Source organism: Podarcis vaucheri, assembly GCF_965113315.1.
Source record: "Podarcis vaucheri genome assembly, chromosome: 7".
NCBI classification, from domain to species: domain Eukaryota; kingdom Metazoa; phylum Chordata; class Lepidosauria; order Squamata; family Lacertidae; genus Podarcis; species Podarcis vaucheri.
Window position 1 is genome coordinate 49,528,528 of NC_138765.1, and position 144,179 is coordinate 49,672,706.

Below are 144,179 nucleotides of genomic sequence, written 5' to 3' on the forward strand. Positions count from 1 at the left end.
AGAGCAACACTGTAGCCAGTCAAGGAGCCAGTTTAGTTAAGTATACAGTGTTAGACATAAGCCATTAGTGGGTGACCGCAGGCCACTCAATCTCAGCCTAACCTTCACAGGAGGCACCATGTCATTTCCTTACATTCTGTTTTGGCCAAACAACCCAAGATCAAACCATTATTGCTGATCCTGGTTTGTTTCGCTCAACCATAGTTAAAACTCATCATAGTTCCTTCCTACTTTGGACAGAATGACAATCTGCTGTTAGCTTAAAGGGAAGTAAGGTAAATATAAAGACAAATGGACTTATGATGTCATGGTTTCATGAATAACTGGAGCCTGCTTCTTCAGATGCATGATACCTGCCATCATGCATTCAGTGGCGTCTATAAAAACTTACATCATTAATAGTAGTAGTATTCGGACCCTGCCCATCTGACTGGATTGCCCCAGCCACTCTGGGCAGCTTCCAGCATACAGTGGTACCTCGGGTTACATATGCTTCAGGTTACATATGCTTCAGGTTACAGACTCCGCTAACCCAGAAATATTACCTAGGGTTAAGAACTTTGCTTCAGGATGAGAACAGAAATTGTGCTCTGGCGGCACAGCAGCAGCAGGAGGCCCCATTAGCTAAAGTGGTGCTTCAGGTTAAGAACAGTTTTAGGTTAAGAACAGACCTCCAGAACGAATTATGTTCTTAACCCGAGGTACCACTGTATATAAATACATTGTAAAACATTAAGCCTTAAAAAGCTTCCCTATATACAGGGCTGCCTTCATATGTCTCTTGTCGAGTTGCAGCTCGGCATCCAAAGAAAAATCAGTCTCACACCATGATAGGTTCCGAAATATGGCTGCTCCTAGGGCTAATGCAGCACAGCTTTTATTGTGTGAAATCAGAAAGATACAAAATACAAGCAAGCAATTTGTTCTCAGCCAGCAGATAAGGACCTTCGCACTAGACCGTGTGAGCATCAGGCCATGCTACGTTAGCCAATCATATAGGACAGCATGAGCTGTTCACGCGCTGTTCATGCTCCAAGGATGCTTCTAGCTATGAAATCACCCTGCAACAATAAGAACTTTGCTCATGCTCTCATGTACAAGCAATCATTTTCCCACATGTCCCCTTTTCTTGTTTATATTATTAGAGGAAAAGAGGGACCATTAGTCCAAATCGTACACTTCATTGCCTAAGCGTCTACACTTTGCAACGTAAATTCCTCTTGTAACCCCTGTGGTGGGCCGTGGTCGGTACCACCATGCAGTGCATTGGGAAATCAAAGAGGGTATGCATTGAATGCAACAACACACCATAATGAAGCCAGCAATACATGCAATTACAATCAATAATATATTTCTTAACCATAATCCATTAGGCAACTGTCAGGGCTGCTACCCAGTCCCAGCTCACATAGGACCACGCTACCAGCGTTCACGTTATACAGGTTCCATTTCCAAACTGCAATGTGCAGCCCTACGTCTTCTATGTCAGGCCGGCGAAGATCCGTCTGAGTTTCCGCCTCTAGCACACCAGCTTAATACCCTAGCCTTGCTCCATCTCCTGCGCCTCTCCTTAACGTCTCTGGGTCCTTCTGCCTGGGGTTTCCCCCTGCTCTCCCCCCTTGCTCTGACCGCTGGCGCTCCCTTCTGGGAATCCCCGGACTCACTGGACAGGCTCGGGGATCTCGGGTCGTCATCCCCACTCATCCCTCCTTCGTATTCCTCCCCCTCGCTCTCTGTTTCCTCCCTTCTCTGCGTCTCTGCTCCTGAACCCCTGACAGCAACCAAGAAAATAAGCAATCCCATGGATCAAAACCTTCAGGTGGATTCAAAGGATTATGGGCTATCATTTGTTCCATATAATCAATAGTAGCAGAGATATTGGTCGATTGATCAGTTATATACATGCAGCAATGAGAATGAATTAAGGCACAAATTCCACCTTTAGAAGCAAGAATCACATCTAAAGCATAATGATGTTGAAGAACTACATTTCTTATTTCTGACATTTCTTTGTTAATCATTTTTAAAGCCAAGATAGTGGAATTGAACAAATTTTCTGTCCAATTTGCCAATTTATGCAGATCACGGTAGTTCATGGCTGCACCTAAAGAAGGCAGAAGGGACCTAGAGATGGCTGTACCTGTATATTGAGAAATAGGTGATTGTACTTCCCTTCTGTTACGCAAACGGACCGCTGGGAGCTTATCTATTTTATACACCAAGGGTACTACTATACCTAACGTGCAGGTACCGGAAAAGGCAGAGGGGATTTCTTTGTAGGCACGTGTGCCACAAAATAACCATAAATCAGATTGAAGCAAACATGTAGTTCTGGCTGCTCTTTCTCATCCAGTCGAACCAAACATAAAAGTCTCTACACGCAGCTTGTTGTTCATAGGTCATGTAAGTTGTGACATTATTAACTAAAACCTTTGGTCTGCCACTCATGGTTGTAACATTAAGAAAACAAGAAGATCCATTAATGTATTCATATGTCCAATTACAATATGGATAATGACCTAAAAATTTTTTGCTATTATGATTAAAATGAAAACAATAAGGAGCTAAATCTACAAGCGATAGAAATACAGGAGGTAAACTTATGCGATTGTCCTTCATATTATTGCTAATCTTATATGAAGCATTTATAGGAATACCATGTAATAAAATGCCAGATCTTTTTGATTGAGGAGGGATATGCATACACATCCAACAATCAGAAAGGTTAAGCATAGAAGCAAAATGATTAATGTCTCTAACGTAAGTATTGTTAGTCCAAATCTGATGATAAAGTTCAGGCCTCCTGGCCTTCTGCAAAAGAGCAGCACGACGAAAGCGGCGTTTCACAAAGTTCACGGAGAGGCTCCACCCGTGTGAAGTGGAATTGTGGGGCCACTCAGGACGATGCCATATTGGTTGCTCGGGGGGGCAATAAGGGTGAGAATGGTGAATTATTCCAATAGCTGTTTCCGAGCAACCTGCGTGATATTTCGTGGCTCGATTATTGGCATGTAAAAACCACAATCCAGGAGAAGTCACACAACCATTTCTGCAGATACAGGAGCCCATTTGCTGTAAATAGGTCTGATGTATTGCTCCTTGTACTGCTGAGTCAAAAGTCCAAGCCCAATGAAGCGTGATGACACAGATGGGATGGTTGCTATTAGGAGGCAAAACTGTAATGATGTTTGGTGGTTGAAGTGGCTTCCCAAGAAAAAGGGGGGCCAATGCAGTAGGGGTGAAGATGGCCTTTCAGCGTGCCAGGAAACACTGGAACAGCTGTGGAAGAGCCTCTTCCATTGCAGAGGTGATTGTGATCTTGTCCGCTGGATCCTTATGTCCTTTAAGGGCAGAAAATAGTGGAGACAAAGTAGAGGTGGGCAGGTCCAAATAACTCTTTATCCAATTCAGCTGTCCAAGAATTTGTTGTAAATCCACCAGTTTAAGATGATCAGGAAACTGTAGTTGAGGCGTAACTGGAATGGCTGCAGATGCTGTCAGCTTGTGTCTCAGGTACGTAATAGGTAAAGTCCGCTGGATTTTTTCCTTAGCCATTGTCAATCCAACAGGTTTTATCCTTAGCAGGATTTCGGGACACGGCGGAGGTCAAGGCCGTGGCTAGCAGGCCCACTGACTGGCAGGCTTTAAGCATATCAGCAATGGCTATATTTGATGTTGCCATTAGAAGGCGCAGCTCTTGCGTACAGTGCTCATTTGTATTATCAAACACAAGCTGGCGTACAATCGGTTCTTGTGCTGCCAGGTCCTGAACTTGCCGCTTGAAGGTATTATACAAGCGATCAACAAATTGTCCATAGAGCTTTGCAGGGCCCTGTCTGACGCTCCCCCACCAACCATTGCGCTCATTCTTGTCATCAGGGACAGAGGCCAAAGCCTCCTGAGCAGCAGCCGTAGTGGCCTCCCAATATTGAGGATCGAGAGTTAGCTGTTGGGCAACAGTAAGAAAATTGCCTCCTCCCGTTAACCCATCGAGGACATCAGCTTGGGTTAACATGACGGGGGGTGGGGGTGGTGCGGCACCAGCAGCGGCAGCAGCCAAAGCAGCCTGATGATTAGCCAATGCAACATTATTAAGATTAGTCCGAATCCCATCAGCACGACGTTGGCAGGCCCAGTGCCAAGCTTGTATAAACAAAATCATTTGATGAGGCTGCATTACAGTGCGGGCCAACAGCTTAACATCCTCTGGTATCAAATTTTGTTGAAAAATAGTGCCAAACAAGCCCAGGGTGTAAGGAGATTGCAAGCCATTGTCCTTGACAGAGGAATACAGTTCCTTTATGAATCTCAAATCAAACTGTTCGTGCCGGGCTGGGCCTCCCCCTGGCACGGCAGGAGCAATCACAGGGAAGAGATTAGGAGTTGTACAATCAAAACCCAACAATGGGGCAGCGGCGTGGAGAGATTCTTGGAGAGGAGTAGTAGAAGCGGTGCCAGATGCCTTGGGCGGAGGAGGTGGAAGAGCGGGGGGTGCTGCAGAATTTGAAGAATGCAGGGGAGTGACAGGAGGAGCCGAAGGGAAAATGTCCGGCGGTTTAGGAGGTAGGTTTGAGGCAGGCAAAGCGGGAGCCGGGAGGGCGGGCGAAGAAGCTGTTGCAGCAGCCAGAAGAATGTTTGAAGGAGTTAAGCACGACATAGCTTTGTAGACGTTACACCAGGCATGCAAAACCTTGACATCAATCTGAGGATGATTTTGAAAGAAGTGTCCAATTTTTTTCCAATCGTCTAACTCCCAATTTCCGTCCTGGGGGAACCAGGGACAGTGAGTGTCCAGGGCTTTTATAAGGGACTTAAGGTCAGCTTTCCGAACAGCAAAGTTGTTACTGGCCAAAAGAAATTTAAGGTCTTTAAAAAAAATTTTTCTGTGGTGCAGAGAGAGACTTTCCCATGATTGCAAGAGTTGCAAAAAGAGCAGGGAGCACTTACCGGAGGGATCCTTAGGAGGATGAGGGAGGCGCCTTTTGCCCTGTCCGGGCGGAGATAAGTGCTGATAAGTCCATAACGTAGTCCAGAATCACATTCACACGGGAGCTCTCACCAGGGATCCACTACGTGGATGAACGACGTGTCTGCAGCCCTTGCCAGGCGAGGTGAGGCTGAACGTTGTAAAACAGCATGAAGTCCGAAAGAAATCACACGGGAGCACTCACCAGGGATCCACTACGTGGATGAACGACGTGTTGGTGAGTGCTGAATAATGAAAAACAACGTGAAGTCCGAAGGCAGTCACACGGGGCACCAATTGTCGAGTTGCAGCTCGGCATCCAAAGAAAAATCAGTCTCACACCATGATAGGTTCCGAAATATGGCTGCTCCTAGGGCTAATGCAGCACAGCTTTTATTGTGTGAAATCAGAAAGATACAAAATACAAGCAAGCAATTTGTTCTCAGCCAGCAGATAAGGACCTTCGCACTAGACCATGCGAGCATCAGGCCATGCTACGTTAGCCAATCATATAGGACAGCACGAGCTGTTCACGCGCTGTTCATGCTCCAAGGATGCTTCTAGCTATGAAATCACCCTGCAACAATAAGAACTTTGCTCATGCTCTCATGTACAAGCAATCATTTTCCCACAGTCTCTGCCCTCCCTGCCCCCGAGTAACAATACTTCTGTCTTGTTGGAATTCAACCTCAAACCGTTAGACGCCATCCATCCTCCAACCGTCTCCAACAGGACATTCACCGCCTTCACTGGATCTGCTTTAAATAAGAGGTAGAGGTAAGTCTCATCCGCATACCCAGCCCAAACTAAGTCTCCATGCCATTGTTATTTTTGCTGCCAACAGGGTGTGACTGGTGAGAAAGGGCAGCTTGTGAACATTCAGAGTCATCTATATCACATCCTCACCATATGGTAAAACACACTCTTAAAAACCACTTCAAGAGTCACTGCTAATCCTGGGAAGCGTCATTTGTGTGGGGTGCTGGGAACCAGGAGTGTCACCTTAGCCCCCTGACCATGGGTCCCAGGGCTGTGGGTGCCATGCAGTGTGCATGGCCCTGGCACCAAAATTTGTGGGTGCCCGGCCCCTTCATGGGGAATTTTGTGGGTGCTTGGGCACCCTGGGAGTTGGCAGCTATGCTGCGAACTGAAGCTCTGCAAAGCCTGTACCCTTGTAATCACAGTTCCAAGGATTCTTTGCGGGAATTCAAGACTGTTAAAGTGGTACACGCGTGTTTTAAATGTACTGTGTGGAGGTGACCGTGGCTGCTGGCCGCTGGGTGCTCTAGGAAACAGGGACCAGGTGGATCTTCCATCTCTGATGCGGCAAGGCACTTCGAATCCTTCAAAGCAAAACTGCAGCGGGGCGCCAGCTCCCCGAGGGTCACGTCCTGGGGTTTGCAACAGCCGCGCATGGACTCGCCTGAGGAAGTACTCCCTGTTTCCAGCAGCTGCACGAGTCGGGGGCGGGGGTCGCCTAACGTGGCGCCCGCCCGGCTCTTCGTCGGAAGGGGCGGGGCGCACGAGATTGCCGTGCGGCAGCGGCTGCTCGGCAGCGTCCCCAGCTGTAGATTTGGCAACCGCTGAGGAAACTTTTTTTTTCTTCGGCTCGGCGTTTTCTGCCCCCCATTTCCGCAGAATCAGGATTTCCGTTTCCCTCCCTTTGAAAACGAGGGGGAAAAAAACTCTCACAAACTCGGCGGGGCGCGCTGGTCTCCGCTCTTGGCTAGGCGACGCCTCGCTCGGATCCGCGCAGCCGAGCATGGAGCGAGCCGAAGCGGAGGATCCCGAGTCCGGCGGCGCGGTTCCGCCGGGGGCTCGCCTGCTCCTATCCTTCAAGGAGTTTCTGAGCTCCCGCAAAGGGAGGCTCCTGCTGGCCGAGGCGGTAAGATGGGGCGCGGAGGGGGGGGCGGGGCGAATGCATTGCAAACTCGAGTCAAGGGCTGCGCGTGGGGAAGGGAGGCGGAGAGGACGAGGAAGTGGGGCGGCGGCGGAGAAACTGCAGGCTCTGCTCGCAATCTCTCCTGGCAAAAGGCTTCCACGCCGCGGGAAGTTTGCCAGGAGCAAAGGAGGGAAACGAGGTCGGGTTCCTTTGCCCTGAACGTGACCCTCTCCCGCAGCAATCTTTCCTGTGCCCGTGGACTCAGAATCGAGCTCTGTCCAGTAGGCGCTTACTCGCAGGTAAACCGTGCGCGCTGGATCGCAGCCTGAGGCCCTTGGGAAAGCAGGACTGGCTCCAGCAGGCGTCCTGTAGGATTCGCCTAGAAACGAGGATTCCCCCCCCCCCGCCTCGCAGGGACCCCGATGGTGGCCACCACGCCCACCCCGGAGGGGAGAGGGAGAGACAAGAGAAGGCACAGGCCCGGGCGACAAAAACAAAGAAAGAGGCTTCCGGCACCCTGGAAGCTAAGTAGTTTATTACGGCGCAAACGGTTTTCTGGGCTAGAGTCCACTTTGGAAGCACGAAGTTGCGGATATGAATAGCACTCGTGGCGTTGGGGTTGTAGAATAGTGACGTATGAGGGAAAGGAACTGTATAAAGTCAAACAGATAGTGAGGACGGGGGTTATTAACGGTGGCCTTTTCCAGGCTGGCTGTATATGTTGCAACCGAAATCAGTTTGCATCCTGTCATATTCAAGTTGAGCAATTAAAGTGGATTTGGCGCTCTTGGGCAACGAATGTGCTTAGCACCCCCACACACCCCACAGTCTTTTTAAGTTAAGGGGGAAATGCAGTGGAAACCGTGGGATAACATTTGGTTGACGTGAGGTCCTGGCAAACAAATCAGAATGAATGCTCAATGCATTGGATGTGCCTATAACAGTCCTAAGGGCATGGACTGAGGCAGCCGCTTTGAGCAGTGGATTCCACACAGGTGTGGTGTCCCACCGCCCTGGAGAAGTGAGCAGAGGCAGCAGCTTCTGCTGAGATGTCGCCACAAAGTACTGTGGCACAACCCTGGTAAGCAAGGCTTCAGTGGGGGTGGCAACAGGAGGGGCAGCGAAACAACAGGATGAGCCACCCCTGACATCCCGGCAAAGTTTGTGCAAACGGATGAAGATTAATACTCAACAACCAGGCCTGGAAGAAAGCAGTGATGGTACACAATGTAGGCGATAACACAAATCCTATTGTGGGTGAGTTAATTAACTCACTGTAGCGTGATAAGGTATGACTATCTCATTTAAAACTACAAATGATAGCATTCAATCCCTTGATAAATTCAAATCCAGCCGTTTCATGTTGTAGTCTTCCATTGAAGTTCCTTTGTTTGAGAATAGCAGCATTAAGGTTATACGACCTGGTTTAAAATAGCTTCCTTTGCTCAAGTCTCCCCTCATCTTGCCCTTAGAGCTTTTTCAGGGCTGCGGATTAGCTGGATATTCATACCTGATGATGCAACTTTTGAGAGGGATGATAATAATAATAATTTATTATTTATACCCCGCCCATCTGGCTGGGTTTCCCCAGCCACTCTGGGCAGCTTCCAACAAAAGATTAAAAATACATTAAAACATCAGTCATTAAAAACTTCCCTAAACAGGGCTGCCTTCAGATGTCTTCTAAACGTCAGGTAGTTGTTTAATTCTTTGACATCTGATGGGAGGGCGTTCCACAGGGAGGAACTTTTCACACAAAAATTGAAAGGGGCAGAGTTTTGGATGCTCTGTTGATTGTTCTAGTGCTGAGATGTCTTCTAGGGAGTCTCCTAAAAGCATCTCCCATCTGTGTGTGTGTGTTGGGGTGGGTGGGTGGGTGGGTCGGAATATATGACATAACTTTTACAAAATGATGTGTCTTGTACAAAAAGTGAATACTAGATAGAGAAAATTCCATCGGTGCCTCTCCCAAAATCTGGTGTTAAGTGAGTCATCCAGTGAAACTAAATTGGCAGGAGATTCAGGGCGGACAAAGGAAAGGACTTCTGCACAGATCACATAATGAAATTATGGGATTCACTGCCACAAAATGTGGTGGGGATCAGCAATGCAGATAGCATCAGAAAGGGGATTCAGTAAATGACCTGTTTAGTCACACTGGCTACCTGGTACCTCCTTGGTTCTCATAGGACTTGGTGGCACTTTTGGAGGAGAGGGCTATTACCTTTGTGTCCAGCTGGTGGGCTTCCCAGAGGCAGCTGGTTGGCTGCTGTCAGGTTGTTGGACTAAGCGAGCTGTGGCTCTCAAGTTAAGGTTACCAGACGTCCCCGTTTCCTGGGGACAGTCCCCGGATTTACAAATCAGTCCCCATACAAAATCCATTAAAGTTGAAAAGTGTCCCCAGATTCATTGAAAAAAATCTGGTAACCTTGTCGTAAGTTCTGATGCTTTTTCCAACCCCATGGTAGTGGTGAGGAGGCTCAGGGACCTCCAGGCCTTTGTATGGCCCTCAGAGCTCGCCCAGGCCACACCCCTCAGCATCCCTGCATCATGCTGTAAGTGTTCGTTGCCTGGGTGGAGTATATCCTTGACCTCTGCTACTGCCTCATATCTGGGTGGAAGATAGAGAGAGAGATGTGTAGAAACTGCCCTACTATAAAAAGGTGAAGTATACATTTATTGCTGCACCTACTTTTGATTCTGGCTTTGCCTTCTACTGGCATGTGTGCGCCCCCCCCCCCAATGTTGCCCAGAAGGGAATGCAGCCCTCGATCTGAAATAAGGTCCCCACCCCTGTTATAAAGTTTCAGCATCCAAATTCCAGAGTCGGCTGCGTGGTGGTAGGGGGGAGATGATTGAGCCAATCTGATTCAGTTCTGGTGTGAAGCCTGCAGACAAATAGAGCCTTTGTTTGTACCCTTTTCTCTTACCACTTGCAGGGTCACTCCATGAGCTAGGTGTATGTAAGAAGGCAGGCAGGTGGCTGTGATTAGTAATGCTGTGATTACTAAGACCCAGCATGGGTTTCTCAAAAATAAATCACTCCAGACCAATCTGATTTCTTTTTCTTTCTTTTTTCTTTTTTGATGGAATTACAAATTTGGTGGATCAGGTAAATGCTGTGGACATAGTGTATCTTGATTTCAGTAAGGCTTTTGACAAAGTTCCCCATGATATTCTCACGAGGAAGCTGGTAAAATGTGGGTTGAACAAGGTAACTGTTGGGTGGATTTGTAGCTGGTTGACTGACCGAACCCAAAGAGTACTAATTAATGGTTCCTTGTCATCCTGGAAGGGACGCGGTTGGCGCTGTGGGTTAAACCACAGAGCCTAGGACTTGCCGATCAGAAGGTGGCAGTTCGAATCCCCGCAACGGAGTGAGCTCCCTTTGCTCGGTCCCTGCTCCTGCCAACCTAGCAGTTCGAAAACACCTCAAAGTGCAAGTAGATAAATAGGTACCGCTGTGGCGGGAAGGTAAACGGTGTTTCCATGCACTGCTCTGGTTTGCCAGAAGCAGCTTAGTCATGCTGGCCACATGACCCGGAAGCTGTACGCCGGCTCCCTCAGGCAATAAAGTGAAATGAGCGCCGCAACCCCAGAGTTGGCCACAACTGGACCTAATGGTCAGGGGTCCCTTTACCTTTACCTTTTGTCATCCTGGAAAAAATCGACAAGTGGGGGTCACAGGGTTCTGTCCTGGACCCATTGTTGTTCAATGTCCTTATAAATGACCTGGGTGAAGGAATTGAGGGGATGCTCATCAAATTTGCAGATGACAGCAAACTGGGAGGGGTAGCTAATGCCACAGAAGACAGAATCAGAATTCAATATGACCTTAACAGATTGGAGAACTGGGTGCAAGCTAACAAAATGAATTTCAGTAGGGACAAACAGCGGCGTAGCGTGAGTTGTCAGCACCCGGGGCAAGGCAAGTAATTTGCGCCCCCTAACTCGGGGCAAGGCAAGTAATTTGCGCCCCCCCTAACCTGCCGATCTGAGGTGAGTTGCCGCTGACGCTGCCGCCCAAACCACGCCGCTTGCCCGGAGGAGGAGGGGGGCAGAGAGGCGAGGAAAATACAACATGGCCCGGCAGCAGCAGCAGCAGCGGAGGCGGGGCTGTGAGGAGGGGCTGCCTGGCGCGTCCTCCGCGGCCCTGATGCACGGGGCTGAGAGCCGCTGCCTGCCGGACGCCTTCAGCCTGGGCGCGCGCACAGCTCGCCGGTTCCACGAGACATGGGGCTCTGCTACAGCCTGCGCCGGAGGCTCTTTGGCGACTCCGGAGGCAGCGAGCGCGCCCCCCCAGATGTTGCGCCCGGTGCGGCTGGCACCCCTGGCACCCCCCACGCTACGCCATTGGGGAAAAATGTAAGGTTAGGCAGTTAGGCAGGAAGAAACAGATGCACAAATACAGGATGGGGGACACCTGGCTTACTAGCAGTACATGTGAAAAGGATCTAGGGGTCTTGGTGGGCCACAAGCTTAACATGAGTCAACAGTGTGATGCAGCAGCAAAAAAAGCTAATGCTATTCTAGGCTGCATCAACAGAAGTATAGTGTCCAGATCAAGGGAAGTACCGTAATAGTACTACTCTATTCTGCCTTAGTCAGACCACACTTGGAATACTGTGTCCAATTCTGGGCCCCACAATTCAAGAAGGATATTGGCATGCTGGGATGTGTGCAGAGGAGGGCAACCAAGATGATCAAGGGTTTGGAAACTAAGCCTTATGCAGGCACTTGAAGGAGCTGGGTATGTTTAGCCTGGAGAAGAGGAGATATGATTGTTGTTGTTGTTGTTTAGTCGTTTAGTCGTGTCCGACTCTTCGTGACCCCATGGACCAGAGCACGCCAGGCACTTCTGTCCTCCACTGCCTCCCGCAGTTTGATCAAACTCATGCTAGTAGCTTCAAGAACACCATCCAACCATCTCATTCTCGGTCGTCCCCTTCTCCTTGTGCCCTCCATCTTTCCCAACATCAGGGTCTTTTCCAGGGAGTCTTCTCTTCTCATGAGGTGGCCAAAGTATTGCAGCCTCAGCTTCACAATCTGTCCTTCCAGTGAGCGCTCAGGGCTGATTTCCTTCAGAATGGAAAGGTTTGATCTTCTTGCAGTCCATGGGACTCTCAAGAGTCTCCTCCAGCACCATAATTCAAAAGCATCAATTCTTCGGCGATCAGCCTTCTTTATGGTCCAGCTCTCACTTCCATACATCACTACTGGGAAAACCATGGCTTTTACTATACGGACCTTTGTTGGCAAGGTGATGTCTCTGCTTTTTAAGATGTTGTCTAGGTTTGCCATCGCCTTTCTCCCAAGGAGCAGGCGTCTTTTAATTTCGTGACTGCTGTCACCATCTGCACTGATCATGGAGCCCAAGAAAGTAAAATCTCTCACTGCCTCCATTTCTTCCCCTTCTATTTGCCAGGAGGTGATGGGACCAGTGGCCATGATCTTCGTTTTTTTGATGTTGAGCTTCAGACCATATTTTGCGCTCTCCTCTTTCACCCTCATTAAAAGGTTCTTTAATTCCTCTTCACTTCTAAGGGCTGTCACATGGAGGAGGGAACGTGTCTGTTTTCTTCTGCTCTGGAGGGTAGGACTCGAACCAATGGCTTCAAGTTGCAAAAAAGGAATTTCCGACTCAACATTTGGAAAAACTTTCTGACAGTAAGAGCTGTTCAGCAGTGGAACAGACTCCCACTAGAGGTGGTGGACTCTCCTTTCTTAGAGGTTTTTAAACAGAGGTTGGATGGCCATCTGTCATGGATGCTTTAGCTGAGATTTCTGCATTGCAGGGGGTTAGACCTTGGGATCCATTCCAACTCTAGGATTCTGTTATTCTCTTGATGTAGTTATTTCCCATTTTTTGTTTTCCCCTTCTTTGTCCTCCTCCTTTCTGCCCTCCCTTCTAATACAGACGTCACAAACAGTTGTTGACAATGACTAGCAATTTCTTGCGCAAGATTTGCTTTTTCTTCATTTGCTGTATTTTTCTCTAATAATTATTGTCTCTGCCAACGTGGCTCACATCAAAAAGAAAGAGGGAGGGGGAGACAGGCCCAGCCATTCAGTTTACAAACGAGAAAGACAAGGTACGCAAGGAAAAAGGGAGTGGAGGGAAGAGGTAGAGGCAGGGGGTCAGTTCAAGGCCAGAATGTTTGATGCATCATTGGAGAGAGCAGTACAAGGCACTGTGAAGCATTAATTATGTCCGGTTCCTTTTATAAGTTGCATGAATAACTGCGTAGATCCTCACCTACCTGCACCATCCCATGTGGCAACACGGAGGGGTTACTAGATGTGAATTTACCTGTGGATTGTGTTGCTTAGTGATCATGGTATCACAATGGGATATTATCTTTTGCGTTTGTGCATTACCTCTTGAATCGCACTGCAGCTTTGTTTGGTTTGAATTTAAAAAAGAACAAACCTTTAATACATGGGGAAGCAAAGGAAGGTCAGAACACAGGGGTGAGCTACAAGAGGGTCTTTATATCCAGTTTGGGCCACGCTGATCATCCCTTGCTGCTGTTCCTGCTTGAACAGCAATTGGTAGCTCGTTTCTTTGGCTGATGGACAGAGCAAGAGTGTGCTTCCCCTTGGCTTCTGCAGCCCAGAACAGCAGGCAGATGGAGCCGGAAGTTCTTTCAGGCAGAGACGGAGGAAATGATCTCCTTGCAGCTGTTCCTTCTTTGACCAATGGATGATGCCTGGCTGGCCTCCCCCATGCCATGATGTGATTCCTGGGAGGCAGGCTTCCAGTGGCCCTAAAAGAATCTACCTCAGAGTGTGCTTCCTATCTGCTCTCAAGTCCCAGAGCAATAAAAAAATCCCTACTACCTGAGTTGCCCACCTTGCCATCACCATGCCATTTGGAACTCCAGAAAGGAAGGTCTGTGTGCATATATGAGAGTGTGTGTAACACAAGGAATATAGCTTCAAATATAGGCCAGGTTTAAAGAAGCAGCGATATAAACACCCCCTCCCCCCAGCATCCTGTGTTCATCACAATCAGCACTGCATCCATTCTGCAACCGTTTGGCTTCTGCCATCCCCTAATGCTGAAAGTAATGTAATTAATTACATAATCAGTTTTAGTGGAATGGAAATGTCAAAAACGTTGAAGAAACAAGTGTCATTTACATTTTTTAAAAAAAGATAGCTAATACCACTCGCATTTGCTTATGTGGTTTTTGTTCCGATAAGACAAATCACTTCCAGATTCTAAATAAAGCATGTTGTGTTACTGTTTCTGAAAACAGTGTGACTCTTGTTTCCTCAGAGTAAGCATTTGCTGCTTTGCATTGCTTGCTTGGAGTGGTTTAACAAATCTTTAAAAAGGAAGAAGTGCTGTCTGCTTCCTCTACAGAGATTCCTTGGAACAACTGAATAAAATTAAGATGGACTCGTTTGCTTCCTGCTGTCTCTCCTGCAGTGTTTACTCTGAAAAAAGTTCCCCTGTGTTCAGTGGGCCTTGCTCCCTAGTAAGTGAGTTTAGGATTGCAGCCTTAATCTTGCTTTGCCATAAAAATGACATTGTTTGGAGGTTTGTGCTCCTGATGATGCTTTAGTTTGCCATATGTGGACTTCTGTATTTTAGAATTGGAATCTACTGATCAATCTCTGGCTGATTTCCAGGTAGACCAGGCAAGAGTTTCAGATTCCCGGGTTTCTTTTAGCAATACTAACTTCCCAGCTCTACATTAGGCTGATGAAACTAAAGCAGTTTGGAAAGGGGGAAGCAAGGAATGGATGTTTGCATGAAAGGGCTGAACTCCATTCTGAGACTCAAAACCAGTTCTTTTGCTGAGTATCAGAGGTGCCAAGTTTGTTAATACAACATGTCTTTTGAATCTTTGGCTCTGATTGGTGGATATTGGAGTTCTAATAAAGAAGGCAGGTCTTGCAAGCCTGAAATGGGCCCAGCCCTGTTCTAAAATACAACTTAGAAGTGCAAGAGAAGCCCCAAATAGTGCATTAGTGGTGGATTTCTACTGGACTGTCTGCACATTATTCCACTTTGTTGGTTGTTCTCCAATATGACTGTGTTATTCCCATTTGGAAGGGTACTCTTGCACTGTAGCACAACGAAAGCAGGACATGAAAAAACCAAACAGAGCATTTGTGGTATGAAAAGTGACAGGATTTCAACAGGAAAATATGGAACATGCAGTGCCGGATTTACATATAAACTAAATAAGCTATACCTTAGGGTTCCACTCTCTTGGGGGCCCCAAAAATATTTAAAAGAAAACAGCAACCGTGTTTTGGATTTGACATCCCGCTTTATCACTACCCGAAGGAGTCTCAAAGCGGCTAACATTCTCCTTTCCCTTCCTCCCCCACAACAAACACTTTGTGAGGTGAGTGGGGCTGAGAAACTTCAGAGAAGTGTGACTAGTCCAAGGTCACCCAGCAGCTGCATGTGGAGGAGCGGAGACATGAACCTGGTTCACCAGATTACAAGTCTACCGCTCTTAACCACTACACCACCCTGCTCTCTTTTCTGTTGTGTAGGTTCCTATTTGTATGTGCAAATGGCTTTAGAAACCTATTAAGTCCATAAATTACCATATAGCATATATTAAACGTTAAAAACAGTGACAATTTGTTGGTGACAAATGGCAGCTGGACATATAAAGAGCCCCTTTACCTTCAGTAGCTTAGGGCCTCATCAAACCTAAATCTGGCCCTGTGGATATGTCCCTATCTGCAGGCACAAATGGTATTGATTGTGTATAACTGCCCCAATAATATAATGAGCATGATTTGCAATGAATGCTGAATAACAAGGGACGCCTGGAGGAACCCACATGCCCTGAGCTCCAGATGACCAATAATGTTCTCCTTTGTGTTGCAGGTGCTGTCGTTCATCATCTTCATCTGTTATATTGCCTCCTCTGCTGGGTCTTTCCTGATTGTACCACTATTAACTCTTCTGGCGGCCCTGTGTTTTTTCTTTGCCTATTCTTTAAAGCTTAATGAGAGGTTCAAAGCAGTCTATTGGCTTTTGGCGGTAAGCGTGAGGACACATGTGATCAATCTGAGTCGAGTCAATGAACTGGTGGTTGGGGGGCGGCGGGTTGCCAGTCACTGTCTAGTAGGGAATCTGTGGTCCTCCGGGTATTGCTCTCTGGAACTGAGGGCAATTGGGAGACTAACAGCTTCAGGAGAGTCATAGGTGACCATCCCTGCATAGCCTTGGAGTGAATATCCAAGGCTGGCAAGGAAGATGTGAAGGAGGGGCACATTTGAAGTGAAAGAATGATGGGTAGCTGGGAATTTTGGGAGAGCCTGTAGTGTTGATGGGCATAACCTCCTTGTATGACTGCTTTAGCACCCGGTAACACAGGCAAAAACCTGTCCATGTTGTCTCCCAGGATGACTTGTAGTTCCAGGCTGAAAGATTAATCTTGTGCATAGCAGTCACTGTGTACCATATGAGGTCTCTGAGGTGCACTTAAGCTGTTCAGCTGCAACATCATTTGTCAGTTTTGTTTCTGTGTTTGGATGAAATCTAAATTTCGTTATTGCTGTCATCGTCGGTTATCGTAACTACAAGTGGAACGTGCAAAATGTTGCTGTGTGGAATGCTCCTTGTTCACTGTTCCAACCAGCTGCCCTCCATTCCATTCACCCTGTGACCACTGACCATGCTCAGTCCTCACCGAGTGGTTTGGGGGGTGGGCTGGTTGCCGCCCACTTAGGGGGTTTTCCATTAATATTGCTTTTTTTTTCTTTTTAAAAAGTTTAGGGGTACTCTCATTTTCCTACTCATATTGAAATACTGTCCCTCAATGAGGCCAAACTTAGATTCACAAAATGTTTAGGGGTATGCGTTCCCCTGGGTCCCCCCAGAAAAAATACGTATCTGCAAACCTTGGGATTCCCCCCAACACAATGGAATTTCCCTGTTGTCTTGCAGAGGTTTCTTTTTGATGGCAAATCTGTTGTCACTTACCATCAGAGCTTATTTTTAGATGGAGTGAGTATTCATAGAACATAGTGACTGTGCAACTGAACCTCTGCAAATAACTCACTAGCTAGCCTTAGACAAGCCACTCTTACCTGACCTTAGTTATCAGAGATCTTTGGGGAAGTCTCTCCTAGTGGTCCCCTTGGCTCAAACACATGGCTTCAACCACCAGGAGCCATGCATTCAGTATGGTGGGCCCCAATTCTTTGGAACCCCCTCTCAGCCAAGTTTAGGCATCCCAACCCCGTCCTTGCTTAACTTCAGGTGTTTGACAAAGACTTTCCTATTTTAGCAGGCATTTAAAGGTATTTTTGTTTCTAGGGTGAATTTTAATTGTTCTCATTCTTTGTATGGGTTTAAAAGATTTTATATATACTTAGAAATTCTAAATATATAAATACCTTAAATAAATACTAAATAAATTAAAATTGTCTTCCTCCTGACTTAGCCTATCAATAGTTACTAGCTGCTCCTGAAACTGACCACTAGGTGCTGCTCTGGCTCCAAACAAATTCCCTATTTAGCAGTGCCATGTTTGAAAAATGCAAAGCTGCACTCCAGCTTAGTTTCTCAATGACAGCATATTATTTCCCATCAGCCTCTTGATGTTTCTTCCTGAGAAGCTGCTGTGAGAGATATAAGCAGCAGAGCTAGGCATTTGCTGTAGAAACCCAATGAGGACTTGGCCCTAAACATTGCCCCATTTTATAAAAGACATAATAGGATGCTCTCCAAACAATTGTAAAAGGGAGAATTAACAATAAAACATTCTCCTGAAAAAAATTACACAAATGTTTTGCGGGGAAACTTCTCTACTAAATTTCAGTGGATTTCAAGGCAATGAAGCAAAGCCATATGTGTTGTGTCAAAAGAAGGCGCTCAAGTATGCTTCTGTGAATCAGCTTTTGTTTCAAAAAGCACCAAGCAGCTTTTCTTTTCCTTTTAAACCAATGAATTGTCTCAAACTAAAAGCACCCAGTGGCACAAATCAAGAATAGACATTGTCACCTGCACAGTAGTAACAATGGCATAGAAAGATGATACTGTAGGTCTGCTTTTGTGGAAATTCTGCAACTGCACTGCGGGGGTGAGGTCTGAGTAACGTTAGATCTATGAACAGCAACTGTGGACAGTTCTCAGCATGGTGCATAATAGCAACCTCTTTCTGATCTCCAATGGATTTCAGATTCTTGAAGGATACTTGAGGAGCATGTGCATCTGGCTGAGACATCCAGCGCAAAACCTAAATAAACCTCATATGCAGTTGGGTGCAGAAGCTTTATTGCATCCTGTTAATAACTTGGTAGAGCTGCCAGTGTTGAGCTAAAAGTGATTTGGGGCTGTCAGTTAACTATCTGGTTTTCAGCAATTAAGGGGATATGTGTTGTGCATAACCTTGCCACCCATCCAGCTTAAAACTTCATCCCTAACTTGATTTAAAAACTCTTTGTCTTGCAGGACTTTTTATGTGGCATCATTGCTGCTATTATATATTTTGCCATCTCGATTGCCGCAGTCTCAAAATATTCTGACACAGCATCCAAGGCAGCAGGAGTAAGTTGATGTTTCAGGCTGGTTCATACCTGGGAGTTAATGATAAGGGGATAAATTCTACCTACCTACCTGGTACTGATAGGTGTTTTGCATCCATTCTATGCAACTAAGATTAAACACCCAAAAACGAAGGAAGATTTATTGAATGGTATTGAGATACTCATACAAAGGAACAGCTATGGCCATCGTAATATAGAAATAAGAGCTGTGGTTTTTAATCTATTAAAAACCTCTGATCGCCTCACTAATCTTCCTGCCATCTCCCCCACATTAACCCCCTAGAACTTTCCCTTCCTACTAAGCTTAATGTTCACCTTTCCAACCCCATTTCTAGAGCCACTTTTCTCCTCTATTCTGCAGCCTCACCCATTTTCACCTTCACTCCCTTATCTATGCTTCCCTTGCCCCTCCTTTACACAAGCCTCCTACATCCAAACAAGCTCCATGATAACCTCCTACATCTTCATCCTGTCACACAATGCAGCTACTAAGCACCCTTTTCACCCTCCGCCCAATTAATGAAGCTCCGTGGCCACGGCTATTGTGCAGCCGGCCTTCACAGTTGCTCCCCTACAACAACCTGACTTCATGCAAATACAGAATTGCGGTGCAACACAACAAATCTTCCAGTGGGGCTGTGTGATTATATTATTATGCTTTATTATGTCAAGAGGTGTTTTGCAATACACCCACACCCATATGTGTGTGCGCGCACGCATGCTTCAGAACTACAGTTTTTACAAGAGCTGAATTCAACTAATGTTTATTTATGATATGACTGGATATGTTTTCCTTACACACTCCCACCCTAAGAAAAAGACCACTTTGCAGAATTTCTTCTAAATATATTTTATTTCATTTTTGCAAAAAAAAAAAAAACACCACCACAAACCCATACCCTGGAATGTCCCTCCAATTTCTTTGCCTGTGATTAGTGTGGAGGGTTTTGAAAGGTCACTTCCACACAGTTCTAGTCTTCACTCAGATGTAAACCATGTTTTAATTGTTATTATTTATTTAAGTTTGATAACAGTCATGCTCACAGTAGATTCACTGAAATCAGTATGACTTTGATATGACCCTTTAAGTACCTCTTCATGAGGACCAGAAACGCTTGAAATTCCCTAAAATAGGGACACATACAGCAGCTGATTCCAGCAGGGAAATGTTTTCAATAAGCTGTTCCTGCACAATTTTCCCCCTTTCATTTGTGCTTTCAAAAACTGTGCTTTTCAAGACCTTTTGCTCTTCAGGTGCTTGGATTCATCGCCACAGTTGTCTATTGCGTTTACGTCTACCTAACCTTTAATGACCTGATGACATATCTCAAGCAAGGAGATTCTTCAGATGCCCCTGAGCCACGTAAATCAGAAGGTAGGTACAAACCAGCTTTGCATTGCCATCAGCCACAGATCCAAGCTCATTTGTGGGCTATATTTGCAATAGATGTAGATCTGCAATAGATGGGAGCAAGCCTTCTCTCCAGTATTGCCATCCTCTGTTTAGAAGCTAAATAAATAAAATAAAAAAAAAACAACCCTCAGCTTCTGTATTTAGAATAAATGATCTGGCTGTGTTGTGCATCACACATTTCAAATTCCAATTTTTTGAAAAGTTATAGGAATGATGGGGTATTACAAAAGATACCAAGGCATGGAAGCATGGTTTGTTGCAAATGCAATGCATTTATATTGTGCACATATAAAATAAGTCCCACCCCAACCCTGACATTTTTATTGACAACCTCTCTCTCTTTCAGATGATGACTCGGATTCAGATTCCGACTGAAGCAACAGTGCCTGGAGAAGATTGCAGAGCCAAAAGGGGAGGACAATGGGCACACTCTTCTTTTAGCAACTGTAACCTTTCTATGAACTTTTTATTTCCATTGTACAGATCATCCCCCAAAGCCACTGCTGAGGATATGCTAGTCTCATGAAAGACTTCCTCAGAAAAACTGCTGCTGTTTGAGCCTGGATATGTTTTTCTCTGTCTTTTCTCATTCAGCACTACAATGTACTGTTCAGTAAATTTTCTTAACCCTTTTTTTAAAAACAGACTATAATCAGGGTTGCGTACATTGATGATTGCATCAGACAAGCATGAAACCTGTTCAGTACTGGACACAAAACTCTAAGCCAGTCTGAACTTCAGCACTCTTTTAAAAAATCAATTCCTTAGATTGAGATTTTAAGCTAGAGAGAAAAAGGAAATATGAGAAGTGGATTTTGTGTTTGTGTGTGTGTGCTGGATACCTCTTTATTACTTAATAGATGCAGAAAAAGGCTATGAAGAAGACATATTCCAACATAATTGATGCTTTACATTACAAGCAGATGTATGGAAGCATCCCTTTGTTTTTTGTTTAGGAAAAGCAGCATTAGAAGAATGACTAAGAGAAATAGGGATACTTAGTTTTGTCCTACCCACAATTTCTGTACAGTGGTACCTCGGGTTAAGTACTTAATTTGTTCCGGAGGTCCGTTCTTAACCTGAAACTGTTCTTAACCTGAAGCACTATTTCTGGGTTAGCGGAGTCTGTAACCTGAAGCGTATGTAACCTGAAGCGTATGTAACCCGAGGTACCACTGTACACCATATGCCTTGTCTATACATAGAGCTGCAAGGTTCCAAAGAATTGACTTGTGTTTTAGTTTTTTAGCAAGGGTTGAGGAAAACAGCTGGAGAAGGGAACTTATCATACTACATATGATAAGCGGGTGAGAAAGTGGATAAATGTCCCAACTTTCACCACATTATAGTCCCCCTTCCAAAGCTTTTTGTCTTTTGAAGACCAGCTTCAAAGCTCTTGCACAATTAGTATGCAAGATGTAACTACTTATTTGATTCATGGCAGTAGGCTTCAGGGGTGCCCTATTCTGCTGAGTTGGGTGGCATGTGCTTGGGTTTCCCATAAAGCCTTTGTTTGGATCATTTTTTAAAAGTCAGGCTGTAGGTCAGTGGTAGAACACATGTTCACTCTCTATTAAATGGATTACAGCGGATTTTAAAAGACTCCTGCCTCAGTACCAAACTATCTAATTGAAGGTTTTTAAAAACACAAGTAACAGCAAAGCAGCCCACCCCGTCGATTTTGCTTAATGTTATCAGAGCATGCTCATTGTGGGAATCTAACATTTTCCTCCTATGTTGTACTCCTGCTGCATCTGGGTAGACTTTGCAGGATTAGATAAGACCCATGGCAACTTCATGTACCTTCATGATATATCTGGCTTAACAAATAAGATAGACAAGGATAAGTAATGGTGATTTATTTTCAAGCAACAAATTGTTTTGGAGAAAGCAGGCAAGGATGCTCAGTATCTGTTATTTTTCCACTGTATGGGACTTTAAGCAATAACAGCAAATGAGATCTTGGCAGTGACAATCTAAAGGTGCATCAACTTTGTCCTTGAGATGATGCACAAGAAAAGTTTGAATTTCTAGGGGGGGGGGCAATTACTATGCTTTTATGAAAAGAGGATAATCTTAACAAAACTGAACTGATATGAACAGGCCTACACTGTTTGAACCAAAGAAACAGTAGGGAAACATGCTTAATTAGGATGCAGTTTTCCTCTAAATCAAGTATCCCCAACCTGCAGCCCTCCAGATGATCCCTAGCTAACAGGACCAGTGATCAGGGATGATGGGAATTGTAGTCCAAAACATCTGGAGGGCCGAAGGTTAGGGATGCCTGCTCTAAATCAACTGTTATTCAGTTTACAGAAGTGCATTTGGGGAGGTGGAAAAGAGAATTGGAATTTGCTTTTAATGCAGTAGCTTGAATAATTTACCCAAAAAAACCTACAAGCAATAGCGATTCTGAAGAACGGTAATACAAGCTGGAACAGCACTTGTGGGGCAAAATCAACTGGGTACATCCAAGTGAGAAAAAGAAGTCACAAATACCTGCATTGTTTTTAAAGTGAGCTGCATCAGTAGCCCATCCTTAAACTGTGAGATATGACTATACATTGCAAGCCTGTATTTCTTTTTCCACTTTTTTGGCAACTAAAAGGTTAATCTGTTTTGTATTTCCTTCAACAATGTATTTCTACACAGTATTTACCACATATGATAAGCCACAATATATTGATAGAGTAGTTTTGTAGATACATTAAGACCGGGGGGGGGGGGAGGGATCCTTATTTCAGTGACTTTTGCTAGCAATGCACTAGAGGTACTTTTTTCAGGCTTGAAAGTGACAAAAATACTGCCCTCTTGAAGGCTGGCTCCTTCACAGGGTAACTAAGTGTCCTGTCTTAGTCTAGCGCATGGGCTTGGGAGTCTTGAAATGGGCATTTTATATTTCTGTCTCTTTTTACAGACACTTGAATGTGATATTTTTTTTTATGTGTCTTCACTTGACTTTTTAACACTGCATGTCAAAGCTGGGACAGAATTTATGAACCATGCTGGAATAAACTTCATTGATATTAAATGTGTAGCCTGCCTTCTGATGTCTTTAAATCTTCTAGCAAGCTCTCACAGGGTATTCACAGGGCACAGAAATACATTGGCATCTTGGGACATTAGCATCTGGAAGTGAGCAGGACAGACCCTTGGTTTTTTAAATGCCCCTTTTCCAAAGCAGATATTTCAGGAGCCGGCTATAATTCTTTCTCTACCCCCCCCCCGCCCCCATTGAAGGCTCTTCGGGAGGCATTTAACCCATTATATTTATGTAAATAAAGCCACATGACTGTGTGCAAAAGGTTTATTATATTACATTTATTGAGTTTATATCCTGCCCCCTCCACCACAAGGAAATTTGAAAGCTCAGCATGCACACAAAGTATCCATGGGGTCATGAATAGCCACCGGAGGTGGGGTGTTCTGTGTTCATCTCCCAACCTCTGTCACCATTGCAACTTTGTCTGTGACACTGTTGCAGATTTGAAGAACTGCACTTTTGCTCCTCGTGGGTTTTGTACAGTCCCTTGGACTTCATTGATACCTATGCAAAAAATGAATCAATGGCCATTGCTTTTAGTCAATTTTGCCTGAATGGTAAAAGTTCTCAGCATCATTAAACTATTCAACAACTCACTTGAAGGTGGATTAAAGTGATATGTCATTTGAGGAGTAAGAAAAATGATGGCACAAGTTGCTCCTATCCATTTATTAAACAAATCCTTTACGATGATTTCATACAAGATTAGGATTCAGAAAACCTATGGTTTTCCCTACATACAAAAATACAGATTTTTAAAAAACACTATGAAAACAGACATGTACCATGAGATTATTTTTTGTAGAGCTCAGTATCTTGGTGTATCAAAAAGAACAGAGGAAATATTAGCATTGATCAAAACAAGACAGCCACATTAAACTGTAAATTACCAATAAAAAGTCATGCCAATATACAAAGCAAAACTTACAGAAGTACACCGCTTAAGAATAAATTTTAAAACGGACAAGATCAAGCAGCGCTTTAGTGATTGCATTCAGTATCACAAGAAAAGTAAAAAATCATTACTACAATCCATCTTGAAATTTATAAAATGTATACTAATATTGCAAATTAAAAGGAAGTGCATGGCATACAGCTATCACTTGTCTCCATAATGATTTCAGGACCAGTTGAACTAAATTTTGGAAAGGTTTCACAGCACACACAGGATTCTCCACATATGGAACCAAAGGGGGTCTTGTGCACAGGAAAGCTTCCTGCGTACCCAAGTTAAATATTTTTTGCTGCTAAACCAGGAAGGCAGAAGTCATCATCTGAATGCAGAGCAAAGTAATATAATTATGGTGCAAATCTCTTTTGTTAGTGTAAAGGTGCTGTGATTTGCAGTGAAAGCATCTAAGGAAACTGACTGATCTACATGTCAGAATAAAACATTGAAGGCCTAGGTAGGATGAAAGCCGCTTCCTTCTGAAGTCTACAGCAAAGCCTGTAGTGACTGCAACAAGATGGCAACTGGAGCAACTTTCTAACCTCTGTTCTTAAGCACATTTACTGTAAGTTAAGTCCCAAGCATTTCAATTATTACTGTTTGTTCAGAGTGTGCTTGGTATTGTACTCTAGGCACATGACTAACCACAGTTATTTGGAAGTAAGAACATTTAAATCCTTGGGACTTGCTTCCAAGAGTGTTTAGTGTGCTGTATACCAAGCAATGGGTTCTCTTAACTCTCTTCTGTACTTAGCTGGAATGTCTGAGTTATTTCACAGTACCCAATAAATCAAGAGAATTAAGGGCAGCTGCATGCTACCAAAAAGAAAACTGGATCCATTCTACCTAATTCAGGAATTGACCGATTCAAAAAGTTAACTCTTGAGTTAACCAAAAGATTCTTCTGCAACCATTTGAGAAGCCCACAATTTGCATTAAATTAAACATTTATAAGCAAAAAGTTAATAGCAACTTTCTGGTTTTAATACAAAGAGTATTTCACATACTAGATAACTTAATATTTGAAAGCAAACTAAAATTTTGAGTTCCAATACACAGGCTTCTATGGTCACAAATCTCATCCTGAACAAGAAATATCACAAAATGCAACAATGTTTTTGGTCACCAGAGTTTTGGTTTGTGAAACAGGTCTGCTGGAACACAGCATCAGTCAATGGGAGGGGAACTGAGACACAGATTGCCACTACTTGGGGTTTGAATTTCCATGTCTAGCTCAAGTTTACTGGATTTCAGACAGTCCCTTAAAAAGCAAGATGTGTGGAAATGCAACCTTACTACATGTTTGAAACTGCTTTAGGAGGAGGAAAAATGACCAGTTCACCCACTAGTGCTACTTTCAATGTACTGCCTTGGGTTGGCACATAAACTGGGTATCACTCCTTTACTGCCAATTTCAAACTGGTTCCACCACTAACCAATTTTACTTTCTACGTAGATTAATTGGGGTCTTAAAAACGCCTATACTTCCTTTAAAAAAACCTTTATTTTGGACATGACAGCACAATTGGAGCATACCTTTCAAGTCCAACTAGAAAGCAGAGTACTTAAGTGCATATTCCAAAAAGAAGCCTTGTTATTTCACTAAGGCTGGTATTTAACAGAAGCTTAAAGAAACTACAATTTATGAGCCATTCATGGTTACAAAAATAGTGTTTGTGTGTAGGATCTTAATTTGACTGAGCACGCACACACACACGCACACAAAGGCACCCTAGGTGAGACTGTGTCTTGTTCATCAACAGATATGAAAAGGCATAACAAGTGGCAACGTCTCTAATCCAAACTGGGATGATACTATGAATAATAAATATACAGTTTACCTTTTCAATATTGGTATATCAGTTACTTAAACTTCAATATATACAAATAGGTTCCATCCGCAATAATGCAGATGTGAAATTTGTCCACAGAAGACAACTTAAGTGCATCAATTATTCCAGGGTGTCTAGGTGAATGGGAGCTATCCAAGAGTCACTAAATCTGATAACAAATATATGCATTCTCCCCCTGCAAACTTTCACCAAAAGGTGCACTAACGGCAGTGCTGGAGTGCCCTAGGTGTTCATAACATGCAACAAGGGAAATACCAATACACATTCAAGTCTGAAACACTGGACAAATGAAGACAGTATTGAAAGGCAACATTGAAAACTAAGATGTTACAGTGTCTACTGGCCCTGGAAGTGTCAGGCTCCATCTAGTTTTACTGAAATGTTTAGACAGAGAAGTCCTCAGACGGCAATAGAAAGTGTCTGTGGCACACAAAAGTGATTAGCCTCCCATAATAGACAATTCAAGCTATAAACATGTGTACTCAAAAATGTCTCACTGAGTTAAATGGAGCTTACGCCCATGTCCGTAGGTATATGATTGCAGCCTAAGCCACATTAAACATGGCTTGTTGGCAGAGCTCATGACTCCTGTCTTACCAAAAGGCCCACTTCAAGAATTGGGCCTTTGCAATTACATCTTTGCAAGTGAAAGACATTTTAAAAAGTTACAATCTAAGTCTTTTGCTTCAGAACAGCCTTGCACTCTTGAACTTGAACAGGACAACTCCAGAATAAAAGATCGGTGGAATGTATAGAAAAAAAGGAATCAGATATTTCCTTCAAACCATCTATTTCTATGCCTCTCAAGACATTTGAATTAAACTGCAACAGAGGTGAACTGTATTTTGCAAAATCATCTGCAGCTGTTTTTTAAAAAGTAGATCCCACCCTTTTGCTTTTCACCTAGAGGATATTAGCACAGCTGTAGGGACCAGCCCTAACTATAGAAGTTAAAACTCCAAAAATATCTACATGTTGCATTGGGTACTTACGTCTTCATAATTAACTACAAAACAAAGGCTGACAGCAAGCTTTAAAACAGACTGACTAACCTTCCATGAAAATCATAGGGAAGAAATTAACTCAATATTGAAATCACAAAGTCCTATAATATAAATATAAGAATCAAGGCTACTGTACAAGCTATGCATTAAAAAAACCTGCTTTTGCCAAGTTTAAAATGATGCATACTTAAAATGTGTAAAAGCAGGGGCGAGAGGAGAGAAACAACTGATGTGGTCTAAAAGGTGTGCGAAAGAGTTATTCAGATACTATCAACTACTAAAAGGAATTCAGCCACCCTTCCAGGACAGATTAAGACAGGCACTATCCCAGATGAGTGATTAACATATACATAAACCGGGTTCCAAATAATATCACACTTTATAAAGTGGATTGTTTTGTTTTGGACACAGGTTCAGTCATGCTTTTGAAACAACATAATAGGGAGTGAACCATTCCTACTAGGGCAAATGAATCATTTTCACCAAGAATCCATATTGGAAGGAACACAAAATCTGATTCTCTATAGAATCTACAGAGAGCTAATCAAGGGATACATGGTTAATCTCTTACATCAGTGGACACTTCCAGCACCGTACAGATCACAACATTTAGCTGGACAGGTGAGCACATATGCATAATGGAGTGAAAAATACAATAAATTGCTGTACTAGAATATACATACATATGACAGTCACTCAGACACTGTCACTTGCTGCATTTTATTACTTAAAATCTTAAATTGTGGTGATACTGAATTTAGTCATACTCATAGTATACCCACTGAAATCAATGTACTTAAATCCATTTATTTCAATGGGTCTGCTATCAATATGACTTTGCTGGATAGCATACATAGGCTATGAAAAGGACACTAGATCTCTAAGGCAATATCAAGTATCCCTGTTCTCTACCACAACTTTAAATCCTGTAAACATTCAATCAAGAGTCATCTTTGTATAGATCATACTCACACTCCCAAACAGAACTGCGACTCACAAGGCATTAAGAAACTTCCTTTCAACTTAAGCTAAACTTGGCTGAAAATGAAATAAGCAAACAAATCTCATAGCGCACAAGGCTTGTGCAGCTGAATCAGTTTGCCCTTAAGCAAGCACTTTCAGAATAATGTAACAAGTTGAATAATGTTTGCAAACTTGAAAGAAAATGTCCAGTTTTTATCTGCAAGTTCTTCAGATATCATTGTCATCTCGTTTTCCTATCTCTCTATATAATATTTGTACTGGTCTGACATCACACGGTGATGGGAGTCCAAGTTGCTAAGGTGTGCAAGAGGCACATGGGCTGAGCAGTGACTTGGATATCAGCCCTTGCAGAATTTCATCTCAGAGTCTGAATGGATCACCTTAGGAAGAGGATGGTGGGTTGGGAAGATGCTGCTATGACCTGCCAAGGGGAGGCGCTCTTCTCTGGCACTAACAGAGGCTTTGTCTGGCAGTTGAGAAAGACAGAGAAAACTGGGAGCAGGCAGGGGGAGAGGTTGTGATCCTGCATAGGAAAACCGAGGAGGGTTAGTGAGCTGAGCAAGCAGGGAAGTACTACCTAGTTTTGACTTATGTACTGTGGACAAAAAACTAGAGAGCTCTCATCACTGCCAATGGGATCTTAATGTCAGACTCCCTCACTAGCAGGTCATATTACAAATTGCTCTTGAAACTCCACTCAGTTTCAAAAACCGTTTGCCAAGCAGCTTGATGATTTGCTATTCAAGCAGTGCAAGGTCAAAGGACTTCTTGAAAATATGGGTCTATGTGCCTAATTCTTGGGATCACTGTTTCTGCGTCTAATACCCCCCCCCCCCAAATCAAATAAAATCCTAAAAAGAAAGCCTCGTCATAGTATCAGGGACACTGCAGGGGAAATTCAGAACAAAAATGTTCTTAAATGTGTGTCCAAGCAGTCTGTGCTTCAGGAATGCCTGAATTTCATTGGAGCATATTGTCAAAGCATACCATAAAATATACAATCTTTTTATATTAAATATGTACCATCACACCAAACCTATCCCTTTCAAATTACAAATGTGTCTCCAATCTAAAAATGTATAGCTATTCTTTGGTCCCAAAAAATACCACTAGAACAAAAAAATGGTTTTCTGGTAACTTGAGTTCTTTTTCTTATTTTTAACAAATTGGGCAGAAATCAGAATACACCCTTGTTATTTGAGGAAATCAGCCATGGCAATAAGCAGAGTACTCTTGAATTACACAACTTTAAATAAAAGTTCCCATTCAAAAAGTAGAAGTTTATATGCTTTCAAAAGGTTCTGGGATTATTACTAAAATATAGCTCTGCACATGACTAATAAGTCAAGTGACTGGCATATCTTATACTGTTTCTGCTGACAACAGGAACTATGCAGAGGACTGGATTTCCCTCCAGCCACTCCAGGGACAGCCCACAATTTTCAGGCTTATCTCCACCGCCTCAAGGAGTTCAAAATAGCTTTTTTGAAAAACGAAAGTCAATGCATTCTTAGGATACTGAATCTCACCCCAGCAGCTGGTGTTGAGATCATACACAGCCTTGGACAGTCCCAATTTTTCCTTTTATTTTTACTAATGTTTCCTTTTATTTTAACATTTACTTAAAGTGTTAGGAAAAATAAAGGATCTTAAAGGCTTAAATATGCTTTTAGGATCCAGAAGATTAGAGGGCTCACCAATATCATGCAACATGGTCAACATATATAAAAATGGGGACTCTCACGCTCTACAATCAGTGACATTCAACAGACATTCACAATTCTACTTCCTAGCTTTCAAGGTGCATACACAACTGTCCCAGGAATAAGTGTACCTCCACTGATAACTGTTCATCATCATAATGGAAACATATTGAGAAGAATTACTGATTTTATATACTCATTTTGTGGCTGACCTCAACAACAGATGCAAAAGCATGAAGCAAGAAGCTAAAGAGAGATTCTAATGACTGGTTCCAAATCCCCTACCCACAGAGTACATTACTTTTCCCATGAAACACTGCTGGGAAGACTGAGGGAAAACCGGAATTATATAGAATGGTATGTAAACTAAATGAACCACATAAATGCTACTCGGCAAAATAAGTCTTCATCTGTGGACAATTATTCAAACATTTTGTAGATCTGCTCTCATGCCTAAAAAAACCTTACTATTCAGATAACTGTAGCAAAATTCATAAAAAGATTCTAATTCAGAAAATAATGCAGAGCAACCTGGATAATCAAAATTTGAAGTCAGACACACACTCTCAGGGTCTGTAATTACAGTGGTACCACAGTTTTCGAACATCTCTGTTGATGGACATTTCGGTTTTCGAACGCTGTAAATGCTTTGGTTTTCAAACACGCCTTGGAAGTTAAACATGCCATGCGGCTTCTGCTGAGTGCAAGATCTTGAGGCCTAGCTGTCAGCTATTGAGTTTTCGGTTTTCAAACATTTCAGAACTCAAACGGTCTTCCGGAATGGATTACATTCGAAAACCGAGGTACAACTGTATATAGTTTTAGGAATATTGCAGTATGGATATGAACTCAACACAAAACAACCCTGACCACAATCAGTTTTCCTATGGTTGAATGTAAGAGGAACAGAGAGCCTCAATACCAATTTCACATTATTCCCTTGTAAAGTGGAAAAGGAAAACAATGTGTAGTGTATTGAGGTGTTACATCCCAGTTCATACCTGGTTGTGGTCACAAATGGAGTGGGCTTTGTGTTTTCTGTTTAGCAGAAAACTTATTTTCCACCAGTCAATCCTCGAACTGGCATGAATGGCTGTTACAGATACACAGTGGAACTGTAGGAGTGTGAGAACTAAAGTTAATTGGGGAATCTAGTTAAGGGAACATACACAGTGGCTGTGTAACTCAATACCTGATTTATGTTATTGCTATCTCTTTCCCTGATGCACTATGTCTACGGTTGGAAACTCCATTTTCAAAAGAACAATCTTTTGCCAGTTCTAACTATCATATTTTTACTGGATGGTGGGAATGTAGACTGAATACCAATCTTCTCTCTGACTCTGCTAACTCAAAGTACTGTGCACCAAGACAATTCTTCACTCTCATGTATCCTTCTCTTCATTTACCACATTTATGGACAAGTATCTTCATTTGAAAAGTTCCGCAATTATGGCCTTCATGCCAATAATTTCTCAAGTCCTCTCTCTCTCTCTCTTTGTACATGCAAATGCTCACGGCCACCACATGCTCCCCCTTTTCCTATAAAAGTGAACATTTATTTTTTTTAAAAAAAGTCTGTAGGCTTTTATTTTACTTCTTCTGGGAAATCCCATTTTGCGTGAGATTTTCACCCATCCAGACGCTGAATCTCTGGGCGATGATCCACTTCTCTGGATTCTGTCCGAGCACGCATATAATCACTGGTCTGCCTTGTGTTTTGTTGTCGGCTGTTAATTCTCCAATTTTTAACAGCTAAAAATAAATTCACAGCATAAACTGCAGTTGCCAGAAAACCAAATATCTAAACAAAAACAAAAAAGGGAAAGGGAAAAGAATGACATTTTATTTAAGTGATTAAGAATTTAGTAACTTTATACAGAAATATTGCAGCTGATTGTTGGCTTTATGTGTGTTGACCTTATACCTTCACTTATAATTACATAGCGTACATTTATCCTTCATGCTACTTCTTTAAAAGTTCTTTAAAAACAAGCCAGACATATTAAGTCTCTTCATTTTGTTGACTGGGTAATTAACTGCTTGCCTTTTTGGAATTGTCTATCTTGCTGGTACCTTTAATAAAGGGAGATCCATTGATAAGACAATAAGGCACAGCACCTGAAAATTACTAATAGGACTTCTCTAGAGACCTAAGTTAAGGAATCCAGACACCCCAACTGCTTCCACTTATAACAACAGAACAGTAATTTAAGCATTGGAAAATGGTCGATGAGCTGATGTCATGCTAGATAGAATAAAAGCCTTTCCCATGCAGCTGGTGAGTGGAAGGACAAGAACTGCGTGTCAGTGGGCTTGGGAGGAGCCAGCAGTAGACAGACCCTCGTATATACTTATGGGGAGGATGGGCATAGGGAATGTTAACCCTCGCCCTCCCAGGTACCCCCTCCCTCACAATCACATTTTCCCAAGCTGGCGGTGGAGGGAATAAAATTTACATTGCAGCAGCAAAATTCAGCAGCAGTACTGATTTGGCTGTGAGGTTTGTGTTGGGTGCCTATATGAGCCACAGTGAAGGCCATGAATTGGCAACATATGACATAGAACCTTCCTGCCATTCTCTGCAATGCCTAAGAATCTTGCACTTTTAAAACTCTTTAAAATTTGCTGAAGAATTTTCAGGCGTTGCAGAAGAGCCATAGCTCATTGTTAAGAGCATCGATTGTGAATGCAGAAGGCCCCAGCTTCAACCTTCAATATTTCCAGTCAGAGCTGTTGTCACTATCTGAAACTCTAGAGAGCTGCTGTCGTTAAGTGTAGACAAAACTTAGTTAAATGGACCTTTGATTTGACTGTATTATTTATTTGTTTATTCAGATTTGTAGTCTGCCCTTCACTTAGCAGTCCCGGGCCAGCAGTAATTACAGGATAGTAAATTCCAGTCTTACAGTAATTAACACTCCTTCTTCCATATCTTTTTGACCAACCCTTCTGCCTATAACCACTGAAATGGTGGTTCCATACTATTGTCTCCCTGGCTCCTCTCTCTTTCATTGCTTAGGCATTCATCAACCATCTCTCACCTCACAAGATCAAAGGAAGTTACCAGAATACATGCTGTTATTCAAATTTTAATCTCAGTTAAAATATGCAATAAACTGCATGAATAGCAGCAAGGTGCAAATAAGCAATGAATTGCATGAATGGCAATGCACAATGGATGGCAAATGTGCAATATGTAGCCAGGGGTGCAAACTAGCAATAAAGTACAGGTATCATAGCACAGCAGAGGCTGGAAAAAAATTCATATTATATATCAAGACCGCATGCACGCACAAAAAAGAGGTACATAGAGTAAATACACAGAGTAAATGTTTTTAGTAAAATACTAAAAGGAGTAGCTGCTGAATATCTGTAGCCCTCTTTATGATTAACAGTATTAACTTCCTAAGGAAGCTTCTTACTGACGCAAGCTGGTGTTTATGCGGCTCACTACTGAAATAGGACAGTGCCAGACAATATTGGTGATTTATGGCATAGCACTGTCTACTTGGCTTTGCAGGTTTCACCACTGTTGCAAACTATTGACGAGACTAGCATGTCGAAGTTAACATCTTATTAATAGCCTCCTCACTGCTTGCAAGCTGACTAAAAAAAAATAGCAGGAAATGATGAATCTTCAGAAAAAGAAAGTTGAGCAAAACATGCAATGCTGTTTAGCACTGTGAAAAGGATACAAGTTAACCGGTTATCTTTCCTATAAACTAATGAAAATAAATTAACATTGTTTCTTACCACAGCTGCAATTTCTGCTCCTTTGTTATGGTTTAGAGCAGCAAGTACTACAGATGCAATGAAAAAGAAAAAAGTGCAGAGTCCAGTATTGACCAAATCCTATTAAAACAGAATTAGGCAAGTTATTTCACAGTGACAATGTCTATGTGACTGGTTGAAAACAGAACAATTTTAACAGTTTGCACACAATATATTCTTTATGCAAAAGAGGTAATGATACAGAATAACACATATTATATACACCAATAGATAATTACTGCACTATAGTTTAGGGCCTGGCACTGTAATGAACAGGGAGGGAAACTGCTAAGAAAACAAGTAAAGCTTTCTGTAATTTGTTTAGAGCTTCCTTCCATTCCAAGTGATGAACCTTTGTGCAACATGTCTATTCAGCCAAAAATACTGTTCTTTCTTCAAGCCACAAAAATGTTCATGACCGAGCTATAGAGTATATATAGATTTATTTTTGACTGCTAACTCTCTGGAAATTAGAAAGTAACTCACATGACTGCCACATGCATCTACTGCATTATATAATACAGGATATTTGTACTACATGTTGACTTTTTATTTGCATGGTACAGGATCTGTGTTGACATATATGAATATATCATTTCACACAGTGAAAGAAAAAAATTTAAACGTGTTATTTTCCCTGAAACATAACAAAGCTTTCAGAAACTCCTGCAGTTCAGTTTCATTGACTTGCTGTTACTTAGCAAAGAAACTCAAATAGTTTCAAGCTCAAAGCTTTCCAAACCATCTATTAATATATTGCTACAGGCATAATTATAATTCTAAGGAGTTACAGACATAAAGAAAACTTGTTTGGTATTTTATTGACTTACCAACATGCAAATAACAAAAACAAACAAACAAAATACATAGAACAAACACTCAAACTGATCATAATTTACATATGCTGTTTCTACCACTGCCAACAAATTTGGTGCTCCGGTTAGTGATACAGACTGTATTTTGGATGCTCTCTATCACAAATACAAATTTCAAGATCACTTTTCTCCCAGCCTAATGTTTTATGAACAACTTAAAGTCCTTCAGAAAGTAAAATCCAGGGGTTCTCAACTATTAGCTTAGGCACACCAAAATGGAGAATAATAATAGAAATATGTTTTGGGTCCAAATTGGCCATTTTCTTGAACATAAACCTGTGAATTAGGTCAACATGCAAAGATTTTGGGGTTGTATGGACATACATATGTTATTAACAACATAGTGAACTGATGAAAACTGAATGCAACGAATACAACACTATTCTCAATCTCATGCTCAAATAAGTAGAAGACTTGTGTAATCTGTACATTCACTGAAACAGATTTTTCTGTCTGCAAAATATGTAATCATACAAAGGAAACAAGGAATCAAGTTTGCATTATTGAAGGCTACTATGCCTTTGAGCCTTACTGTTCTGGCTTGAGAACAGGGCAAATCAATTTGATCCCCAAGCAAGCAAATAAGAAGAGAAAGTTCTGTCTACAGCATATAAATGCAACTCCTTAACAATGTATACAAGCATCTCACCTTCCTCCTTCCAGGCATGCTTAAATTGCTTATTCAAACCCACAGAATGTTGGCTTCAAGTTTTACCCAGACCATGTCCTGACACTATGGCACTTAAGGAACTTAAGGACTTAAGGAAAGTAACAGTTCTGATGTCTACCAGAAAACTTCAACCTGTTGTACATAGCATGAATGGAGCTGGACTGGAATTGTGCAACCTCACATCAGGGGGTTGAGGACTATTGCTCAAATACTAATTCCCCATGGAAATTTAATACTTCGGGGGCTTATTCAGAAAGATGATACTATTTAGAAAATTCTTCTAAACCAATTCAGTTAATTAAAAAGAGATGAGGTATTCTGAATTATGTCTCAGTGCAGGCTTTACTATGAAATCTTGTAGACAACACACACACACCGCACAGATGAAAGAAATTCAGTTGAAATAAGAGCAGCTTTGAGACAGCAATTTCTTTAGTAAAATAGTTCCAGGATAGAAGAGTCTGCAGGACAATCTAGGAGAAGATTCAAAATCAATCTAAACTGCAAATATCCTTTATCTCATTCATAACTGATTTAATGAAAACTGCAGTTTTCTGTATCATTTCAGGTCATCATGCTCCATCATTCAAGAAGTCTTATTAGCTGCCCCAGTCAAAAGGAAAGCAGTGTCTAAAGAGTTATGGATGGAAAGAGTTATTTTATTTTATTAGTTCAGTGGGCAAACTTTGGTCAGATACCTAGGCAATGCCTCCTAAACCCCAAATTACAAAATAATTCCCTAAATGCCAGTTTCTTCAAGTGTTGGCAGACTCTGAGCCTTTCTATCCAGCGGCTTCATGTGTTTATTTTACTTGGGCAGGCAGAGTGTTGGCTATCGAAACAAGACTGGGCTTTCTGAGGTGATACAAAACAAAAGGAAAGGAAACTTTTCTGGACAATGCAGAAACTGAACTCACTGTGCTAAGTTCAGAAAGACCAACATTATTATTTGGTCTCGTTCCAATGTCTACCAAGAAGGACAGGCAGAAAAGTTTATACAGGAATGAAAAAACAAAACCACAAATATCCAGGATACTGCTTGTTGATCTGTTATACAAAAGCTCTCTGGATTATTCTATCAAATGTAACCATCTACTGTATATGGTTACACTAATTTTTAAAAAGTTACCTTGCTAAGGAAGATTAGCTCAGATAGACCTCATGTAAAATGTATGCTACATTACCTCACAGTGACTGAAGGTGCAAGCATTAGTGAAGATTAAATATATTATGATATGTTATCTGCACATTTTTAATGGCTAAAGTCAAGAAATTGAACTATTAAAAGCCAATTATAAATTCCGATTTATTGGTAATGTGATTTTGGTAGTAACAAGGGAACATTTTTCCACTTATGAAAGGAATGCCCTCTGGCATCCATATTCTGGCCAGATGTTTTTGAAGAGAGAGAGAGAGAGAGAGAGAGAGAGAGAGAGAGAATGCCCTATTCAAGCCTCCCCACAACTTGCCATTTTGAACTAATGGAATGACCAAACAGCAATTTTCTGATCTAAGGAATGTGGATGCTGGCTGCAGCAATAACTTATTTGGCCCAGAAATGAAAGATGCTACACGACTCAAAACTTCTCGTTGTAGTACAAAATTTGCAGACTTTGGCTATTGCAGAGAAAATAACATTTCTAGGCTGTTCGGTAGGGTTTCATTTCTTATATGTCAAATTCATAAAAGCTTAACATTTAGCACGGGTTTTGGAGGAAAGTGTAAGTAAACCAACTGGCTGAAAATAAAGGCAGATGATATAGTTGTCTGCCTCATTCTGGTGTCCAGGAATAAGATTCCTGTGGGGCTTGTTACGAATAGGCTGAATGTGCTTGCAGGTTTTCCAGTTCATAAAAGAAATAAAGAATCTTCCTGTTCCATTAGAACAGAAGGGTAGAATACAGTCCATCCACAGCATTTGACAGACTTCCAGTGCTGGCCTATGCAGGAAGGCCTACAACAATACAGAGGCAAGTTGCCAGCAATATAGAAACAAGAACAAAAATGTTCCTTTACAAATCTTAGATCTCTCTGTATGTGGTGAAAGCTACTAATGGGCAGAACTTCTTATCCCCAACCTGCTCTCCTGTTTCCCTAAAGCAACTGCTGGAATTCCGCTGAATTAGAGAAAAAATAATAAAGGGTTATCCTGAGTGCAGGACAGCTGTCTCCCACTCTTGAATAGCCCAGCCTGTCTCCAGAGACAAGAGGTTTCTTAGCCAGTATTAACCTCTTCATTGGTTATTTTAGATACTGGCATTTTAGATACTGGCATTTAAGGGCAGAAATATACAAAATCTCTAAGCAGCTGACAGTTCTGAACAAAAATATATAAATGGGTTCTTTTCTCTTGACACTGGCAAAGGGGAAAAAATATTTTTTCCAGTCTTAGTTCCACATACGAGGAAGGATGCTAGGAATCTAAAAACAAACCACTTCTTTCATTAGCCTGTATAATTCTAACATCTACAACCAATGAAAAGAAAGTGTTTGATTACACTTCACTATAACAAAATAAGTCTGCACATTGCTTTGATGTTAGCTCCTAGGGTATTTATATAATACAATACATTTCACCTTGGCACATTTGGTCATTAAAAAAATGCAGAGCTGCTGAAGGTCAATGGCCAAAACTTTCCATTACAATATGGAACAGGGAACTAAGCTGATTGTGCAGGTCACAGAATATCATTTAGAAACTCTGAATAGATACAGCAATTTTCTTATATGCATGGCAATTATAGGTCTTGTGTTTATGTTAGACGTAAGCCAAGAGTCAAGCACAGTTAGCCAAAGCCAGAACATAATGGCACGGCATAACAAGCTTTCATTGAAATTATCGTTCCATGCTCCCATATACAAAGCTGGTTGAAGTTCTATAGAGGAAGAACAGAAAATAAAGGACTAAATGGAACAGACTGCAACAAAAGGATAAGTAAGTATATTTTATTGAAAGATTCTGAAGATGTCCACAATGACTTTTGCTTCCAGACCTTCATTTGAAACACAACATCTCTCTCGTTGAGCTATTTCAGCAACCTAGGCATCTGAAATCACTAGTGGTTAGAGCAACCTTAGGATTCTCTTAGATATTGACACCAAAAAAAAATTAACATGGAGTTAAATAAAAAATGTATTGCAAGGGGTGATTATCTAGCTTGGCTCATGACAAAGAACAGTCCTCTGTTCACTTCCCTTATTCCTGATTTCACATATTTCTATTCTATGTGACTGGACCAACTTCTTTGCCACATAATGTTCTTTCCTTGAAATCCTCACTCAAAATCAGTAATTGCTTTCCAATGCTAAGTCAAATTTCTAACATTTAGCCAAACCATTTGTTGTCAGAATCTTAGTGATTGAAACTAGATATCATCCTGTGCACTATTTCAAACAGGATCCAGTCAAGCCAATCATATGGGAATGGGAAAGGGCAATTATAATAACTAAAATACATAACTTGATTCTTTTCAATACATTTAAGCAAGCAGTATGAGTGACTATAAACTCATCTGAAACATGTGTTCAGATGCCCATCACATTCCTTTATGCTACTTGCACACATCCTTGCAGAGCTGATCTATTTGTTTTATTTAACAAAGGGGAAATTTCCACTATCATTTTTCATACTCTCATAGCAAAACTATCAGAGACAGGAGTATGACTTATCCACTCTTTCTCTGGACACATTTTTTTCAGTTTCCTTCCTAGCATGCCATACTACAGTCCTTTACAAGCTTCACCTTCCATGTGTTGCATTTTGAATAATATTTCAGATGGCATGCAATTCCTCAGTTAGGATGTAAATGGGATCACTGCTGCCAAATGTACAACATTTCTCTCTTTATTCTGTTGCTGCCAGAAAGTTGTGAATACTCATCATGTACAGTAAGACAAAGGAGGCAGAACTTCAAAATACAGTGTTCCTTAATCCAAACAGGAACAGAGATTAAGGATCACTGACTGGCCTAGTGATCTAATTTACTGTGGCCAGCAGCTGAGACAGACTCATGACGCCATGTAGTTTTTCCCCTTTCAAAGGTTTTCAGCATGTACACACAATTCAGGATACATACTAGAAGGTGGAGTACACACTCCTTGGCCTACCAGAATCCAAGAGATCAAGGAACCAGTATTCCAACCTGCCAGTCTCTCATGCATACCCACAGAAAGGGTGGGAGGACAAGTGAAGTAAAATAATAAGCTACTGAATGTATCCGTTGAAAGAATTGCTCTGGCTGCGTATTAGCTATCGGGCCAAATTCAATGTACCAGTTTTGGTGTACAAGGCTCTATACAGCTTGGGGGCAAAGATACATGAAACATACCAGTCTTTATATGCTCAACTGATCACTGTGCTCTGCAGATGAGGGCTTCCTGCAGATTCCATCTATACAATGTAGGAATTGGGACTTTGGTGTTGTCACCCACCCTTTGGAATTCCCTCCCTTTGAATATGAGACAGGTGCTATCTCTGTTGTCTTATTGGTACCTATTGAAGACCTTCTCTCAGCATGCCTTTTAAATTGAGATCTTTCCCAGTCAATTATGTATATTGTATATTGTTTTAAATGTGTTATAATTGTTTTAGCATTTGTTGTTTGCCACCTAGGCTCATTTGGAAGAAAGAAGGGATATAAAGATAGGGTTCAAGAGGAACCTAACCAAAAGTTCAAGAAACTGCAAAGGACCAACAAAACCCATTGAGATATCAGAAGAGCGTAAGGTGACTTTTTGGATTTGCCTTATAGGGATTCTAATGAATTCTAAATAGACTGTGTGCAACAATTATGTGAAATTTATGCCAAAACAAAAACAGTGAAATCTGTGGCCCCTATCAGTTGCTTTCCACATTCTGGCTCTGCTCCTGTGTCTGACATGCAAGCATGTAGCAGGGGAAACTTTTCCTACTACTTATCTCCTTATCAGGGGAAAAAAATATCCCCAGCCAAATGCCTGTCTTCAAAAGAGTACAAGAGCAGGACTTGTGAAAACAGTGGCAACCCTATTCCTAAAAGAATGTGAGAAAGAAGATAAATGCATAAAGCACACACTTCCAACTTCCAAACTCAGAAAAGCAGGTTAATCCCAAAATATGACTGTTTTTAGAAGAGGGATTGATGGCCCACAGATTTACAGATTGACTCTACCTTGTAGTATACACTCAGTTCATATTTAATTTTTAACCATTTGTAAATATAAAGTACAGTATTAAACAAAATCTGCAGACTATACTTTCCTCAGTTGTGAACAATAAAAATTAGCATTGAAGGAAAGTCTGCATTATGCAGGGGATGGGGATGATTTTACACACAATTTCAGCTTTATATACTTTATCATCCAATATTTCATAATCCTTATTGCACCAGTGGGGTTCACTTTGAATATAAAGCAGCACATGAACTCTACTTGCTGCAAATAACATTTACCAACGGTTTCAAGTTTCTGTACAAGGCAAGCAGTGCTTGAAGTCTAAACTTCAAATGTTTATTCAGCTATTTTTATAAAGTGAAGGTTTGGATGAAAACTTACTGTAATGTTCCAGTTGATCTGTGGTATTCTTGCATGGAGATTTAGACTGAACATAAGCAACAAAACTCCAGTAACTACCGATGCACTACAGCTGACAAATTCAAAGAAATAAAGGCCTTCACAAGGGGAGCATACCATGATGGTTTCTATGCAGATGAAGGAAATCAATGCCAAAACCTACAGGGAGAAAAAGTGGTAAAATATAAATAGTTCTGTAACATTCTGAAGACGGCCACAAATTATCCTGAAATGTTCATTGGGAATTTGATACTCAAGAATGTGCAATGAAACTTCAGTAAGATTCACAGTTTAAAAGAAGAAATCAACACAAGATGCTTGTCTCACTCATATACCAAAGCACATTTTAGTACTAAAATAGCAATCCTGTGCACACTTACTTGAAAGTCCTACAGAATTCAGTGGGTCTTGCTTTCAAGTAAACATGCGTATGATAAGGCCCAGTTTAGTGATCCTGTGGCCATCCATATGTTGTGGGGACTCCACCATCAGTCCCAATCAACTAGGCCAATGACCAGACATGATAGTAGTTGGAGTTTACCATCATCATCTGGAGGGCCACAGGTTCCCTAGCTTAGGCTGTAAATCTATCAAAGTAGTATTGGTACTGGTCCATTTCTCCTACTATAAAGAATATGCTTTTCATTCTGGCTTTTAAAGGTATTTGGGGGTTCAGAATAGTTAGCAACTAAACTTTACTGAGTAGTACTATGAAGGCCTATTTCAATTCAGCAAAACTATACACAAACAAAACTAGGAAGAAACTAAAGAATTCAGGTATATATTTGGGAGGCTAAAATGAGATGCAAGGAGATAAGAGCTAAAGAATGCACTGTGTCTCTTATTCTCATTTTCTTATTCTTAAAAGGGGGCAGAGGTATAACAATCTCTCCCCTGGTTGATATGAATACGAAAGTGATCTTACCCAACTTTACCCAAGAGAAGTTGAATGTAATTGAAAGAGATAACAAATAATACTATAACTAGTATTGCACTGAGGTCAGTAGTCAAAATGTTACAGACGTTAATTTAGATTTCACTCCTTTCCCCGTTCCCAATTCCAAATTGGTATCACTATAATCAACACAAATCAGATCTCTCAATTGCTCTCTCACACAACTTTCTAACGCTCCTCAGAGCTACAGAAGTAAGATTTGTTTTGAGTTCCACCAGATCACATCAAATGAAGGGGTCCTTAATTTCAACATGTATGACAATTGTTTAAGTCCTACTGGGATGGCCCAGAGGCAACGAGTGGTAGTAGCAGTGTTACATCTTGCCAACAAGGTGTGGTTGCTAAACCTCAGGAACTCACTCAAGGGGCAGTTAGCAGGAAACAAGGATGTATTCTATGCTTGGCCCTTCTTTTACTTTCTAGGCCACGAGGTGTTTTTTGACCCAGACTTGGCCAGCATGGCCCATGGTCAGAGATGGTGGGAGCTGTAGTCTAGTAGTATCTAGGAGACCACTGGTTCCCTATCCCTGCTCTAGGCCTGTGCTTCTAAAAGATTCCATGACTTGGTGTTTCAGAGTGTACTTGAACCAACAGTACTAGTGGTTCGGGCCCAGGAGATCTAAATGAGGGATGTGTCCTCTGTTAGGTCCACTAGCAGTAGGCCTGAAAATGTCCCCCTCTCCCTCATTCCCATTTAATCAGAATTTGGCTCAGTGAGGTCATCTGCTCTTTTCATATTTTGTTGCCATGTTGCAGAGCAACAGAGTGACTAGAATCAGAGATATAGTAAGGAAAGATGTGGGATTCTGACAACATAAGATCCTCAAATATCTTCTTTGCATACCAGTGGGAAAAGATGGGGGTTTCTATTGGACCGACAAAGGTTGCGCTAAATGTGCACACCTGGATTTCCAGCATTAACTTTCCTCACTTGCATTTCTCACATGTTCATGTCTCCTGACACCTGAAAATCAATGTTCCTTTTCAATCAATACAGTTCATGAGTTCAGTTGCAAATCTTTGAGTAATGTACATGCAGGTCCTGTTATCCGAAATTTCAGTTATCTGAATGCAAATAATTATACCCAAACTTCACTACACTGCTTCAGATATCTGAACAGCCACTTCCTTGCTTATTCTTGTTTTGCTGGTCGGCGGCAGCCATTTCAATAGAAAACCATGGAGGGAGGGAGGGAGGGAGGGAGGGAGGGAGGGAGGGAGGTTGGCCACATCACACATTAGAAATGTTCCCATAGAAAATAATGGAAACCATCAGCTCACAAATGATTTTCTAGAAATGCATTGTGTTCAGCTAGTCGGATCTGCATGCATGAGTAAACAACATGCTCTTTACTGGAGTTTGGACTTGGAGTTTGGGAGTGTCCCAGCATGCTATAAGACAGATGAACACATCTCTGTCATTGCCCCCTATTTCCCAGTAACAGTCTCACTTTTCTGTCACCTGATAAATCATTGCCCTGGTTTTGTCTGTATTTTTGCTTTTTTACAGAATCACAGGGCTGGAAGGGACAACAGAGGTCTTCTAGCCCAACCAATGCAGGAAGTCCATTGCTATAGGCAGTCATCCAGCACTGCTTAAACATCTCAAATGAAGCAAATTCTCCCACCTTCCATCTGTTCTACTGTGAAGGTTCTTGTTACCACTCCGTAATTTCCGTAATTTTTGGCTGAAATTCCCTTTTCTGGTTATTTGAACCTGTAGGTTTGGGTCCTACTCCATCCTTCAATCTCATTCCATCAGGCTGCCTTAGTGGGGGGGGGGGGAGGCCAGTGCTTATTTCACCAGCTTTGCCAAAAGACCAGCTCCATCAGGCACCTCCTATCCCTGAACTTTTTCTTGCCAGTTGGTCATTATACTACTATTTAAGGAACGATTCCTGAGTTTGTTTACTTCTTCTTCCCTTGTGTGTAGTGGTTTTAGATTGCAAGCTTGTGGGCAGGGACTGCTTTGTTTTAATAGATTGTAAGTAAGCCACTCAGAGAGCCTTTTTGGCTAATGAGTGGAGCACAAATGCTGTAAATAAATAAGCAAGCAATCCCAGGACTTTCTCCTACATAAGTGATATGCCAAATACAAGATTGTTGATGAGTATTCCATCTTAATCTACACCACTAAATTCTACCCGAAAGAAACCAGACCCAGGGCAGAGCACCTGCACACATTAAAGGAGAGAGAGGGAAGATAATGCAGAATTATTTCTTTCAAGATAGCAATCTTATTCTGACCATAGTAGAAATGATCACCAGACCTTGCAGTTCAGGTTCACATGAACATAGTAAAGCTGATAAATTTGAATCATGTTATTGCCAATATATGCTCCTGAAACATGGATGTAGTATACGTTGCAAAACACCACCCTTGCATTTCTCCAAATCCCTTTCATAGTACTGCAGCCAAAATAGTTTGCCCTAATATTTTGTCATACTGCAAAACAATGTTGCAGAACAAGTTTCTGCATTTAAAATGATAATGTAATCTTATTATTTAAAAAAGGGAAATCAACTAATGAAAGTTTCAATCCTATGCACACTCATTCAATTCAATAGGTTTTTTTCCAGTAAACATGAAAAGGAACAGACTGGAAATGAATTGTTGCTGCACAAGATCTTCTTGGCAAATTGTCTATACTAATTATGACTGTCAGCATTTCAGAAAAATGAAGAGAATGCATTGCAATATGTATTCAACCTCAACAGAAGACTTCATAAGGAATAAAATTGCTACCACTACATTTTCTCTATTAAATATCAAATTTGCTGTGTTTTATTTTTTGATAAATCAAGCAACATGAGCACTAAAAATAGTTCCCTCAAGATTTTTAAAAGAAAGAAAATAGCTTTCCTGTTTATCTGAAGAAGCCCACAAAAAGACTTATTGTGTGGTTCAATCACATAATTACTTATGATTTCACAAAAACCACTGAATAGTGAACATTTTTCCTGCTTAAGAATACCCACAATATTTTTGTAAGAATATTACACTACTAGGATTTATTACTTAAACTAGTGGTACAGCATAAGTAGTCATATACAGCATAGATATAAGTAAAATGCTTTTACACCTCCTCAAAATACACCCAAATACATTTTTAAAAACCTCACACATTCAAATTTAGATTTATTGCTTTCATTTAACTTGGCCAATTCAATAGTCTAAATCTAAATAGGCTTCATTCCTTGTAAAGCGGGTGCATTTCTCACATCTAACACAGCTGGCATAAATACAAATATTTCAGTAATATGGCTTCAGTGCATCCCTGCCTCTCCAAGAGGAAACTATCTTTCATCACAGCAAAAATATGATTAATTTTCCACCTGGCATCTCTAGGGCTGGATTTGCACATGTCCATAGGTGCACTTTTTTTATTCTACCCGTGGAGTCCTCTGTCATGTACACAGGAATGCAAGAAAATGAGTCAATCCAATTAGTTCCTGTAATACATCAACAGATTCCTCACCCCTGACAAAAAGCACCTACATGTGTTACGGAGAATTCCTTTTTACAACAAAAAACATGGCACAGTCCCACTTACTTTCAGTGGAAGCCTCACAACTGTTTTGTGATGCAATTGCAACATGTGAAATTGTACCAGAAAAAATGTTAAATATCTTTAGTGAGGCAAGCAAATCAAAGCCCAAAACATTCCAAAGGGCTGCCTGCCATATCAAACACTGTCATGCATGGCTGCTGTTTGATAGTGGGGAGGCAGGAATTAAATTAGTTACATGGGCATTGTTGTTGCTTTATTCTGACGAATATGCTTCTTCACTCTTGTGACTTTTAAGTTAAGATTTCTTAATAGTTCAATCATAAGTTGTCATACTTGATCTACCATCCTTTGAAAAAAGTATACAACTAGTGCAAATATTAACCAACTGTTGCTTAGCAGCTGCTTTGCCAGTTTGGCTATTTGGCTTGCAATGAAGTCTGATGTTGCCCTGTGGTAAATAAGTCAGCATCCTCTTGGTGAAAATGTTGCTTTCAACTACACTAAAATTAGCAACCATTTAAAAGTATTGTTGTCATATTGCTGATGAAGAGACTAAATATATTATTATGTAAGAATATCACCTCTTAGAAAATTATATTTAAAATAGGATTGCATTTGTAAAGTGCTATTATTATTTTTTTATATACATTTATATGCATTTATTGTTTCTAATTAACAGTACACTGTGGAATCAGAGGCATAAGTATGCAGAGAAATACTGTTCACATGTTCTTGGATATTATAATAGTCCATGTCACCAGTGCCATTGCCCAATCTGATGGTGATGATGATTCTGTTATTTGCATTTGAAACATAAACATGTGTTCTTCATTATAAAGTTTGTCCAAAGCATAAGGTATGCTGATGAATGCTGTTAACTACATGTAAAATCTAAGTATGAATTTTTATTTTCAACACAACTCCTCCCCCACACTTTGAACAGAAACCTCTGAAACAACTTTCACCAAGGATAAAGTGAGGTAACTCATAACTCCTTGTAAGCCATTTTTGTTGGATCTGTGGTAGGCTCTGCATTAGCAGTGAAGGTATATTTTGCTGTGGCTCTATAAGCTTATGAATATAAGCACAAGACATCTCCTTTCTCCCCCTTAGCCACTTTTGATACAACAGGTTTTATTCTAAAGTACACCCCGCTCTTAACGAATGATATTTTAAGTAGAGCAGGCTTTCAGTGTTCCAGTTTGTATGTACAGCAGGGGAGGCAACTGAGCTGAAACATTAATAGGACTTCACACTTTTTCTTAGCTTTAAAACCCACTGATGTAATGATGAACAACAATTGATTGCCGCATGAACAAGCTTTGGATTCATGTGTTTCCTCCTCCAGTATGGCTATGAGGAGATCAGAAGCTGTCAATTTCAGCATTATGCCCAGGACTGAACATACTGTGGTTATACCCAACTGTGGTTTGTCTGAAGCTGACTTGTTTTAACTAACTGTAGTTAAAACTAACCACATTTTGTCTAGATTTGGATGTAAAGCTTAACTGATTATTCTAAAATGGAAAAGAGACCTTTCAAACTATTCCTCCTGGTCACTGGAGGGGGAGTAAAGGTAAAGGTACCCCTGACCATTAGGTCCAGTTGTGACCGACTCTGGGGTTGCAGTGCTCATCTCGCTTTATTGGCTGAGGGAGCTGGCGTTTGTCTGCAGACAGCTTCCAGGTCATGTGGCCAGCATGACTAAGCCACTTCTGGCAAACCAGAGCAGTGCACGGAAACGCCGTTTACCTTCCCACCAGAGCGGTATCTATTTATCTACTTGCACTTTGAGGTGCTTTCGAACTGCTAGGTTGGCAGGAGCAGGGGCCGAGCAATGGGAGCTCACCCCGTCGCAGGGATTCGAACCACCGACCTTCTGATTGGCAAGTCCTAGTCCAAAGTTCACTGTGGCTAGTTCCTTTAATGATAAGCCATAGTTTATTGTTACATCAGAATGAAGTCACACAGACTAAAGAAGAAAGTCAGCTATGCCCTTAGATTAAGAACTCTAACTTTATACAGGAGTCTTATTTTAAGATTTTTCTTAAGTAAATAACAAGTATTTAAATTACATTGCCAGAGAAGGAAAAGTATTTTAATGAGAAAATAATCAGGAGCACAGTGTGACCTGAAAGGACCCCATTATACAAGATTTTTAACAGCTCAGATAAAAGTATTCACAATCCTAAGAATCCAGAGTTGTAATCTGATGGCCCCCTCAGATGCCATGCCTTAAAAGGCAAAATGGTCTGGACATACCAGAAAAACAGAATCTTACAACAAAAGCAAAAAAGATTAAAAAAAATACTGGCCACAATACTAAGAGCACTCTCAGTTATACAAAAATGCTGAATAGTTTCAAGCTTGCCCTGCCATTTCCTGTGCCAGACCCAAACTCAGTTAAAAGCACTATGCAAAATAAATTAATAATAATAATTTGGCCAAAAGGTAAAACAGAAATTATCAGGCTTACGAGAGGTTTTGGTCTCTCCTGTTAAACCTTGTGGAACGGCACAAATATCAAGTGGATATCATGTTTCAATTACAATTTTTGTATCTAATACAAAGTCGAACATTGCTTTCTAATTATAGGTATAGATGTGGATCAGGGGCCAGGAAGTCCCTAAAACAACAACAACAACAACAATAATATCTTTATTGTCATTGCCCCCTCTCGGGGACAACGAAGACAATGAGGAGCCATTTCTAAAACTCAATACTGTCTTTGCAAATTTAATGACTGCACCAGCACTTTGAATGAAATACAGTGCACGAAACTTCAACAATCAGTTTTTGCACTCATTAAATACTGAGCTTAAGTAAATACCAGAATTACTGTTTTAAAGAAATTTAATTTGAAAGAATAACTGATCAAGATGCGACTCTATACATGCTCCAGGAACATTTGTTTACAAATAAGTGAACTAGAAGCAACAAGTTTCAAAATAAAACAAAAAAAATTTCTGGACACAGTGTGTTATCTCTTAAGAGAGAAACACCTGCAAACACACACAAAAAAACAACAACTGATGGTCCAGATTCCAAATGATTCAGCCTCAAGATGAACTGAGAGACATCTCTGAGGTCCTTCTGGGTTTCGATCATTCGGGAGCCAAAACATTCGAGAACTAGGCTGTTTGAAAACTAAGGTATGACTGTAGTTGCACCCAGTAGTTTTGGAATGCCCTCCCAGCAGATGTCAAAGAGTTAAACAACTATGTACGGTAACTTTCTGTAGACATCTGAAGGCAGCCCTGTTTTGGGAAGCTTTTATGCTTTCCCCTCCTGTATTTTTGTTGGAAGCCACCCAGAATGGCTTGGGCAACCCAATCAGATGGGTGTGGTATAATAAGTAAATCATTATCAGTTATGGGGCTTTACTTTCAGTTAAATGTGCCTGATAAGAATGTCAACATTATAGCCTGATCCTTTGCATTCTTCTTTGGGAGTAAGTTTCCATGAGTTCAACCATGAATGGGACTTAACGCTTAAGTAAGTATGCACAGGATTCCAACTTTAATATTTCAATGCAATATTTTAGAATGAAAAGTAGTTTGATTTAGTTGCTTTTTAAAACAAATTGTAAAATGGCAAGTCTTTTCAGACTAAAGGAAACACTTCTTGCTTTTGAACTACAACTATATGTTACTTCAGCATAGCAGAATCTGAGGAGTTTCTTCAAACTTAATAATCCAAAAATGGGGCAACAAAAAACAGCTTCCGCCTATATTAGGTTATGTGGGTGACGACTCTTTCCCTGTTCATTTTGATTTTAGAAAAGTTGATATTAGCGGGAGTCAGGTATACAGAGAAGTGAATTAAAGTGGCAGAGAAGGTGATTAAAAGGAAGAAAGTGCACAAAATAAGAGAAAAACTAACAACTAAAAGTGCTCAAAAGTTTGACCAACAATACATGAAATATTGGTTCACTTGTACTGAAAAAAATATAGTATACCAACACCTCAATGAGTAATATATAGTGAGACATTAGCACTATTCACTAAAATATCAAAAGTGAAAATGCAGGGGATCCCAAGTACCTGGTTAGGGGTCTACAGTGGGTCTCAAGTGTGAAGACCGCTGCTGTAGGGAATGACCAAACATGATCATTTATGAGTCAGGAATAACAAAACAAACAAAAAAACCACACCCTTATTTTCTCTCTTAGCTAGAAAGCTATTGTATCTTTTAATTTCAAACTGAAGGAAGCCTTGTAAAAAGTTGTCTGCCTGGTTGACCGTGACAAGTAAAATACAATTAGAGGTGACAAGGCAAGGGATTTTTTTCAAGGTTGAATTTGGAGAGCTTATCTGCACAGCTAATCATTTTACTAGGAGTGACTGTTTTTCCATGTTTGACAACTGAGCTCCAGCAAATACACTAAGGCTAAGATCTAGCTTAAAATATTCTCTACCAGAAAGCTACAGAAGGATAGCATGCCTGAGTCTGCAACTGTATCCAAGAGTTTGTTTCAGAAGTGGGGGGGGGTCAGTTTGAGGGTTGTATTCCCTTCTGTGTAACCTTTTGGGGAGCTACATACCACTTCTAGATGGGACCAGAAGGTAAATTAGGTGGAGCAACGAATGTAAATGTTACCTTTGTAGTAGAATAGTTTCTACACACACACCCTCTATCCTCCCTCCCTGCAAGCATGAGTTGTCCAAGTTCAAGGACACATTCCAAAAATGCAAAAACTCTCCAAGAAGGCATGAAGAGGGCCAAGTGAAGGGTGGGGCCTAGGGCCAGGGAGGGTGGGGTACAAATTTATTATTATTAGGGAAAATTCCAAAAGCCAGATAGAGATGCTTGGAGGACAACATTCACCCACCAGGGCCTAATTTTCCCTACACCAGTCTATAACAAAAAAAAAAAAGAAAATATGTGAAAAGTATTTAGTTCATATCCTTCACTCAGATCTTCTCTGTGAAGCCCAAATCCTTAGCATTATATCCTATATCTTTCAGGACCTTTGCTGCTTTTATTATAGCAAAATACTCTTTCATTTTTGTAGCATATACTCTCAATCCCATGTTGTAGTTAATTGAGATCAAAAGGGCAACGCTTTTTCTTCCTGAAGGTTCTCAAAGTAATTAATTCTAGTAAGTTGTAAACATGTCCAAGAGGCACTACAGGATAATATGCTATAATTTGAAGATTCGGGTACTTAATTGCATAGTTACCAATCCACAGAAGCATCAAGTCTCAAAAGCTAAAGCAACAAATAGCCACATAAAGCTCAGTTCAACTGCTGACTGCACAATCTCATTCAAGTACAGGGCAAAAAACAATTAAAAGACAATTAATTAGGCTACAAAAATCCCTAAGTATGGCAAAAGTATGGCTAAGTATTGAGGGATAGCAAAATAATAGAAGGAACTGCACTAGGGCTACATGAAAGAAGTTAAATAAAGGAGACTTTGTTTAAATTATCTGAATAGATGCTTAAACCTTTTTCTCTTTCATATTATATTCCATTTGTTTTGGTGTTACCTTCCACTAACTTTTTATCTGTAATAGAATGAATAGGAATCATGAGAATAGAATGAATAGCAACCAAGTGAAGAAGCTGCTGTTTGTGGAAATTGAGTGAAATAGTGGAAGTTAAGTGCTTGGGATGAAGATGCAACATTGGGACTCCAAAGAGCTTGCTGGGATGAGGAAAGCAGCCTAAGATCTTGTGGATTTCATCCATATGAAGATATCTCCTTTAGATGCAGACATTCCAAAGCAGGAAGGGGAAACTGTAGCCCTCCTGATATTGTCAGACTCCAATTCCTATACACCTCAGTCTTCCCAGCCATCATAGTTAATCGTAACTTGTGATGGGAACTGTACTCTAGTAGTATCTGGTGGGTCATAGGCTCATCAGTATTTTCCTAAAACACAAACTTAGAATGCAGAGAAAGAGTATTGAAACTACTTCTATTCTTTCTTGACTCTCACCCATTCCTTTCCCAAATGTCTCACTCATTAGAGCATGGCATATACTATTTGACTCAATTGCACAGATCTCAGGTCAAACTAATAACTCAACCAGAAGTGGTTCTGTGTCGGCAACATCTAAACATACTCTTTAACCCTTTGCTTACTGCAATATTGAGCCATAAATAAATAAATCCAAAGACCACAGTCATAATTGTACACTATGTCCCTTTCCCTAGTTTCAAGCAGCAAGAGTTCCCTTTAAGAAACACAGAGTCTAGGCTTGTGGAAAGCAAACTTTAAAATCAAATCAATAAGAGGCTGAGAGGACTCCACCTATTTGAGGTTTAGAGATTGTCATTAACTTTGCACAACGAAAATACCTTGCCAGCCAAAATGCCTGGCTGCATGGCCTACACACATACAAAAGCAAGAAGTCGGGCAGAGAAAGAGAAAGCTTTGTGGCAAATTACTTCAACATGTTCAATATACCAGCAACAGTATTTTCTACCAGATAACCTGTAGCTAACAATTCAAAACAGGCACTCAATGCTACAATCTATAGAACATGACATGCTTTAGGGAAGTAATGCACTACAGGAGATATTGATAAGTGCATTAAAATCCTGGACTGCTCAAATAATAGCTCTTGACTGTGGTTTGGACACACTCAGAACACTTCAGCAGCTTTTTCAAAGGACTTTTGAAAAACTACCTTCTACCCTTGGCTGAAACAAAGCCAGACAAATGTGTTTCAAATTATGTCCCAAAAGTACACCCTTCCACTGGCTGGTGTGTGTGTGTGTGTGTGTGTGTGTGTGTGTATTTCATATTCCCTACAGTTTTGAAGCTTCCCGCCATAATGTTTAAGCCATCTGCCAATAACATGTCAGAAGGCCTCCAAAGCTGTAATAGTACTAACTATATCATTTTTTTTCCATTGGGTGAGGAGGCCTCTAGCAGATCTTTTCCAAAAAGATCACAAATTTCTAACAAAATGAAGGTATGAAAGATACAAATTTCCACTTGTTATTTCTTTAGCCACCCAAAACAAGTCCAAATGAATCCTAGAGAACACAGAAAACACTGATGACCGAGGCATGTACAACTTGTTGAGAACCCCTGCAACTAGAATATCTCCTAAACTTCCAGTATCAATCATTTCATTTGCCTAGTAATCTTAAATCAAATGGTGTCAGTGAAGCCCAGTTAACACCCAGGGTATGCCCCGGATTAAGACACTAGACTGCAATTTAGCAGAAGATGCAGTTTTAATTTTAACCAGAACAAGGCAGCTTGCATGTTGCTTTTGACAACCAATAATTTGTTTCTGATACATTTGGAGATCACAGTAAGAGTCCCATTCTGCTCTAAAAATAATTTCATATTCTTCAATCACAAACCTTGCATTTCACAGCTCCAAAAGCAAGCTACACAGTCACGCATTTCACACAATTTGCATGGCTTCACAATGTGGAAAGATGTGCACAATGCACATCTGTCTGTGTTGTGAAGGGATAAGAAAAACAGGAGTTGGATTCATGGAAAAATGTTGAACTCAAGGAAATGGGTCATATGAACAGTCAGTGAGACACTGATGGAAAGCTATTACATGAGGAATGATTCTCAACTGAGCCCTGGAAACCCCTATCCGATGGAATATTCACAAAGATCATTTCTATTTTCAACCACCAACTTGGTATGAAAAATAACATTATCTAACTGTCCCAGTTTGAACACAACATTAAGCCAAACCATGGCTAAGTTATCATTGTGTGAGCATGCAGGAACTCAGAGAAAACTGCAATGCTTCACTCTTCACCTTGTCCCACAACTGCTGCACTTCCCAGAGCTATCATTACATCCCAACACCAGCTTGTAGTTTATCTCCTGTAGATAAACCATTAATGGTAAGTCAAGAACAAAACTTGCTTTTTCTGGATCAAGACAAATCATGACCCTGGGTTCTGACAGAATTATTATTATTATTATTATTATTATTATTATTATTATTATTTATACCCTGCCCATCTGGCTCGGTTTCCCCAGCCACTCTGGGCAGCTTACGACACATATAAAACATAGTAAAATATCAAACATTAAAAACTTCCCGATATAGGGCTGATAAGCCAACCATGAAGCTCTCAATAACATAGCAGCAGCAGGACCAGGGGAGGAGCAAGGTGGCCATGATTTTTCCTGTGGGTATCTGTATGCTCATTTGTTTATGTCTGCTCTGCTCCCTGATATAAATGAATATTTGGTATGAAGAGGCATATTATGTAGAAAGGCAAGTTAAGCATTACAGAATTAACCAAGTTCTGAATTGCCACTGAAACCTTTCTGGTCTTTTATGGTATAAAAGGAAGCCACACAGCTACTCCTTCCATTTCACATGCCCTGAAATTTTCATTGATTAATGCTTCTGACTGCCAAGTTTTCATGTTTTGCTCCTTAAATATAAGGGCTATAAACTTATTCTTTAAAATGGAAATGGAAATACTCAAAATTCTCCTCAGATAACTGCACTCCATGGTCACAGTAAACTCTGAATGACGTCTCCATCAGTACCCATTTAAAAACATATATTTTTGTGGCATGCTGACACAATAGTTTCAGCAATCCCAATCTGTATTAATCTCACCTTTTGTTTGTGAACTCTCTGCCGCTGGTCTGAGTTTAAATAAGATGTTAAGACATTTCATAGAATCATAGAGTTGGAATAGACCACAAGGACCATCGAGTCCAACTCCCTGCCAAGCAGGAAACACCATCAGAGCACTCCTGACATATGGTTGTCAAGCCTCTGCTTAAAGACCTCCAAAGAAGGAGACTCCACCACACTCCTTGGCAGCAAATTCCACTGTCGAACAGCTCTTACTGTCAGGAAGTTCTTCCTAATGTGTCTACATGTGCTGGCTATTTGTTTGAATTCCTCTTTGGTGGTTTCCCCCCTTTTCCATTTTTTGTACACATCCTTTTTTAATCTTAACTCAGTTAAAATTTCTTTAAATAGCCACCCTGGCTTCCTTAGGCACCTTCCATGTTTCCGTCTCATTGGTATTGCCTGAAGTTGTGCTTTTACTATCTCCCTCTTAACAAACTCCCAGCCATCACATACTCCCTTTCCTTTTAGTATTACTGTCCATGGGATCTCACCCAGCACTTCCCTAAGTTTTATGAAGTCGACTTTCTTAAAGTCAAGAAATTGAGTCCTAGTATGCTTGGCTGCTCCTTTCCGCTGTATAGTAAACTTCAGAAGAGCATGATCACTCGCGCCTAATGATCCTTCCACTTCTACCCCACTAACCAGGTCATCAACATTGGTTAGGACCAGATCTAAAATGGCTGTTCCTCTTGTTGCTTCTCCCACTTTCTGGACAATGAAGTTGTCTGCAAGGCCAGTGAGGAATCTGTTTGACCTTATACTCTTGGCTGAGTTTGACATCCAACAAATATCCGGGTAATTGAAGTCCCCCATTACTACTATCTCCCTTCCTTTTGCATGCTTGGCCATCTGTTCCAGGAAGGCATCATCTATGTCCTCCGTTTGGCTTGGGGATCTATAGTAAACTCCCACAATGAGGTCTCTGTTATTCTTCTCTCCCTTAATTTGGACCCAAATGCTCTCACTTTGGCTTTGAGGTTCTAAATCTTGGATCTATTCACAGGTATACACATCCCTGACATATAACGCCACTCCTCCTCCTTTCTTGCCTGGTCTGTTTCTCTGAAATAGATTGTATCCCTCCATTATTGCATTCCAATCGTGGGACTTATCCCACCAGGTTTCAGTGATGCCTATTATGTCATATTTAGTTTGCTGTACCAAGAGCTCAAGCTCATCTTGTTTATTTCCCATGCTTTGCGCATTAGTGTACAGACATTGAAGTCCATTAATCATTCCCCCGTGCCTCTTATTTAAGGATTTTTTCCTCCCACCACTAGGTCTGCGTGCTGTTTGCTCCATTTGGTCTATGACATTTGAAAACATGTTCAAAAACTGCAGCTCATACCAAATTTGGCAGCCAGTTTATTAACTGGGACCATGCTGTCTGAGCACATAAACACCAATTCTAGCTCAACTACACTTCCTGCAAATTTGTTTCTGAACCCAATTCAAAGTGCTGATTTGACCTATAAAACCTTATAGAAATGTCTGAAGGGTGGCACTAAGAGGCCGGGTCTTTCCAATGGTAGCTTCCCTACTTATGGAAACACACCAACCTATCATCTAAGAGGTTTCTCCAAACATACACAGATCCTAAAATTATTTTAAACGAATGGAAAAGTTAGCAGCACTTTTAAAAAAACCCAACAAAACTAGTAAACCAGGGAACCAAGGAAAGGGAAAATTGGGCCTTCAGCCATCCCGTATCTAAACAAGGAGTAAAATTATCTGGATCACACATGTATTTAAATACCACTCCAAATAAATTTATGCAGAATTCTTTTTTTTTTTTTTACAGTAAAGACAAATTCACACAACTAGAGTCTCCCATTATCAGACCCTACACTATTCTAGGAATACAGATACAAATAAATTATATGGGTGTGGCTAATGATATGGTTCCTTCAAACATGAACAGTGTCCTAAGTGACCTTCCTATTCAGGATACATTCCAGTGACCATCCAGAATGCTTTTATGTCTCTTGCTAAAGCTAAACACAGTTCAAGCCCCACAACTGGAATAAGAATTCTGAGTATTAAAATATGCAAATTTATAGGGCCGTTTATACATTATCTGTCCCTATAAACCAGTGTTTCCCAACCTTTTTTGGGCAAAGGCACACTTGTTTCATGAAAAAAATCTCGAGGCACACCACCATTACAGCCCCGTGACGTCAGCGTGCAGTGTCACGCCGGGAGGGACATGAATTGCTAGCAAATTACATAATCACCTCCTTGAGGGCTGGCTCATCTTCTCCGAAGGCAGAACCCCATTAATTAACAGGACAGACTCACACCATAGCCAAGACGAGGGGGGAAAACCTCAGTCATGCACAGTCATGCACATGTGGGGGCTAAATGAGGACGAAGACCGGGCAGAGAGCAGGGTTCAAATCACCCCACCTGGCCAGGACAATCCCTGGGTGCTCCCTTGGGCCACTCGCCTGACCCACCTCGCAGGGCTGTTGTTGCGAGGATAACACGGGGAGAACCACGCGCGCCCCTGGGAGCTCCTTGGAGGAGAAAGCGGGCGATGAATGCAATGCACGAAATATATGAGAGGCGACCAGGTTTTGCAGGTGAGGGGCCCCCGCCAGCGTCCGCTTCCAACACCCGGCGCAATGACGCCGAAGTTTCCCCCCGGGCTCGGCTCGGGGAGCAGCGCTGCTCCCCCCGGCTCCCCTTCGCCCTCCCGGCTCTCTCTGCCGCCCACTGGGGACCCCCCTCACCTGCCAAGTCCGGAGCGCCGCTGGAAGTTGCATGCATGCATGCAGGGCGCCGTGTTGCCATTGCATTGCACTGCACTCCATGCAACGCCTGCACGCATGCATTGCCTTGCACACCCGCCAAGGGGTCTCCCCACGGTCCGATGCGTCCCCTCCGGCGCGGATGCAGCATTGCAAAAATAAAAAAACCCCTGACGCAGCCCTACCTGGGGGGCAGCCTCCGCCTCCGCCACTCCGCCTCCGCGGGGATCCCCGGGCTCCATCCTGCCGCCCGATCTCCGCGGGGGCAGGCTGCGCGGGGTCTGCGCGGAAGAGCCCCTGCCTGCCCGGCCGCCGCGCTCATTCCATGGCCAGAAGAGCGCTTCAAACAAAACGCCTGGCCCACCAGGCCACGCTGGGAAACGTAGTTCGCGCACCCCGTGCGGGCGCGGAGCCCAAGGGCGAGGGGACTATGGATCCCGGCAGCCGCCGCGCCGGGGACGGAGGGGGAGAGGCCGGGTGCAGGGATGGAGGGACGGGTGGGCGAGCGAGTGAGTGAGTGGCAGCTGCCAAGCCTTGGCCGAGAGCCAGGAAGGGCCTCCCCGGAGGAGGAGGAGGAGGGAGGCGCAGAGCGGGAGGGAGGGAGGGAACCCCAGGGGTCATCTAGTGACGGCGCCCCAATCGAAAATTTGACTTTTTTTAAAAAAAAATCTTTTTAATTTTTTAATTTTTCCCGCGGCACACCAGGCAACATCTCGCGGCACACTAGTGTGCCGCGGAACAGTGGTTGGGAAACACTGCTATAAACAGCCTAACTGCAGCTTTTGTACCAGCTGAAACCTCTGGACCAGGCCCAAGGGTAGCTGCACAAATAGTGCATTGCTGTAATCAAGTCTTGAGGTTACCAATACATTAATCACGGTGGTCAAGCTATTAGCTGGGGTTTGCTTACGAGCCATAACTCGTAAAATCACCATGGTATGGTGTGCAATGGGAAGAGAAAGTACACAAACCCAAAATTCCTGGATAATTATGCATGCAACACAAAACTATGGTTTACTCTCAGAACATTTTTTTGGTGCTCCTTTGATCTGTACTTCTGAGCTTGAAATGTAATTTAAAAAATAACCTGCATTCCAGCAGTACATTGTTTAAACACACCGAAGTGGCACCTAAGCAAAGCACACAAAGACAAGCAACACTAAGCCAGTCTAAATACCCTCTCTCACACACATATCCTTTTGCCAATTACATTTACAGCAAGAGACACATGGAAGATAGAATATGGACACAATGTTAGGATATAAATCTGAGGTGCCACTCAAAGGTTACAATTAGCAAAACACAAAATGGCACCAAGCCAGGAAAACAGAAGCTAATGTTCACAAAAATAAACAATACTATAGCAGACTCAATACACAAGATTTTATTTTAAATATTTTATATCACTATTTAAAAAAAATCAAAGCAGTTCACAACATAAAAACATACACTAAAACCATTTAAAAAAAATTAAAATATCAGAATTACTTTGTAAAAAGTCAGTAGAATTCATTGTTAATGATTAGGATTAGGTGTGTTTTCAGGAAATGTCCAGAGCATGCTACTGTCATTGTTCCCAAATAACGTGGGGGGGGGGAGCATCCCAGAGGAAAGGTACCACCACAGAGAAGGCCTGTTTCTGACAGGTGGCAATTTGCAGTTCATGGCACAGCTAACAAGGTGTCCCATGAAGATGCAATTGGTCTGTACATGAGGAGGCAGTTCTGTACATAACCTGTAACATTAATCACATTCTGTACTTTTCACGTTTAATAATCATCTACCACAACTATTTTTATGACTCCCAACTTATACTATCATCTTTTATGCCAGAAAACAATGGGGGCCATCATAACTGATTCCAGCCACAGAAACATTTTGAAGTCACACTGCACTTGATCCACATGGCTTGTGATCGTGCAGATAGATCAACAATTGCCTGATCACAGGAAAGTACAAGTCGGCAACCTTGATTTCAACCCTTGCTAAATCAGCTGATCTTATCAATGCTATGATCTATCAGAACAAGGATATTGAGACTTTTTTATCACAAAGAGGCTACAATATGTCAGCTTGTGCTTTTTAAAACAATAGTTTCTCAAGAACATATTTAGTATGTAGAAGGCACTACCCTTTTCCCCTTTAGATTACAAGCTTCTTTTGAACACCTACATATGAATCACCTGACCAGTATCTGGCAATGGTATTTAAAGGCAGAATTTTAAGCAAAGAAATATTCTACAAGTGTTTGCAAAATGTATGTAGATGGAAGTCAAATTAAATACCCCCCCAACAGCTGTAGCCATAAATGAAATTTTCCTGGTACTTCTAACTCCTCCAAATCAAAGGGCCACAGAAACATGAAGATAAAAGTATTTTAATGGTGCAGTTCTGTGCAACTTACATGAGAGTTTTACTGAACTGGTACTTAATTCTGAGTAACCATACATAAGACATATTGTGGCACAAGTCTTTATAGATCAAAAGACTACTAAGTAGATTAGTGATGGGAAAACTCTGACCTTCCAGATATTGTTGAACTACAACTCCCATCATTTATAACCATTGGCTATGCTGGGTTGCACTGACAGGACAACAACATGTGGAGGGCCACAAGTTCCCTATCCCAGAAGTAGACTGGGTGCATGTCACACTTAAAAGACTAAGATGATGAGAGGAATCATTGGGTGGGTCAAGATGAAAAATCAGACCGTGCAAATATATCCACCCAACACACCCTAGAAAAACAGGAAAGGGTAAGAAGATGGAACAGGTGACCTTCTAACATCTAACTGCTGTTTTTTCATCCAGTCACAAAAGGTGACCTTGAAAGATTACATAAATCATCACCTATCATCTAACTGCTTGCTCCCTTTCCCTCCCTAATTCAAATTCTTGCCCAACAGGATAAACTCTGGAAGGAATGGTGGTACCATTGCAGAAAAGATGGGGAAATATGTATCCTTCCCAAAAAAGAAAAAAAACTTAAGTAACAGTCAGAAGAATAAAAAGGGAAAGGCCAGTGTTACCTTACTGATGAAATATCTGGAGAGAATCAATACATAGTTGTGAAATTTGCCTTACATTTAAATCAGACATTTTCAAAGAGGGATGATTGGGGCAATATAGAATGCACATCCTTCCTCTCAAAAGGGGTCAGACAGGTTTACTTCTCTAAATCTAAGTCTGGTAGCAGCTGACAAAAGAAGCCTTAAGGAGCACCTTAAAGACTACCGTATTTTTCGCTCTATAACACGCACCCGACCATAACACGCACGTAGTTTTTAGAGGAGGAAAATCCGTAGGCATGCCACCCGTAGGCATTCCCTCCATAACACGCACAGACATTTCCCCTTACTTTCTAGGAGGAAAAAAGTGAGTGTTATGGTGCAAAAAATACGGCAAGTGATTTTATGTGACAGAAGCTTTTGGGAACTAGCATTTTATCTGATGCAAGAAGCATTATCCTCAGTTGCCAGAGAGACGCCAGCTGTTGAGGAATGTAAGCAGTTTAGCTAAAATAAAATACATGAACTGCACCTTATGCATTTCATGGTCTTTTGCTCCATTTTTTTTACAGGGTCTTCTATGCTCCCTCTCCCCCAGGTATGTGTGTATTTGCATCTCTCTACCAACATCATGCATCTGGGAAAAAAGTGTGTGCTAGTCTATGAAAGCTTCTGCCACAATGAATCTGTTACATCTTTTCAAAAGTTATATCTATAATCTGCCTGCTGAAACAGAAATCCCACTGAGTTCAATGCAGTTCAACCCTGGGAAACTGGATATAAGATTGCAGCCTTAAGGTACCCCAGGTTTCTCTCCCTTTTTTGTTGGCATCTGCCTAATACATTATTCATTTCAGCTATTTTTATCCCCCATCCTCCAGCAACAAATATGGCTAACAAGTTCAGCTAAGAAACCCAGAGAGTGTCCAACACCTTTAAAAAAAAAAAGATTTTAACAACAACCTTAGGATCAAGCTGCCTGGCCCCAAGGTCACCCAGGGAGCTTCAGTCCTGATTTGGCACTCTGTAACTACTACTACTACTATTACACTCGAAGCTAACCCTGTGGTATTTGGCTGGAGTGGTAACAGCACATCTGGAGCCTCCAAGCCCATTCTCTAAATATGGGAATCCGCGAGAGTCTCTCCGAGAGAATCTTTTGGGTTGAAAAAACAAGCCTTCTCCACTGGAGGGGGGCGGGGGTGGTGGGAATAGCAATCAGCATGCTATGTGGCTCAAAAAAAGAAAAAGGGCGATATTAAACCCAAAAACTCTCGTGTGTGCGTGTACGTGTGTACGTACACACGCGGACACACACGTTAACCGCCGTGACGATAATAATTAGAAACAGCGATAAGGAAAGGCGAGCCCCCCCCCCCCACAGACTGCAAACGAACCCCCCCCCCGGCCGCCGCCGCTCGGTACCCACCACCTGGGCGATCTTGAGCCTTCCGAAGGTGCTCCTCAAGTAATCGGGGTCGCAGCGGAGGCCGCGCAGCCCGTGGCCGTGACTGACGGGCTCGGTGGTGGGCTGGTAGGGGCTGCTGGCGCCCGAGATCATGGAGGTGCTCGACGCTTCCCCGTCGAAGCCCTCCAGGTCCTCGGCGCGCCTCATGTCGCGGTTGCTGCTGCTGCTGCCTCCGCCGCCGCCCTCCTCCTCCTCCTCCTGCGCCTGGGGTGGGGTCGGGGCCGCCTGGGAACTTCGGCTGGCAGAGGAGAAGAGGAAGGGGAAGGTCTCCTCCTGGCTTCAGGCGGCGGGCGGGGAGGGCGAGGACAACAACAACAACAACGGTGGCGGCGGCGGCGGCGACAACGCCGAGGAAGCGGGAGGCATGTTGGGTCGCCGCCGCCGAGGCTGCCGAAGCGAAGCGGACCGCCCTGCCCTGCCCGCTTCGATCCCGTCCTCCGCGGGCGGGCGTCTCCCCTCCCCTCAGGCCGGCCTTCCGCCTCGGGAGCCCCACAGCGGGCGGCGTCGCCTGGGTCTTCGCTTCCCGCCTCTCTCACGAGGTGAAGCTGCAGCCGCCGCCACCAGAGACGCCGCCGCCGTTCCCGCTGCCTGCCTGCCTGCCTCTCTCCCTCCGGGACTTGCCGCCGCTCCTCGTCGGCGGAAAGGGAGGGAAGAGGAAGAGGGAAAGCCCGCCCTGAAGCGGAGTCAAGAAGGGGCTCGGCTGAGGAGGCGGGTTCTGCCCCCTCAGGGAAGGTCCTGAGCTGGACTCAGGCCCGGATCCTGTGCGGAAGGCAAGGGCTGCGCAGAGGAAGGTCGCTGCCGCCTCGCCATTTCCTCCTTCCCCGCCAACCGCGAACGCGAGGTAAATAGGGAGAGGAAAATAGGTAGTGACACGCACGCACACAAATATATAGATGCACAAATACACATTCACAGAGAGATCTTTATATACACTCTTCCCCCACATATTCAACAGTTAATTTGGGGGAGGCGGGGTTCACCTGTTGAATTCTTAGGCTCCAGATGGAGCAAAGTTTTCAAAAGCCACAAATACTCTCAAAGGTATTTGAACACTTAACATTGGAAATGCTGATACAGTTACACCCCCACCCCAGTCTCCATGAACAAGTCAAGATTCCAGTGGTCCAGGCACTAACCCCAAGGTTTATATTTCCTTTGAAAAGAAGGCGCAGCGCAGATGTCTTTATGACACGTGGCTTATATACAACCTGGAGAGACACGCAGCGTTAACACTCCAAGAGGTTCTTGCTTCTCCCATGTCAGTTTTGGATGCCACCAGAAATCAACCGTGGCCCTCTGCTCAGCTTGCTGCATTTTAAGGGCTGCCACTTTCCTCTCCAGCTTACCCCCAAGCCAGGTGCAACCCTAAACCACAACCCTCCCTCCAACTCTGGTGTTTGTCCTGCTAACTAACCCAGAGCTGACCCCATTGATGACTGCCAGAGAGCCTTTGCCTTTTTAATGGCTCATCACCTTGCCTTTTGTTCTCTGTGATGGCTCTTCTCCCAAGTGATTTCCTCAGCACAGAAAAACTAGTTTGGCCTAGATTTTGACACTGCTAAAGTCAGTGTCTTGCAGCCTCTCTTAATAAGGCAAGCATTGATTAAACTACAATACCCACTAGAACCTGAAAATTATGGGAGAATCTGGCACCCAGGAATTTAGGGGAGTCAAAGCACCCACCAGAGAATTATGCTTCTGAAAACCACAGGAGAATGCACTTGTGCTCGTCCTGCTTGCAGGCTTCCTACCAGGGACGCGGACTTATAAAAAATATTGGGGGGGCCCGGGAAAGCTCATGAATAATAAATAAGCTCATGAATATGCAAATAAAGTGGTGCCGCCTCCTCGTGAGCGAATAGGGGAGAGCGTGCTGTGCCTATTAATCAGCTCCAAAGGAAATTGGGTGGAGCTTTTGCTCGGGAGGGAGGGCAGGAGGCATGCAGGCAGCCCGACCCTGTGCATTTTGGGCTGGGGGAGGGGCAGCGATGGCGCTCTGCTGGAGGGGCGCCGGAGATTATTGGGGGGCGGAGCCCCCCCAAACGAATTTTTGAGGGGGCTCGGGCCCCCTCCAGCCCCATGGAGTCGGCGCCTATGCTTCCTACAAGTTGGCCACTATGAAAACAGGATGCTGAACTAGACGGGCCATTGACCTGATCCAGCAAGGTCTTATTATGTTCTTACCTAAGTTATGTAAATCTGCTTCAAGTTCCTTATATCCAAGCTCCCATCAGTTGATATACCAAGTTCAGTGTAATGGACTTGAGACAGCTTTTCCTTTTTCACTGCATTTTTTTTTAATCAAGCATAAGGCAAGAATAAAAGGCTACTTGAGCTGCTGGCAAAATAGCTTATTTATTTCCTGGAAAACAATTCTTGAAGGCAAGATATTTTTGGCAAACTATAATCTCTGGTTCCCTCAGTTGGAAACAATTGAGCATACAGGACACGCTCATCATTGAAAAAAAATGCACATTTAATAATAATTTTAAAAACCCTTATTCCGAGTATATACCCTTTTATCACATCTGATCATGAATGAATCCAAATATATATCGCCTAGTTTAAAATCTGGGTGTAAAAATCCATAGTTAATAGGTTTATAAATATTGGAAAAAGGTTTGCTTGTTTGTTTGTTGAAAAAGGTTCTAAAGCCTGGATGCCAACAGAGATGAAAGCAAAACAGTCACACCAAAGTGATGCAAAGCTGAGATGGGTGCTGCTGTCATTTAGGAACGATCAAAGGCTGCCTGATCTAAATAACTTTCACTTTTCTCCTGGGCACATTGCATATTTATGAAGATTTTTTGTATTAAGTTGCAGAGGACATTTGTGATTTCTACTGCCCTGATGTTTAAAACTACACAAGTGATAAACTCCAAAACACCAGTTTCTTCATTTCTTGTAACTCTTGGTGGTTTAGCTCAGGACACCAGCAAGCAAAAGGCTAGGAGCAAGACTAGTTTGCCAGCACATCATGATCTGCTTTGTATCCTGAAGGTCTGATGGTCAATTCCTCCAACATCTGGAGGGCCAAAGAGCTCTTCTATGCAATCAGTCTATAGTCCAATGAAGTATAGTGGAAATAGGATAAAGAAAGGTACAGGTGTAGCAAAACAAAAATTTATGAAATCTGTTTTGTTTTTTTGTTTTTTAAATAATATTTATTAATAATTTCAGGGTAATAGAAAAAAAAGAAAAAATACAAAAAACAACACTACAATACTTAAAAAAGAAGAAAAAGCGCAAAACATAAAAACCAATACAGCAATACAACCAAGAAAATAAAAAAAGAAAAAAGAAAGACACGAATCCCAAATTTCATATCTTTAACTTCCATTTGCTTGTTTCATTGACCTCCTCACACCTCCCTTTTTGTATTCTAGTTTAATTAGTTATTTCAGCAAATTCTTTCCATCTTTCTCAATTTTTGTTAAATAATTTATCTTAACAATTTAACCTAATAATTAGCTCAACAAATCCTTTCCATCTTTCCCCATATTCTGTTATTCAAATTACCTTAATTTATTTAACCTTATCTTACCATAAAGTACCTTAAAGCTTGAATCTTAATACTCAAATATACATAATCCCTAATATCATTTCTGCTAGAGTCATATAGTTTCATTCCAACATTTTCCTTAATATTCATTGATTTTAGGCTAATTCCCCAAATAAAAATTTTTCTTTATAAATTTTATTCCAGTCTTCATCCAACGTCTCTTCTTCCTGGTCTCGGGTCGTGTCAGTCCTTACTGTCCATTCCATCTAGTCCATCAACCTGGAAGTCTTATGTCCGAGGCCCTTAAGTCTCTTCCATGTCCCTTCTGCAGATCGTCTTCTTCTTGTTTATACTTGCCCTTTTCCTTGTCATTTGTTGGTCTCTTTCTTAATTTCTTTCCTTTCTCATTGAGGAGTAGGTCTCTGGGGGGTTCCAACCCAAAATTGTCTCCATCTCCCTTCATCAAACCCGCCCATTCCCCACAGCCCCACTCCCCACAGTCATCAATGTAATCCCAAAAATATTAAAAAACATATTTCAAGGTCTCTCCAAAGTTTGGACCCTTCTCAGCTCGACTCCCTCTGGCCCACTCCAACTTCAATCTTCAATGACAGCGGCTTATACTCCTGTAGGGCCTCGGGTTTCTCCATTTGTATTATTTGAGGTGCAGCCGCATCCTCCTCCATTATCTTCTGCACTTGCCCAGTCAGTACAGGTTCATGAGTTGATCCCTGAATGGTTTCTTTATCAATATTCCCTATTTGTCCACAGTTGTTAACCACAACAGTCATCAAGTCCATTTTCTCATTCATCAAATCCATCTTCTCGTGCATCTGTTCCAGCAAGGCACTTGTCTTGCATAAAGCAAGCACCCAATCTTCCTCCCAGCTCATCTTTAGTCAAGGTCAGAAAAGACTGGTCCCACGATCTTAATCTCACAGCTGTTGAGTCCTCAAGTAAACTGCAGCAACAATTTAACAAGCTCCCTCTAGGGGAGACAATTTCTATTTGTATCCATTTTTTTAAGGCAAGTCCAACAAAGGAAATTTACTTTCATTTTTCAGATATTTTTCAGATATTTTGTTTCTTTCGAATTCAAAAGGCAACATTGGAATCAGTCTATTTCTCTTCTTTAGCTATCTGTCAAAGTATTCCATTCACAGTCAATGAACCTCTCCAACTATTTCTGTCTCTGACACCCCATTCCCAGGTTAGAGACGGTGGAAGTTTATCCTTCTTCACTCCCTCTCCTGCAGGGGTTAAACAAAGTTCTCCCCCCTTTTCTCCTACTTCCAAGGGGGTTTCAGTAATTATAAAAGAAGGAAATTAGACTTTCTTCACGGCTTTCCAGGCTTTAGCTTACAAAGTTTTTGCTTTAGTCTATATACAAAAAGCGGAAGGCGGACTTCCTGTTTTGAAACTTCCCGCTTCAATGCCAAATTAAGATATTTCTTGATCCAATTTTCCGTTTCTACTCACGGGTACTTGTTTTGAATCCAATTGTCCACAGGAAAAAGTCAGCACTCTCCGGCAATGGCTGTGCGGCTTCACTCCGTAAAAATAGCAATCAGTTTGCAGCACCGCGCCACTCACCCCACTTCGCTCCGGTGCCCCGAAAAGGGGTTCCCGGTGAGTAGGGGGGCACTCCTGGTGCCCTGCCAAACCCCACGTTCCCAGGCTTCCTCCGCCTGGGATTTCTAGCGGATCCCCACCTTCACCGCGGCGGGAAGACCCAGTTTCTACGGAGCCCTTTCCTCCGATCGGAGGAACTTCGCCATTCACCGATGGCGCTGACCCGGAAGTCCTGTTTTGGAACAAATTATATGAAGAACCACCTTCCCCCAGACGAATCTGCTCACACACTGTGCTCCAGATCAGAGTTCTTCCTCCGTGTCCCCTTGCTATCAGAAGTTTAGTTGAATGGAACATTATTCATGACCTTTATAGGCACCCAATTTGTGACATTTCATTTCCCGGCAAGCCCAATTGACTCCTTCCTTAATAGTTTGCCAATGAATTGTAAATAACAATTTATTTGGCCAAGCCTTCATTTGGACTTTTAAGTATTCTCCGAAGTAAGTATATTTTAGCATGCTGTATACATGTTTTATTTCATTTATTGTATTTTGTTTTTGAAATCGTATGCCACTTTGGAAACTTATTTGGGCCAAAAGACAAAGTAAAAAAACAACTGGATAAATAAAATGGGTGATGTTTGTGAGAAGCTAATTCAGAGGTAGCCAATGTAGTCCAAAACAACTGGAGTGTACCACAACCCCCCTGAAGCCCAGTGGTTAGGGAGGATGGGAGTCCATAACATCTGGAGGGCTCCATGTCGGCTATCCCTGGGGTAGTTCATTCTGTTGCTCTGGTGAGATGTCCTGAATAACTTAACCAGCACTACATAATGGGCCCATGTTTATTTGCCCTCTGTTCAAAAAGCAATAGACACAATAAGCTTCTGAGTGGTTTCTCTCCCCATTACGGTATATCTAGCTTCACAATGTGAGACATACTAATCACCAAATCAATCACCAAATCAGTCTACTCATCTTGTCTTTTTTCATGCTTCAGACACATTTTTAAAAAAATTCTTGAATGCTGCATGCCTTAAACTTAAATGTGATTTCAGCCATCTGTTTGTTTTAAAAAGAACAATTTCAAAATACAATATTCTGCTCTGGGGAAAGGGAGTGAGGTTTGCGATGTCTCAGTTCCTGTCACTCAGTTCAATAAGTAGAAGAAATAGGATCACAGCAAAAATCCCCCAACAAGCTGATGTCAAAGCACCAAAAAGGGCTTAATAAAAATGTAAATGTATACAGGAAAAGTTACCTATACGAAAACCACAGTACTTTACATTTTGTATCTAAACAGTAAACAGACACCCTTTGTATGTGATCTTGTATAAATGCACATGGTCCATTATGTATGTTAGGGCTAAGGCTTTTTTTGAAATGCACATCTTTTAGACTGAACAAGCTGATTCTCTCCTCACTTCATCAGTGTTTCAAAGGAAACTGCATTGTAATGCTTGTGATTTGTCCTGAGTGCTGCTACAGTCCTGTTTACTAACAGCATTTCAAGCTACAAAGCTTAACGCTCACCACCTAAACTACTGGTATGTCATTATCCCCACCCTTTTTTGTCACCACCATCAAAATTGTTTGGGTCTTAGGTCCCAGGCTGGTGGTTAGTCCCCCCCACCCATCCCAGCTTTGTGAGAAGTAGTGAATTAACTCATAGAACAAACTGGCAGATTGTCACAATGGCTCAGCCATTAGTCCACTCCAAAATGGCAGTTATTGTGCACTGCAAGGCAGCCATACAAACAAATTATTGTATATAAAGGTCAAAACATCCTTTGCCTCAAACCACAATTTCAGAACTGCCCTGCTTAGTTAAAAAAAAGCAATTCAACACTGGTAAAGCAGTCTTGGTTGGTGTTTATTGAAGCCATTAATTAAAGAACATGTCCTCATTTTTGCCAGCACTAGAAAGCAAGATTCCACATGACTGCACCTGGTTAAAGCCATACAACTGGACTAAGGGTTGTGTTGGATACATCTGCAGTCCTCATTGGAAGTTAAAAACATCAATAAACTTAGTCATATAGGAGAGTGAACTTTCATTTACAGCATGGATATGGTTAAGTTCAGTCACTTTCAATGTAGTTAAATTAAATAAAATACAACAAGTTCTGTTCAGTTTAAACAAGTTTTAAAATGCCAATAAAAAGTGCAAACTTAAAAAAAAATCAAGCAGCATAAACATAGCATTTTGATGGAGGGCCAATCCTTAATCCTTTATATTTGCCTTCTCTCTTCAAGTTGAATAGATTATTACTTTAAGTTTTAAACATGAACAGTAGATGCAATCAATATACCGTATATAAATATAGCCATGTAATAATTTTAACAGTCTACCATACAAGTGTATCCTGAAAAATAAAGTTAATTGTATTTTTTAAATGTAAAGGCTTTTGCAGTTTGGCCTTTGGTTCCAATGCTTGAGAACACCAGAAAAGACAACTGTGCAGCTTTCCAAAGTTGCTAGACTTTGGCAACCAAAAAACACTACATTACTTACAGCTTTCTTCCTTTGAGAAACTAGGAGCATTCACTTGCAGAGTTTCCTTAAGCACTATCCGAGTAGAGGTGGGAAATCAACTTCTGTTTGGATCCAAGCACTCTTTTGCACAACTGGAAAGTGGTATGTTACTGGCTTTTGCTCATTTGCAGCAGTTCTAACATTCATTTTATGAAAATGAAGAAACAAAAACAAAAAAACCCCAGTAGCCACTTGTACACATTATTGATATACAAAGTGAATTATCTGCATAAATGACAAAAACATCAACAGAAAGAGGCAGTTGTGTACTGAAGGCTTGCATTGGAACCGCATACCATCACAAAACACTTGCTTGTCCAACATACTTGTTTCCAATATATTATGCCTTATCTCTAGGCAGCCAAAATCAGCTCCAGACTGGCCAGCCAATCATAAGGCTGGTTCTATGCCTTTTGCATGTGTGGCAAGGAGATTGAGACAGTGGTAAAGTTCCCTATGCTAGAACTCAGCATGAACTTAACCATCCCAACATGCCATGCACTTATGCATGGCATAAAATGTGCAGCTGCCTAACAGTATAATAAAGCTGCATGCCACGAGGACAGGATGCAAGTCACATCTGCTAGAGTGGCCACAGTTTTCTTTAACATACATCTGGCAAATCATATGCCAGCAGAACCACACACCAAATTGCCCCAACCACAACTTGTCAATTTAAGATACAGGCAACTGTGGATGTAACTGAGGTTCTGAAATTATAAAAATGTAAAAAAAAAGGAAAGGAAAACAACAACACATAACTGGCACAAGTAAACATGCTTTTAAGTTAATGCAAGTAAATACTCTTAGCTTTCTAGATAGTGTTAGACAGACTTACAAAAACAAAGAGGCGGCCTCTTGATGTAACACAGGGTTTGCAATTACATCCAGTACTGTGTTAGTGGTCAATTCATTCTGTATATTTAACAATATATATATATGTATGTATATATAAATATTAGGGGTGTTCTATTCAGAAACAAGATTCAGCATAACACACAAATCCTTATCAATAAAAAGTAAACTCTGCATAATTCATACGGTGGTTTTTTCCCTTCTGTGTGTTGATTACAAAGATGTTTAGTACTATAACGCAAGGTAGTGTTTCTTTTTCAAATATATCGTACAGAAACTCAAAAGTGCCATTTCAGTTAACTGTGGGAGTCTTTCATAGCTCAAGCTGGCCATGGGTAATTATTTGAGTAGCAATGAGGGACAATTGTAAGATTCCTTTCCACATTTAAAAGGCTACACTAAAGGGCTATAATGAAGTCATTAGTTTCTATGTTTTAACAACGTAAACCTACAAACACTAGTAATTTACTGCAAAGTGGAACAAAAATTTTGGGAGCCTATAAGAAAATTATTACAGGTTTCACAAACCTTAAGGCAGGACTGAGTTTTAGCTACTAAAAGAAAGATTTGTATTTCATAACACATTTCATCATGGGAAAGTGATATGTCACTCATTGCTCTTAATAGGCCGTGTGATTGGTATTTAGAAAAGGGGAAAAAACCCAAGGCAGAAGCTATGAGAAAACAGGATTCAAAATTATACATTACTATAAAAAGTTACTGAGTTATTCAAAGTAAAGTCAAACAAACAAAGACTGTTTGTACTACAGTGCACAAGAGGTTCAAGCACCTTCCAAAAGACATCCGTCACTGTGCCAGGCACTTGGTCTAATCAAGCTTCTCCCTGTGTCAGCTGTGACAAAAAGGGCACCCACCACATTTCATGTAGCTTCTTGTTAAAAACAAAAAACAAAAATGCAATTTCTAACAAGAAAAATTCCCATGATACTCAGCATATAAGCTTTGGACACTTTCCAATTGTAAAGGCTTTTGTTTTTAAAACATGATTATCTGATCTCTATTCAACACAGGATGTATTAACACTGCTTTTCTCCAGTCTGTCCAACATACTTTTCACTTCTGAGCCAGATCTTGCACTTATTTTAAATGCAGCATCTTACACTCTCTTCACCTAACCATCATTCTACTACACCAGATTCTCTCCAAGTATAAATATGTTTTGAATGGCCAACTCCAGTATACTTGGAAAAGGGGACTTCATTCATCCTTAGTGCCAGCAGCCACTGGTGGCTTTTCAACAGGAATCCCGCATCTCACTTCTCTGTGCTCTTCCCTAGGAATTGCAGCTGCACCTTGTTTGCCACCCAAATCAAGAGAATTGCCCTATTTATATTCTAAAATGGTTATCTTAAAACAGAGGAATTTTATATGCAAATCTTCCTGAATGTGCACTTGATACTGGGACAAGCCAATGAAGGTTAAATTTCATTTCCCCCTGCCCCAAGAAAAACTTATAGCATCTGCCATAGCAGAGAACTCCTGGTCTTATCAGATCAATGTACATAGTTATTTGGTCATTTACATATGCAGGTTCAAGCATTAATCAAGCTTCGTTCTCTGTCGGAGAGGAGTTGGTCGTTACCATAGAGTCTGGTTTGCGAGTCATTCTATCCAGTTCTTCTTGGACATTCGTCAAAACCGTTTTTTGCCCTAAAGAAAACTTGAGGTTACTATTTCAGCCAAAGCACTCAAATAATAAAACAGTTGCAAACATGCTTTCTATGTTGTCGTGGAGGATTCTAGAATCACAACAATGAGCAGAAACCAAGGTGTGGATAATGTAGAAGAAGAAGAGGAGTTTGGATTTGATATCCCGCCTTTCACTCCCTTTAAGGAGTCTCAAAGCGGCTAACATTCTCCTTTTCCTTGCTTCCCCACAACAAACACTCTGTGAGGTGAGTGGGGCTGAGAGACTTCACAGGAGTGTGACTGGCCCAAGGTCACCCAGCAGCTGCATGTGGAGGAGCGGAGACGCGAACCCGGTTCCCCAGATTACGAGACTTCCGCTCTTAACCACTACACCACACTGGCTCTGTAGACTGGGAACGGCTTAATTCTCTGTGAGACACAGCTCCAGGATCATTTATTTATTAAAATATTTGACTGTGACATTAGCCAACCATCCATGGATTTCAGTATGGTCTATGCAGAGTAAGTTAATATGAAAAAATATTAATGCTTTTAGAAGCATAGGAAGCTTCCTTATACTGAACAATCTGAGTATTGTCTACACTGACTCGCAGCAGCCCTTCAGGGTTTCAGACAGGTGACATTCCCAGGCCTACCTGAAGATGCTACAGATTGAACATAGGATCCTCTGCATGCAAAGCAGATGTTCTACCACTGAGCTAGGGCCCCTCCAGTGCTGCATTAGGCTCCAGACAGTACCTGATTTTTTGGCTGTGGTCTGCACTCCCCCGGCACCAGGACTCCCAGGAGAGCCAGTCTTTTTACTCAAGAGACTGTTGAAGAAGCTGGCTAGCACACCTTCACTTGCAGCGTTATCTAATTAAAAGGAGGGGAGAAAAGTTTAAAACACACAGGACCGTGGCACATTAACAATCCTTTATGTTCAAAATATACGAAAGGCATAAAATGATCCGTGGGAGGGAAACGAATGTGACAAAGAATGTAATTCCTAACTGGCATATCAACCCATTCCCTTTTCAAAGAGGTCTACACAAAAAATTAAACATATTTAAATACAGTGGTACCTCAGGTTACATACGCTTCAGGTTACAGACTCTGCTAACCCAGAAATAGTACCTTGGGTTAAGAACTTTGCTTCAGGATGAGAACAGAAATCGCGCCGCGGCAGCACGGCGGTAGCGGGAGGCCCCATTAATCATCAGGTTAAGAACAGACCTCCAGAACGAATTAAGTTCTTAACCCGAGGTACCACTGTATATTGTCTTATATTTTATTCCTGCTTCCCAATTTACTGGCTCTTCTAGCAAAACTGGTCATCACTTCCATTCAGAAATAAAACTGTCTTCCTTGTTGGGTCCTAAATTGTGGCAAGAATACATTAAATCCCATTACTTCAATAGTCAACGAAATCTGAATTTTTCTGCTATAATTATATTATTATTATAGGAGATTATTATAGTTATATTATTAAACTATGGATACAAGTATTGTTCATAATTCTCTCCATCCCTGATAACTTAAAAAACATTTTTAAGCCCCAACAGCTCCCCACTGTTCATGTGCTCCTCTCTTCACATGAACATTTGATTTTATCACTACATTAGTATCTGCCTTTCATCTAACAAGCTCTGTGTTCCAAGAAAAGATTACAAACAAAATAGGTTGTTTAAGTTGCCGTGCATACTTTTAATTGTTGGATCTGGCTTCTTAACAGATGCTATTGGCGAGGCACTGGGGACAGTGACAGGGCCTGCCCTGCCCTGGGGTCTTGGTGATCCGGAAGGCCCTCGTGCAGGAGATTCCTGGACAATCACAAATTGCAACAATGCAATTAACAATAAAGAAAAAAAGAGAGAAAATGCAACTGCTAAAGTGTACTCCAGCACTTCTTTGCTCAGAGATTCCCAAATTACACCAGTGAACTTCTCCAGATTAAAGAGAATTGAGGAAGCAACAGCAATTTATATTTTGTAAAAAAAAAAAAAGTAGCAACTCTCTGCAATTTAAAAGTAAAATTTCAATTGCAAATCTAATTGCATAAATTACTTTATGTTTGGGTTTAGTGAAATATAAGGAAAACTGCTATCAGTTAAATTTTAGAGCTTCCACTATTTTTGAGTGATACTGGCTGCGTTCAGACATAATGTTAATCCACAGAGTGTGGTTTGTTTAAAATATGACTAGTTTACCTGTGCATGCAGTTTGAGCACTCCCACTCTGCTCCTCCCTTCCTCTGCTTCCTGATCATGGCTAGTTTGGAGAGAAATAAACCACAAGCACTGCCTCACACATAACACTAAGCCTGTTGTTTCATAGTTTGCTTCCCCACTCAACTAAGGGTGAAGTGGGAGAGCTTAAACTGCACACACCAACACACAGCTCATGCACAGTTAAACAAAGCATTCTTAAAATGAACTGTACTCCAGAGCTTACTGTTACATCCCAATGCAGCACACTAAGTTCTCAGAATGGGTTCCCCCTGCAGTGTGTTTTCTTTCTTTCTTTCTTTCCTCTTTTTAAATGTTCAACCTCTTTACACATACACAGCAGACGTCGTTCTCCGACTTTATTTAGTAGCTTGTGCTTCCCTAGTCAATTGCCCATATATCATTTTGAGAACTCTGGAGTTTGCTGTAGAAATTGCATGTTTTCAATGATACCCTATTTATCACTGTAAAAAGTTTGTCAATTTCAAGTATCAATTTTTGGGTATATTTCAGGCACAGATTTGTAAATACATTCAGCTGGCAAAATGATCTATTAACATAGTGTAACAGAATAGCAAAACACCTTCAGTTGCTTGGGATACTTTTTAAAATGTTATGCATAAACTGCATGCAATATTCCGAAAAGATACTAAGCAAACATTCCTACAAACACATACTTACAGAAGCTCTTGTAGGTGTGGCTGGCTGCTTGGCAAGGTGAGACTGAAAAAGAACAAAGAGCTCTTAAATATACTAGGGGGAAATGTCCCAAAATTTAAAAACGTGTGGCAATGATGCTATCTTGTGAACTTGAGCTTAACCTTACTCAATGTGACTCTGGCACTTTTACAAAGTTATTCGCAAATGATATCACTAGAGGGCACCAGAATTAAACAGGAAAAGAGGTAGGATTCTGCAGTACAGTTGCATCACATCATAAGTGGGGGTTAAGATCCAAGAGTCATGTTCATGCAAAAATGAAACTATTGATATAGGCTTCTCAAGATGCTATGGAATTCTTCATGCTATTGTTAAATGTTTCATGTGATAAAGCTGAGTCGCATCTTATACACATGCAAATTCAGCTCAGCTGCAGTCCATTTCAGCCTTTTTCTTCTGCCAGCATCTCCCTCTGCCTCCCTCCTCCTCTCTTCTGCTGGCTTCTGCCAGTCACTTATGTGGACGAGTGAGGGGAGGCAGCGGAGACATGGGAGAGGCCTCCCCAAGGGATTTCCTCCCCAATTGCCAGCAAAGGAAAAGTAATTTTGGCTATATGTGATTTTCTTACCTGCTGCTTCATAAGAAACACTTGTTCATCTTCCGCTGCAAGTTCTTTATCATGAACTAACTGATGAGAAGAGGAATAAAACACAGAAACTTCATTATAAACAAAAAATGGCTGCACAAATTATAAGGCGGGAGGCATTACCATGACAAGTTGTATATATAGTAAATTATCCCTTCAGTGTCCTAATAATCTGGAATAATTCCTACTCCCTGCTGTCTGACACAAGTTATGTAGTAGACGTGTGTGTGTGCTTGTTTACATGCATGCAACTCCAGTGAGGGAATCCTGCAGCAAGCACAGCCTGAGAGATTATCTTCCTAGCAGCAAAAATTTAGTACCACAGCTGCTATGCCAACATTCCCACACTTAGAGCCCCCTCAATGTTTTGTGACTCCTGTTCCCATCAGCCCCAGCCGACATGGTCAATGGTCAGTTGGTGGGAGCTTTAGTCTGAAAGATCTAGAAAGCACCATGTTGGGGAAGGCTGTACTATACTAGCCATGGAAGCTACAGGAAGGCAGGGAGCATGTGGAAGCTTCTGGCCACAACAACTCCTTGCACTTCTTTCTAACTCATTTCTTGCTTGGCTGGTTTCAGAAGGGGGGGGCAAGAAGCTCTGCTCAATTAGTACCACAATTGGTATACAATTCTTGTTGAATTAGTACCCCAAATCCATTAGGTTCTTAAACACACAGCAGCAGTAGCAGGCTGTTTGCTGGTTAAAGAGAGGATTTCCAACTTGGAGGGCTTGAAGACAGATTCAGTTTAGAAGTGTCCTCCACCCCATGTTCCCCCCAAAAGACACCTTATCCATAGACTCAATAGGAATTTAACAGATATGCTGTGTAAATGTCAAGAATTTTTCAGAACAAAAACTTTTATATGCAAAGTCACAAATATATATATAGTCTGTGACCTGGCCTCCTCTTGTGCATCATTATTTTTTAAATGTATATTGATAACATTCCCTAGGCAGTTTACAAAATTTAAAAGTTAGGATGGTATTCAACTAACTCATCCTCAGAGCAGACCCCCTGCAAACTGTGGACTTGGAAGTCATATTAATTTAAATGAAGCTATGACTAACGCATTTTAAAATATGTTTATTTAAACATCAAGATTAATAAAAATCCAGGACCAGCTGTTCTGCCAGAGCTGATCTACTGGAAGAGGTTGAGCCTATGTATTGGGGGGGGGGGTCCAGACTATAGGTCACATGCTAAATCCCCTATCATCCTGATTCAATTTCACATATTGTAACACAACCCCAAAACACTGCATACATACACCAAATACACAGCAAGCAGTCTACAGCTAAAGCTTGCACCAGGATATTTAGAACTACATTAATCAATTTTCTTCTACTCATAGTTCATTGGATCCAAGCCACCATTCTTTTGTCTCTTCCCATATAGAAATGCAATGTACTACATTTTGTCAGGGATTGAGAGCTGTGTTTTGTTTGCTTTTGAAACCTTCTGCATTAATCCAATCAGACTTCAGTACACCTGCCTCACTGCAGTCCCCAAAGGGTTACAAATGTAAAAGGAATACTGTAGGCTAGGCAAATAAATGAGGGTGGTGGTTTATAAAGTCAAATTATTGGCTTAGCATTCTTACCATGGCTCAGGATACTGAATTCACTGTAGTGGTTACTTACAGCCCTGCACACTTGATAAAGTAATGTATAATTCAATGGTGCTTACCTTTCTTACAGGAGGTTTTACAATGAAGTCTTCATATGGATCTTCTGGTTTCACTGTTGTGAAGTTTTCATGTAGAATTGAAATTTTCTTTTCATTGTCCCAGCCAGCAGGTCTAGCAAGAGAAAGGATTCATGTCAGCACATCAGCATATCCTTTTTTTCAGAAGTACAGAATAATGGCACAGGTACATTTTGAAAATATTTGTTTAGCTTGCCTTTTTGCATTTGAGAAAAATACAGAAAAGTGTTATTACACTGTTGTACATTAAACGGGACATTCTTCATTCTCCCACAAAGCAAAACTGTCCTCAATGAAGTAAGAAGTATAATGCTAATTCACATTACTGTGAAATGCAGGAAACCAAAAGAGACCAATTCCCTGGATCACCTTACAGTCAACTGAAAGCACTACAGCACATCTGGGTGCACTGGCAAACACACACTCAGCAGGAAGATGGAGCCAATCTTGGCTCTAAGTGTACCTGCGTTGATCACACTTATACTTTTTAAACTGTGCTGTGTGAAGTGACCTTACAACTGAAGAACTGCACCTATGCCTAGAAGGCAAGGATGAATTTGGTGCAACCTGCCACAAAACCATCACCCCTTTCCTTATGATCATTTGTAATCAGATGAGCCCTCAACTCCTTGGGTAGGAAGGAGACAGAAATATAACACACAAATGAATGTATGGTTTGTGTTGGCATTGGCCTTTATATTGGCCAAATATCCCAAAGAGAATGTTATGTGGAGTCATATTAGCTTAATTTTTCCAGAGCAGCACTACTATCCTTGCATGACACACCTGTGGCAAAAGACATTCAGGGATGGAGCAGCTTATTCCACTTCACGGTGGCAATGGGAAGGGGAGATACTTGTCTCCTTGCAGAAACAACAGCAACTCCACATCAGATAATATAACCTGGTGCTTCAGAAAAGCAGTTCTAAAGTTCAGGCAGTAAATATGCAATCCTGAGTGTTTTTATTGGAAAGGAACTTCCATTAAATCAACGTAGACTGACTTCTGGCTAGCATGTTTAAGAGATGTATATATATTGTGCTATCTTATTTATGTTTAATCTACTACAGTGTCTCCTTTTCATCCATCAGCCTCCCCCCCCCCAATCTTATTCTCAAATTAAAGGGGATTTTCAAGTCTTAGTGTAAATGTACAATAAATTGCTCTTCAACTTACATGAAAACTGCATCCTTTTCTACCACTAAGGCAGGTATGATAAAATGAAAGCCATATGTTTTATGTACAATGTACTTATATAACAAATCAAGATTCTTTTCCTCTTTAACTGATGAATAGATCAAGGCTGCACCATCTATTAATTTGCATTAAGGAAAACTTTTAAAATGTTATTAAGATCAATTGAAATTAATCTGCTAAATTTGTATTTTATGTTTTTTAAACAGAGAAAAGTTTCCAGAAATGAAATACTTGAAATACTGTAATGGGATGGGCCCTATGTGCAATTCCTTAACTTGAAATGGACTGTACATTTCAGTGTCTAATGAAATATAAAAGAGAGCTTGAAAGTAAAAAAATAAAGGTGGCAACATGACTAAATGCAATCTGCTAGGTTTAAACAGAAAGTGCCATTCCTAAGCGATCCACAGTATTTACTAATATATGTATATATCATATAATACGTGTATTAATTCCTATTTATAATTAACTAATTGTACTTGCAGCACAATTCTATGCATGTCTACTCAAAACCAAGACCCACCATGTTCAATGTAAATATGTAAAAATGGAGCAAGCATGGACATAGTGGGATTTAATTCTGAATCAACATGCAGAGGATTGCACTGTTAGTTGTACATTAAAAAAATAATCTAAGATTGAGCAAATTTATCAATCTTAAAGGCTGCCAGGCTACTACTGAAAATAAAGTGTGGAGATAAAGTGTCTTTACATATGCAGTACAAAAAATGAAATATACAGGAAACAAATGATTTTTTTTCAATAATGGGGAAAAAATAGCAGACTCAGACCATACAATTGGGTTGAGATGATGGAATACTGAGCTTTATGTAAAGTGACAGCGCTCAATATGGCACTGTTTTTTATTCCACTACTTAAGCTCAAGTAAGAAAAAGATACATTGTAAGCAGAATCTACGAATGTGCGACTGAATGAAGTCAAAATGTTCTTCTCTGTAGTCAAGTTCCTTTTCTAATACACTCATTGCATCACACTGAAAAAGAAACACAAAGAAAAGTCTTAAGAATTCTAAAAGCCTGAAGTGGAAAATGTGTGTAGAACATACACACTTTTGCATAAATTAGTGTTCAAAGCAAGCTTGGTTTGGGGTCATTAAGCAAAATACTTCAAAAGTCATCAGATATTGTATACCATCAAGTTTGGACAGACAAAATATATTTTATTAAAATATCACAAAAGCACACATTTAAACTTCATAGACATCACATACTTTAAGACACCTTACTCCTCAGCTTTGAAACAAATGCAGAAAGGTATTTTAATTTGCATATTCATGCTTCAGAAGATAAAAGTTTACAACTACTGATCACACTTTAAAGTTTGGGGCTTTTTGTGGTGTGTGTATAAGATTAGAAACTGAACTTTCATTCTCTGAATTTAACTGAGAGACATTTTACAGATTTGAAAATAATAGAACAGAGAATCCTGAAGAAAGAAATGGACTGCACTCAATGCTCTTCCCAGACATACTAAAAATCCAAATGTTTTTACATAAACACACAAATACTGACAATTACACTATTTTATATGGGCAGTGACAAACACTCACAATGTATATCAGGATCACAAGAAACGCAAGAGGGCAATAAAACATATCATTAGCAATAACCAAAATACTTTCCAAGAACTGCCAGTAAATGAGAGCTCAAACTTACCTTTGTACAAACTACTATCACAGGGATGCCGAGGTTGTGAGTCAGAACATTATCTCCAAGTGGTAGAATTACATTTTCATCATCTTGTCCTGATGGGCCTCTTCTCTGCGGTGACCCCTGATACCCATCTTCAGGTTCTACATATTCCTGAAAAGCCTTCACAACTATGATAAAAAAAATTAGTTTTACATGTAATTATAAAATACTTTGGGTGATATACAGCACTGGGTGAGGGTAATTTCTCATTCCTGCCCCTTCCACTTTGGAGGGTCCCTCAACCTTTTGGAACCTATCTGGTGGGCACACAGAGCCTGGAGACGAGGGGAGAGAAGAGGGAATTCTCTTTGCTGTCAAGCACCACTTGAAAACCACTCTTTAAAGTTATGCAAAGGGGAATATGTTTTGAGGTTAAGCAAAATGTGGAGGTTCAGTAAAACTATTTATTGTTTTTTAAGCTGCCCTTCATCCTTTTGGATAGCAGGGAAGTTTGCAAAATAATCAAACAAAAATACAGAAGAGTTACTAAAAGATTAAAATGTCTAAAAGAAATTACACTAATAAACAAAATCAATACAGAAGAAGCAACATATCAATTGTGAGATTCCAAACAATGTTTACCTCTCAGAGGAGAAGATGAGTCTTCAATTGACCAGCTAACTGACCAGGAAGGACTAGTTAACAACATGCAAAAAACCCAGGATCCTGGTCTATGGTTCCCAAAGAAGCCAAGGTGCTTTTAAAAAGGTCTGAAGTTAGCATACAAATCCTGACTTGTTTGGGAGAAACAAACCAGGATTCCTCCCGGGTTCCCACATTGCAGCAGGCTAGCAGTTCCTGGTTAGTTTTACCCACCTGCACAAAGGGTGGGGGGAGTGAACCAGCTGGATGCACCAGCATGCACACTCACAGTAAGCCAGGATAAGCCAGGAATCCTGGCTTATTGTGAAATGCAAATGCAGCCTTTAACTTGCAAGTTTTCTTTTTAGCATAAAGCAACACTCTCTCCCTGCATAAATTATTAGTCATAACTGTAATGAGTTTTAATTCAGCATTCAGAGACCATTTGAGTACATCTTGGTTTGAAACTTCAACACTGCACCATTTCAGAAAAAAATTAACAGAGACTTTGAAATGGTATTCCATTAAACATGTTATCACTAATTAGTAGATGAGACTTGGCAACTCATCCAACAGGCCCCACAAGCAGAAGTGAGGGAGGCATGCGCTGGAATGCCTTGTGACACTGCCACTGCTGCTGCTCTCCTTCCTTAACCCACAGGGGAGGCAAACACAGCAAGTAACAGTTAAAAATGTGGGCAAGGGTTAAGCACAGCTACTTCTCTTAGAGCAACATTTGCATTCCACAGGGAAACCAGGGAAGCCTGGTAGTGTGGACTGGAAGGGAGGGAGGCCTCTCAGACAAGAATTGTCCACTGGCAGCAGAGATGCATGTTAGAAATAAGGTGAGTGCCCGCGTCAAGGAAGGGCTGCAGCAATAGGATCCTTAGGCTGCCCTTAGTTGCTGCTTTAGGTACAATGATCCTTCTGTGGGGGGAAAGCACAGAATCAGCAATGCTCTGCCCTCTGCATTTTTCAACAGTTTACTTGGCAGCTTCCATTTCAGCAAAGGAATGAACACCACAAAAACTGCTTGAAATGTGACAATGGGGAGACACAGAAATGGCAAATTATTTTGCTGAAGCTTAGAAGCAGGCATTGACTTTGGTCACAATAGGCATCATTGGCACATGACTTGCCTCATGAGACAGATATGGAGTGACGTAATCCCCAATACAAAATGTACTTCTTGGTAGGAAGAAAGGGATTATTTTACCCACTGAATTTAATAGGATCCTCTTGGTTTAAAAAACTGCACAATACAGCTTTGACAGCCACCTTTTACATTGTCCCACTAGTTTAAAATGAGTGCCCCGTTAATGGTGCAAGTCTGCAAAAGCATCAGGAAATTCTTGTCAGATTGCATTTCTTTACAAAGAAAAAGGGGTATTATAACCTTGAAATTGATGCTACAGTGACAGGAAAGCCAATACTACAGGATGCTTATTGGTTTCACAGTTGACTATCTTTTAATTATGCCTGTTTCTGGAATTCAGCAAACTGCCACTGTGCAGAAATGTTCCATACCTCACTCTGACTGTCCTCAAACTTACGGCACTCCTGCATGCATTAACTGATAACACATAATTACTCACATGTAAAAACCTCAAGTCATATTCTCTTAACTGCACTTCTCCCACCTCACAGGGGTCTACCTTTGTTGACCAAGCATGACTGAAGCTGTACAACCTGAATATATTTTAGTAAGGCTTGCACAGATAGACCATCAAAAACTTCTAGATGTGGAGATACTTTAAGAACCAGACAAGTTCTATTATTTGCTATCAATCCCCCCCATGTATGTGTGCATATGTGCACATTGCTCTGAATTTAATAGTCATTATTACTTACTAGTCTATTGCTCTTAGGTACTCTCTTAAATTTTGCAATGGATTTTATTATTATTGTAAGCTGTTCTGAGAGCCAGTTTTGGCTGGAAAATGGAGTAAAATAATAAACAATCTCTATGCTAACCAACCTTCTTGCCAGAGATTTCTAAAAAATATTTAGCAACATAAGCTCTTTACAATGTTTGTAAGTAATGAAGTCAGTTTCTTAAACAGCCTTCAGTGTGTCTTGCTCTCCAAATATATGTTTTATCCATATTATTGTATTTGATTTGTTTACAAATCTCAGAGTTCTCACAATTCCAAACTCTGTAATAGGAATGACATTTTTACAAGTCACTTGTGCATCAAACAAGTCCAGAACATATGCCCACAGCCATAATGCTCACCAAACTATCTATATTGTTTCAATTCATGTGCCAATTCCAAACTCGGTACTAGGAAAGAGATTTTACAAATCACTTGTGCATCAAACAAGTCCAGAACATATGCCCACAGCCACAATGCTCACCGAACTATCTATATCGTTTCAATTCATGTGCAAAGCCTAGCTGAAAGGAAGACTCCCAAACATAGAATCATAGAATCATAGAGTTGGAAGAGACCACAAGGGCCATCGAGTCCAACCCCCTGCCAAGCAGGAAACACCATCAGAGCACTCCTGACATATGGTTGTCAAGCCTCTGCTTAAAGACCTCCAAAGTAGGAGACTCCACCACACTCCTTGGCAGCAAATTCCACTGTCGAACAGCTCTTACTGTCAGGAAGTTCTTCCTAATGTTTAGGTGGAATCTTCTTTCTTGTAGTTTGGATCCATTGCTCCGTGTCCGCTTCTCCGGAGCAGCAGAAAACAACTTTTCTCCCTCCTCTATGTGACATCCTTTTATATATTTGAACATGGCTATCATATCACCCCTTAACCTCCTCTTCTCCAGGCTAAACATGCCCAGCTCCCTTAGCCGTTCCTCATAAGGCATCGTTTCCAGGCCTTTGACCATTTTGGTTGCCCTCCTCTGGACACGTTCCAGTTTGTCAGTGTCCTTCTTGAACTGCTGGCAGGGAGAATAAAGACAATGCTAGGCTACATGACCACTGGTGGGTTACAATAAGGCAACTGCATATGAATTTAAAAGCAATCTTCCCAGAAAGTTGTAGGGATACAAAATAAACTTTCAGTCTCGCATTACTTACATTGCTGTTCCATATCTCTCATCTCTTCAGGGGGGATTTTCAGCTTATCAATATGTTCACGCAATACACTTGCCCATTTCTGTAAGGATTCCATAACAGTCCATGGTCTAGACATATCTGCCACAAAAATGACAAGGGTCTCTTGCAGCGATTCTGCTGAAACAGCGAATTTCAAGAGCCCTTTATGGTACAAGTCCCCATCAAGAATCCAGACGTTACAACGGGTCTGATCTGAAAGGAAGGAGAGATGTTCTCATTAAGAAATCATTTTCCACGGTTATTATTAGTCACCACCTATATACTTGGCATTTTACAAAGAATGAGAAGACAAATCCTTAATCCCACAGAGACACCTATCTTAAATTTGACACAAGTGAGACAAAAAAGGAAGAGGAAGGAACTGGAACCAGGATCAAGCAAATGATAGTATGTGTGTGTATTGCAGTCACACACTTTGGCTTAGCTACAATGGATATTAGGACTAAGGGTTACTCCACAGCAGTGATGGGGAGCCTATGGCCCTTGAGATGCTGCTGGATTACAACTCCCATCATCCTTGATCACTGGCCACACTGGTACTGGCTGATGGGAAGTAGAGTCCAACAACATCTAGAGGCTCATGTGTTCCCCACGACTGTTCCAAAGGCTTCACAGAAAAAGTGTTTTTTTTTAAAGGAGGGATTTGAAAATAAAGGAAGGACATGTCTAGACAGAAAGAGAGGAAGATCAAGGTAATTTCAGGGAGCAGGAAACTTGATGGTGTTGGAGCTGACTGAGAAACAGTCACAAATATGAGTATGCCAAGATATTAAGAGCAGAGAGATAAGAAGTGGATAGCCATGGAGGATTTTCAAGTGAGGACAAAAGTCTTGGGCAGTATCCAGGAGGGGATAAGAAGTGTAGGGATTTAATGAAGGGTATCACATGGCTAGAGCAACAACAGAGGTGAATCATTTTGGGAGCATTTCTCAACATATAAAGAACAAATGGATTAAATTACAGCTGCAATTATTATTCTGGGTAGTGGTGCTCACCCTTTGGAATGCCCTTCCATCATATGTTAAGGAGATGAGTAATTATATAACATTTAGGAAACATCTGAAGGGAGCCCTGTATAGGGAAGCTTTCTAAAGTTTAATGTTTTACTATGTTTTTATATATGCTGGAAACCACCTAGAGTAGCTGGGGCAACCCAGTCTGAGGGCGGGGTACAAATTATTAATAATAATAATAACTATTACTACTACATATATTCACATGGGACTAAGCTCTGTTGAACACTGTTGAGACTTCACTCCATGTGAACATGCATAGTCAGAGGCTTTGAGAAGGCAGTTGAAAAATCAGCTGCCCTTTAGAAGAGGCCAGCCTTCAGCTTTAAGCACAAGACATGCAAGTAAGGCAAATACATTACCATCTCTGTCTTCATCATGGATATTTAGGTACAGGTATTCCAGGCCTCTTCCTTTCTTCCCATGCTCTGCTCCTTGGATTTTAGTCATTAGTGTTGTTTTGCCTGAGCCATCATCACCTGCCAATAGGTTTAGAGGGCAGAAAACAAACATCAAGAAGCTCATCTCTTCCAGGAAATGATCAAGTCTCTGAGCTGAGAATTTAGTGGGCGCTGGAGAAACAACTCATTTATTCTGTTATAGGGTAGCAAAACAGCCCCATTACAGGAAAGAGACTCTTGGTTTCAGCATCACAATTCACATTCATAAGCTGAACTTACTCTTTCACTTACTCTACAAAAAGGTCACATTTGCATCTTTAATATTTTGAATGTATCTTCTTAAGGCTATTAACATGCACCACAAGCTCTTTTGTCAATACATTAGATCTAAGATATTTTGTCAGCACAAAAAAGATACACGATCAACTTTAGCCTGGCTAATATTATGTTACATGCCTCCAAATAGGCTGTGTACTAAATTAAACAGCTCATTTTGTTCTATCAGTTAAATTTGTTTTAAAAAGTAATCCAGTGTCAGAATTCCCATAAGAATCTCCCACTATTACTCACTGATACTTACCAAAGACAAGAATATTTTTGCCTGTGGGTAATTTAGACCTGGATCGTGTGGCAACTTCACTCAGTATTGAGTGCCTGCATAAAACAAGTTCACTTATTAGTTTGTCTGAGACATAACACAAATCAAATGAAACAAAATAACTGTCAAAGGGCATTTCTGTGCAGGAAAGTTTATGTACTTCAGGGGTGGAGAACCTCAGGCTCAGGGGTCAAATGCAGCCCTCCACAGGCACCTCTCTCTTGCCCTTGGAACTCTCTCCAGGCCTGCCACTATCCCCAAGCCACACTGTCACCGGTCCTGTTCAGCGCTCTCCTCAAGTGCCTTTGCTTGGCTGAACCATGTCCTTGAACTGTGATAATACCTCTTGCTTGCCAGGGTAGAACATGGATGTGCAAGTGTAGAAACCTCTGGCTTTTGCATGGCTGTAATTTAGCCTCTTGTACAAATGTACAGACCATGGGCCGAAAGAAGACCCAGAAGACACCAACCTATCACCCACCAGGATCATACGCTGACTTCAAAGTCAATTAAGTCAGGAGGAATGAGACCTTCCAGGTGCCATATTCCAGCAGTGGATGGGGCAAGAAGCAAAAGTGTACAGAGTAAGAGATGTAACTTTTACCTTCGTACAGGCTACATTCCAGCCATGCAAAAGTCATAGGTTTCTGTTCACACACAGACACTTCTCCATCTTCCATCCAGGCAAGGAAACAGCATTATCACAGTTCAATAATACATTCCAGCCAGGCAAAAGTACCTGCAGAAGGTATGCTGCAGAGCCAGTGAAGGGTGTGGCCTGGAGGGTAGGGCAGCCAGGAGAGAGTCCTGAGGGCCTAGAGGGGTTGCATGTCCCTTACCAAGTGAGCTTGCTTAGTGCTCCTGCATGTGTACAGAGGGCCAAACAGAAATCCACTGATTTCACAATCCAGCTCCTGCAGCCATCCCTACATAGATACAGTTGTGTAGTGCAAAAGGCAGGTGGGTGACATGGCCAGGGGTTTTGGATTATGTTCCCAGATTGTATAAAGGCTCTATGCTGTTGCCAACCTTTTTTTTTAATAAAGCAACCATTAGGTATGCATGCTTGTTCAGGAAATGTACAATGTACAAGGAAACTTTATTTAAATCAGTTATGTTATATGATTCTATGTAAGTTGTCTTCACTTAAAATTATGTATTATTTATTTCAATACAATCAGAAAGCTCAATCCACCAGTTTTGGCCTATAATGGAAAACTACAATGACTGGAACACTAAGTGTTATGAGTTATGTGCTGTTTTTGTCTATGCAGCACTGCAATGACACTTGGTAGCAAAGGTGTTTTTGGAAACCTGACCTCTCATGAAATTCTGCTACTCTGAAGACAGCTGATTCACTGCTGATTGCTCAAATGATAGTAGTATATTGTAAGTCCACTAATCTTGTTAGTTTTGCTTAATAAAGTAATTAAAAAAAATACAACTTGTTTAGTTTCCAGTTTCACTTTAGTTACTGTGGATGAAATTTCTGGTTTTGTCTGTTTTAAATAGATATACACATATATCTTCAAGAAAAGCAGAACTCACTGATAATGCTGTCTAATTCCACTATGCAGGGAGGGGGCTATGCTACTACCGTCAGGTTCTTTATTACTACAACTAATGCTTTCCTTAAATATTGAAACTCAGGAAAAAATAAAATATTTCAAAAAAAGAGGGGGAAGAGAAACGGTACTACCGAGCACCATTATTCTGAAGGGAATTTTCAATGTATTCCTAATTGTGATATACTTCTAGCAATATGTCAGCAGACCTGTCTCCACCAGAATGCAAACACAGACACTCATGGGTAACAGATGCTCAAATCCCTAGCCACTTAAACCTCATTAGCAATGTGCACATTAGCCTTTCCTTTATCCTCACTTTAAATTCTACTGAGTGGCTTTGCTCAAATTCTAGATCTTCTCCTAGAGCACAGAAGTGGAGCTGGAAGAGACATTTTTAGGCCAGACTGCCAGGTTTGGCCAACTTCTACAAAACATGTAGGGTTCCAGTAGCAGTTGAAAAACAAGAGTAAGCATCTGTCCAAATAAATAAGGCCATGTCATACTAAATCACTCAGATTGCACATATAAAACAAAACACAATAGCCCTATTTGTTTGCATAGATCTGATATACTCTCTCTTGCTCAGGAGTACATCAAGTTATAATGCTACCTCCTTCAGAATAGTAAAATTCCCCCAAGAGATAAATCAGTGGCATTGCTTTCAGATGCTCTCCACTGCAAGAGGCAAAATCAGAACCCATAATGCTTCAGTGGTCACAGAGCATATCTGATACTGGAAACAGCCTCTCTGTATATCACAATGTAACTATTACTACCTATTCCTATAAACTGCCAAGGGAAGTTACATAATACTGTTAAAAATATTGTGCATATGCCAACACCTGAGCATAAACAAGAATAAAGGGAGCTCCCAAGCAGAGCATGAATTTCTGTAGTGTTTGCTGAGGGTCAGTTCTGCAACTTGATCTTGCAGTCCAACAAACATACACATTTATATATAAAGCTATTTATAGACCACACCTCATACAAAATTCCAGAGCAGGTTACAACAAAATATACAAAAGAGCTAAGATACAACCAAAAACAATACAAAATAATCATAGAAATGAAGACTGGATACAAAGGTGCTGCACAAGAGAGAACGCATGAAAAAAATAGTTGATCAATATAGGGTATTTTTTAATATAAATTAAGCTATTTTACAATGGGGCTACAGAATCTCAAATATATTCACAGGGAAAAAATGATTTCATAATAATTTAGTTTAGTATTTGCACCTCTCTTTTCTATTAAAATTAAAGTCAAAGCTGCTTACAAAAAAACATAATGCCATAAGTGATTTCTCCAAGTTAAGAGCATTATGTCCAGTTCTGGGCACTACACTTTTAAGAAGGATATTGACAAACTAGCATTAAGAGGATGACAACCTGGATGGTGAGAGGTCTGGAAACCAAGCTCTGTTTAGAATGGTTGAAAAGTATGTTTAGTTTGAAGAAGAGAAGGGGAAGTATAATACCAATCTCCAAATAGCTAAAGAGTTGTCACATAACAGATGGAGCTCTATTGCTCAAGAGAACAGGACCAGAATCAATGGCGGGAAAATGCAGGGAACAAAGATTTTGTCTAAATGTTAGCATAATTTTCATATTGGCAATAGACAGTGGAACAAAACTGACTGTCACATGAGGAAGTGGGCTTTCCTAAACTAGGCATATATAAGAAACTGGACAGTCAATGTCAGAGGTGCTGTAGTTGCAAGATCCTGCACTAAGTGGGGAAGGCTCCTAGATCTCTTCCAACTCTATAATTTAAAGAATTTTTATTCTTAATTTGACTGGCACTGCATTTTCAATCTACTCCATCTTCTAAAGCCGCCAAGATTTTATAACCCAGCCTATCAAGCAGGTGTCTGTGGGCAGTTCTGCAGCATTTGAAGAGTCCTTTGTCAGAGTGCTGTAGTTGATTCTACATTAAGCAGGTGTTTGGGCTAGATATCCTCCAAGGTCCCTTTCAATTCTATAGATCTACAATTGAAGATAAGTAAGACCAGCACTAGATGCTTCAGTCTGGCACAATATTCCTGGACAAAAGCTGTCAGGCTAGAACCACACATTGGTTTAGATATTTTTCTCCGTTTAAATAGATGGGTCTGAGTGTAGGAATGTTGTTTTTAAATAAACCAAGAGAGTAGGCTGGGTGAAAATACAAAGTGCATCCACTGCTCATCTAAACCACCATCACATGAACACTTGAGAAGTCAGCCCTGCATGCATGGGTTTCTGCTGCATTCACAATGAAAGTAATCATCAACAAAGCAATCCAGAGCCTGTCATTTTATCTCATTAGCTTTTTCAACAACCATGGCTGCCAGCTAGGTCAAGATTAGGGCTGCTGGCATCGCATTTTAAGTGGGCACAAGAGGGTAACACTGCATTTTTGTTCCTGGGCCTCCATGGGGGGCGGGGAGGTCCCTGCTGCATAATCCTTCGATGGAAAGCGGGGGTGGGTTGGGGGACAGAGAAGAGATAATCCTACTTGAAAAGGGATGCTCTGCACCCCACCGACACGTAGCTTCTTGGCTTCGCTGCCTACATGGCTCACATCTATGCACCCTTGTAATTGCACAGCGAAAAAGAGACAGGGAGGGAGAAGCGACACTTCCTACCCCAACCAGCCCTTCTTCCTCAAGGCTCATAACTGCACGAGGCGCCCCTCCCAACACTAGGCAGAGCCGGGCTTGAGCTGTCAAAGAGCCAAGATCCTGGGGCCTCCAGGCAGACCCGGCGGAGCCCCGGCAACGGCTGCTCCCGGGAGCACGGAGGCTCCGAGCCCACCGCTGAAGCCCAGTTCCCGTCAGGACTGTGGAAGGCAGACAGAGCAACCGCTGCCCCTCCCTGGCCAATGCCAGCCCGGCAGCCAGGAGCCGCCAGGAGCCCAGGCCAGCCTAGCGCGGTTCCTCACCAAAGGCTCTGCCCTTCGTCCTCCTCGCTGGCGAACTCAGCGGCCACGGGCCCGTCCGGCCCCAGCAGCTTCTTCTCCGCCAGCACCGGCGCCATCTTGCCAACGGCAGCCACCACAAAGAGTGACCTCATCCGCCCAGGCCCCGCCGAGAGGACCCCGCCTTTCCCACGCGCAGCGCCGAGGACCCCGACCGTCCTGCCCGGTGCCGGGTCGCCGCCGCCGCCACGGGGCCCTTTCTCCGCGCCCGACTCTCGTAGGCACGCTTGGCACCTCCAGCAGCGGCTTCTCCGTGGGGCCAAGCGGCAGCTTCAAGGCGGCGCTCCTGCCTGACGAGGGGACGGGCGCTTCGTTCTAGTCAGGCAGCGTCCTGGACTCCTAAGGAGCGGTACCATATTCTGGACGATGAGTTCAAGCTTTTTGGGGCCGCCGCCCAGTGTTTGTGCGGAACAGGGACCCCTAGCGGAGACGGAGAGCGGCGCAGACTCTGCCGGCTACGCCCAGGCTTCGTAAAAGAACGCGGCGCAATTGTCGAGGCAAAATTGATTGGAAATCTTGCATGTTCACAAATTGTGTATCGCATCTACACTCATAAGTGGAGTCTAGGGAGGGATGCTGTCACAGATGAGGGGTTGCCCCAAAGGTGCTGAAAACACCAGTTTCTGGGGAACAAGGGTGGGAGGGTACTTCTGCGCTCGTGGTGATGTTTGCAGGCTTTCCTTAGGCATCTGGTTGGCACGATGAGAGCAAGCTGCAGGGCACTTCTTAGGTGAACATGCAGTGTATGGAACAGCAAATACTGTTGGCAGTATAGAACAGTCGCAGCATGTCATAACAGATAGTAAGGTGCGAATTCAAGCCTGAGTTAAGTTTGTAAACTATACAGGCAAAGTTCTCAAGGCAGCTGTCAAAATTTGTAATGCACCTGATTTGCAAATTCGCCCATTTGATGGAAGGATTTAGAACTCAGGTGACGACTTCACCTTTTGACTGGGCGCAGTACCAGCAAACATCACAACTGTTCCCGTAGGTAGGCTTGTTTATCAGAACTATCCCTGTATGCAGTAGAGCTTATGAGGACTCAGACCCATAAATGGCAGCTTCTGGCCTGGCAGAGTTCCAAATCTTGGATCATAAAGCCAAAGCCCACCACAGGTGGCAGGGCACCACCAGCAGGGCAACCCAGGGGGTTTTGCGTAACTCCCTACAGGTCACCCTGCAAAGCTAACTGTAGGTAAAGAGGTGACCACTAAATGAGAATTAAGGATTGCTCACCAGGGTTAGAGGCTGGCCTCTAGATGAATGCCACATGAAACTGGCCTTACTGACCCTGTGCAAGAATCAGGTTGAGCTGTATACTTACTACTGGGAGCAGGGAAAGGGACCAAGTTCTAATACTGTGGCAGTTCTTATCTTCTTAGAGATTACCATCTTGCATTACTACTGCACTTTATTATAATTGTATCTGAACCTTTGGAAACCTAGACTGGGCACTCAGCTACACTGGCAAAGAAAAAATGCTTTATGTGCACTATTTATGCATTTTAACACTGTGACATCAGATGGCATTGTGGAGTTCCGTTTTTCCTAACCCGATTTCTCATACATAGTTTGCAACATGTTTAACTGAAATGATTATTTGATGTGTCTAGATCCAGCCTTGAAATGAACTTCTTTTTTTCGTTCATTTCGTAGCAAAATATTTCTTAGAATTGGTTCGGACTTAAATTTGAGAGAATGGGGAGATATTGGTTGTAGAATATATGAGTAAAATCAGAGGAGAGATAGGAAATGGCCTATGGTTATACTGTAGCAGTCTCAGGAAGACACGGCACTGGAGGTTGGACATAGCAGATAAGGAAAAGATGGGATAGATAGGTGACAGATCTATCATCTGATTCTTCTCCCAGCCTATAGGATCTATGTTGCTCTATCAACCAACTGTTTAGAGATTTTTAAAATATCAAGCAGTAAAATTAATGCTTTTAAATAAATAAACCATTCAGCCTGATCAAGTCTGCAACTACCCACATTTTAATCTTGGATAAGGGAACTGACCTAGTACATATTACAGAAACCTGGGTGGACAAGTTGGGGGTGTGACTGCTCTTACCCATTTCTGTTCACCTGAGTATTTGATTCAGAACCAGCATAGACTGATAGGGTGGGAGTTGCCATGATCCACACAGATTCCATCTCCTTCACCAGGAGGGCCCATGTGTTTGGAGAACAGATTTAATGATACTGGATCAGAAACACAAAACTGGGATTCTACTGTTATATTATGCACCTCACTGCCCAAAATTATCCCTGCCCAAGCTAGCAAAGTTGGTTTCTGGGGTGGTACAGGAGAACCCCAGCACTGTTGTTTTGGGGTATTTAAACATTCAAATGGGGACCACCTTATGTAGAGCTGTTTGGGACTTCATGGCCACAACCATGGGGGTGTCCCCATACATCACTGTCCCAATGTAAGTGGCAGGACATGTTCTATGCTTAGTCTTTGTGTCAGGGCATTTGGGGATGGTGTTAAGAACCCTTCCCTGATATTCAAATGTCCACACATGAAGACTGAATCCCTGAATGCTCTGGAGGATTTTCTAGCTGATAGATGGTGATTCTGTTGGAACTCAGGTTTCACTATGAAATGGCAGGGTGGAAAGGGTAATAGTCAGCGGCGTAGCGTGAGTTGTCAGCACCCGGGGCAACGCAGGTAATTTGCGCCCCCTAACCCGGGGCAACGCAAGTAATTTGCGCCCCCTAACCTAGGGCAACGCAAGTAATTTGCGCCCCCTAACCCGGGGCAACGCAAGTAATTTGCGCCCCCTAACCCGGGGCAACGCAAGTAATTTGCGCCCCCCCTAACCCCTAACCTGCGAGTTGCCGCTGGCGCTGCCGCCCAAACGACACCGCTTGCCCGGAGGAGGAGGGGGGCAGAGAGGCGAGGAAAATGCAACATGGCCCAGCAGCTGCAGCAGCAGTGGCGGAGGCGGGGCTGTGAGGAGGGGCTGCCTGGCGCGTCCTCCGCGGCCCTGACGCGCGGGGCTGAGAGCCGCTGCCTGCCGGACGCCTTCAGCCCGGGCGCGCGCACAGCTCGTCGGTTCCGCGAGACATGGGGCTCTGCTACAGCCTGCGCCCGAGGCTCTTCGGCGACTCCGGAGGCAGCGAGCGCCCCCCCCCCAGATGTTGCGCCCGGTGCGGCCTGCCCCCCTTGCACCCCCCACGCTACGCCACTGGTAATAGTAGCAATGGCAGGGAAGGATAAAAGGGGGGAAACCAGTTATACCTTAAATGCTTTTATCCACTGAGAAAGTGAAATGCCCTAATAAACACAAAATGCATATTTAAAGTTTAATAAGTTTAGCAATAAACTTGTTTTTCATTTGTGTAGCATTTTCATATTTATTTTTAAAGAACATTTATATCCAAAGCAATAAGAATACTGTAAGATAGAATAGTTACCAACTTTCTTGATTATACATATTGATAAATTATATTCAAAATAAATTTACTGATTAAAAGGACTTATAGGACACAAAATAATCAAGTACAAAATGGAGTACCCTCTTTAAAATAAAAATAATTATTACATTTTAAACAAACAAAAAAGAACCAACTTGTATGATGATCCTGTTTCCTTGACAGAATACACGTAACTTATAAGATGTCATATGCTTTTCTTGTTTTTATTTTTCTGTGAGAGAGAAGAGAAAAAAGGAAACTAGACAAGGCAAATGTCAGAGCATTGGGACAGACAAATATTTGTTATCAAGTTGTGATTCATATGGCTATACAGGCTGGACATATCAGGTGAGAGGAAGGTGTGTGAGAGAAGAATATGGCTTTTTTAGAGCTCCAACTCTGTCAGTACTTTATGTTGTGTTAGCAGTCAGAGTCAACATTTGCTTACCTGACAATTTATGTGACCCTGATAAGGGCGGTTTCTGCCATATGTTAGCTGCATGACCAACTGAGGAGAAAGCCAGAACCAGTTGCACAGAAAAGCAGAGCTGCTGGGCTAGTTTTGGCAGGGGACATCAGCGGACTTTCTTGTATGGAGAAGAAAATGTAAACTGGGTGCAGAGGAGTGGGAAGAGCTCCCAGGCTAGTTCTGGGAAGGAGGCATCCCAGGCTTGGAGCATCCACTTGTCAGGTGGCAATAGTAGTTTTGTGTAGAAAATTTCACAGGATGCCACAGTGCTGCTTTACATCTTGAATAACTTCCATCACCAAAGGAGAAAGGAACACTGGGCATAATTTCATTAAATGGGTGGAGCTAATCCAGGCCCTCTCAAAAATTGTCTCATTGCTAAAGTACAGATCAGATGTCTCTAACCCCCGGTCAGTAACATTCTCCCTGCTGAAATACAGAAGGTTCCACTGGTATTTGTGTTTCACCAACTCTTGAAGACATACCTGTTTGGACAAACATTTTCCTGCTATCCTGATTTGACTGCTGCTTTAACTGTTTTAACTATTGTGCTGTTCTGATGGGCTTGCATACATATTTTAATTATGTATGTTTTAATGTAGTTGTTGTGCTAATTATTTTAATTACAGGTTGCTGTATTTTTATAATTGGCTTTACAGTACAGTGGTACCTCTGGATACGAACAGGAGCCATTCCAGAGCCCTGTTTGTATCCAGAGCAGAACACAACCTGCGTCTGCGCGTGCATGGGTCGCAATTTGCCGCTTCTGCGCATGCGTGTGACATCATTTTGACTGCGCATGCACAATCGGCGAAACCCGGAAGTAACGCGTTCCGTTACTTCCGGGTTGCCGCAGAGCACAACCCAAAAACGCTCAACCTTAAGCAACTTCAAGCTGAGGTATGACTGTGTTCTTCTTATTTTGTTGGCTTTTATTCGCTTGAAAATGGCTGCTTACCCGGTCACAGGGTGGGTGGCTGTTGCAGCCTGTTGCACCAGGCCCCTCCCGCTTGGGAGCAACATCAGGGCTATGCAGCTGGCTGTTGGGGAATTCCCAGGCCAGTCACGGGAGATCGGTGGGCTTTCCCACCATAGGCTATTTGATTCCTAGCCAATACGCCCAACCCCAGGACAAATAAATGAAACATTTATTTGCTTGAGAACAGCCTTGGTATTTCTTCTTGAAATGAAATGTACTATTTAAATGCTTTTATGGTAATGGTCTCATTGTAATGAGAGCCAGTGTGGTGTAGTGGTTAAGAGTAGTGGACTCATAATCTGGTGAACTGGGTTTGATTCCCTGCTCCTCCACATGCAGCTGCATGGTGACCTTGGGCCAGTCACACTTCTTTTAAGTCTCTCAGCCTCACTCACCTCACAGAGTGTTTGTTGTGGGGGAGGAAGGGTAAGGAGATTGTTAGCCACTTTGAGACTCCTTAGGGTAGTGATAAAGCAGGATATCAAATCTAAACTCTTCTTCATTGGTTATAAACAATAAAATTGATTGAAGTACAATCAATTAATATTATTGCAAAATACTATTGAGTCCCAGCGATGATATTTGGGTTTAATATAACCTTACTTTCATAGTTTACACTTACAGAAGTAAATGGCTACTTAGATTCAAGTTCTGGTTTTTACTCAGTGAAAGCCACTCCCATTGTAGGGGAGAACCACCATGCACTGAAGAGAAGTAATTTTCAAAGCCAGCCCAATGGTTCTTTCCTTTCCTCTCATCCTGTCCCAAAGGTGTAAAATACTAGCACAAAATTAATCTGAAATATTACCTGTAAGTGGCAGTATTTCTTAGCAAGGTCAACATTTGTCCTTCCCTTCTGAAATGGGTAAGTCCATAAAATTAAATTCCAATGATGGCCCATTTTCTTTACACCATCCAAAAGAAATCTTATTTCTTCTGACGTAAAATTTTTCCTAATTCTCCGTTTGCTTTTTTCAACAGCTACTGCAGGTATATCTGGCAGATGAATATCAGTTTCCTGCATTATTAATGAAAACAGTACACATTTGGCAGATGTGCCAGAGCTCAATGGTAACATGCATACAAGGAAATAAAGAAGGTCCTATGTTCAGTCTCAAGACCAACTCAAGCATTGTACAGGTATATATTCCCCCAAAGTGGGGCTACCAGAGCTTTGGTTAAACTATTTGTTTGTTTGTGTGTTTAGTAGAAATAGCTTGTGGTTTACGGATATCCTTTCACCAGTTATGAATAGTATTTATCAGTGTGCTGAGACCGGGTCTCAGTTTAGGCATTAACACTTATTACAAATAACACTATCATGTGTATTAGAACATATACACAAATGTAAACATGCAAAACATTTGCCATTGAGGTGTCCATACCCCATCTTTAAATGAGAAAGTATGATCTTCATTCAGATCCTGGTCTTTAAGCCTGTGGTTCTGTTGGATTATTTGTTTCTTTGAATATGCATCCTGTTTTGTTTGAAGATCTGCTGTTTGAAACACAACATTTGCTTATTTAAAATTACTGAAAGTTATGGAAGACAAAGGGCAGAGCTAGATTTTATGAGAGAAATGCAGGGCTCCCCAAATCCTGTGTTTTCCACCACAGCTATGGGGAACTTTTGGCCTTTCATATGTTGCTGATCTATGGCACTGGCTGTGCTTGTGGGGACTGATGGAAGTTGTAGTTCAGCAACATCTGGAGGGCCAAAGGTTCCACATACCTGCTTTATCATGATGCTAATGCTGGCATAGGCAACCTTTGTAGGACAGATTTCGTGGGCAGGCTTAACCCTTTTCCCAGCTGCTGAGTCTCCCCTGCAAAGGTATCCCTGGTCATGTTATTTTACTGCCCCTCCCCTCCAGGTTTCATGATTAGTAGAAGCCTGGTTGCCACAAAAAATGAACCAGGGAGGGCTCTGGGAAGAGGAAATTCAGCTAACTTGGGGGATCTGTGGTTGAAGTCAGGAGATGACACATCCATTGAATTGAATTGAATAGAATTGAATTGACTATTGGCATATATTTGCATTCTAATTGTTTCTTTTATTTCTTACATTTTATTTTATTGTATTAGAATTTAAACTATATGAAATATAATAAAATACAGTATATAAAAAATTAAAAGGCAATAAACATATACCGGTAATTAAAAATCATACAGCGTATTGCACAGCATATAACAATTGCTGCAACAGGCAGAAAAATCATTAAGTGGTCTGCCAAGACCCTCAGCAATTTTCAAGTGGTCGGGGGGGGGGGGTTGGAAACCACTGGGCTTGAGCATGATCCACATGAAATTTTATGAAAAATGATTACTATTACCATTACAGTCTGTAGAAATATTCTTGCTAGAGATAATAGATCTTTTTATCTTCCTTTTATATTTCAGTTCAGTTTCTAGAGTAACTTTGTGTTGTTCACATAGATATTGACAAGACCGCAAAATCTTGCTAAAATTTCGGCTGTTTAAGGGAATTCCTACTGTTATGCAACCTGAAAGATATAGAATATTACTAAAATAGCATGTGACTCTTTAGAAAAAGCATTTTAAAAAGGATTTCAGACTGAATTTTTCATATCTGCTTTTAGTAAATTGTGATTTATATATTCTGGTCTTTCCAGGTTTAACATCAGTAAATCTAGCAAGTACTTTTTGGGAATTCATTGGTAAACCTAATATTGAACCAGTAAATTGAATAATAGAATTGTTGAGTTGGAAGTGGCCTTGTTATTGTTCAAATATTCAAAATTGTGGAGTGGGATTCTTCTTTGCTTAGATTTCCAAAACAAAATTGCTAATTTTTAAGACACAATACAAAGTGATTGCGTCTTTAAATGTAAAAAAAATTCTGGCATTTAAAAGAAAGGAACTACAGTGGTACCTTGGATTAAGAACTTAATTCATTCCGGAGGTCTGTTCTTAACCTGAAACTGTTCTTAACCTGAGGTGCCACTTTAGCTAATGGGGCCTCACGCTGCCAATGCACGATTACTGTTCTCATCCTGAAGCAAAGTTCTTAACCCGAGGTACTATTTCTGGGTTAGCAGAGTCTGTAACCTGAAGCGTCTGTAACCTGAGGTACCACTGTATCTGTTAGTGTCTAGAAGTCTAATTTAGGCTTCTTACAAAACAGAACAACAACAAAATCACCTGTGCACTGCAACTCTGCTATTTTAGAAGCAGACAGATTACAGTTTATCCTCCTGCTTGTTATTCTTGAGCATAATGGATCTATAAAAGAAAAATGTTATTGGATTAATATGAAACATATGGTTAAGAATTCAGATGTTATGTATTTTATGTAGTTATAGGCCATAATAACACAAATTAAGATAAAGATAAAAAAGGCATTAATTTGTTCAGTTGACAGTGATGCAGGAGCATGGAGTCCAAGTCCATAGCATCTAACATAGTTTCCAGAACTTCAAAATTTTATTACAATGTGTTGGAGGGACACACAAGTACCCCTTTAGTTAAGGTGGGTAGCCAACAAAAAAGTCCAACATTATGTCTCAAAATTCTTTTTATAAAAATGACACTTGTTAGGGTACGTCCATTATGGCATTAGCCTCAGCATCCAATTTTCAGCTTTGTGGAGCTTGAGTTACTACGACAGCCTTAACTCTGGTCTTAAAATAATTGAACACAACTGTGCTTATATTTTAAAGGCAACAGACATTTATATCATGAATAGTTTTAACATTAAAAAGTCATACTAGATTATGAAATTTAAGACAAATTCATCATTGAATATGTGATGGAGTAATAGTATTATTCCACACGGGCAACTACCGTATGTAGCATGCTTGGACAACATATAATGAACAATATACGTATAACATATTGGCTTTGTTTAGATGTCATCCTAAACCATAGTTTAGCACCACATGCATTTTAGCACCACATGCATAATCTATAGCATACCTTGGTCTCACACACTGCCTTCATTTTTTCATGCAGCCAAGGATGAGTTTGTATGCTTTTGCTTTTGCTTTCAGTTAAACACAGATTGCCATGTCATCCATACCTGGAATTGTAGTCAATACTAACTATGCTGCTTAGTTTCCAACAAGCCAGCATCATAACCTGTGGTCTGAAGTTGGTATGTTTGTAGTGTATCTTGATTTCTGTAAGGCTTTTCACAAAGCCTCTCGTGGTATAATTGGGGAGAAGCTTGTAAAATGTGGGCTGGATGAAGTTACTGTTAGGAGGATTTTGTAGCTGGTTGACTGAGCAAACCTAAAGAGTGATCACTAATTGTTCCTCATAATCCTCGGAAAAGTGTGACAAGAGGGATGCCACAGGGTTCTGTCCTAGGCCCGTTGTTGTTCAACATATTTATAAATAACTTGGATGAAGGTACTGAGGAGATGCTCATCAAATTTGGAGACACACCAAACTGGGAGGTGTAGCTAACACTGCAGAAGACAGAATCGGAATTCAAGGTTACTGTAACAGTTTGGAGAACTGGGCCATGAATTTCAAGAGAGACAAATGTAAGGTTCTAATAACCAGATGCACAAATATAAGATGGACAACTGTGAAAAGGATCTAAGGGTCTTAATAGACCACATGATTAACATGTGTGGTGCATGATCAACAGTGTGATGCAGCAGTAAAAAAAAGCTAGTGTCCAGATCAAGGGAAGTAATAGTGCCTCTCTATTCTGCCTTGGTCAGACAGTAACTGGAGTACTGTGTCCAGTTCTGGGCACCACAATTTAAGAAGGATATTGACAAGCTGGAATGTGTACAGAGGAGGGAAACCAAGATGATCAAGGGTCTGGAAACAACGCCTAATGAGGAACAGTTGAGGGAACTGAGTATGTTTAGTCTGCATAAGAGGAGATATGATAGCCATCTTCAAATATCTAAAGGGCTGTCACATAGAGGACAGAGCAAACTTGAAGTCCTGAACCAATGTCTTCAAGTTAGAAGAAAGGAGATTCTGACTAAATATCAGGAAGAACTTTCTGACACAAGAGCTATTCAACAGTGGAATGGACTCCCTTGGGAGGTTGTGGGCGCTCCTTCCTTGGAGGTGTTTAAGCAGAAGTTGGATGGCCCATCTGTCATGGATGCTTTAGTTGAGCTTCCTGCATTGCAGGGATGGGGGTGGATAATTAGATGAGCCTCAGGATGCCTTCGGATTCTATAGTTTTATGAACCACAGTGTGTTGCTCCAACCAACACAACAAACCACTTTTAACCAAATGTAAAAAGCAAAAGGTTGTGACTGCTTCTTTTGGCTATGCAGGAGAGGAGAGAAGGGACCAAGTGCACAAGCCCAAGGCTTAAGCATGATGTGCAAATGCAACCACTAAGTATGGTATATGGTGAAGATATATATGTGCTTACTTTTCATCCAATTTAAAATAAACTAATTTCTAACAACGATCAACTTAGTAAAATGTCAGAAATTGAACACTTTTGATTAACAGTACCTACCTGTATTTTGTACCAGTTGAGTTCTTCTTTTACCTGCAATATCTGTCTGTTTACACAATAATTCACTAAAAGGATAAGAAAGACATTCTTAAAACTTGACCTAATATATATTTCATTGTGTTGTATCATGCTTCTCGACCCCCACAATTTCCCACATAGCACTGCAGTGAATAATGCTAACCAGGGAAAGGGGGGCATGTTTCATATGCACATTGAAGCTTGGGATAATTTTATTTATTGTCTGCATTTATCTGATATAAATCATTTTCTTACACTTCGCTTCAAATAAAAATTCTCAGGGTAGCTTCCACACATGAGGCTATTCCAGTAGCCATGAAGAAGTTCAAAAGCTGAAAGTAAAAGGTTTCATTTTGAAAGAGGTCTACAGCTCCCTATATATTCCAGATGGAATTTCAGTCCATTAGAGTTCATGACAAAGTTTAATAATATTAAATGCAGTTTGCTAATTTGATTCACAATCAGGATTTAAAAGTATCAATTTAAAATTGTATGTAGGATCCAAGATGCAATACCTTAGTTGTACTTCAGACTTGCTAGATTCACCAACAGTGTTTTTATCTGTAATATGTTTATGTTGGTGGGTCATGTTGGGTGTCCTCATTTTATCAGCTGCATGAAGATTAAGTTCATTTCGACTGACTGACACATCAGTTGGATTCCTATTGGCAGGCTTTAGAAATTCATTCTTAGAATAGTCTTTTACAAATGTAGTAGCAATCGGTTTAGCAGACATAGAATCTAGTAATTGTTGGTTCACTTCTGTATGTGTTATGTCACTTGAATTTGGCTTGCTTGCATTTTCTTTAAGATGCATAGGGGTAGTCTGCAGGATCACTTCTTTCGGAATATCATCAATTAATATTTGTCTTCTCACTTTTTTCTGTGTTTTAAAAAATAGCAATTGAAGGTCATACAAAATACATCCAGTGGGTGGGGGAGGGTGGAAAAACATGGCTACTTATATTGAAGGTTCAAGGCAGGGATGATCAACTCAGGGAGTTGACTTGACCTAGTTTCACACCTAGTCATAAAAGCCAAACTTTGTGGGTTAGAATGAAAACATCACCACACCCCATTACTTCTTTCATAATCTTATTTAACATTTCAGGTATGTATTTTTCCTGTGTTTTTTCCATTTAAGTTGAAGTCAATATTAAGTTGCTGAACTCAGTTCTTGTTTTGACAATTGCATTTTGGTTCCACAATTTTAATATTACTGCATATATACTTTGAAGCAAGAAGTATTTGTCAAATTCAGGTCAAATTGTTGTTGTTGTCTTTTCATGCTCAAGTCCCTTCAAAACAAGCAGCTGAAAATACTGCATAAAAACAAGATTAGGGCATAAAAATAATGAAACCTAAGAAATCATCCAACACAAACAAGACTTAGCGTTCCAAAGCATTTTAGAATGTGTAAACAGATAAGGAAGATGTTTCTTCCTGTGATATCCTAACCTTCACCGATCAAATTAAAATATTTTTAAAAAATAATAATTCACTACTGGAAATAACTGGAATTAAATTACTGAGGGAAAGCATGTGATCACAGAAGTTCATGTTGGATCACCATGACTATGTGGCTGAAGATGGGGGAGCAATAATTTTACAGGTGGGTAGGATATTTTATCTGAAGTACTATAAGTAGCTGAAATATGTTTGCATAACAAAGAATGGCCATGTTTGTGAATTTACACAAGCTAGGAATACTAGAATAGAAACAAACATCTTTAGCTAAAAAGTGAAGCCAAGACAGGATGGAAGCTTGAAAAAGGTTCTATTCCCCACAGAAAGCATACCATAAACTTGTTTTTGCTAGCCCTACCTTCTGGACTAGGAGGAATAACCCAGATGATGATATCCTCCTTCCACCACAGGAAAATAGGGGGGGGGGGCATTTTTTTAAAAAAACTTACCAGATTTATGCTTTCCTTTTTATAATTCACTCAGACACCATTTTCTTGCATAGAACTATTCCTCTGTTTTTAACATACTGCATCCGTTCTTTTTTTAAAAAAAAAACACAAAACAAAACCCAAAAAAACAAAGAACCACCTGTTGTTGGTCATTTTCAAGTCCTTCTATTCTCCGTAAAATTTCTTTGGCTTTGTCCCAGTAGTCTTCAAGGATCATCTCTCTGTTCTGCCAATCAGCCTTCAACTGTTCTGCATCATCCAGTTTTAATGAATGTTTTCCTAACTTCAGTGACAACTTCTCAGCTTTAGGAAAAGTTAGAATAAGGCAAGGTAAGCTGGCTTTATAAAAACAGAATTATATTTCATGCTACATGCCAAAGTCTTAAAATATTGGGTCCCAATGAGAGTGACTTATTTAAGATGTGTTTTATTTTGCCTTTTACATCTCTCTGCAGTATCTAAAGGACCTTATACAAATACAGCCCCAGACATACTTCCTTCATTAATATTTCTCCTTCATCAAGGGAAGATGGAAGCAAGAAGAGATCAAATTAAAAAGTAGAAGAAAGTGGGTAGGGAAGCTCTAACCTGGGTGAAATAGGGAATTTTGAAGACAAAGCAAATGGTCAAGTAGCTAATGGGCAAGAAGATATTCATAAATCTGCCCTATAAATTTTTTAAAACAGTAATGAAAATAATGATAATCTTACTGATCTGTTTGCAATTTTGCAGCACAAAGGTAGCAGCCTTATTTAGTTCTTCATCCTGCGATTCAGTTAGTGCCTGAATCATAAGTGGAAGGCCATTGTTCTTGACCAGAGCAAATTGATTTTCCTCTAAAAAAAAATTACCATTAGTTTCTTGGAACATATTTGTCCAAACTGTACAGTTGTAACAGTACCTCTTATCATATTTGGAAGAATAAGCAATAAAATTACAATGGGATAAAGTTATATTGAATTTTCAGCCCAACTTCAGTTAGTCATATCTAACTTATTTGCATACGCTCAGTAACATGCTGTAGTGTGACTTCATTTGCATGAAGCTGTCCTATTAGTTTTAATGGAAATATTGCATAGTGCCTTTTTAAGACTTCAGTGTTAAAGCAGAAATTTATACTTAGCTACCACTAATAACTTGGCTTTGACAGTTGATTATCAGGATTTTGTAGAAGTTCCTAGATCCTGCACTAGAAATAACCACTAATGAAAAAGGTGCCTAATCATAATCCTTTTTATAGTACAAACCTAACCATGTTTACTTAAAAGTAAGTTTCACTGAGTTCAATGGGGCTTAGTCCCAGCTAAGTGGATATAGGATTGCAGCCTAAATGTAGTAAGCTTCAAAATGATGAATTTTTTTATTTGCTATTTTATTTCAATGAGGGATAAAGCAGCTTGTTAAAACCAACCATGCATTACTGTAGCAACATCAGGTTTGGTATCTTCATAGGTTATTATTAAGTACAGCAATTGTGCACTGTAATTCTAATACAAACTACATTTGAATGCAACATCTAACATGTTCAATTTAAGAAAGATAGAAGCAGTATCCTACCGCAGCCATCTGTACAATGTCCAAGGGTAAGTATAATACTATTTTTTTCTCCCAGATCCAGATGTTTGTAAGAAAGCAGTGTTAGGAGATTTGGCACAATATTATACCTTGACAGGTTAATTCCAACAGCAGCTATTGGTACAAAATAAATTTAAAAGGAAAAAACACCCATTAAACTCAACATGCAGTAAATAAACATACAGTGGTACCTCGGGTCAAGTACTTAATTCATTCCGGAGGTCTGTTCTTAACCTGAAACTGTTCTTAACCTGAAGCACCACTTTAGCTAATGGGGCCTCTTGCTGCTGCCGCGCCGCCAGAGCACGATTTCTGTTCTCATCCTGAAGCAAAGTTCTTAACCCGAGGTACTATTTCTGGATTAGCAGAGTCTGTAACCTGAAGCGTCTGTAACCTGAAGCGTATGTAACCCGAGGTAGCACTGTACTTTTATAGAGTGCCTGTTCCATCCTTTCTTCAGGTTATCTCAAGCTTTCATCCAATACCAGGTACAACACTTAACTACAAGATTTGTGAGGACTGGGAATTAGAAGAATTTGCAACTCTCTTCCCCTCCTTGCAGGATCCTTAACTTACCGGTATTTTGATGATATTTAATGTTTGTCATGTTAATAAATAAAGTCAGAAGCCAAGGCAGATCCTGGTAATATAAGTAATGAATAATCTGAGAATACCTAATTCTATAGGGAAGGGATGCGGGTGGCGCTGTGGGTTAAACCACAGAGCCTAGGACTTGCCGATCAGAAGGTAGGTGGTTTGAATCCCTGCGACGGGGTGAGCTCCCATTGCTCGGTCCCTGCTCCTGCCAACCTAGCAGTTCAAAAGCACGTCAAAGTGCAAGTAGATAAATAGGTACCACTACGGCGGGAAGGTAAACGGCGTTTCCGTGCGCTGCTATGGTTCGCCAGAAGTGGCTTAGCCATGCTGGCCACATGACCTGGAAGCTGTACGCCGGCTCCCTCGACCAATAAAGCGAGATGAGCGCCGCAACCCCAGAGTCGGCCACAACTGGACCTAATGGTCAGGGGTCCCTTTACCTTTACCTTAATCCTATAGGGAGGCATGGACCTAACTAGAGCCTGGATGCACCCTTACAAACTTCACTTTCTGTTAATATGTTTATATCAAAAGATATTTCAATCTGTTCACTCACAGTTGTCGGCAATACAGGCATCAATCGTTTTTGTCACCACTACTGCAAGTTTCGTGCTTGCAACTGAATTGTGTCTCAATTTCACAAGAAGCTCATCCAAAACAGCTAATCCACCAACAGAAACAAAAAATTGCTGCATTCTTGCTTGAAGAAACAAAACAAACCATAACAATTACCAGTCATGCTTCTCTCATAGTTTGCTTTAAGCTAAAGTTTTCTAGGCTTTCTGTCAAATGCAGAACGTCTCCAGTTCAATCCCAAGCATCTCCAGGTAGGGCTGGGAAGGACCCCTGTCTGAAATCCTGGAGACACTCCAATGCAGTGTAGATCAGTGTTTCCCAACCGGTGTTCCGCGGCACACAAGTGTGCCGTGAGATATTGCCTGGTGTGCCGCGAGATGTTGCCTGGAGGGAGGCGGGCGAGGGCGTTTGCTTCCCGGAGGACTTGTGGGAAGCCGCCCCTTCCCTGGGCGACGCGCCGCCTCGCGACTCCGGAGTCAGTCCCGAGGGCTCTCGGAGGGACTCGCGAGCGACGGCGCGGCGGCTCCGGGGTGCGCTCAGCCGGGCCGCCGCGCGCCCCCGCTGCAGCTGCCCGGCGTGGAGCGCGACGCGGAGCCGGCCGGGCTTGGAGGCGCCCAGGTAGGGCCGAGCCGGGCGGGGGCGGGGAGGTCTCGGTCTGCTGCAGGCGCAGGAGGGTGAGCGGGAGAGGGGGAGCCGTCGGGTCTCCTGGAAGGAAGCGAGGCGGCGGCTGAGGGGGATGCAGCCCCGTCCCCAGCAACAGGCGCTCCTCGAAGTGAGGCCACAAGTCGGGGCTCGGACAGGGCCTGGAAGCAGCGGCTCCGGCTCTTGGGAGCGGAGAAGGGGACTTCGAAAGCGGCCTGGAGGAGAAAAGCCCCGATGCAGCGAGAGCGGGGAGCATGCTGCCTTGTCCAGGCCTCCTCGCTTTGTGCCGTCCGCTGCCGGGAGCAGGACACGGGGGCTCCTCGTTCGCATGCTTTCCCGGGTGATCGGTGAGGGTTAGGGTTAGGGTTAGGGTCCCTCAGTCCCTCGCTTTGCTGCCTCCTCCCCCCACCCCCAAAGCTTGGAGGTTCCCCGGCAAGGGGGAGGGGAAAAAATGGAAAACTTTCACTTTCGTGCGTCCCTCCCGGCGTGACGCTGCGCGCTGACGTCACGGGGCTGTAATGGTGGTGTGCCGCGAGATTTTTTTCATCAAACAAGTGTGCCTTCGCCCAAAAAAGGTTGGGAAACACTGGTGTAGATGATACTGAGCTAGACAGATCAGTGCTCTGACTCAATGTAAGAAAACTTTTGTAAATTAATTTTAAGAGAAATTATTCACAAAAATTACTTTTATCATGATCTCAATTCATCCCTTCCTCAATTTGTTTCCTGCAGCAACCATTCCATCTGGTTATTACAAACCCTCCAGCATTTCTCAGATGAAAATAGGGACGCCCTATTCCATAATAATAATTTTACTATTTACATCCCACCCATCTGACTGGGTTGCCCCAGCCACTCATGTTGGTTTCCAACATACAGTGGTGCCCCGCAAGACGAATGCCTCGCAAGACGAAAAACTCGCTAGACGAAAGGGTTTTTCAGTTTTGCGTTGCTTCGCTAGATGAATTTCCCTATGGGCTTGCTTTGCAAGACGAAAACGTTTTGCGCTTTTTTTAAAAAGCCGCTTGAAGAGGCGCAGTTGCAACGGACCATGCTTCGCAAGACGATAAACATCACAAGACGAAAAACATCGCAAGACGAAAAGACTCGCGGAACGAATTATTTTCGTCTTGCGAGGCACCACTGTATATAAAAACATAATAAAACATTAAACATTTTAAAACTTCCCTATACAAGGTTGCCTTCACATGGCTCGGGGGTCGGATAATTCCATGCCTTCCATAATTTCTCTGATAAAAATAGGGACATCCTAAGGAAAAGCAGGGCATTCTGCCAGCTTCTGTAAATCCAGCATTGTATCTGTAAAATAGGAACACTTGGAAGGTCTGTTATTATATAACACTATGAAAGAGCTCCCCTTCATGGATCACTGCCTTGCCGTGGCGAAGGGGCTTGAAGAACTCAGAGAAGCTATGAACTACGCCGAGCAGGGCACCCAAGATGAACAGGTCATAGTGGAGAGTTTTGACCAAACGTGATCCACCTGGAGTAGGAATCGGCAAGCCACTCCAGTATCCCTGCCAAGAAAACTCCATGGACAAAGACAACAGGCATATAAAAGTTATGACACTGGAAGATGAGCCCCTCAGGTCGGAAGGTGTCCAACATGCTACTGGGGAAGAGCGGAGGACAAGTACAAGTAGATCCAGAGCTGATGAAGCGGCTGGGCCAAAGCCGAAAGGACGCTCAGTTGTGGATATGCATGGAAGCGAAAGGAAAGTCCAATGCTGTAAAGAAAAATATTGCATAGGAACCTGGAATGTAAGAACCATGAACCTGGGTAAGTTGGATGTGGTCAAAAATGAGATGGCAAGAATAAATATTGACATCCTGGGCATCAGTGAGCTAAAATGGACGGGAATGGGCGAATTCAGTTCGGATGACTACCATATCTACTACTGTGGGCAAGAAACCCGTAAGAGAAATGGAGTGGCCCTCATAGTCAACAAAAGAGTGGCGAAAGCTGTACTGGGATGCAGTCTCAAAAATGATAGAATGATCTCGATACGAATCCAAGGCAGACCTTTTAACATCACAGTAATCCAAGTTTATGCACCAACTACTGGTGCTGAAGAAACTGAAATTGACCAGTTCTATGAAGACTTACAAAACCTTATCGAAGTGACACCAAAGAAGGATGTTCTGCTCATTATAGGGGATTGGAATGCTAAAGTAGGGAATCAAGAGATAAAAGGAACAACTGGCAAGTTTGGCCTTGGAGATCAAAACGAAGCAGGGCAAAGGCTAATAGAGTTCTGTCAAGAGAACAAGCTGGTCATCACAAACACGCTTTTCCAACAACACAAGAGACGACTCTACACATGGACATCCCCAGATGGGCAACATCGAAATCAGATTGATTATATTCTCTGCAGCCAAAGATGGAGAAGCTCTATACAGTCAGCAAAAACAAGACCTGGAGCTGACTGTGGCTCAGATCATCAGCTCCTTATAGCAAAATTCAAGCTTAAACTGAAGAAAGTAGGAAAAACCACTGGACAGGTAAGATACAATCTAAACCAAATCCCTTATGAATACACAGTGGAAGTGAGGAACAGGTTTAAGGATTTAGATTTGCTGGACAGAGTGCCTGAAGAACTATGGATGGAGGCTCGCAACATTATACAGGAGGCAGCAACTAAAACCATCCCAATGAAAAAGAAATGCAAGAAAGCAAAGTGGCTGTCCAACGAGGCCTTACAAATAGCGGGGGAGAGAAGGCAAGCAAAATGCGAGGGAGATAGTGAAAGATACAGGAAATTGAATGCAGATTTCCAAAGAACAGCAAGGAGAGACAAGAAGGCCTTCTTAAACGAGCAATGCAAAGAAATAGAGGAAAGCAACAGAATGGGAAGAACCAGAGATCTGTTCAAGAAAATCGGAAATATGAAAGGAACATTTCGTACAAAGATTACCATAATAAAGGACAAAAGTGGTAAAGATCTAACTGAAGCAGAAGACATCAAGAAGAGGTGGCAAGAATACACAGAGGAATTATACCAGAAAGATATGGATGTCTCGTACACCCCAGGTAGTGTGGTTGTTGACCTTGAGCCAGACATCCTGGAGAGTGAAGTCAAATGGGCCTTAGAAAGCACTGCAAATAACAAGGCCAGTGGAAGTGATGGTATTCCAGCTGAACTGTTTAAAATTTTAAAAGATGATGCTGTTAAGGTGCTACACTCAATATGCCAGCAAGTTTGGAAAACTCAGCAGTGGCCAGAGGATTGGAGAAGATCAGTCTACATTCCAATCCCAAAGAAAGGCAGTGCTAAAGAATGCTCCAACTACCGCACAATTTCACTCATTTCACATGCTAGCAAGGTTATGCTTAAAATTCTACAAGGAAGGCTCAAGCAGTATGTGGACCGAGAACTCCCAGAAGTGCAAGCTGGATTTAGAAGAGGCAGAGGAACCAGAGACCAAATTGCAAACATGCGCTGGATTATGGAGAAAGCTAGAGAGTTCCAGAAAGACATCTACTTCTGCTTCATTGACTATGCAAAAGCCTTTGACTGTGTTGACCACAGCAAACTATGGCAAGTTCTTAAAGAAATGGGAGTGCCTGATCACCTCATCTGTCTCCTGCGAAATCTCTATGTGGGACAAGAAGCTACAGTTAGAACTGGATATGGAACAACTGATTGGTTCCAAATTGGGAAAGGAGTACGGCAAGGCTGTATATTGTCTCCCTGCTTATTTAACTTATATGCAGAATTCATCATGCGAAAGGCTGGGCTGGATGAATCCCAAGCCGGAATTAAGATTGCCGGAAGAAATATCAACAACCTCAGATATGCAGATGACACAACCTTGATGGCAGAAAGTGAAGAGGAATTAAAGAACCTTTTAATGAGGGTGAAAGAGGAGAGCGCAAAATATGGTCTGAAGCTCAACATCAAAAAAACGAAGATCATGGCCACTGGGCCCATCACCTCCTGGCAAATAGATGGGGAAGAAATGGAGGCAGTGAGAGATTTTATTTTCTTGGGCTCCATGATCAGTGCAGATGGTGACAGCAGTCACGAAATTAAAAGACGCCTGCTCCTTGGGAGAAAGGCGATGGCAAGCCTAGACAACATCTTAAAAAGCAGAGACATCACCTTGCCAACAAAGGTCCGTATAGTAAAAGCCATGGTTTTCCCAGTAGTGATGTATGGAAGTGAGAGCTGGACCATAAAGAAGGCTGATCGCCGAAGAATTGATGCTTTTGAATTATGGTGCTGGAGGAGACTCTTGAGAGTCCCATGGACTGCAAGAAGATCAAACCTCTCCATTCTGAAGGAAATCAGCCCTGAGTGCTCACTGGAAGGACAGATCGTGAAGCTGAGGCTCCAATACTTTGGCCACCTCATGAGAAGAGAGGACTCCCTGGAAAAGACCCTGGTGTTGGGAAAGATGGAGGGCACAAGGAGAAGGGGACGACAGAGAATGAGATGGTTGGATGGTGTTCTTGAAGCCACTAGCATGAGTTTGATCAAACTGCGGGAGGCAGTGGAGGACAGAAGTGCCTGGCGTGCTCTGGTCCATGGGGTCACGAAGAGTCGGACACGACTAAACGACTAAACAACAACAACAACAACATGAAAGAGCTGGTACCTGAATGTACTGTTTTTCCTCTGAGTTCTCTGTTTTGTATCAAGACTGAAAGCCATTATTTTAAACTCTAAACTGCCCTGAATGCTTTGGTAGAAAGGCAACATATATATATTTACTATTTTAACAAATGAATATATGGTGATTTCTAGAAAATGCAATACAAGCTGGAGAGGATGTGTCAACTCACTGTGCCATGGAAAAGCCCTGCCCTCCTCTCTTTAAAGCAACTTCCACTGTAAGTTCTAGAATTTGAAGATGATAATATCACCAAAGTAGTTACCCTATTTCTGTGCAGAAGATGCATGAAATTAAGCACTAGAAATGGCAAAAGAAATCCCAGCAGGCTTTTCACTGAAAAATAATGTGCTGGTACAATGGTTAGATACTTACAATTATTTGCAACTGTGAGCCCAATGAATGAACATACTGGGCGAACTATCTCTGGCTTTATACTACTTTGCAGCCAGTCTTTTGCATGAGGAAAAACCAAACTGCAAAATTTCTGATTCTCCTCTGTTGATGACAAAACAATGGCACACTTAGATCTGCATTGAAAAATACTTGTATTTTTCCTCACTGTCATCAAACAAATAATGAAAGGAAATCTTTAACAAAAAAAATTACCATTCTGGGGATTATTTACACTTGCACAGAGAGCACTGCAAGTTGAAGACCACAGATGATATTCGTTAATTTTTTGATCCAAAAGTTTCACATCACATACTGAAAGACTTGTTCTGTTAGGAAATTAAAACAAAAACATAACAAATAGCAATTAAAGCTTGGGGGAGGAATTTTCAGTTTAGTACATCATTCTTGCTTTATTACTTACCTGAATAACTGAAGCAGAGCATTAAGGCAACCAGACTGTCTCGCACACATCTGCCCACGCCCTATAAAATGACCACGTTTTGGCATGTAAAGATTTAAAATAAAATATATGAAGTATTTCAAATATCAAGCAATCAATAATTCAGTGAAATCTTAGAACTGTTTCACACATTATGTGGTATGAAGCATGCTTGTCACTGAGGGCCTCTTTAGACAATTTGTGCTCATGATGCTAGCAGGGTGGTCATAAGTGATCTTACTTTGTGAGGGATAAACTACAGTACCCAGAATTCTCTGAGGGGAAAAGGTATAGCATGTACACAGCATGGTAGCATTGGGGAAGCATCTCAGAAAAAACTAAAGCAGAATAAATCAACCAGTAATGCACTTTATTGTGTCAAGGATATGTTGCTGAACACACCTACAATTAATCGCATGTCTGCAGGGGCCCTGAGTATGGAATAGCAGCTAAACTTAAAATGTAATATATGAAATATATAGACCATAGTGATTTATGCACTGCTAAAGCTGAGCATATCCTTAGAAAATATAGTATAGTTAAACTTGCTTAAGTACCTGTGAATAGCAATAGGATTTATAAGCACATTTCTGTGAATGTAAGTCTAATTGACCTAATTGCAGTTAATATTCATCTGGAGGCTACTCATCATAATTTAAATTGTGTTTTTGTGTGTGTAACTGCAATTTCCTTACATGCAGCGGGGGGACTTACTGTTATTTGAAACCAGTGCTATTAAGAAATAAACAGACATTCTTTTCAAATTCACACTGGAATCGTTATTAGTTAGGTGTCTGTGAAGGTCTTCAAATGATCCAGAAGTGCATAACGTCTGTTGGCAGAATACTGAAACAAAATAGATATTCCTCTGAGAAATTTACGTGTTATATTACATTAAATTTAATAAAGCAAACAGAATCAAACTTTCTTATAAATTCTACAATAATTGTAGGTATTTGTATCAGTCTGTTGGGGAGAGGGATTCAAATAATAGTAGCCCTTGTAGATTAAAAAATCTCAGTGTTGCCATTTTAATGACAGAGTTGTGTCCATTTCTTCTTTTGTATAGACACCGACCTATTTCTACTGACTGCCAAAATATTTTTTGGCTACAAGGTGGGTGAAGCTCAGAGCAGGGGACACTTAAGGAACATATGTAACAGTGGGGGCCAGACATTTATATACAACTTGTCCCAGTGCTGTTCAAAATCTAAATGAACCCACTGGAAGTGGTTATTTGTAGTACACTGATGACACCCATCTCTGTTTCTCTATATTATCTGAATGTACAAGCCTTTAACTGATGTTTGGATGTGGTGGTGTGATAACGAAGACTGAATCCTGATCAGATGGAGACTCTATGGACAGAGGTGTCCTGCCTGGTGGGGCAGAGCCTCAGTGCTAGCTTCCTGCCAAGAGTGCTGCCACAGGGGCAAGGGGCAAGGCGGCAGGGAGGTCAAAATGATGCAGGCACGCTGGCGGAACCAATCCCAAACTTCCACTCATGAACATAAGAAAATAAGCAGAGCCTTCTGTGCCAGGCCAATTACCCACCTAGTCCAGCATCTTGTTTTCATAGTGGCCAACCAGATGTCTGAGGAAAACCAGCAAGCAAGACCCGAGCACAAGAACATTTTGCCTTCCTGTGGGTTTCCCACAACTGGTATTTAGAAGCATTATTGCCCTAGCCTTGTCTGCTGTTTTCAGTTTTGTTTCTCAAACCAACTTCCTGCTGATTAGAGTCCTTAATATGTTCCTAATTCATCCCTAGCCAGGATGTGAACACTTTAGCATAAGGTAAGGAATCCCTGCACCATCAACACATAAATGAATGAAACTGCACTGATGTGAACAGTTTGTGGGGAAAGAGCTGTGAAATGCATAGGAAATGGGGGAAGAACTTCACTGAAGGTGGCAATGTGAACACAGCCTAAGAGTGTTTTTTTTACCAATTTTGGCTGGTGCACCTGTTCCTGAGTAAGCACAGCTTGACCACAGGAAGCTATATATTTGTAACCTCAGTATTGGATTACTGCAATGTGCTCTATGTGGGGCTGCCCTTAAGATTGCTTCAGAAGCTGCAGCTAGTTCAGAATGCCATGGGTAGGTTGAAAGGGGAACATGTAATGCACCTACTGAAGAAGCTGTACTCACTGCCATTTTGCTACAGAGTCAAATTTAAGCCTTTGTTGTTAGTATATGTACTTGAAAACTATAGTCTTTTGAAGAAATGAAGCAAAACACGAAAACTTGGTATCTTCAAATGTGATAATATAATGATATGAAAAGAATACAATTGTGCATTACCATTACTCTCTGCTAAACCTCCTAATGTAAATAAGGCAGCTTCCTTTACCATGCTGTGCACGCTTGACTTTGCAAGGTCATATACAAACATCAAACCACCTATTTCTCGAAAATAATCACTTGCATCACCTAGAAAAGACAGAAACAATGGGGAAAGTGTCAACTTTTAAAGGAATATATTTTAATAAAACATGGAGCAATGCAACTAGAACTCAACATCTTACTGTTTTGTTGACAGGCCGAATAAATAGTAACCAATGCCTCTTTCTGAGTAGTAGGATGATCCATTTGATATTTTAGACATTCAAGTAGTAAATTCAGATCAGTTTTCATCTCTATAAGGATAAAGCAAATAGTTTTTCAAATTATTTTACATAAATTTTATTTTCATACACAATTAAAACTGCTGATTAATTAACAGCCAGAGTCCCATTACCCTTGGGCAATCCCAACAGAGCTGGCTCAAGAGTCCAGTAGAATCTGTGCTAGCCCAGCCCAGCCCCCTTTCCCAGCCCCCCAAACCACATTTTGGGAGTTTCCACTGGCTAGCACCAGTTAGGTGAGCACATTGAGCACTCCTCATTTATGGGGTTTCTCAGTGACATATGTCAGTGGAGTCAGGCAGTTCTAAGCAGAAGGACACCTTCAACATTGTAGATCAGGTACTTGGATCTCTGCAAAAGACTATATCTTTTTCTTACTTCCATTTGAAGATTAGCCTTGCAGACTGCTAAAATAATGAAAAGTAGCATGGATATAAAATAATTTTGGCATATTTACCACATGGTATTTGCTGATCTTTTCCATTTTCCATTTTGACTGTATTATTTTCCTTAGCCTTTAACTGCAAAACAGAGGAGGGGCGGTTGTTCACTGTCTCTGTTATCAAAGCACAATTTTGGATTTTTAAAAAGAAAATTAAGGAAAGTAAATTCAGTTTAATAAAATCTAACATTTGTATTAATGTTGATTACCACTTCTACAGGAGCACAACATACTCAAGATCACCTAACATGCATGCATAATATATGAAGAGATGAAAAGTAAATAATTTTTATTCACCCTTCATGGATGGTGTGGCACATCTAGTTTATCAGTGTTTAGAACCAAACTGAGGAATTACTCCAAATTAATTAGCACATACTGCAAATAGATAATTTTATTTACTGTATTAAATTTCCCCCCTAAAAGTTTCTGTTAAACTTCTGGAACTAGTGTCTTTGCCCAACCCACTGGCAAGTAAAGTTGTAACTATTTTGAAGACCATGAAGAACAAGAGCTGGCAAAAACACACTTTAATCTCCTGAGTTTGTACAGCATATTACCTCCACAATATTAAATATAAATAAAGTGCAACATATTTTACAGAGACAGTTTTGATTATGGTATAAGTGTTTTGATTATGGTATAAGTGTTTGTAGAGCAGAGGTTACTTCCATATTATTGAGGTTTAAATAATAACAATAACTTTTACAATAAAGAAATAAACTTTTTTTTTGTTACTCTATTTAATCTAACTGGATTCATGTACCATCTTGAAAACATTCTCAAGTTAAGCTCTTGTGTTCCTGAACTTAATGACTTTAAAATCTATTACTGATTGGCCAGGAAGTTGATTTATTGATTCTTCACTCATGTATCAGAGAGAAGCCTGTCGTCTCTCAGCCTGATCTGCTTCAAAGGCTTGTTCTGAAGTGAGGCAACCCATATACACATTGCCTTGTGTGTGGTGGGTGGGGTCAAGACAAATAAGTGAATATTCCTGCATTGCAGGGGGTTGGACTAGATGACCGTTGGGGGTACCTTCCAACCCTACAATTCTCTGAAACACAAAAATAATAAAAACATGTTCGGAAGGGTAGCTATGAAAAGTCCTCTGCAGCAAAAAAAAAACCCCAGCCATGTCTCCTGGCACTTTAATGATGTGCAGATTTATCATGATTCACATAATAATGCTGTATGGAATAACATGGGATTGTAATTCTATCTTTTATATTTATTCGTGGTGCTTTTAAATGCGAGGAAATAAATAAACGAATACTTAGCAGGGAAGGAACAAGAAAGTGCCAGCGACTTTCTTCCTTTCCCCCTTTCTGACAGGAACCTGCCCATGGGCGTAGTCAGGATTTATCTGGGATGGGGGCGGGGGCAGAACCGAGTTATCTGCCACTCAATTAGTCAGCAGTTGCCAAGAATTTCTATTTATTTACTTGATTTAGGGGTCCCCCTAAATGTACGCCCATGAACCTGCCGTTACGCTCAAAAGGCGTCCCAGGTTGAGGGGGGAAGACGTGCCCTGACTGACACATCACTATCGTAGCACTGGCGGCGCCCCTCTAAGCAGAAGAGGCTTCTCCTTTTCGCAGCCAAGGCGACGACACTCCGCTCAGTAAAAGGAGATACTCGCTACCTGGGAAGCCTCGCAAACGCCGCCCGCCACCCGCCCCCCCCCCCCGGGCGGCTAAACCTGAAAACTCACCGGCCGAGTTTTTCCCGCCTAAATGAAACTCCGTTTGTGAGGAAAGGTGGTGGGCGAGCGAAGGAGCCGCTCGGCCCGCCTCATTTATTACCCCCTTCCCCCGGCACGGTTTGCCTCAGCTGCGGCGGCGAGCCTCGGCTTCATTGCTTCCTTTGGAGCTGAGCGCTCCCACCTGGGCCAAGCGGGCTTCACTCTCTCCATCTGGTGGGCCGCCTCCGATTAGGGAAATAAAACACTTGTCATAACCAAATCATGAGCTGGATATTAAACTGAGGCTGCAATCCGAAACATGCTTTACTGGAGAGGGGGAAAAAACCCCGTACAAACCTATATACAGTGGTACCTCAGGTTACATACGCTTCAGGTTACAGACCCCGTTGACCCAGAAATATTACCTCGGGTTAAGTACTTTGCTTCAGGATGAGATCAGAAATTGTGCAGCAGCAGGAGGCCCCATTAGCTAAAGTGGTGCTTCAGGTTAAGAACAGTTTCAGGTTAAGAACGGACCTCCGGAAAGAATTAAGTACTTAACCTGAGGTACCACTGTATATGACTTAAGGCTTCACAAGTCCGATGAGGTGTACTTTGCGTGTAGGGTGGAATGACCTATCATATAAAATATACTACTGTTTTTCCCTTCAGAAATCTTAAAAGGTGTGGAACACCCTTCACCTCAAAACGAGCTTTATGGCTATTTCTTCTTCAGTATTACTTTTCTGGTGGCATCCTCATCTCTTGAGACTTGAGGGGTCAGAGGCTCCAGGCATCCCCAAACTCGGCCCTCCAGATGTTTTGGGACTACAACTCCCATCATCCCTAGCTAACAGGACCAGTGGTCAGGGATAATGGGAATTGTAGTTCCCAAACAGCTGGAGGGCAGAGTTTGGGGATGCCTGGGTCAGACTCTCCAAGAGACTCTTCTGCAGTCAGCACTCTCAACTAGATTAATTTTTTTTTATTGGGAGATTGGGAATGCTCTGAGATGTAAATGGGTACAAATCAAAATCACGTTAGTACAAAATATCATGTGTAGCACACACACTAAGAGACCAAAAAAAGTCAGAAATGAAACATTAGAACCTCCTTGAGCCCATAGGACAGAGCTAGTTTTTCTTCTTAGTAAACCTGCCACACCTCTAATCACACCCCTACCATTGTTACAAAGTAGGTCACATTTCAGAAGGACCAGCATAGAATTAGCTAGATTCCATTTTTATCCTACATTTAGTCCCCAAAACTCAAGAGTAATGGTTTCCCTTCTCTCCCCACACCTCAGTCTTACTCCATATTTAATGTCTTTGGTCAGGTTACCAGATTTTTTTCAGTGAATCCAGGGACACTTTTCAATTTCCTACTACAGTAAATAGATGGATTTTGTCAGGGGACTGATTTGTAAATCCGGGGACTGTCCCCAGGAAACGGGGACATCTGGTAACCTTAGTCTTGGGGGATAAAAGTCCCAGGATAGTTCTCATCCTGCCTCTGAACACTCACTGGAAGTGCCCCTGAAGCTTAACTTTCAATACTGAGGTTTAGGATCAAGGTGTCAGAATGTAAATTGTTCATTTTACTTGCTAGCCTGTGCCATTATTTTTTTTAAAAAAAATTGTTTGTGTTCCCTCCCCATCAGTAACATTTACCATAAGTTTCATGCCCTACTATTGAGCTTCAAGAGGCATGGAGTGGTGCAGTTTTAGAATCCAGACACAGCTCTGGATCTAAGCCTGTAAAATCAACACCTGTTTTCCAGTATTTTAAAACCACAAAGTCACCCCACATATTTTTTTCAGGAAGGGGGTCACTTCAGAGGTGTGTTTTAAATATGGGAATTATTTCACCTCAGGTCAGACTTCCAGGTCTACTAGTTGGTGAGGAAGTAATTAATGTGCCATCCAGCCGTATTGGTTTGTCCATGAAAATTAAGGTGTACAAGTAATGCATGCACATGCACAAAGGTGCCTAATTCACATGAACAAAGATCACACATGAAAATGCCTCCACTGAAAAGCAGGGTGAGGCAATCCACAAGCTTTGATCTTTATTGGGTTGTTTTCACACATTTATTTTAAACTCCAAGTGATAAAAATCCATATGTGAACACAAAGGAGCCACCTCTGCAACAGTGATAAGTTCAATTCACACAAAGCACTGGAACTGCAAGCAGATGGTAAATATTAAAATCTCATAGAAACCTGCTCACCAAATAAAACATTTCATTTTACCTACTTAGTATGCCTTTTGCTTTAACAGAGCCAATACTATTAGCTATAGTCGACATGTCCAGCATGCCACAGCACCAAATCACTGTTTGGCTTACATGCATGAGCCCCTTCCTAGAATGCTGTTTCAAAATTGACATTAAACCCATGGAAGGGATTATCCCAAATCATATACTGTACTTCCTTGTTTTTGCCTGCCTGTAAATTGGGTAGTGAATAATATGTACTCTTACATCACACTAGATCAGGCTTCCTCAACCTCGGCCCTCCAGATGTTTTTGGCCTACAACTACCATGATCCCTAGCTAGCAGGACCAGCGGTCAGGGATGCTGGGAATTGTAGTCGCAAAACATCTGGAGGGCCGAAGTTGAGGAAGCCTGCACTAGAACTAAAATCTGTGTCAATTGATTTGTAATTATTTTAAACTAGAACTAAAATCTGTGTCAATTGATTTGTAATTATTTTAAACTAGAACTAAAATCTGTGTCAATTGATTTGTAATTATTTTAAACTTGCCTTTGATCCCATGGAGCCTCAGGACAGTTTAGAACAATCTTAAACTAGGGCAACTCCTCTTGTACAAAGTAACATCAATGTACCTGCCAAGTATGATTCCCCACCACCAATAAATCCAATTCTTAAGCAGTCTCCTCTAATTCACTGGAACTAATGCTAACATGATCACATATGTTTGTACAAACCATCTTCAAGTCCAAGTCTTTCAACTAATCCCATAAAAACATATTTAATCCTTTCCCCAGCAACATTACAGATACTAACAACTGAACTATTACTATCAGTAAAGGAGCAGAAGCAGTCAAACAAATATATTGGGAAGACCAAGAACAGCAGTTTCTAAAATCGCTATTACTACACATTCTCTTCCAGAATGCTTTAAATCTTGTTCATAGTTTAATATATTAATAATATTCAAAGGTGCATTGTGTGTTAGTGTATTCATTGGTTTTTTAAAAATCCTCTTTCTGAACAAAAGCAGCTTATGTTGAAAACAACACTCCATATTATTTGCTGTACATTTGCTTCAAAGAGGTATTTATTTAACACATAGGATAAGAAACACTTTTCGGAGTGATATGAGCAGGCTAATAGCAATGGTCTGTATTGGGTCCCACTCCCAATAGCACAGAAGAAAAATGCTGCATACATCTAAAATAATACGATGCTGATAGTGATGACAGTCAACCTATTCCAGTGCCTCTTATTAAAATACAAGATAAAAATATTTATTACAGTTCAAAAGAACATTTAATAATCGGGAAAAATTACAAAGAAGGGAACTTGGCAGCAAATATAGCAGCAATCATTTACAGAACAAACTGCAAATTAAATGCAACCACAGTTTTAAACAATGTACTGTGCTTAGCCTATAACTTGAATGTTGCAGATGTCTGTGACATGCCATTGTAAATGTAGGTGTTATTAAAAATGACAAATTGTTTTGTAATTATTTTCACAGCCTCTTGAGCAGCAGCTCCTGTAAAACAGCAGGGGAATTGGAAGAGGAAGGAACAAAGTTAGAACTTCATAACTCAATTGATGCAATACAAAATTGTTTTTCTTCAACTGCTACTTTATGCCAGTGAATTGAAAATAGAGCATAACAATTCCCATAACCAACTTCACTCAGTGGTAGAGAGCACACAACTTATTAATTTTAGGACATTTTTATACTGCTTTATAGATAGACTCTTCAAAGCAGCATATAGCAAAATCCATGAACCTTGTTAAATAATATCTGTAGTTACATTAAAGCAGAGTCTACAACATGTTTCTTACCTTTAACAATGTGTACACATTGGAAATATTTCAGTTTTGGAAATGATATAGATTGTTTTTATCATGACTGAGTCAAATACACTACTATCTCATATCTTGAATTCTACATAGCATGTATTCCAAATACTATATATTCCAGAGACATTTTAATTTTGACAAGTAGGTTTAAAAACAATTCAAAATGAACACTTCATTGTGCACCTTCCATCTCTACAAATCTATGATTCTATTATTCTTACATCATTTTTAAAACTAGTGTTAAAAAAGAGCATATAAAGCTGTAATATTTTTTCACGTGCTAATAAGTGTACAGCTACAGAAGAACTGGTTAAAATTATAGTATTTCTTACCTCCCAAAAATGCTGCAATCATATGTGGCTCAGCAGCTCCATAGCGACAACTACACAGGAAAAACAACATTGTAAAATTTGTAATACCAAAACAAAATCCAGGAAAACTTTATTTTTATTTTATATAGTACTTACAATTCATGAACGTAATCATCCTTCACTGTTACAGGTAATCCATATTCCTGAAGAAAACTGTTGAGGCAAGATTTCAGTTTTCCAATGTCGTCTTCCACTTGATAATTATAAACACCTGGAAATGATTTTTTAAAATTGTACATAGATATAATTTTTGTAAGAGAAGATTTTTTAAAAAAAATCAAATGATTTAATAAATCTCTGCAATCTAATTTGTAAAATATATAGAGGCGTAATAATGGTATATGCCTCAACCACACAATTAATCTATATATTTATGAACACAGAATATTATTAAGGTTATACCCTAGGGCCACTTAAGGAAATTTTCAATTTATTCAATTTATCCATTGTACTAAACACATATTTTGCTAACAGTGTTGCAAACTGGGCAATATTAAAATCAAATTTACCTGGATATCTCCCATGGTGTTTAAAGAATCTATCCACAGCTCGTAACATTAAGTACAGCACCATCTCACTATCAGGGTTATCCATATGGGAAACTTTAAGGGGAAAATAGTGTTAATTGTGTACCAATAAGCTGAAGAAAAGTGTTGCATTGCTTTTATAAAAATCCTAAAATCACCTGAACTGAAATTCATTTTCACAAGAAATTGGTTACACAAACATCTCTGTATGGTTTGTGAATTACAGTCAACAGACATAAATGTGTTTGACCAACACTGGCCTTTGGGGACCCAAATGCTGTGATAGGTACTGCCTACTCGCTAAGATCTATGCTCTGGGATAAGTGCTCAAGAGGGTGGTTGCCACCGAACCTCAGCTCTTGGATGAAGATGATTATCTAGACCCATTCTTGGGTTCCAGCCCAGTTTCAGAACCAAAATGGTCTTGGGTCTCTTTAGATGGATGACCTCTGTTAGGAGAAAAGGAGGAATGAAACTCAGTAACATCCCTTGGATTGCTCAGCAGTTTTTGATATAATTAACCATGGTATTTTGCTAGAACAGCTCTGTGGCTTGGGTGTCAGAAGACACAGTGGTTCCACTCCAACCTGCAGGGTGGATTTCAGGCTGGTAGTCTTGAGGGAGAACAGCTGGGTCTCTGTGAGATTTCCCAACATACAGTCATGTCTCCCATGCTATGTAACATCTGTATGAAACTGGTGAGGCCATCAGGGATTTGAGGGCAGGGTCCTAGCAATACACCGATGACACCCTGCTTTGTTCTCCTTGGCATCTGACTCAGGTGTAGTCTACAAGTTCTTGATTGGGCTTGGATATAATGGTGGGCTGAATAAGCTGAGACTGAACTCCAACAAGATGGAGTGCTTGTTACAGCTTTGGCTGATTTGTCGGCTACAGTCATTCCTACAGTCATGGCATGGATAGCCATGCCACAGTGACTGGAAGCTTCCCAAAATAAAAAAATTCCTTCCAGTAGCACCTTAAAGACCAACTAAGTTAGTTCTTGGTATGAGCTTTCGTGTGCATGCACACTTCTTCAGATACACTGAAACAGAAGTTGCCAGATCCTTCTATATAGTGAGAAGGTGGGGAGGGGTATTACTCAGAAGGGTGGTAGGAATAGGAGATTGGCAGATAGCTGAGATGAGCCTGTTGACGACTCTGAGATGAGCTGAGATGAGCCTGTTGACGACTCTTAACGACTGTAATAGGTCTGTAATAGGTAAGACCTATTACAGTCGTTAAGAGTCGTCAACAGGCTCATCTCAGCTCATCTCAGAGTCGTCAACAGGCTCATCTCAGCTATCTGCCAATCTCCTATTCCCACCACCCTTCTGAGTAATACCCCTCCCCACCTTCTCACTATATAGAAGGATCTGGCAACTTCTGTTTCAGTGTATCTGAAGAAGTGTGCATGCACACGAAAGCTCATACCAAGAACTAACTTAGTTGGTCTTTAAGGTGCTACTGGAAGGAATTTTTTTATTTTGACTATGGCAGACCAACACGGCTACCTATCTGTAACTGGAAGCTTCCCAGATAGAGATAGATAAATGACTGTAATGTGCTCTGCATGGGGCTGCCCTTGGAGCTGGTCTGGAAGCTGCAGCTTATTCAGAATGCAGCCACCTTATTACTGAGTAGATTGGAATACCAGGATGATGTTAACACTAGTCCTGAAGGAACAACAATGGCTACCCATGTGCTACGAGGCAAGATGCTTGTATTAATTTATAAAGCCCTAAACAGCTTGAGAGCTAAATATGTATCTTCTCTCCTGCTGGTGAATTAAAATCAGGGTGGTGGGGAGCCCTGTTAATGTTTCCACTTAGGTAAGATATCTGCTATGCAGCAACCCATTTAACAGCCTCCACTGTAGAGCCCCAATTGTGGAATATTCTCCCTCTTAAAATTCATTATAAGCTGTTTTGTTTTCTGCTCTGCATGTATTTATATCACTATGTTGCTGTTACATTGTATTTTAGTTCTGTTGTGTTATATCTCACCCTGGGCTCATTGTGATAAGAGGGTTAAAATGTTTTAAAATAAACAAAGGGAAGGATTGATCATGTGACAAGCATTTGAGGTTTTTTCCCTTAGAATTTTCCCTACTAAGTTAGCATGAATGGTTCATGTATGATCTACAGATCTAACAAAATAATTTCTGAAATTTGTTTTCACCAAGAAATAGCAAAAGCAAGTTGCACTTTCACTCTCTTCATCACTGCTGTAACCATTAGCATATCCCATCTATAATAAGGCACAAAGATCAAAGCTACTTTGGGGTCACACATTTCCCCGTAACTAAGATCCCAATTCCATTTTCCATGTTACAGCAGAAACAAAGGAAACAACAGAATGACATAATCCCTTTCAGGTCATTATTTCCACATCACTGTCTGCAGATGAAAACACAGTAAAAGAAGACTGTAGATAATAAAGTCATGTTCTTACTGATCTCATCTTTGTTTGAAGTATTCAATCCATACTCTTCAGAAAGAGATCTACACCGCACTACTTGAAGAAATGCTGAATTAGTGCCTAAACAGAGTTGGGAAGGAAGATAAGAGAGAAAAATATGTGTAATGAAGGGATAGCATTTTTAAAAAACAAAAACAACTAGCCCTTGAAACCTAATCATTTAAACAAAAAAACAAAAAAGGATAAACCTGGCAATTATATAAAATTCACTGAGTTATTTTCTAGTGGCTTTGTAAGGATTTGAACCTCCTGGTCCACAGAAACGCTAATGTGAGATGCTTCAAACAAGGATAGATTTTCTCCAGCCACTAGAATGACACCAAAAACTCTGTAGAGACAGAAATGTTTATGCATATACAGTCATGTGAAAAAGAAAATACACCCTCTATGAATTCTGTTTTACATATCAGGACATAGTAACAATCATCTGCTCCTTAGCAGATCTTAAAATTAGGTAAATGGAACCTCAGATGAACAATAAATGACATGTGTCATGATTTATTTAACAAAAATAAAGCCAAAATGGAGAAGCCACATGTGAAAAACTAAGTACACAGTAACAAAGACAATGTAACACAGTATAAGCTGAGAGAAAACCATGAATACTTACAAAGTAGTTTCAGTTCTTTCTGAGAAATAGATTCTGGTGCCTATGAAATAAAGTGCCATGTTAACATGCCAATTCTCTTAACACAATTGTTTTTAAAATGTTCATTAGATGTTTGAAGTCACATTTATTTAAGTAGCATAATCTTATTAAGCAGCCACTTTCTCCTAATTCCGCATTGTCATAAGAATAAGTAGCAAATAAGACAAGAAAATTGAGGAATATTGCCCTGATTCAGTAACACTGATAGTGTTTAAGAAAGTGTATGCTCAATATAAATTTGCTGCTTTGGTGTAAACTGCTTTGTTGCATTATCTTTTTTAAAAATGGTATTATGTGGTAATGATTTTCTAGTGGTGAAATTTCTGCTGTTGCATGAGCTGCTCCAACGTCACAAAAGAAAAAAAAGGCCATAGGGAAAGAAAGACATTGATCTCTGTTCCCACTGGATGCCAGCAAGAGAAAAAAGGCGGGAAAGCATAGGGTGGGGGAAGAGTTTGGGTTTATTTATTTTTTAACTTTGAAGGGGGAAAGAAAAAATAGGCAGAATCAAAGAACTGGTAAGGTAAGAATAAAAAAACAAACGAAAGAGTGAGGAGCAGTTTAAACATATTCTGTCCCAAGGGAAGGAAGGAAAGGAACTGTAGTGGAGGCGAAGACTCAGGAACTAGCTGATGCTTTGGTACCATGTGACCCTGCCATAGGACAGTGAGTATGTTAGCCCACACTTTACTGGATGCCTCCATCACACAATTCCTATGAATTAGAATCTTCCATGAATTTTAACGGCTGTAACATTCATCCCGGTCACAATGAAACAAGGAAAGTCACATGAACAGTGGTGTCTTTTAGTTAAAGGCTCCATACCAACACAGGACGCGGGTGACGCTGTGGGTTAAACCACAGAGCCTAGGAGTTGCCGAGCAGAAGGTTGGTGGTTCGAATCCCTGCGACGGGGTGAGCTCCCATTGCTTGGTCCCTGCTCCTGCCAACCTAGCAGTTCAAAACCACGTCAAAGTGCAAGTAGATAAATAGGTACCACTCTGGCGGGAAGGTAAACGGCGTTTCTGTACACTGCTCTGGTTCATCAGAAGCGGCTTAGTCATGCTGGCCACATGACCCAGAAGCTGTACACCAGCTCCCTCGGCCAATAAAGTGAGATGAACACAGCAACCCAAGTCGGCCACGACTGGACCCAATGGTCAGGGGTCCCTTTACCGTTACCATCCCAACACAATATGTTAATTTATCATTTTTCAAAAAATCTACTCGCAATTATCAACAGTTCTGTTGCTCAAGTACAAATCTGTGAGTACAGATCATTAGCTCTTTGGATTGGGTCATTATATAGGAGCCACTTTCCATGTTAAGATAGAGAAGGGAGATTAAATAGAAGGAAGATTCAAAACATAACTTTCATTAGCTCACCTTGCCTAATGACTGGAGCAATTTGGCAGCATAGTTAGCCACAGCTTCGGCGTCTTTCTTAGCTTTGTCACGATATCTTTTTAAAAAGGGGCAAAAACGTAAAACTTCAGTAAGACCAATTCCAGAAATCAGTAGGCTTCATCTACAGTGGTGCCCCGCAAGACGAATGCCTCGCAAGACGGAAAACCCGCTAGACGAAAGGGTTTTCCGTTTTTAAGCTGCTTCGCAAGACGATTTTCCCTATGGGCTTGCTTTGCAAGACGAAAACGTCTTGCAAGTGTTCCGATTTTTTTCCGCTTTCCCCCCTTTTCTAAGCCGCTAAGCCACTAATAGCCTTTTAGCCGCTAATCCGCTAAGCCTTTAATAGCCGCTAAGCCTTTAATAGCCGCTAAACTGCTAATAGCGCTAATCCGCTAATAGGGTTACTTCACAAGACGAAAAAAACCCTAGACGAAGAGGCTCGTGGAACGGATTAATTTCGTCTTGCGAGGCACCACTGTACATCAATATTCATTCTCATGTTACAGGTTGTCAAAGACAAATGGAAAGACAGGGACAGTGCCAGCTTCCTAAGATCTATTTGTATCAAAATTGATACTCAGAAGGTCATTATTACTTTATATGTTTTTGTACCGAAACAGGACTCTCTGTACAAAACAGGCATGTGAGAAACGGCCACTGAAAACTATTAATATTGTCATCTGCTTGAATTCACTTATCAGGAAGATGAACACAGTTAAGGGAACAAATACCTTTATGGCTAAGTAGTTAGTGGAATGAGCAGCATTCTAAAGATTGTAGTCCCAGAACTTACTTCTGAGAACTGCCCTGTAAGTGAACTACAGGTAATGGTGCATTGGCAATTCGTTTGTGGCTGAAAAAAATGCTATGGGGGAAAATACACATTTGGTTCCCTTTTATTGAGCTCTGAAGGAAGAAATGCTAGAGATCATGGAACAACAAAAACCATTCAAATCTACATGTGCTGCTATACAGCTGCTATATATGGGTGACTGTCGTGTCACCCATGCTGATATTGCTAGTCCAATTGGATCACAGGCCCTAAGAAGGTGGCAGACTCTCCTTCCCTGGAGGTTTTTAAGCAGAGGTTGGATGGCCATCTGCCATGGATGCTTTAGTTGATATTCCTTCATTGCAGTGGGTTGAACTAGATGGCCCTTGGGATCCCTTCCAAGTCTACAAGTCTATGATTTGGGTGTGTGTTATCATTCAATATTTAATATAATATAAAGCAAAAAACAGACAATACTTACATATTTTGCAGCTTGATAAATTTACTAGAATCTGCTATCATATCTGGAATTGTGCCCCGGACAGGTAAATTTCCTCGACCCTCCTTTGCCACAAATTCCTTTACAGCTCGAACCAAGATCCAAAAGTGTGGACTCTTAAGGGTAAACAAAAATATCACACTAACTTTTTCTATTTAGATAAGCAGAATACAGTAGCAAGCTGTTTGTGTTTATTACCTGCTTTGAAAGAGTGATACAACGATCGTCACTGAAAATGTCTTCAATACAACCTGGTATCTAAAGGAGGGTGGGGGGAGAACAAATTTAAGAAAAATTTCCCACAAAGGATTCAGTAATAATGCGGCTAGCATACTGTGGAGGAATCTTATTTTACCTTAGTAGCAACTACAGCTGTGTTCACGTTTTTAATAGCTTCTTCAAAGTTTTCTTCATCTTCTAGGCCTCCATTTTCATTTTTCAAGATTCCTAATAACAAGAGAAAAAGCAGGACTTTAAACACAGATGATCTTCATTATTCTTTAGCTCCTTAAAATTCAAGTGACTTTGTCAGGTTCTCTTAACAGTTGATACTTCGGGCATTTTTATGTAAATTGCCTTGAGGTAGTGGCTTATAAGATTAATACATTAATGATGGTGATGATAAAAAATAGTAATACCATTTATGCATATTTTACATGTATTCTTAAAGCACAACACAGCTCAAGATAAATCTGCAATGCTAAACCATTGTTTAGTTCTACATAGATGAACCTCCGAAGTGAAGCCCCTGCTCACACACCTCCCACACCCCCATACGGCTGGGAGGAAGATTTCTGCTTAGTTTTATAGTGCTGTGTACAATCTAGGGATCCTGATTTAAAACACACAAAAAATGGTTATTTAAACAGGACAGCTTTATAAGCTGTATTTTGAAGTTGGTTTCCTTTAGAAACTAAGCATTGCTAGCTTGAAATATGGGCCCCTGGCTTGCACGCAATGCTAAGCGAAGATTCTTTGAAAGTGAAACTAAACTCAGCAGCAGGATAATATAATAATAATAATAATTTATCATTTATACCCCGCCCACTTGGCTGAGTTTCCCCAGCCACTCTGGGCGGCTCCCAATCGAGTGTTAAAAACAATAGAGCATTAAATATTAAAAACTTTTAAATTAAATATTAAAATATTAAAAACAGGGCTGCCTTCAGAAATCTTTTAAAAATAGGATAGCTGCTTATTTCCTTGACATCTGATGGGAGGGCGTTCCACAGGACGGGTGCCACTACCAAGGATGAAAGGGGACAGAGTGTGTGAGAGCCTGATGCTTCACTCAGACTTGTGAAGGCTCATTCATATAGTGCTAAGTCCTGGGTTAACTCATGAGCACCCCAACCCGCTTGATGCTACAATTTTCATGATCCCTGACGCCAGAGTGGCTATGTTGGCTGGGGCTGATGAGACTTGAAGTCTAAGAACATCTAGATTAGCCCCCCCCCCGGCCCATATTAATATATAAAAATGTACAGTGGTGCCTCGCAAGACGAAAATAATCCGTTCCGCCAGTCTCTTCGTCTAGCGGTTTTTTCGTCTTGCGAAGCAACCCTATTAGCGGATTAGCGCTATTAGCGCTATTAGCGGTTTAGCGGCTATTAAAGGCTTAGCGGCTTAGCGGCTAAAAGGCTATTAGTGGCTTAGCGGCTTAGAAAAAGGGGGGGAAGCGAAAAAAATCGCAAGACTCGCAAGACGAAAACGTCTTGCGAAGCAAGCCCATAGGGAAATTAGTCTTGCGAAGCGCATCAAAAAACGGAAAACCCTTTCATCTAGCAGGTTTTTCGTCTTGCGAGGCATTCATCTTGCGGGGCACCACTGTATTTTAAAATCCTGCACCTTTGATATATTGCTAATAAGCTCTTGCTTGACATTACCTTGCCTAATCATCTCTCGGAAGGCTTCCTTTTCTTTGTAGTTCTTAGGCATCTGTCCACTGTTCTAAATAGAAAAGTTACATATGTGAACTATGTTAAAACATAGAGTGGCCAACCAGCAATGGAGTATTGAGTATGCATCTGTGTTCCAGCAAATAGCAGAAATTGTTCTTTGGGGCACTATTTTCCATATTTCTAACCATGTGTGACCAGGGGTAAGCTATCCAGGCATTTATTCTCTTTTTAATTTCTATAAAGAGAAATCTTTACTTGTTTTAACATTTACATTAAAAGCAATCATCAATATTTAACAAAAACAGCAGCAGGATCTCATGCTTAATCAAAGACGATAAATCAAGGCAAGTGCCTGATACAGTTGTGTACTGGTGCAGCACCCAGGTACGGAATCATACAAGGTTCAATTGAGCCCTATGCCCTCCCCACTCCCCAGAATACAGGCCAACCTGGAACACAAATAAGGCAGAAAATGGGGTCTGAATGGGAAGCGCATACAGACCTTCAATTGCCTGAAACAACTGCCTGCCCATGAACTTACATGCTGAAATTGGTGGGTGAGGGATAAAAGAGAAGACAAGGGAATAGAGTATTACTGAATCCTGGGGGGATTCCCATGCAGGTACTTTGCCTATATGCAATCAGATTTTAAAAAATATTTTTGTTCCAAATAAATATATCTGGAGAGCATTCGACTGGTTTGTTTTTTAGCTGCATATCTACACACAATCTGCTGTTTAAATTGAGTTGGTCAGTAGGATTTAAGCAGCCAGCTGCAGACTGCAGCCTCTGTCCTAAAACATATAATAATAGCACTTAAGCTTCTTAGAGAAGCTTAATTTCCATAGTGCTGAAAAGAAAGAGCCAATATGTTAGAATATTACCATGGTGTCTACATACTTCATTATGCCATTTTTCTAGATACTTGGATATGATCACAATCCATGGAATGTGGCTGTGTTCCTGCAAATGCAAAATTATACTTGTTTTAAACAGATGAATACAGCAGCCCTGAAGCATGGAAGCTGTTGAACTAAGTACAGGTTCAAGGCACCACAAAAATTCAGCATCCAACAAAAACCGATAAATTAACTGAACTGCTTTCAATAAACAGGTGTCATTAACATACTTGCAGCATCATTCTTCCAATTTGTGCAACAGATCTGTAGAACCCACACAACTTCCTCAGCTTTATGAGTTTGCATGTGACTCTGCAAGTTGCCCATTAGTGAAGACACAGAATTTTCTTCTGGTTTAAAATCCCAACAGCATTCAGGTGTGGCCATAAAGCCTTAAATAATATGATTTAGTTATTTTGAGCTATTCAATGCTTCTCGGGCTAGTTGCTGTGGTTTTACAATAAGCTTATGTTGGAAGTGTATGGAGAAGCAAACCTGTAATGAAAGATCTGGTTCAAAAAGTATGCTTAGCAATTTTTTCTTCAAACAGGCCTCACACTGCTTATCTCATGGAATTCTACTGCAGCATTAAATTCTTCAAAATAAAACCAGAACCTAGAATAGGTGAATTCACTGAAAGTCTCAAACTCAAAGCACTATATTTAAAAAGAGTCTTTCGTAGGCATTAGTTACAGCCTGTAAGCCACTTCTCTTAAAATGATTGTGTGGATTGTCTCTAAAGCCTGCACCCATATTGCTAGAGCTTATACTAACCTTTTTCTCCATATGATCCAAATCATAAGACTGAATGTGCTCCTTCAGTTCTGGAAAAGGATTGTCCAGTCTCAAATCATCCAATGCATTGTCTGGGTGAGATTCCACAACTATCAAAATATTGAAGGAGATTTTGATTTGAAAGAAAAGTTGATGATAACATATTCAACTTTACATGATATTTATCAACATGGTCCATCTAGCTCAGTGTTATCTACACTGATAGGCAATGTTTTCTAGGATTTCAGAGAGGGTTTTCTTCCAGACCTACCTGTAAATGCCAGAGATTGAATCTAGAACCTTCTACATACAATGTGGATGCTACCACTGAGTAATGCCCCTTCCCCTTCTGGAAAAACCTACTATTTGCTGGAGAAATGGCATACAATAAAAAGTAGAGGTAGATCTACAGCTTGGGACTGGATTTTACATCTAATTTTGCTACCAACAAGATGAACTACATTTCTAGATTATTTTTTAGTATGTTCACTCACTATGAAACACACTGCAGTGTCTCAAAAAAATTGTCATGTTACGATTCAATAATAATAACATTTTAAAAGATGGGCATGTATAAGCTATAAGGCAGAAGTGGCCAACATGGTATCTTTCTGATGCTGTTGGACTACAACTCCCATCATCCCTGCCCACTGCCCACACTGGCTTGGCCAATACAAGCTGGAAACCAACAATAATTGTAAGGCACCATAGGAGAAGCTCTTAATTATTAAATGAATCTCTTACCTGGGTGTTCTTTAATAATGATTCTCATATATCCTATTAATCCGTAAGTCCTACAAACTAATAGCGGAATGTTATAATTCCAAAGGACTTCGGCAAGCCTGAGTAATGTACTGAAAAATATTAAGATATGGAGTCAGATCAAGAGAACAAAGAGAGAGAGAGAGAGAGAGAGACTGCTCTATTGCAAAAAAGAAATCTTTTTTTCTTTAATAGCAGTCCACAGCCTGTATTTCTGTTGAACATAAAGTTAAGCAATCACAAAAGTTATTTTAACCAGCACCTCAAGATATAGTGTATCTTAAATAATTCAAATTTATTGTTTTCAGTATATTATGACAAAATAGCGAGCAATGTAGCAACTTTTTCTGAATCTTTATCAACTTTTTCTGAATCTTTATCAGAGTATAGAGATGACTGAACTCCTTTCATTATCAAGATGCAGGCCACAAATTAAGTAGAGAATTCCTTTATAAGGAATGGTAGGTTAACAAGTTGATTACCACAGCAGATCTCCTTAGGGCCAAACAAAGCATTTAGAAACAAATGCAGCACTGGGAAATCAGACTGTTGTTTCTTTACTACAAAGCTAAGGGCAGAAATAATTTATGCACGTTCCCTTTGCAACCCCCACTTCGTTCCCAGACACGCATTTTCTGAGTCGGGTATGGACAAAACATCTAGGGAGAAAAGTTGCAAGGACACAATTTCCACACCTACCCCTTTACAATACCTAAGGAACTCAGGTTTCTAGAACATCTAGTTTCGCCCTTATCTAGTGAATTTCCCAGCCAAGTGTGTATTTTTTTGTTTCAGTGGAATGGCAATAGCTAGAGGAAAACACAACTTAACTAAATGGAATTGTGCTCAAACATAATGGAAATCACTTGGATGTAAGCATTAAAAACAAGGATGACACACTAGCTTTCTCACATAATTTACATATTCACTGGAAAAGCCTGAAGAATATTTGCATTTTACATGATAATGTTAATTTGATTCTTGCTTACCTCTCTGGGAGTTGAGTTGCAATCACTATATTAAACCGGCAGAAAAATGAAGGATCATTGTCCAGAAGTTTATCTGGACTCTTAAGAAAATGCATTAGACACATACATATTAGATCATAAAGCAATCACACATAGAAATATTAAACATTAGTTTCACTTATTGAGCTAAGTGCATGAATTGCAAACTTACTTTTAATATGCACATATATGTAGGACTACGGTTAACTTAACCCCACCTAAATTTAGAATTTTTCTAAATCCTATAGATATGAACAAATCAACCCCTGGAATTTTCTGTGCCTCACATTCAAGCATCAATAAGGCATCAACCACATAAACATAGCAGTTACCTCATTCACGCTGCACAGAACAGTGATTACTGTATGGCACAATTTGGCCAAGATTCACTGTCACATGTACACTCTTTAAAGCTGCATTAACAACTTTTGGACTAAATCTATGTTCTGCTATAATATCAATTCACACAACATGGACAGGATTTGCTATTTAAAGTGTGGCTGATGATGCCTTTTCACATCAGACCTTTCCACAGTGATGACAAAGGGTGCTGTGGAGGAGGCAGGATGCTACACAACTCAGTTGGCTTGGATGCCATTTCCCTTCACTTGTAATTCTCCAGTTGCATGCTATGGTTATAGGTGGCATGCACATGCAACCTTCTATTTTATACTTCTCCAATTGCCAGCACTCCATTATACACAAGGATGTTTGCTACAAACCTCTTCCACGAAATTTCCGGAGACATCATTATTCAATTCTTGTAATAGTTCTGTGGCACACTGAGCGCGATTCTGTTTAAAAATAACAATTGGAAATATTAGACTGTTATGACTACAATCCCATGCATGCTTGCAAACTTCTCTCACAAGCGTTTTCGGTGGGGATGCAGAGAGGGATGTTCCCTCTCCTTGTTGGCTCTCTCCTTGTCGTCCTTCTGTCAGTACGTGAAGACTTTCTTGTTCCAAAAGTTTTTTAGGAACTGACTGCTTTGAATGAAATGGCTGTGCTGTGCTGTTTTTATTGCAGTTATTTGTATATATATAGTTTTGATTCTCTATCAACATTTAATTGCTTTTAATGACTGTTTCCCCATTGCATATTTTTAGCTTTTCTTATTTTTACTTGTAAGCTGCATTGTGTCCCTGTCAGGGAAAAAGGTGCGTATTGATACTACTACTACTACTACTACTACTACTACTACTACTTCAGTGGAATTTACATTTAAATCAACATACGAAGAACTAGATCCAAGGGCAGCCCCACATAGAACACATTACAGTAACCCAGCCTCAAGGTTACCAACACATGGAGTGGTCAGGTTATGTATTGCTGATTAAAAGTGGTGATGAAAAGCTAAAGCACCACTTTAGCTAATGGGGCCTCCCGCTGCCGCCAGAGCACGATTTCTGTTCTCATCCTGAAGCAAAGTTCTTAACCCGAGGTACTATTTCTGGGTTAGCAGAGTCTGTAACCTGAAGCGTATGTAACATGAAGCGTATGTAACCCGAGGTACCGTTGTACAGCACATTTAATATTTTCTTACCTGGCCAATGCTGCTTCTTTGCAGGAAAAAACTAAAAAAAGCAGAAAAAGCAACCACACATTTTAGTGTTTTAACTTGATGAAACATTTCTGGAAATAAAAGATATCACTCTATGGAATGTACCCCAAGAAAACAGCCCAACCACATTTCCTCTCTCCAATAGGAATGTTCTTGCTGGAATTTATATTTTGGATTTCTGTAATTCAAATGATTACGGCCCTATCAACAACAGAACATTGAGACAGTGGAAAAATGCAGGAACAGGACCCAGTCAGTCCAAATGGGGCTTACTCTAAGCACCAATTCATTTATCAGTGCTTATAACAAGTCTCACTTGCCAAAGACCAACCAAGAGCACATTCCCAGTTGTTTCTGCATAGCCACATCTTTACTTGCCCTACACTCTACACCACTGTGCTCCTCAGAGCTCCACCAAATTCTTCCCATGCATTTTAAATGGTAATTTTGAAATAAATAGGCCTGGTACAGACAGAACATTGCCCAACCTTCCAATCATATAGTTTAGAGGTCAGCAGTGTCCCTATGGGTTTGCAAGTACCTCACCTCCCACACCTAATCACACTCCTTCATTTACAGAACTATGCACACATTACCTATTGCCAACATCTTCACCGGTGACTTGATTCCCATCAACAATTGTAAACGATCCAACACCTTGAAGAAACAAATAAACATGGTGCTTACACCAAATTACAACTTTTCTACTCAATGAAAGTTGCACATTTGTTTTTATTTATACCTGGCAGAACTAAGTTTTTGAGGATCTCAGTTCCTGTGGCTGTTGCATTTATCACACAAACGTGTGCAGATTCTAGAGCTTCTTGTCCGTGGTCACCCCATAATCTGCAACACAAAAACACAGACATCATCAGCATTCCTAATTCAAATTTTGAGAGAGGATACATACAAGAAACTGATGCACTGATGAAGGATGCTTCAGAACATCACTGTTAAGTGTTGCTTCTTTAGATAAGCCTGGAACTGAGTATCTTAAAAAAACAACAACTAACAGATGAAATGAGAAGTGGCTAGTCTTGAAAACAGAACAGGGCAGAAACTTTCGTATAGTAATTATAGTGTTAGACCAAGATTGGGGAACAAATAGCTATCCTGATGTTGTTGGATTCTCAATTCCCAGAAGCCCCAGCCAATATGGCCAATAATCAGGGATAATGGGATGTATTGGGGAGGACTACAGGTGTTAAGACTTTGACTATAAAGATCCAGGTTCAAAATCCCATAAAACTTACTAGGTGGTCTTGGACTATGCACCATCTCTCAGCCTCATCCACCTAATAGAAATACTATGATGATGTGGCCCTGAACTCCTCAGAGGAAGAGCACAATACAAATGTGTCAGAGTGAGAGAACAGTTGGCTAAAAGAAGAAGAAAGCTTGATTTCTAACAGACTCAAGTTAGAAAATATCTGTAATATCTGTATGGTTTTTGAGCACTTTAAGGAAGTTTGTAAGCACTATTTGTAATATTTATACAGTGCTTAAAGCTCCAAGGAACTCAGGCTGATGTGAACATAGGTCTTCCCCTTCCATCATCATAACAAGCCAGTGAAGCAGGGTACACAGAGAGCTTTAAATCTGCACACACAACAAAGTGCTCCTTTGGGTCAGAGGCTTTTTGACTGTCGCTGGGAGCAATATAAAAGATACACTAGAACTTGCTAGGGAAGAAGAGAAATCTGTTAAAAGTGAAGCGAGTGCCTGAAATGTATACCTGGCATAGGAAGGAGAGAGATCTCTGCTGGAGGTGGGGTGCACCTGTCCAGCGTAAGAAGCCCCCGATCACCCACTGAGCTCCATGGCCAATAGGAGATTTGAACCTGGGTCTTCCCAGTCCTGAACAACCGCTGTAGCCACTAGACCCACACTGCCTTTGTAAAAGTTTGTTAAGGGAGCTCTTCGCTTTTGTTTTTAAGCCCTAGGCTTAGCCAACAGAGGGAGGCCTTGGGCGGGAGGAGATGGAGGGCGTCCCGGCTCCGGTGCCGCCGAAGAAAGTCCCCTGAGCGGCGACTGGACCATCCTGGGGGCGCCCCTAGGAATCAGCCAAGGAAGGATCCTGCCCTGGCAGAGCCTCTCCAAGCCCCCCTGCCCAACCCGCCTCCCTACAAGTGGCAACGCGAGGCCGTCCGTTCCCCCTGCGCCGCGCCCAACTAGCCCTCGTTCTCCTCCTCCTCGCCCTCCAGGCCCACCTGAGCTGCCGGTCGTAGCGCTGCTCCTTCAGGCTGACTCTGCCCTGCTGCTGCACCGTCGCCGCCATGACGCCCCTTCGCCGAACCGAGGACGGTCCTCTCCGCCGCACTTCCCCAAGCCTTCCTAAAGGGGCGCAAGAATGCTCAGCGTCCGCCAACGCGCTTGCGCGAGCCGGCAAGCTCCGCCGGCAATTCGCTGCTTTTGCTTGACGGGCAGGGTCGCTCGTCCCGCCTCCTCCCGCGGCGCGGCGCTTTGCTGGATGGGAAGTTGGCCGCTGGTGCATCCGTTGCTGTTTACTGTGGGATCGGCGTGGCTTATGCGCGTAGGTTCCCGCACACCTTCCTTGGCATCCTCCTCCCAAATAAATGCGGCATCGTGGATTTGCCAGTAATATGCGATTGAATCCCCCTGGAGAACAGCGGCAGCCTAGGAGCGCCCGTCTGATAAGGAAAGTGGCGAGGATGAGGAAATGCACCGGAGAATGAGAGAATATTTGCTTTTATGCAGGGCGCTTCTCGTTGGACCATGCCGTCAGTGTAGATAATACAGACCAACGGTCTGACTCGTATAGGGCAGCTTCCTATGCTCCTCTGTGCAAGGTTCACATCAAGCGCCATCCCGTGTTTTATTATGTATTTCGTGCTCTCATTTTGTATTTTTAGGTGGTGAACCGCCCTGTGATCTTCGGGTGAAAGGCGGAATACAAATTTAATAAATACTAATAATTTCCTGGTGCACATCTCCATCATTTATTGCAGAAAAGATTGGTTGGGAGAGAGCAGGTATGTTGCACAAGAACTCCCAATTGTACAACTTGAGTTTGCTGGCATGTGACTAAATCCCACCTGAAAGTAGCAACAACCTGGGAACACCCAAAATTCAGTTGGGTTACTCCTAGTGCTAAATAGGTGCGAATGGTATGCTCACCTTACAGAGCAGTCCTATGTAAACCTGTTCAGAAGTTATGAGCTCCGTGGAAATTCCCCTCTGCAACTTTAATGTTATAATGGAGAGATGATTTACTGCAAGTGAATGTTTCCTGTTTCCCAGCTTTCTTATCTCACATTATGCTTTTTTCTGGCTTTGTATTTGCTGTGTCAATACTGTACATTCTTCCCCATTCTGGGATTGTAGCAACAGTTAAGTATTTGGCATTCTGCTTATTGAAATAAAATGGCAACATTTTAAGATTTATTGTCTTCTGTCACAACCCTATTGTATATAGTCTGGAAATGGATCACTATTTCATAATTCATATCAAAAGAACACTGGTATGGAAAGCATATAGGTTAAAAATATTGGACATAATCCCATTTAATGCAGTGGCTGAATTTTTTGTTGCAAATATCTCTCTCCAAGCACACACTTTTTCATATACAGTGGTGCCCCACAAAACGAATGCCTCGCAAGACGGAAAACCCGCTAGACGAAAGGGTTTTCCGTTTTGGAGGTGCTTCGCAAAACGAATTTCCTATGGGCTTGCTTCGCAAGACGAAAATGTCTTGCGAGTTCCTGCCGGGTTTTTTTCTTCCCCCCCTTTTTCCCAAGCCACTAAGCCGCTTAACAGCTGATCCGCTAAGCCGCTTAACAGCTGATCCGCTAAGCCGCTTATCAGCTGATCCGCTAATAGCGCTAAGCCGCTAATGGGCTTGCTTCGCAAGAGGAAAAAAACGCTAGACGAAGAGACTCGCGGAACGGATTCTTTTCGTCTTGTGAGGCACCACTGTACATGTATTTGTATTCCCCCTCCAACTCTGTGTGGCTTTTTGTTTATTACAATGCAATCCTGTATATGTCTATTCATCAGTAAGTCCCACTAAATTCAGCTGGATTTACTCCCAGTTAAATGGGCATAGAATTACAGCCTTCCTTTTTTAAAAAGTGCATTCTCATTCTGCAACATACATTTAAAGTTGCAGTCCTATTCTATTTATCTTCATGCTGAATGCAGTGGCACTTATTTTGGAGTCAACAATCACTTAATTTTTATTAAAGAAAAATATAACTGAATAGAAGCTAATCTCTAGATCTCATTTGTCCACCTTTTGAATGGTTTTTTACATATGCTTTCAGATATATAACTTAACAACAGAGAATTTGATTGGCCTCCTTTACGTTAGTGCATAACATCAATTGCAGCTACGGTTCTCCTTACAGCTCTTGAGAATGTCAGTAATTCTATTGTAACCTAAGGGGAGATACGCTGTACCAGGATAAGATACTATTTCAGAAATGCGAGTGGGGAGAATTCTTGAGTAGAGAATATTTAGCACAACCAGTGGGTGTTCTGTTCAAGACTCACTAAAACAAATGGAGGCTGGCTGTGTAAGACAACTACCGTTATTGGGAAGTAAAAATATATTCTTTTAAAAGTGGTTCTGGAGCAATTATTTGACAGATTAATAGGGAGCATAATCCAATGAGATACTGTTCTACACAAGCAACATTGAAATGCATGGTATTCCAGCCCCTTGATCATTTTAGTAGCAATTTTCTGCACTTTTCCCAGCTCTACAATGCCCTTTTTGAGATGCAGTGTCCAGGATTGTACACAGTATTCAGATATGGGGTTAATTGAGCTAGTTTGATGGGGCATAGTGCTAGCACTTCTGCCCTTCTTTCCAATGCTCCTTTTACACTGCAGTACCGCAGGTGGCGCTGTGGGTTAAACCCGCGACAGGGTGAGCTCCCGTTGCTCGGTCCCTGCTCCTGCCCACCTAGCAGTTTGAAAGCACGTCAAAGTGCAAGTAGATAAATAGGTACCGCTCCGGTGGGAAGGTAAACGGTGTTTCCGTGTGCTGTTCTGGTTCGCCAGAAGTGGCTTAGTCATGCTGGCCACATGACCCGGAAGCTGTACACTGGCTCCCTCAGCGAGATGAGCGCCGCAACCCCAGAGTTGGTCACGACTGTACCTAATGGCCAGGGGTCCTTTTTTACCTGTTGTGTGATGCAACTGTGGCTATACTGCAGAAGATCACTATATCGCCCAGGTTTGTTCATGTGAGCAGCGATGACACGAAAACCGTGGGGAAATTACCATGTAAAACTCCAGTGATTTGCAAAGTTAATGGAATTGTGCACTGATTTTTTTCTGGAAACACAGAAACGAGCACTTAAAGTCTTTTGGAATCCACTTCTAGATTTCCATAAGTAGCTTTTGCATCATGTGAAAGATGACATAAGATGCAAAAATTAAATGGTAAAGGAACTTTTGGAGGATGGAATAAAATGCTGCCTGAATGTAGCCTAGGAATGATTGTACCATATATTTGTATAAAGGCATGATAATACCCTCAGTTTTGTTTCTGATTCCTTTCCCATTGATGAGCTATGGAATTAACTAGATGTAGTGATAACTGCCAACCTGGACAGCTTTAAAATATTAGACAAAACCCATGAAGAATGGCTAGTAATGATTATAGATGTAATCTTCCCTGCTGGATTGCACTTCATATCTGCTACCTCACATATTTCAGAGGTTCCAGGTTGAATGCTGTTTCTCATTAACTTTTTCGGTTATAGTGACTTATTTTATCATGTGTCACATAAGAGATAACAAATATAGAAGGAACTAACCTTTCACTACCGAGTTAAATTGCCCCTCCAAGGACAGGCCCCAAGTGGGGGACAAGAATCAAGGTTCTCCCTTTTACTGCACAATTGTACATGTAAGCCCCGTTGAGTTCTGTGGGCCTTACTCCCAAGTAAATGAGTATAGGACTACAGCCTTCTACTTGCAGGATGCAAATGACTGATGGAGCATTTTCTCTGTTTTTAGCTATGCTGGTGGGCCTAGAAATGCTTCGCATGCTTCCAGGCAGAACTGTCAGTTTTGGTTTCTTTCAGTTTCTAATTTTTCCATGTCAGTTCATGATTACAGTAGTACCTTGGTTTCCAACTGTTTTGGATTACAACCATGTCAAACCCTCCCTGAAGTGTGTGTCCCTTTTTCTGGATTACAACCAAATTTTTTTTGGAGGCCCCATTGGCGGAAGCGCGCCTTGGGTTACAACCTGTTTTGGTTTACAACCGGACCTCCGGAATGGATTATGGTTGTAAAGCAAGGTATCACTGTACTATTATTATTAATAATAATATAAACAGGGGTGCTCTAGGTGGTTCCACCTCCCTAAAAATTTGGGCGGAGGTGGGGGTTCTGGGAAAAAGCATTCTCTTTTGGTGACTGATGATATATCTCTTTACCCTGGCCTTTGCCACCTGAGATGTGTGTTTTCAAGGCCCACCCTATTCCTGTGAATGTAATATGTTTTAACTTTTTTTAAGATGCACTGATGAGATGCACTGAATCTACCTATGTTGCACACAATAGTTGTTGCATCAGTAGCCTTTATGGAAGACCAGCAAAATGAAAGGAGCTGTGTGTGTGGCATTATCTATTAACAACAGCAGCAGCAACAATATTTATATCCTGTCCTTTCTCCCAAAGGAGCTCAGGGTGGCAAACACACAAGCAATAACAAATTAAAACATATAAAGACAATTTCAATACAGATGCAGATCCAGAAAGATCTCTACTTAAAAGGCTCATTGGGAGAAGAATATCTTCTGTAGGTGCTGAAAAGACAACAGAGAGAGCACCTGTCTAATATTTGCCACGAGTGAATTCAAAAGGGTATGCGTGGAATTCCAAATCCCCCATCACAAACCCCAGTCTAACTGGGTATCTCGTTTTCTGGGATCATATTTTAAACAGTCCTAGTTGTACACAGTGGACTCAGGAGCAGGAACTGCTGCTGCTGCTGCCTCTTTAAGAGACTGACACTGTCCCACAAGTGAGCTATTATAAAGGCAGGTAAGCTGCAGCAGCTCGGATTAAAAGAGCTGGCAGCAAAGCAGAACGAATCAGCCTACATAATGACCGGTCATAACTGCTGGGGATATGGGCAGAAAGATGGTAGGTTATATGCAGACCCTTCCCCTTCTGCTTTGAATCCATCCCATCCTTTCTCTGCTCTTCTGCTTATTGCACCTATTGCTGTACTCCTTGCAGATGCCGAGTGCATGCCATCTTTCCTAGAAAATAGGCAAAGTGCAAAAGGCGCTTAAGTGGTTAACCAATAAGCAACTGTTCAATTATTGCTCGGAAGAGCCACAAGATTCATTGCCTTTCTGCATGCTGGGGTCAAAGCTTGCCTTTGCAGCATCTTCTTGTAAGTTTATTCTTCATTAGAGAAGTGCAAAGACACCAAGTCTACTGACCTTTGTTCATGACCTGTGCCCCTTTTAAGGGCCTTTCCAGATAACCTGCTAGTCAGCAATATGTACCTGCATGCCAATCAAACATTAGTCGGCATGCAAATGGAAAATGGGGTAGCCTTTTCGTGGGAGGAAAACTGGAGAGAAAATGCATGCTCTAGCATTGATCAGGGAAAAGTGCACAGCATTAAAGCAAATCTATAGAAAACACAGTGGTACCTCAGGTTAAGTACTTAATTCGTTCTGGAGGTCCATACTTAACCTGAAACTGTTCTTAACCTGAAGCACCACTTTAGCTAATGGGGCCTCCTGCTGCTGCCGTGCTCCGGAGCATGATTTCTGTTCTCATCCTGAAGCAAAGTTCTTAACCTGAAGCATTATTTCTGGGTTAGCGGAGTCTGTAACCTGAAGCGTATGTAACCTGAGGTACCACTGTAAGTCCTCACAAAATGACTGAGTGGAGGCAGGGGAGCATAGCAATTCAGGTGTTTACTATTATTTAAAAGGGCTACTTGGCTACTTCTGTCATCAGATTGTCATCAGGAGGGTGAATGAAGGTAGCCCAAAATGGCATTTACATGGACCAATGGTGGAACACATTAGAGGTTTGCATGCATAAGATTTCTGGGCAAATGTTTGGCTTCTCATGTGAAAGGTTTTCAAATAACAGGCCTGGGGAAGATGTTTGCCTTGGAGAGCCTCTCCCAGAAAGCATATATGTGCTGAACTAGATGGTCCAGCTACCTCAGTGTGAAACAGCTTCATGTGTGTTCACTGTTCAAAAAAACACAACAGTTCACAGAAAAACTGCGGGCATTAGAGAATGATGCTAGGAAAATACAACACAGCTGCCCATGGAAGGAGCCATATTTCCAAAGCAGAGCAGCACGTAATACTTTGCATATGTAAGATTCCAAGATCCAGTCCCTGGCATCTCTGGGGCACCAGGTGGTAGGGAAGACCTCTGTTTGCCAAGCAACATAGACAATACATTGGAGATGGAGCAATTGTCCTTCTGCAAGCACTAGCCTCTGCAGCAGGGCAGGCAACGCTAACTTGTCTTGTGTACAGGGTTTAGGCTGACTGGGCTAGCAAAGCAGACATTCAGTGTCACTTCAGGAATGCTTAGCCTGAGACTGAGCCCTGTATAGGAGCTAGAGTTCTCTGCTTTCAGTTAAAGGGCCTCAGCTCCGAGGGACTGGCAGAGACTCTGGTTCTACGGGAGCTTCTGCAATGGAGTCCTCTGAGTCAGTGTAATGTCCTCAAGTCGTAGAAGCACTGGCCCCACATGTGTGGAAGTGCTGCTGGGACTGCATGCAATTCCCCATCTCACTCAGAATCCTCAACCTCATCTCTTGAACGGAGCTTGCGTGCTGACAGTGGGCTGTTGCCCAAGGGAAGGGGTGAAGAACAGGTGTCTCCCAAACCATGCCCACCGGCTACACAGAAACTGGGATGGTGTTTGTGCACATGCCACACAAATGAAAATATTGAGGCTCCATTCCAGTTCTTTTACAATAGTCAGGGTTTTGTGGTAGAATTTTTTTTATTACATTATTCCAGAATACTAGCTGAATATTGGCGATGTCATGCAGCAGCATGCCAAAAAAATCTGGAAAAAATACACAGCAACTATGCCACTATAAATGGTGTGTTCAGAAAAGTCTTTAGCTGCTGCATTCTGGAATTGTGCTCCAAAAGCAACACCTGCAGGGCTACACTTCCCCACCCTGGTGTAGGCAACACTGAGCAAGATGTACCAATGGTTCTAATGCCCTTTGCCTGCCATATTTCACTAAAGTTACCTAGTCAGTAAAATAATGTTCTACTAGTCTGATTAGTTCAGGTTTTTCCATATAAGTCTTACTGAGACAAGCTTTAGTTTGCCCCCTGTAAATGATGGAAGGCAGTACCCCAAATCCTTCTGAGGATAAATAAATAAAAAGCTATCTCATAATGTCTGAAGGTAAGAATGATGTAACAGTCTTTCCCTTTCCCCCTTTTTTCTTCTCAAAGGACCTCCTGAGTGGTACAAGTCCTACCCCATTGCCCAAGGAAATCATCAGTCTCCAATTGATATAATCCCCACACAAGCCATTTATGACCCCTGCCTGAAGCCCCTTAGCATTTCGTATGAATCGTGCTCATCTATCGACATCTCCAACAATGGGCATTCAGTCATGGTAGACTTTAAGGATGTTGATGACAAAACAGGTAAGTGGTGCATGTTAAGTTCAGTGAGGGGGAGGTGTCAACTAAGTTCACATTTAAAGCTGAATCTGTCAAATAGGCACTTTCCGAGATAATATGAGAACTGAAATACAGCCATTGTTCAAAATTCATACTTCTTCAGAAATGCATGTATTTGGGGGAACGTGTGCATAAAATGAATACCGTAAATTAGTGAAAATAACATCGAAAAATGCATTATGCTAGGATTGCAAAAATATGCACAGTAGTCAAAACTGTACACCAAAATGTGCTTCTTAGGAGAGATTTGCATGAAAAGGAGAGGAAGGAACAATGTTTACCTTCCTCTAAGCCCCCTTGGTAGAGAAATGATAGTAACATGTAACAAACAATTCCCTCTATTTTCAAAGCACAGAGGTGAGTGTGGATCATTCAGGGGCCAAAATGGCACCATCCATGCAAAAGGAGGGAGGTATCAGCAAGCTTGGAGGAACTATAAAGTTTGCAGAAGTACCAAACATTATTTAGAAAAAGAAAGCCTGAATGGGGAGGTAAGAGCAAAAACAGTCCAGTGAGGATGCCATACACTTAAAGCCTATTGCTTCCTAGTGTGGTGTAGTGGTTAAGAGTGGTAGACTCGTAATCTGGTGAACCGGGTTCGCGTCTTCGCTCCTCCACATGCAGCTGCTGGGTGACCTTGGGCCAGTCACACTTCTCTGAAGTCTCTCAGCCCCACTCACCTCACAGAGTGTTTGTTGTGGGGGAGGAAGGGAAAGGAGAATGTTAGCCGCTTTGAGACTCCTTAGGGTAGTGATAAAGCGGGATATCAAATCCAAACTCCTCCTCCTTCTCCTCCTCCTCTTCTTCTTCTTCCCCCAGAGAATCCAGGGAACAGTAGCTTACCCCTCGCAGAACTGCAATTCCCAACAACCCTCACAAACCACAGTTCCCAAGATTCTTTGAGGAAGCCATGTATGGTATAGATGTGACCACATGGCTGCAGAACACAGGCTGGCTATTAGAGAACAAAATGGAAAACCAAGTGGGATGGAGAATGGAATGGAATACCCACACTGCAGCATTTTACTGCAGGCTCCACCTGAAATGATTTCCTTGATTGGTGATTTTCTTTGGGAAAAGAGCACAAGGAGAAAGAGTTAATCCTTCCCTTCCCTTCCACCATCACACCCACAATCAACTCTCTCTATACTTTGGGCAACACTGGAATTAGGGGGGAAAGCCAGATCAATCAGATATGTGGGACAGAGGAGAACTGCTGGGGAAACTTTGCTGGCCCATTGAATTTGTGTCTGTGGGGAGCAGAAGTGCCCCACACTTCTTTCGTCTGTGCCTACACACTGGTATGGTGCTGTTCCAGGTTTTTCCCCGCCGGGAAAGATGCCTTAAAAGCTATAGTTACAGAGTAGCTGAGTCTCCAGTGACAGGTGAGGAACGTCCATGGTGCCATTTATCAAGTACAGTATTAAGTTGCAGCCTTTGGAATACGTAAGACTTAACTTGTGAAGAACAGTAGTAGATGCCATTCAGCAAATTCTTCATTTGCAGTTGTATTTAGTGACAATGAATGGGGCTGTAATGAATCCATTCTCACTTAAGCTTAAATAGGGTGCTTCAGTGCTGCAATAATGCATGAGGTCAAATCCGTGCCTGAGTATATGCTTGTGCATTATATGGCAGGGGTGGGCAACCTGTGGTCCTCTTGATGTTGAGCTCCTCTATCTGCCCCTGCCAGCATGGTCAGTGGTCAGGGACATGGACGTAGCTGGGGAGGGGGCAGGGAGGGGCAGCTGCTTCTCCTAAATCAGTAAAAAGACATATTAAACTGAAGTTCTGCCCCCTAACAAAAGGCCTGCCACCCCCCAACAAAAATCCTGACTACACCCATGGTCAGGGACGATGGGAGTTGTAGTCCAACAACATCTTGAAGACCTGAGGTTGGGGAAGTCTGGTCTGCGATATATCAAGTTCTTCTAGTGCACACTTTCAGTTTGCACTGGGTTGTCATCACTCAGACTTGGCTCCAGGTGTGTCCTCTTG

General features: G+C 41.5%; 6 protein-coding genes and 1 long non-coding RNA gene across 17 annotated transcripts in view; 3 read left to right on the forward strand and 4 right to left on the reverse strand.

The window, feature by feature from the left end:
- Window positions 1–6,488: 6,488 nt before the first annotated feature.
- Window positions 6,489–22,822, forward strand: CMTM3 (CKLF like MARVEL transmembrane domain containing 3). Its single transcript, XM_082232386.1, has 6 exons — window positions 6,489–6,851; window positions 15,709–15,864; window positions 18,283–18,378; window positions 19,632–19,752; window positions 20,138–20,815; window positions 20,961–22,822. Exons 1-5 carry the CDS (start codon window positions 6,729–6,731, stop codon window positions 20,164–20,166), a joined length of 525 nt encoding a protein of 174 aa, XP_082088512.1. The 5' UTR covers window positions 6,489–6,728; the 3' UTR covers window positions 20,167–20,815; window positions 20,961–22,822.
- Window positions 22,823–28,747: 5,925 nt separating this feature from the next.
- Window positions 28,748–61,080, reverse strand: CMTM4 (CKLF like MARVEL transmembrane domain containing 4). Its single transcript, XM_082232396.1, has 4 exons — window positions 60,444–61,080; window positions 40,179–40,355; window positions 33,084–33,182; window positions 28,748–31,131 (listed from the first exon to the last, which is right to left on the reverse strand). The coding sequence occupies exons 1-4, from the start codon at window positions 60,627–60,629 to the stop codon at window positions 30,958–30,960; spliced, it is 636 nt and encodes a 211-aa protein (XP_082088522.1). The 5' UTR covers window positions 60,630–61,080; the 3' UTR covers window positions 28,748–30,957.
- A 6,335-nt stretch (window positions 61,081–67,415) lies between these two features.
- Window positions 67,416–89,067, reverse strand: DYNC1LI2 (dynein cytoplasmic 1 light intermediate chain 2). The gene is made up of 13 exons (XM_082232361.1): window positions 88,910–89,067; window positions 84,402–84,475; window positions 83,783–83,899; window positions 82,369–82,599; window positions 78,713–78,876; window positions 77,937–78,030; window positions 77,016–77,151; window positions 75,822–75,933; window positions 74,116–74,175; window positions 73,509–73,550; window positions 72,305–72,422; window positions 71,359–71,475; window positions 67,416–70,620 (listed from the first exon to the last, which is right to left on the reverse strand). Exons 1-13 carry the CDS (start codon window positions 89,038–89,040, stop codon window positions 70,514–70,516), a joined length of 1,503 nt encoding a protein of 500 aa, XP_082088487.1. The 5' UTR covers window positions 89,041–89,067; the 3' UTR covers window positions 67,416–70,513.
- A 3,274-nt stretch (window positions 89,068–92,341) lies between these two features.
- Window positions 92,342–115,695, reverse strand: TERB1 (telomere repeat binding bouquet formation protein 1). 11 transcript variants are annotated; one of them, XM_082232311.1, is made up of 19 exons: window positions 115,528–115,692; window positions 113,157–113,255; window positions 112,601–112,711; window positions 112,377–112,505; window positions 110,784–110,915; window positions 110,052–110,112; window positions 109,844–109,956; window positions 109,610–109,732; window positions 103,938–104,081; window positions 102,767–102,898; window positions 101,920–102,045; window positions 101,349–101,512; window positions 99,809–100,176; window positions 99,276–99,340; window positions 96,979–97,059; window positions 96,150–96,320; window positions 95,202–95,314; window positions 94,625–94,834; window positions 92,343–92,600 (listed from the first exon to the last, which is right to left on the reverse strand). In XM_082232311.1, the coding sequence occupies exons 2-19, from the start codon at window positions 113,188–113,190 to the stop codon at window positions 92,574–92,576; spliced, it is 2,304 nt and encodes a 767-aa protein (XP_082088437.1). In that variant the 5' UTR covers window positions 113,191–113,255; window positions 115,528–115,692; the 3' UTR covers window positions 92,343–92,573. The 11 variants fall into 11 exon arrangements, with proteins under 11 accessions (XP_082088431.1, XP_082088430.1, XP_082088439.1 ...); XM_082232312.1 differs by lacking the exon at window positions 92,343–92,600 and adding an exon at window positions 92,817–93,266 and having other exon boundaries at window positions 115,528–115,693; XM_082232305.1 differs by lacking the exon at window positions 96,150–96,320 and having other exon boundaries at window positions 92,342–92,600; window positions 95,202–95,311; window positions 115,528–115,694.
- A 2,416-nt stretch (window positions 115,696–118,111) lies between these two features.
- NAE1 (NEDD8 activating enzyme E1 subunit 1) lies at window positions 118,112–135,245 on the reverse strand. Its single transcript, XM_082232335.1, has 20 exons — window positions 134,714–135,245; window positions 133,246–133,349; window positions 133,100–133,160; window positions 132,486–132,516; window positions 131,662–131,733; window positions 130,922–131,001; window positions 129,915–130,024; window positions 129,171–129,280; window positions 128,398–128,460; window positions 127,483–127,546; window positions 125,952–126,043; window positions 125,795–125,854; window positions 125,579–125,712; window positions 124,305–124,380; window positions 122,880–122,919; window positions 122,243–122,329; window positions 119,771–119,863; window positions 119,358–119,472; window positions 119,223–119,272; window positions 118,112–118,570 (listed from the first exon to the last, which is right to left on the reverse strand). The coding sequence occupies exons 1-20, from the start codon at window positions 134,995–134,997 to the stop codon at window positions 118,461–118,463; spliced, it is 1,836 nt and encodes a 611-aa protein (XP_082088461.1). The 5' UTR covers window positions 134,998–135,245; the 3' UTR covers window positions 118,112–118,460.
- Window positions 134,960–135,906, forward strand: LOC309537526. Its single transcript, XR_014221956.1, has 2 exons — window positions 134,960–135,036; window positions 135,377–135,906. It is a non-coding gene; the product is annotated as an uncharacterized lncRNA (long non-coding RNA).
- Window positions 135,907–139,572: 3,666 nt separating this feature from the next.
- The window catches only part of CA7 (carbonic anhydrase 7), an 11,309-nt gene continuing 6,702 nt past the window's right edge, over window positions 139,573–144,179 (forward strand). The window contains exons 1-2 of the mRNA XM_082232410.1: window positions 139,573–139,629; window positions 141,948–142,145. Coding sequence (XP_082088536.1) covers window positions 139,590–139,629; window positions 141,948–142,145 — 238 coding nt within the window. The 5' untranslated portion in view covers window positions 139,573–139,589. The remainder of the gene's footprint in view (window positions 139,630–141,947; window positions 142,146–144,179) is intronic.

Bases quoted from the DNA above. Each gene is read 5' to 3' on its own strand.
- TERB1 (XM_082232310.1), bottom strand. From the start codon at position 113,190: ATGGAAAATGGAAAAGATCAGCAAATACCATGTG. The intron at 109,733-109,843 runs GTAATTTTTTTT...TGTCATCAACAG, and splicing joins TGTAAATAATCCCCAGAATG to AGGAGAATCAGAAATTTTGC. The intron at 99,341-99,808 runs GTATTGCATCTT...TTATCCTTTTAG, and splicing joins AAGTCTGAAGTACAACTAAG to TGAATTATTGTGTAAACAGA.
- CMTM4 (XM_082232396.1), bottom strand. From the start codon at position 60,629: ATGAGGCGCGCCGAGGACCTGGAGGGCTTCGACGGGGAAGCGTCGAGC. The intron at 40,356-60,443 runs GTGGGTACCGAG...TTCTCCCTGTAG, and splicing joins GGCTCAAGATCGCCCAGGTG to GTTTTGGCATTGATTTCCTT. The intron at 31,132-33,083 runs GTAAGAAACAAT...GTTTTTGTTTAG, and splicing joins GAGCAGAAATTGCAGCTGTG to ATATTTGGTTTTCTGGCAAC.
- NAE1 (XM_082232335.1), bottom strand. From the start codon at position 134,997: ATGCACCAGCGGCCAACTTCCCATCCAGCAAAGCGCCGCGCCGCGGGA. The intron at 132,517-133,099 runs GTAATGTGTGCA...TGCTTTTTTTAG, and splicing joins GGTGAAGATGTTGGCAATAG to TTTTTTCCTGCAAAGAAGCA. The intron at 126,044-127,482 runs GTAATGTCAAGC...TCTTGTTATTAG, and splicing joins CCGAGAGATGATTAGGCAAG to GAATCTTGAAAAATGAAAAT.
- DYNC1LI2 (XM_082232361.1), bottom strand. From the start codon at position 89,040: ATGAGGTCACTCTTTGTGGTGGCTGCCGTTGGCAAGATGGCGCCGGTG. The intron at 82,600-83,782 runs GTAATGTATTTG...CCTTCCTTTCAG, and splicing joins CCATGATGAAGACAGAGATG to ATCAGACCCGTTGTAACGTC. The intron at 77,152-77,936 runs GTATCTTTTTCT...GCAAATTAATAG, and splicing joins TCGTAGATTCTGCTTACAAT to ATGGTGCAGCCTTGATCTAT.
- CMTM3 (XM_082232386.1), top strand. From the start codon at position 6,729: ATGGAGCGAGCCGAAGCGGAGGATCCCGAGTCCGGCGGCGCGGTTCCG. The intron at 6,852-15,708 runs GTAAGATGGGGC...TTTGTGTTGCAG, and splicing joins GGCTCCTGCTGGCCGAGGCG to GTGCTGTCGTTCATCATCTT. The intron at 18,379-19,631 runs GTAAGTTGATGT...TTTGCTCTTCAG, and splicing joins CAGCATCCAAGGCAGCAGGA to GTGCTTGGATTCATCGCCAC.